Source organism: Aphelocoma coerulescens, chromosome 4, assembly GCF_041296385.1.
Source record: "Aphelocoma coerulescens isolate FSJ_1873_10779 chromosome 4, UR_Acoe_1.0, whole genome shotgun sequence".
Lineage (NCBI taxonomy): Eukaryota > Metazoa > Chordata > Aves > Passeriformes > Corvidae > Aphelocoma > Aphelocoma coerulescens.
Genome location: NC_091017.1, coordinates 70439457 through 70570704, shown reverse-complemented (window position 1 = coordinate 70570704; position 131248 = coordinate 70439457). Strand labels below are relative to the sequence as shown.

The window sequence follows — 131248 nt, the reverse complement described above, 5'->3', positions numbered from 1 at the left end:
CTTGACCTTGGGAAGAAGTCCTTCACAGTGAGGTTGGGCATTGGAATGGGTTCCCCCAGGAGATGGTGGAGTTACTATCCCTGCAGGAGTTTAAGAAAAGACTGGATGTGGCACTAACTGGCATGGTCTAGTTGATGATATGGTATTAGGTCATAGGTTGGACTCAATGATCTCAAAGTTCTTTTCCAACCTAGTTAATTCCATGATTCTGTGATTTTCGTTCCTCTTTTTTTATTAAGTTCCTCCTAAAAAATGAAAGGGAAAAAAGTTCCCATTAAGGCCAGCTCTTTTGCAGACTCAGCCTCAGAGAATGGTTATGGTGGGAAGGGAGCACTGGAGGCCTGCTCACTACCCCCTAAGGCAAACTGCTCCGGCAGATGTACTGTGAGCATGGGTTTGCCCAGGAGACGGGGGAGTGTCCCAAAAACTGGCAAAGGTTTCCCAGGAGAGGCCTAGCTGTGCTGGCAGCCTGGACAGAGAGGTGGCAGAAGAGGCAGCCAGTGACCTTGCTCAGCACATCTCCTGCCCCAGCGGCTCCCATGGACACCTGTTGGAGAATGGATTTATTGGGATCAATAAAGGAGCTGTGCAAGCTATTAAGCTGAAGGATTTTTGGGCCTGAGTGCGTGAGACACTTTCTGTATTAAGTCTCTGTGAAAAGCAAAACAGTTCCAGCCTGAGAAATTTCAGGGAGTAACGTACTTGCAGGTGTGATATCTAGGAGTATAAGGGAGGCAAGGACAAGATTCCTTTGAACATAACAAGATTGTGGAAGACTGCCAATGTAGCCTGATTGTGTGGAAATAGAAGAATATCCTGATAAGTAAGCCCCTTAGAAGCTAACAAGCTGGTGTACTATTTAAGTGCCTCGAGACTGCTAATAAATCGGAGTTTAGTTTTCAACCATATTGGCTGCTGTCTGTTCTTCTCCCCCCGCCGGGGATCCGAGCTCCCCGTACCGCCGCGGCTTCCGACCTCTGGCATCTTACATCTGGCGCCCGAACTCGGACACCGAACACCGAACACGGCACACCGAACTCGGAACACCGAACTTCGCGGAGTACGGGACTTTGGACTGGGACTGGTATTTTATTCCCGTTGCCCTGGCGGGAGCCTAATGCGGTGCCGGGGCAGCGCCGGCGGGTGTGGAGGGTCGGCCGACCTCTAGCCTGGGCCACCTTAACATCGGTGGTTCGCCGCTTGGCTGCTAAAGGCTTGCCTGGACGCTGCAGTACCCTGATACTTGGGGCGCGCGGAGGCGCGGGTGGTATCAGAGTAGTCCGCGGGTTTCTCGGTTTTTAGTTCGCGGTTTGCGGTTCGCGGTTTGTCCGCGGTTTTGTTTTCCGCGCTGAGGCGCGGGTTCGCGCTGATCGCGGGTACGGTCCGCGCTGGACGCGGGTTCGCGGGTTATCCGCGGGTAATAGTTTCGCGCAGAGACGCGGGGTTTTCGCTTTGGATGCGGGTTGTGTTGTCGCGCTAAGTCGCGGGTTTGTGGACGCGGTCATGGAAACTCAGGCAGCCTTTAACGTGTTTTTACGCTTTTTAGAAAAGCAGGGAATTAAGAATATAAACCTTAATAAGGAATTGGTGCAATTAGTGGAGTTTGGAATGGCAAGAGGGTATTTTAGGGAACCGGGATCGCTGTTCCAGGAGCAGCAGTGGAAGGAGTATGGTGATTGCTTGTGGTTTTTGGTTATTGACGATAACAAGGAAGCCAGGAAGTTAATGAAGCCGTGGAGAGCGGTCCTTACTTGTCTGACACAACATCGGGTTGAGCAACAGGTAGCGGCAGTTGCTACGGCTCAATTAGGCGGCAGTGATCCCCCGCCTGGTGTAATGACGCTCGAGAGCGATTATGTTCCTACGCCGCCGGTGGGGTGCTCCGTGCCTGTGAAACCCCCTACAGATCTGACATCGGGTGCCGTACCTACCGCACCTCCTGCACCTCCGGTGCAAACGCAGGCTGAGCTATCGACAACCGGCGATAAACAGTTAAGCCCGGAGGTCAGTAGATGTCACCCACAGCCTGCTGAAGCTAATGATCGCGGTGCTTGTAACACCCCTGCGTTAGCGTGTACTCGGGTTGATTGGAAAAAGATCATAGAAACGGCCCTTGAAAATGGAGACTATCGTATCCCCGAAGCGATTGGGGATGTGGCTGCTTTTCCAGTAATGTACCAAGCAGCTGGGGGTAATGTAGTAGGGGAATACAGTCCGGTTAATTGGAAGCTGCTAACTCAGCTGCGGGGCACAGTTAATGAGTCCGGCCTGCATAGTGAGCCTGCCAAACAGATGCTGAATTATGTGTGGGGTTGTGGCATTCTTTGCCCGGAGGATATTAAAACTATAGTGAGAATGATTATGACCCCTTCGCAGGTTATGCTGTGGCAGGCGCACTGGCAACGCCTTTGTGATACCTCTGCTAACACCCACCGTGATGCTCAGGACCCTTTACATGGGGTTACGGTAGAACAGCTTATGGGCATTGGGCAGTTTGCCAGGGTGGAAATGCAGGTGCAGGTGGGACCTGAAAAACTATTGGAGGCTATGAGACTTGCCCGGCAGGCAATGTCTTTTGTAAAAACAGCACCCCTCCAACCTTCCTATCTGTCGATTAAACAGGGCAGGGATGAATCCTTTTCCAGCTTTGTTGATAGGGTCACTAATGCCATACACAATTCGGATGTACAGGAATTTATGAAGGGACCATTGCTGAGGCAGTGTGTTATGGAGAATTGCAATTCGTACACCCGATCCATCCTAGTTACCCTGCCTGCTGATGCACCGGTAGAGCTGATGTTAGATAGGATGAGCCGTGTGCCAGTGGGGCCACAGGCAATGTTAGTGGAAGCTGTTAAGGCAGTAGGGAAAGATCTCCTGCAAGCTCACACGCAAGCCTTTGCAGCTCTAGCCCCCCTGAAAGGAGCAGAAGCACCGAGAGATGGGTGCTATGTTATCTCTAACGAAGTTAAGTGCTACCGATGTGGCCGGAGAGGGCACGTAAAACGCCAGTGTCGTGCCCAGCGACTATGGTGCCGTGTCTGCAGCCTCAACACTCACTCCACAGAAGCCTGCCCGAAGAAGTCGGGAAACGGGAGATCGAGCGCGAAGGGTCGCGGCGTGCGGACACCAACAGCGGCCCCTGCAGTAGCGATGCCAGTCTCCACAGCTCCCTGCAACCTGCCGACTGCCTTCGGCCAGCAACCCGAGGAAGCCTCGGCCTGGACCTGGCAACAGCAGTAGATGTGACCTTAATCGACGGCCGGCCCCAGAGAATTCCGACTGGGATTAAAGGACCTCTGGTTATTAATGGACAGTGTTATGGAGCTTTGCTGTTAGGTCGCTCTTCTAGTAGCCTGAGAGGACTTTTTGTATTGCCCGGCCTAATTGATAAAGACTATGAAGGGGAAATTTGCATCATGGCTCAAACTCATTTTCCACCTGTGCACATCCCAGCACATACCAAGATCGCTCAGTTAATCCCTCTGCCTCACCTGGCTGCAGATATAGCCGAGGGAACGCCGGAGCGTGGTACCGGAAACTTCGGTTCAACGGGGAGCCTCGCTCTTCTCACTCTCCCACTAGCTCAGAGACCGGTTGCTACCGTGGTGTTCACTCGTGATGGTGATTCTATCACGCTATCTGCACTATTGGACTCTGGTGCTGACCTAACAATTGTGGCCAACTCGTCCTGGCCTCCGCATTGGCCCCTTCAACAAGCTATAGGGGGGGTCGCAGGTGTCGGAGGCACTGCTTCGGTACAGCGCAGCCGGGAGCGACTTCAAGTCATACTAGATGGACACACTGCATCTGTTATTGTTACAGTAATGCCTCTGCCCGAGAAGGTCAATGCTTTAATAGGGAGAGACGTGCTTGACCAGCTGGGATTTGTGCTGACTACTGAGAGGCCTTTTCAGTAGCGGCCGCTGCACTGACTTTCCCGATAGCCTTGCACTGGATTACAAATGCTTCCGTGTGGATCGAGCAGTGGCCGCTCAAAGAGGAAAGTCTGAAGCAAGCTCATGCACTAGTACAGGAACAGTTGAGTCAGGGACATTTGCGACCGTCCACGAGTCCGTGGAATACACCCATTTTTGTGGTCATGAAAAAATCTGGGAAGTATCGGCTGTTGCATGACTTGCGTGCTATTAATGCTCAGATGCAAGCTATGGGGGCCCTGCAGCCTGGCCTTCCCAATCCTGCAGTTGTGCCTGAGAATTGGCATTTGTTAATAGTGGACTTAAAGGACTGTTTCTTTACCATCCCATTGCATCCCGATGACATGCATCGTTTTGCTTTTACTCTCCCTGCAATAAACAGAGAGGGACCTGCTTCTCGCTATGAATGGACAGTACTTCCACAGGGGATGAAAAACAGTCCCACCTTGTGCCAGATGTATGTTGATGCCGCATTGAAGCCGGTTCGAGAGCAATGGCCAAAGGCCATCATTTATCACTATATGGACGATATACTGATCGCTCAACTAGACCCTATTACCCCCCAACAGGAGCTCATGCTCACCCGACAGCTGAACCGGTATGGCCTGACCGTTGCGCCCGAAAAGGTTCAGCGTACACCTGTTTGGAAATATCTGGGGTGGAGTATTACTGAGTCACAAATCAAGCCACAGAAGGTGACAATTCAAACTAATCTCACAACTTTGAAAGATGCACAAAAACTTTTGGGTGACCTGCAGTGGCTTAGACCTGTTGTCGGCATCAGTAACGAGGATCTGGAGGTGCTGCGGCCCCTCCTAAAAAGGACTGATCCTTCCCTGCCTGTTCAGCCCACACCAGAACAGGTAGAGACTATTCAGCGTATTAGTACTGTTATTGCAGACAGGGCAGTTGATCGCATGGATGCTGATATTCCAGTCGATTTCACCGTCCTCCATGGAGAGACACAACTTATTGGTGCACTGACTCAGTGCAAAAACAAACAAGGGGAGCAGATTAAAGTCTTGGAATGGATGTTTACCAGCTTACAGCCTAAAACAACATTGCAACAGAAAATTGATAATGTGGCAGAATTAATACAGAAAGGCCGCATCCGTATAATACAAGTCACTGGGCAAGAGCCAGGAACGATCTACTTGCCAATGAAAAGAGCTGAGCTCGAGTGGTATCTACTGAACTCTCAAACTTTGCAGATTAGCCTGCTAAGCGATGCCCAGCAGATTGAAGTACAATCTCTCAAGGCTCCGATACTGAAATGGATGACACAGCATACATGGATTCAGATTCCCAAAAGGAGCAAGCTTCCGCTGCAGGAAGCAGTAACTGTGTTCACTGATGCTGGAAAGAAGTCCCGGCGAGCAGCTGCGACGTGGCAGGTTCAAGGACAATGGTGTCATCAGATACTAGAGGCTGAACCTGGGGACTCCTTGCAGACCCTTGAATTAGCTGCAGTGGTCTGGGCTTTTAAACGATGGTTGTCTGTTAAGCTTAATGTGGTGACGGACTCGCTGTATGTTGCTGGCATTGTGGAACGGATAGACGATGCTAGGATCAAAGACATAAACAACAAGCGTCTGTTTGAACTATTGCGCCAGCTTCATTCAGCTATTGGGCAGAGATCTTGTGCCTATGCTGTAATACATGTCAGGAGTCATCTGTGGACAGAGGGCCTGGGCAAAGGAAATGCCTATGCAGATCAGCTAGTTTCTGTAACAGTGCCATTAAGTGAATTTGCAAAAGCACGGGAAGCCCATAGCACATTCCACCAGAATGCCAGAGGCCTTCACAGACAATTTGACATTACCATGGAAGAAGCTAAAGGAATAGTGCGGGCATGTCCTACATGCAGCCATCATGGCCCGGGTCTCGGTATTGGGGTCAACCCCCGGGGTTTGGGCCCAAATGAACTGTGGCAAATGGATGTGACCCATGTTCCTGAGTTTGGCAGACTGAAATATGTGCATGTCACTATAGACACTTGCAGCAAGTTCATATGGGCATCAGCACAGACAGGTGAAAAAGCCCTTCACGTGATACGACATCTGACCAGCTGTTTTGCTGTGATGGGGGTGCCGGAACAGATCAAGACAGACAACGGTCCTGCCTACGTTAGCGAGCGGCTTCGAAAGTTTTGCCAGCAGTGGAGTGTGCGACATGTCACTGGAATCCCTCATTTACCTACAGGACAAGCTATTGTGGAGCGTGCTAATCAGACTCTAAAGTTATATTTAGCCAAGTTCAGAGACATTTCAGATGTGCAGGAAAAATTAGCAAAAGCATTGTATGTGTTGAATTATTTGTGCTTGTTTGGGGATAATGATGCCGCACCTGCCTATCTCCACAGTGGTATTGTGGAAACAAAAAGGAAAGTAATCAGGCCTTTTTATGTGATGTATAGGCATCCAGCTACAGGGATTTGGCAGGGGCCCGCTGAGGTTCGATATTCGGGCAAGGGGTACATGTGTGTGCTTACCCCAGCAGGACCTCTGTGGGTGCCCAGCCGCTGGACTCGTGCTACGGCAGAGCCTGCAGTGAACAGAGCCAACCCGGGATCCAGAGCTGCATCCACCTAAGGAGGACAGCCTGAAAGGGCCTTTGTAAGGGTTTTTACCCTATGTCAAGGCCTGCCCCAACTATGGCTCAGTGGTCCGTAAAGGCCAAGTTCAGATACCCTGTAATTGTTGCCATAAGTTAGCTTGGGTTTAACACCAACTCAGCGGTGAAGTAAAAAGTTGTTTCTTTTTGAATAATCTCGAAATAAGAGTAGTTCTGATTTCTGTTTATTTCTGTTAAGGTCAAATTCTTTTAAGTTTAATTTCTGTCAAGCTTGAGTTCTGCAGAATTTAAGTGATAAAGTTAAGTTATATAATGTTAAGGTAGTGTTAAGGTTAATTCATGTTAAGTTTAAGTGTTGTTAAGTTTAAGCAAAGTTAAGTTCAAGTAAAGTTAATGTTAAGTTCTGCTAAGTTAAGTTGTGTAGAGTGTAAGTAATATTAGAGCTAAGTTAATATAACCTTGCAAATGCTTAATAAGTTAAGTATGTATTATTAATGTTAGTCGTGTAGTAATATCAAGTTAAGTAACCTTTAATTTGCTGCTACTAGCCCACAGCCACGGCTGTGAAAGGCTTAAAAACTTATGCTGCTAAATTCTTCCTAACTACCTTTTCCCATTCCACTAATAGATAAGTAAGTTACATCAATTAACTATATGATTATAGAAAAAGACGGTCTCAACTTAGAGGGATAGTTAAAGTTGTTAAGTTTAAAATTATAACTAGTTTTATTTGTATAGTATTTGATTACTGTAGAACTGGCAGTATATTCACCTTGCCTCCTGATACTTGCAATAGACAATATATGAAGTCTACATTTGTGATCCCTCCAGCTTTGCTTGCACAAAAGAAAACGGGGAATTTGTTGGAGAATGGATTTATTGGGATCAATAAAGGAGCTGTGCAAGCTATTAAGCTGAAGGATTTTTGGGCCTGAGTGCGTGAGACACTTTCTGTATTAAGTCTCTGTGAAAAGCAAAACAGTTCCAGCCTGAGAAATTTCAGGGAGTAACGTACTTGCAGGTGTGATATCTAGGAGTATAAGGGAGGCAAGGACAAGATTCCTTTGAACATAACAAGATTGTGGAAGACTGCCAATGTAGCCTGATTGTGTAGAAATAGAAGAATATCCTGATAAGTAAGCCCCTTAGAAGCTAACAAGCTGGTGTACTATTTAAGTGCCTCGAGACTGCTAATAAATCGGAGTTTAGTTTTCAACCATATTGGCTGCTGTCTGTTCTTCTCCCCCCGCCGGGGATCCGAGCTCCCCGTACCGCCGCGGCTTCCGACCTCTGGCATCTTACAGACACCCTTTGAGTCCTTTGTGATGTGGGGCCTCCCTGTGCCCAGAGGCCGTTCAGACACGGCGGGGCCCCGCCCTGAGCAGGAGGGTGTAAAAGAGCGCAGAGCCCTGGGGAGCGCTCTCCCAGGTGAGCGCCTCTCTCGGGAGGCAGTATCTCGCTGGAGTACCTCCGTGTCACAGGAAGTCCGAGATGGCTACAGACAAGAAGAACACCAGCAGCCAGCCCAGCCAGAGGCCGCTGAGATGGCAGAAGAGGCAGAAGGTAAAGGATGGGGTAACACAGAGCAGTCTTGGGGCCGGGGCCGGGCTTGCCGTCGCGGTGGGAGCTGCTGTGCCATGGCAGCCATTTCCATCCCACGCGGCCGCCACCTCGTCATCCTTCTTCTCCATGCAGGTGTGTGACTGGGAGTCACGGGCAGCACCGCAAGAAAATGAGCGCCGTGACTGTTCTGCTGCCTTTGGCGAGCAGGCGGCAGCAGCGGGGGCAGAGAGCTGGGCAGAGAGCGGGGCAGAGAGCGGGGCAGAGAGCTGGGCAGAGAGCGGGGCAGAGAGCGGGGCAGAGAGCGGGGCAGGGAGCTGGGCAGGGAGCGGGGCAGAGAGCTGGGCAGGGAGCGGGGCAGAGAGCGGGGCAGAGAGCTGGGCAGGGAGCGGGGCAGAGAGCTGGGCAGAGCGCGGGGCAGAGAGCTGGGCAGAGAGCGGGGCAGAGAGCGGGGCAGGGAGCGGGGCAGGGAGCGGGGCAGGGAGCGGGGCAGAGAGCGGGGCAGGGAGCGGGGCAGAGAGCGGGGCAGAGAGCGGGGCAGGGAGCGGGGTAGAGAGCGGGGTAGAGCGCGGGGCAGAGAGCGGGGCAGGGAGCGGGGCAGAGAGCGGGGCAGGGAGCGGGGCAGAGAGCGGGGCAGGGAGCTGGGCAGGGAGCGGGGCAGAGAGCGGGGCAGGGAGCGGGGCAGGGAGCGGGGCAGGGAGCGGGGCAGAGAGCGGGGCAGGGAGCGGGGCAGAGAGCGGGGCAGAGAGCGGGGCAGGGAGCGGGGCAGGGAGCGGGGCAGGGAGCGGGGCAGGGAGCGGGGCAGAGAGCTGGGCAGGGAGCGGGGCAGAGAGCGGGGCAGGGAGCAGGGCAGGGAGCTGGGCAGGGAGCGGGGCAGGGAGCTGGGCAGAGAGCGGGGCAGGGAGCAGGGCAGGGAGCGGGGCAGGAAGCGGGGCAGCGGCCCCGCACAGCGCCAGAGGCCGCGGCCCGGCCCCGCTGCGCTCGCTGCGGCGCAGTGCACCTGCCGCCCTGAGCAGCGCTGCAGCTGGGATCCCAGCCGGGGACACCGCGGCACCCCGCTCAAGGCAAGGACACGGTGATGGCAGCAACAGCCCCCACAGCAGGGGCAGAGAGCTGGGCAGCTGCCCCACACAGCCCCTGCTGCCCTCCCGACCCCTTCCCCAGCCAGCTGAAAGCTGTCAGTGGGCAGGGATCAGGGATAGCAGTGGGGACGATCCTGCCACTACCAGGGACCGAGGAGAGGGCCTGATCCATGGATGAGGATCTCTGGGACATCTCCAGCCTCCAAGAGCTGTCACAAGAGGAAGAAAATACAGACGAACCACCATCCCACGGGGAAGACAGCTGTCATGGGAGAACTGGGAAGGCAGCAGCGTCCGCACCAGCTGCTTGTATGCGGCGGTCTTGCTGCACCCCCATACTGGTTGCCCGGAGGGGCCCAGCATTCTTGGCAGCGTGGGCAGAGAGATGGCAGGAGAGGCTGCCAGTGACCTGCCCAGCACATCTCCTGCCCAGCGGGTCCCACGGGCACCCCGCCAGCAGCTGCTGCCCTGGCTGGAGCTGCTGAGGAAGGGGAGCACCATGTGCCTCCCACAGCCAAGGCACAACAGGCAGCCAGGACAGCAGCTTCTCCTGCCTTCAGCAAGCAGGTGAATGCAGCAGAGAGCCAGGCAGCTTCCCTGCACAGCCTCAGCTGCTCCCCCAGCCCCCCTCCAAGGCAGCTGGAAGCTCTCAGTGGCCAGGGGGCAGGGGCCACAGTGGGAGCAGTCCTGCCAGCATCAGGGAATGAGGAGGGGGCCTTCTGAAAGCTGGATGAAGACAGCCAAGTCTACAGACCCAAAGAGGAGCACAAGGGACACCAAAGATACCGTACTAAAAAGAAGCCCCCCAGGCTCCCCACACACCAGGCATGGGAAGAGTTCTGGAAGATTGAGTCGTGCACAGCCACAGGCCACAGCCCAGCTGAACCCAGCAGAACCCATTACAACAGGCCAAAGGCCCCAGCCATGCACCTGTCACAGCACCGGGACCCTCCCAGGCCCTTGTCAAGGCCTGTGGAAGATCTTGGGCAGTGGGCAGGGGCAGCAGTGAGGGATGTCCTGGCAGAACTGTGGAGCAAGGAAGGGAGCTGGTGCGACAGTCTGTGTGACACGTCCAGCCTCGACAGGGTCCTGACACCACCACAGGTCAAGGAAGGCCCCTGGTCCAAGGATCACCAAAATGTGAGCAGTGGGGAAGAGAGCATCTCAGCATCCTCTTCTTATGACCTGAACCCTCTTCACTCTTATGATGGCACAGGACAACTGCTAGCACTTTCTTCCCAAGTGGAAGAAAACACAGACCAATCACTGTCCCATGGGGAAGACAGCAAGGACACAGAATCGTCACAGGAGGACTGGAACACCGGCGCTATCCACACTATCTGGGTCAAGCCCTTCTTCCCGTCAGTCATGCTGGACCTCTGGTCACTGCTGGCAGAAGAGGCAGATGCTGATCTGCCCAGCACATCTCCTGCCCTGGTAGGTCCCAAGGCCACCCCACCAGCAGCTGCTGCCCTGGACAGAGCTCCTGAGGAGAAGGAAGAGGACCTTGTGCCTCCCATTGCCAAGGCACAAGAGAAGGCAGAGACAGCAGCTTCTGCTACCTTTGGTGTGCAGGTGGCAGCAGCAGGGCCAGAGAGCCGGGCAGCTGCCCCACACAGCCCCTGCTGCCCCCTGCTACCCCTTGCCCAGCCACCTGGAAGCTCACAGTGAGCAGTGGGCAGAGGCAGAAGTAGGATGGGGTCCTGCTTTTGTTTGGTGCACCCCACTAAGTGAGGAGGGGTCCTGCTCCCAGGAACTCAGGTCAGTCTGCAGCATGGCAGTGCTGTCCACAGAGTGGGCAGAAATCTTGCCCACTGCAGGACACTGAAGCTGCAGCGCTGACAAAGACGGTGCCTCAGTGTCCCTCCCATACGAGTCACAGGCAGAGAGCTGGGACTCTGGAGCGTGCACACCTACAGACGATGGTCTGGATCGGCTGGTGGCAGCCAGATGTGTCCCTACCACATGAAGCCACTGCTCTTTCACAGGGGTACAGGCATGGAGTCAGAGGCAGGAAGTCTACCAAATGGAAGGTGCAGGGAGGGATTGCAGGGAAATGCGGGCTGACATGGAGGACACTTGGTGGGAGCAAGACTTGCTGGAGTGGGACAGGTGGTCATTTGAGCGCCTGCGAGGCAAGCGCTCGGCTATAGCTGTCCCCATGCAGCGGCCTTCCCCCTCCAGGAGGGTGCTCAGGGCACTGCGCAGGGCATTTGGGAGACAAAAACCCTCCCTCCACTGTTCTAGTTGTAGGAGCCTTCCCACCATGTCTCTGTGACACCCACAGAGGAATGTGCACGTTTGTACTTCCTCTTGTTTGCTCCCCATGCCACATGTGTTTGTGTAGAGTCATCTGAGGCAGGCCCTGGAGAAAGTGGATGCCTTGGCTGCAGTACCTGGAATGCCTTTGCATTATTGCAGGCATCCATTACAGGTGTTGGCATCCGACTGGCAGCCTTGGGGTGGTGTTGGACACTGAAATACTATAGTTTATGACTTAAACATTTTTGTGCAGGACCTTGTGCCTGTTATAGCAAAACTGTATTACAAAAGCTGCAGAGAAAACCACCACACCCTCGATGGGACCCTGGCTGAGCCCCTACACTGCTCACTGATGAAGACAAAATAAAGTAACAACTCAGGGCTGGGGAAAAAGGATCCATTCACAGAGCACAAGCCTAACACCTTCAGAGTGGAGACCACAGCCCCAGGGCTATCAGCTGCTAGGCTCACACAGACCCTCGCACCAAAGGGTGGAGGGAGAGGGGCTTTGGGTGTGTGTTGGAAAAGCCTCTGGTCAGAGGTGCAGTGACTGCCCATCCTCCACTGTGCAGAGGAGCCCAAGCTGCAGGGGCCCTTCACCCCAGGGAAAAAGCTTATCCACAGCAGAGGGGGGTTCCATGGCCCATCAAAGGGCCCCCCCAAAGGGGTCCCCAGACCCTGCACCAGAGCAATGCAGCATGGTGCAACAGATCCATAGTATTGCAAGGGACGTCAAACCGGCCCCCTGCAAGGGAGGCACCTGGGCGTTCCCACCTGGCCCAAACTTATATTAATCCACTGGATTCTGTACTCTTTGATGTGGCAGTGGGGGACCCTCACCACCAGAAGACCAGATGGAGAGGAGCAACAAGATGTCATTGGAAGCCTCAGAAGGGTGATGTGTTTCTACCTAACCCCCGTCACTCTCTCCCTGTCCCCCCACCCCCCCCACACACACTTCTTTCTCTATTTCTTTCTTTCTTTTATCTTTCTTTCTCTTTGCCTCTTGTACTATTAACTAAAATATATCAATTTTTTGGCACCAACATATAACCTTGTTTGGTTTTAATCACGTTTTTTGGGCATATTTTGAACCTTCAAAGTTCTTTCTGTTTTATACACAGAGACTTGATTTTCTTTGCTATTCTGGATTTAAACCAGGTCATAACAGATGGATAGGATTTCCCCAACAAATCTAGTTTAAAGCCCCCTTCAGCAGTCTGGCAAGTCCCCAACCAAAGACTCTGTTTCCCGTCTTGTTCACATGGACCCTGATCACATGGATCAGTAAACCAGGCCTGGCAAAGCAAGACCCACAGTCTGAGAAACTGAAAGCCTTAGTATGGCATTGATAACTTCAGCAGTGAGCTGGATGAGGTGATTGAGAGCACCCTCAGACATTTTGCAGACAACACCAAGTTGGATGGGAGTGTCATTCTGCTGGAGGGCTCATTACTGAGATTTTATTGTACCTGCTGCCTCAAGAATTTGAGGCATAAAAACGGGAGAATTAGTGGAGGAGTTGTGTAGGGAAATTCTGAAGGTAAAACTAGGGGTAGATGTTAGTAGTCCTCTTTGCTTGAATTTAAGATAAAGACCATCTCAAGCTTTCTACTCCTGTTTGATTAATAAATTACCAAGTGAGGTTTAGTATGGGTGATGACATAAGAAAGTCAAGTGTTTAAGGTAGAGAGTTTTGTAGGTTTAAACTAGAAAAGGTCTTGGCTTATCCCTCTTAGTTGCTTTTCTAATATTTTGTTCTTTTTACTCTTTATATTGTATACATATGGAGTAGCTGCCTTTCCAAATGCTGATGAGCAATTTGCTGTTTCATTATACTTTTGTTTGTATCCTAAAATAAGCTTATTACTTTTTTGCTCTCTTTTGTACTATGTTTGCCTTATTAGAGTACATTCTGTAATAATGGGTCTTTTTTTACAAGTCAGGATTAAAGTGACAACCTCCATCATCCAATAAAATAACCTGCTGTTCAAAAGCTGTCAGGTGTTTTAAACAGAGGGCTGTGTGGACAGGAAGGCTGTTGTTACGGGGGAGTCCTTGCTGCTTCAGTTAAGTCCTTGATATGCTTCTGCTGGAATATTGGATCCATCAGATCTGCTCTCTGATTTGCAGTCAAATTTGGCACTTTGGTTGGATGAACCATGCAGCAATTGAAAAAGGCTATTCTCACTTGGGTTTGATTCTGCATCAGATTTTTGGAAAGCAGAAGGGGTAAATATGAAACATGAGCCAGATAGAGGACCAGGTCCGGGGCAGACCAGCCCTGTCTAGGGCTGTCTAGACATGGCCCAGTGGCTGGGCTGAACATGTAATCTGGGCAGTGTTTGCAGTGCTGCAGTGTCTGAAGTGAAGGCTGAGATTGGGAGGATGGTCCTGGGGGCTGGAGTGGAGACCACGGCTATGGAGTGGGGACCAGTGCAGGAACATCATGAGCTAGAAATTGGAACTACAAAGGAAAGGGTACAGATGTGTTTGCAGCTGATTTGTGTGTGAGCAGACAGTTGGCAAAGGGAATTGCCAAGGGCAATTGTTGGTGTATGGCAGGTGAAACAGATTAGCAGGGCCATAGCTGCATTCTGGTTGCAGAGCTCAGACCTCAGTTTGCCTGGATTAGGATGGTGACACAGGTCTGGGGCAATGCTGACAGGTGACATGATGCCATCTAAAAAGTTTTTGTTAACTGTAGAGACGTGTCCTTGCATTGTGTCTGATCTACACTTGGTGGCAGCGAATGCTAATTTCATATGTTCTGTATCTATTGCATATGTTCTGTAAAAATCTATTTTATTCTCTTGGTCAAGAGTATGCAGTTGAGCCCTTGGGCTTGTGAGGATGGTTTAACCTCCAAATATTTTAGGTCTTTTCTATGTCCATGTAGCCTGATGATGTAAAACGCAGCTTGGTTGTTTGTGTTTCATCTAAAGACCAAATTCATTCTGGTTTCTACAGTTGACTTAGGGTCTGTGAACAGTGAGATGCGTTAGAGCTGCTTCATATTCTTTCTGAAATCCTAAGTCCTCCTACAATTTCTCTTTGAGGGTGCTGAAAAGGTAAAAGGAACAGCAGTATCTGGTCTGGGGCTTTACAGAGGAGAGGATTGCCATCTCTGTCAAGGAGGGTTGTTGGTGCTGTGTCCAAATGCAGTCCAAGAGTCTGACATGTCCCTTCAGAGAGGAGTCCCACCCATGTCAGTGGTGCACGATGAATGCAGAGGTGATGTGATATATCCTGGTTTTGTTAGTAATGAGATGGAAGTCTCAAAGACCATTTAAAAAATATTTTGAATAGTTGCCACATCTTTCATTCAGTAAAGCTCTTGATTACACCAGCAATGTAAACCTGAAGGTCTTACTCCCCCCAGTAACTCTGCTACCCACAGATTGTAGATTCAGACTTTGTGTATTTTTGTTTTCCATCGTAGATGTTACCTTAAGGTTTTGGATAAGCAGTTAAAAGCAGATACATTAGGAATGAAAATGGGAATGGAGAACTGCTTATTTCTAATCCTGTTTCCTCTCATATTTCATGAAGAAGATATTAGCATTAAAAGTTGTACACAGAAAAATAACAGGTTATGATATTGATTTAATACAGAGGTTGCAGAGGTCAAGGGATTAATGGTCTTAGAGCTGTGCCTATATGAGCACTTGCAGATGCCCATTTTAAACACATTCTAGTTCATGTGGGAACTTTTTTCAGAAGGAATACACCAAATATATTCATACTGAGTGAGAGATTTTCCTTGCTTCTTGGGGAAGGAGAAGCGCTTCTGCTTTCTGTAGTAGTAGTTTATCTCACATGGTGCCTTATGGCTCTGTGGGATGGGATAGATAGAGCAGCATTATTTTTTGGTGTAAAATTCTGTGTAGCTCTTTTTGCACATCTTGATTTGCAGCATCATCACAAGTGGGCATTTCATAATTAGAGTGATTAAAAGCACACATATTGCAGTGGAAGAGAGCATGAAAATTAATCCTTAAAACTCTGCTGCAAGGAGGTGGTGTGTTGTGGCTTCTTTCCTTTGCCATAAATTCCTCCATAAATCTCATTTCAAGCCTTGCTCAGTAGAGAAAGGGTATGAAACTGTGGCTATCTCCGTGACCAGTGTTACATCACCATTTCCCCCAATCATTTATTAGTTGCCACAAAGATTGAACTAATTCAGAAATCAAAATTTTAGACGTGTATCGTACATACATTTGTGCCTTCCTTCTTGCTGGAGTGCAAATGAATTTTAAAAATAGCCTGGGGTGAAGGTTTAAGTTTTTCGTTTTACAAGGCTCTTTAAAAGCTTCTTTTCTAACCTGCCAAATTATAGGATGGCTATAATTTGTTTTAGTCTTTCAGCATTTAAGAAAACGTCTGCTGCATATTGAAGCATTAACACCCCTTAGCTGAGCAAATGGAGCGCAGGGCTGCAGGAGCAGCCAGGACTCCGCTGGGAAGGGAGCTGTCTGCCCAACTCGAGGCCTCATGAATTGCAAAGAGCTAATTAGAAGAAATGCTCACAAAAGACTGATTTTCTGACACTTCTGCCTAAAAAATATTTGAAGTGCTTTGGGCATTCTGAGGGTTCTCTGTCTGTAGAGACAGTTTATTAGATTTACCATCAGTGTTCTTTTTATTTTTGCCTTCTCCCACCTCTCATATCTGAAGGCAGAGAACATTGCATGGAACAAAGTGCTGCTCAGCCACTGTCACCAGCACTCAGAAAGAAAGGGGACTTCGAGATCTAGGTGCTTTGACACTAAAATCAATTTTTATTATTAATTTTATTTGATCAGCAAAAATCAGCCAGTTCCATAAACTTCTACAGGCCATCTGCAGGAGCTGCAAATTGTCCCCCAAAGTTGTTTTCGGAGGGGAGTAAATAGGAGCAATTCAAGTGGTACTAGAGGCTGGCAATTTAATTAATGCCACCAGCTTCCCAGTCATGAAGTCAGGCAGAGCCTTCATTTTGGAGCCTCCTTCCCTGAGAAAGCAGGGCTGTTGTTTGCCATGTGTTCAGGGATGCCAAGGGAAAAGGCTGACACCCAGTTTGCTGTATCTGCTGTGAACCTACCACTCCTGGCAGCAATGGGGTTTCACAGAGCCAGAGCATGGCAGTACCTATTCATCTGAAGAGATGAATGAAATAATTGTGTCATGTGCACAGCAGCTCCTTAGAAATGCAAGGGAAGTAGAGAGGGTTTGCTATTAAAGAAATTGAAAGGAAAGCTGTGTATACTTTTGTTATGCCTCAACATTGCTACCTAGGTATTTTGTAGGATTTTATCGGTTTTAGTATTGTTTTGTATCTGTTAGGATGCCTAGAAAAAGCTTTTTTGACATTATTTTGAAAACAAATGTTTATGTATTTATCTATCCTACACACTGATTTTACAGCTGAACTTGCAATACTTGAATATTCTGGACAAGAGTGAGACTATCAACTCTAACCTCCTCAGTCATCTCCCTGAGCTTCCACATCTGAATTTGCAAATATCTACAGGCCTGCGCCCTTAATATCTGAGACATCCCTTGGGTAAGGTGTTGTGTTTATAGGCTGGGAAATACCTTGTGGTCCTGGGCTTGTGCCCTGCATCCCCCTTTCCATTCCGCAGTGATGCGCAGTCAGAGCCATGGTAAGCCAGACCAGGACACAAGGCAGTTCACTAGGACAGAAAACTCTGTGTGTCTGATTTAGGTTAGGTCCAACACATAGGAAGAGTTTGGGGCTGTTGCTAGGACATGCCTGCTGTTTGACAGCACAGCTTTGGCTAGTTCCTGGACAGGCAGGAGCTCACCTCCCCAAACTGAGTTATGTTGCTCCTACCTCGTGCTGCAGCCAAGAGGCCCTGGGAGAGACCATCCAGCACTGACAAGCCTGGAGTGACCTGCGAAGCTGCCCCCTGCTGCCAGATTTCTTCAGGAAAAGGGTTTTGTACCAGGTAGGAGCATGTGGGAAACATCCTCTTGGATGCACTGACCTCAAAGACAGGAGGAAGTGACAGTGCAAGGGAGACTTGGGGTTAGGCCAATCCTTTGTGCAGGGGTTTGTGCCATGTCTTCGTGATTTCTGGTTATGGGATTAATCAAAACATACAAATAGGATAAAACCAAGGTGAGGAAACACAATGTTGGCTGGTACTGCACCATCTTGGTCTGGGCACACACCATGACAGGGGTCTGGAATAAGTGTTTCTAGCCAAAGTCCAAAGCACATGTGCATGTAGGCCACCATTAGCTTTATTCTTCTTATGCTGCAGTGCCAGCTTGGAAGGAACCCTGATCCAACCATTCTTAGCAAAAGCATGGTCTAGAGAAGATGGCCTAGCACCCAGTGCAGCTGAATCTTAAAAATGTCCAATACTGGCGAGTCCTGCAACTCCCTGGGGAGTTTATCCCAATGACTGACTGTTCTCTCTGTGAAAAATTTTCTTCTTTTGTCCAATCTCACTGGGAGGAACTTGTACCTCTTACCTCTCCTCTTTTCCTGTGATTCTTTGTAAAAAGGGAGTCTCCACCTTCTTTGTAGCCATCCTTTAAATACTGAGACATGGCAACAAAGTCTCTCCCCTAAGCCTTCTTTTCCCAAGGCCGTACAAACCCAGTTCTCCCAGCCTTTTCTGTTATGGCTGGCTTCCCAATCCTCTAGTCACCTTTCTGACCCTTCTCTGGACCCTCTCCAGCCTGTCCACATCTTTGTTGCATAGTGGGGACCAAAACAGAACATTGTATTCCAGGTGTGGCCTGACAAGTGGGATAATGACATCTTTATCCCTGCTGGTGATGCCCTTGTTGATGCAACCCAGAATGTTGTTGGCTTTCTTTTTGTATTGTGTTGAAATATTGTTGGAACACTGAGTTGCAGATTTTGTTCATTAAACAACAGTAATGAAAATGATTAAAAATGAATGTCTTTCTAACTAGTCTATTTGTGCTTTATGCTTTCAGCAATTTGAAGAAATTAGTGGTGAATAGCAAATTTTGTCAGTGCTGTGAATAATTATACCTGCAATTATTAAGCACTTGTTATTAAACTTGATGAGGAAGCTGGCAGTTACTGTTTAAACTGCATACTGTTAATATTAAGGAAGCCAAGAAAAAAACAATGGAGATGATTAGGGATCTTGGTGGGACATATTGAAGAAATCTGACTTTTATTCAGCCTAACAAGGGAACTGTTAGAGAGGATTTAACACAACTATTTAGTATATTGAAATTTACTGCAGCAACAGGCCCAGTAAGAGGGCAGCAATTATTCAAGGTTAATGGCAAACACTAAAATGTGTAGTTGTGGTTCTTCCCTTCAGCACTAAGGAGTGAGCCAGGCATGTCACCAATATCTTACCTTAGGTTTTACACGTGAGACAAGAGAAGAAACCTCTGACCAACACACAGGTGGATGGATGAATAGAGAAAGGATAAAACTCACAGAAGGGCAGTTTGAATTTAGCAACAGAGTCTGCTGGGACCCTGTCAGGAGCTTCCCAGCTCTTGGAAGTATCTGATGCCGGAAAGGGAGAAGTGCTGTAGTGAAGGAGCAAAAAGTAAGCAATGTTTCTCCATTGCTTCTTTGAAGATTGAGGTTTGAAAGTTAAAGCTTTGAACGGCTTCATTTTAGAAAATGAAGCATGCTATGTGAAGGCCATTAAAAGGCCTTGTAGTTGATAGTTCAGGCAAACAAGCAATGAACTCTTCAATACATCAGGTGAACTTAGCTCTGACACCAACGAGCAGTCAATGAACTCTGAGGGAGCAAAGAAGTTCTCCACTGACATTCTGTTGCTATGAGGGAGACGGGAGGTTGCCACTCTCAAAGCCCTCCATAAGCAAGTGCCCAACCTGCTACAGGGGCTACTGCAAAACGTACAAAGTGTCCGAGTCTTTTCTGTCTGTGCTGCTCATACCAGGCTGCCGTGCCCCACCCTGCTGGTCTGGCTGCCTGGGATCACACCCGACACAGATCTCCCCCATCGCGCTCTGTGACCTGGTGCTGCACTCACAGTGGTGGTAACCCCTTTCCTGTGCTTCTTGTAATTACCCTTGGCATTTCCCCACCTTACCATTTTTTCTCTTTCCTTCCTCTTTTATGAAAAAACAAAGTTGACTTTTCACTTAGAATACCAACATTTAACCTTGTTTGTGTTTTAATCTTGCTTTTGGGTATGTTTAGAACCTGATTCCTTTCTGCAACTGTGGATCAAGGCAAAACTCACATCTCCTCATCTTAAGCAGATTTGAACAAGTGCAAGCCCTGAAGGGACATTCAGGGTTGGCAGCCTCATGGCATAATGGTGGTCACTCCACTCTTAATTCTGCCCCTCTTAGTTGGAAACCCTGCTCACCAAAGAGGAAAAGAACTTCCTGCTTCTTGTTGAAGAAAAAATTGTAACAAAATTTCTGTGGAAAGTAAATAAAGCCCCTCTCAGAGTTTTCTGGGCAGGCTAGAAATTAAGAATGACACAAAATCATCAGAAAACAGAAAATATTTTTCTTCAAGAAAGAAGCATTTTCTTGAAAAACACTTGTACTTATGATTGCGAGCATAAATCAGTGTAGGACACTGATACACAACATGCAGCTCTTGCTGACTTCCCCACACTAAAGTACATGGGGCTTTGTGAGCTCCTGTGCTAAGAGAGGAATCCCTCCCTTCCTAGCTCAAATTTGTTTCAATTCATGCTGATTTTAATTCATATTAATTTTGTTGGCATAGTAATTTCTCTGTCAAGCAGCTGAGCACCCTTCAAGGTGCTGACTGGTGAGAAGCAGTGTCTCCCACTGGGGCTGCTCCCTTGCCATGGTGTGCCGGCAGCTTGGCTACTCATGAGATAATTGTGACTTTGCCAGGTGCACTTCAGTGTGGACCAGTCCAGGAGCAAAGGCCAGACAAGCCATTTTTCTCTTTTTCTGGTTGGAGAAAGGACAAGGGTCTGCCAACAGCATAAAATATTGGCACTGCTTCTTGGAGAGGCAAAGACCAGACTCTATTCTGAACAGCAGACCACCTCAAAAGCTATTTTTTCCAGAAACCCTGACAACTGCTAGCACATTTGGTTGGTACAAGGCCAACTGGTGTTGTAAAAGGGTCAAAAGGGAGGAAGGTATTGATTTTCCTGACACAGAGGGTGGTCACTGGTGCTGTGGTGCATGCCACCACATCGGTCACCTGTGGGCCAGCGGGGCATTGAGGATCCCTGAATTATGAATTCGCATCATATTTTTTCCCTGGAGGAAAGGTGCCAGATGTGCTTAAACAATGATCATCTCTGTGTCTGTGAGGGTCTGTGAGGAAAAAGAAATTATGCCTCAGATTAGAGAGGTGAACAAAGTAAACAGTATTTTTCAAATGACCTCAGCTCCAGAGGAGAGATTAACAGGCAGATTGGGATGCCTCCATTACACAGATCTCCACCTAATGGTTCCAGCTAGACAGAAATATTTTTTTCTACTGCTGTAGAGCAGATGAAACTACTAGAGGAAAATAATGGATATTAACTTTCAAAAGCATGGTGATTTGGACTGAAATAAAATTCCTGTGGTTGACACTATGTGCTTGAGTTATAAGATCAAGTAGTGATTTACTTGCTACAAGGTAGCAAGTAGAAATTGCTACGGGGAGGTCTTTGAAGTGATGAATTGGGGTAAAGCATGCCATAATATATTTAGCAACTGATAATGCAAATTGCAGAAGAAGAGAAGAGGAGAGGAAAATAAATTAACTCTTTAAAATGTTGTTGAGTATTTATGGGGAGGTAATAGGTTTCATGTGAACCTGATCATTAATCCTGGGGTCCTGGAGAAATGCCAGTTCCAGTAATTGCATTTTGTCAGCCCAAGTCACGTCCACAGCAAGGTGCTGCTGGCTTGCACCTACTCCAAGCCCCTCCACCACACAGGGAAATAATTCCACCCCTCTTATGCCCTCCTCAGGGTTCCCAAGCCCCCTCTGAGGTTATCCCGATGTTTCAAGACCCTTGAAGATGAAGAGTAAAGTGTTTGTACTCTCACAGGAAATGTGTCAGTGTTTCTACCCCGGCTCCCTGCCAGCAGTGACAGTCTGCCCCTGTGCACAGCTGGAACCTGGTGATGGCCACAGAGGAGGCATCAGGTTCTTTCACTGGCCTGACTTGGGCAATCATGTGATAGGCTGAACAGCCCCAGTTCCAACAGTCGCTCCTTACAGGACTTGTGCTCCAGACTGTTCTCCAGCTTCCTTGCCCTTCTCTGGACACGCTTCAGCATCGCAGCGTCTTTCTCGTAGTGATGGGCCCAAAACTGAACACAGGATTTGAGGTCTCATGCTTCCCAGGGATACAGGTACACCCCACTCCTGAGTTGGCAGACAGGTGCCCAAGGGAGACTGGCAACAGCCCCCCAGGAAAAGGGCAGGGCATCATCTCATCCCCATAGCTGCTGCATGAGCACAGCCCACAGCATTATGTGATGTACCCCAAGCTGGAGACAGTGGCTACTTCCAGGCAAGGGACTGCAGCCCTTGCTTGCAGCAGCCTCTTTCCCTTCACCCTTGTCTGCCTTGTTGGACATTTTTGTGGGCCCTGAATGCACTTCAAAGGACTGTAAATCAGTAACAATGAGCACGTTGCAGAAGTTCAGTACGTCAGAGACAGGTTAAAAGACCATAACTTTCATGAGCAGACATAAGCGTTAAGAGAGATTTATTTTGAAACTGCTTTTGAGCTCTTTGGTGCTCCCTGTGCCAGTAAGAAGAAATGTCTAGTAAGTCTATAATCTGCCAGTGACTATATACACAAAATGTGCTGAACTGATGCTTGTATCCTAATTGAGATGCCTATTGTGCCCTCTGGATGTACCACGGTGCTGTCTGGAACTCAGCACAGTAAATAGATACACATATTCTTACACAGATAGAAAGCAGAACTGCTGTATGCCAAGGATTTGCACAGCATAGGTGTCAGTGTGCTTTTGATTTTCCATGTGGCTTTCATAATTTTCCATGTAAAATAAACTTTCACTATTTCCCTACCACACCCTAGCCCAATTCCTCTGGGTACAAAAAACAAATACATGACCTAATGCAGTGCTCTTCTGCTGATGTGGAGGCAGAGGATTTGCAGCATCCCATGCCCGTGCTCAGGCACCATTCCGCAGCTGCCAGCAGCTCTTGCATGGTTGCCATCCTGCTGTTGGGACAGCCAGGGTGGGGACAGCCCTGAGCTTGAGAGGGGCAGTCAAGCCCTGCCACACTGTCTCTGCTCTGTGCCAGGCTCAGCAGGCTAACAGAGTTAATCCTGAACTGCTAAATTGGCCCAGGGCTGTCTCTCTTGCAATACAGGTCATGCCCTGCATCTTGCCTACAAAGCAGAAGAGTACCCCTGGTCTTCTCTCTGCAAAGCAAATCCTGCTGTGGGAATGGTGGTGCTCCCATGGGATTGTGCCTGAGAAGGAGGGGAATAAACCACCCATCTCACACAGACACCAATATATTTGTAGTCTATCATATTTTAACATCCAAAGAAAGTGCTTCCGTGGTGGGTGATTTACTCATTCCTTTTGCTTCCTGAGCAACCACAGACACCAGTCCAGCCTCTACAGGTCTTCATTGCATCAGAGGCCATGGTTGAAAAGATTTCCAGCTCAGTGGGTGCTGGTTTGCATGACCATAACTGTATTACAGTCCTGGTGTGGACTGGAGGGAGGAGGGGAGATGATGAGGCTCTCTTCATCTCCATCCATCCTCATCTTCCCCAGTTTTCTGGACTTGGGGAGTTTCTTGGTGAGGCTGGGGCAGACCTTGCTTTGTTCCGACCACCAGCGCATTTCAATGTGCTGACAAGAGTGATTCAAGTGTCCATGATGTATTTACTGCTCACCATCTCCCTGCCTTCATTTTGTAGAATTACAAAATATGCTGAATTGTAAGGGACACACAAGGATCACCAAGTCCAACTCCTGGCCCTGCACAGGACAGCCCCAAGAATCACACCATGGGCCTGAGAACGTTACCCATGTTCCAGGCCCGGGACTGGCTTTATCAATTATACTTTAAAATGTCTGGCATTGATTTCTCAGTGGCAGACAGCAGCCTGGATGAGGTATTGGTCTGGCCTTGCTGGACATCAACAGTATCCTGCAAGAATAGACTATAATGTTTTGAAGAAATGCCCATTATATCCAAGTGTGTATGGTATATGCTTATGGTTTCCACATGGAGCTATTAGAAGGAAAACCAGAAAGAAAACAAGCATCTTCTGGAGTCACCTTTTTGTTTTCTTAGCACATGGACTGAAATGCATCTATTAAACTACTGCTTGCAAAACCACAGGGTATTGTGAAATTTTGAGCTGAAGGGGATCAGTAGAGTGACTCCAGGGAATGTAAATCAGGCTTAAAATAATGTAATTTTTGGATTGTGGCAAAACTCTGAGAAGAAATTCCAGAAAGCTATTTTAAAGTTTAGAAAGTGTTCCCCAAGATTTCAGGAGGTCCCAGAGGCTGTGAGGAATGAAGTGCTGCACCCACAGCCAAACCTCCCCCTAAACAGACCTCTGGAAGGAAGATAGACCTTTCGATTTATAAAGTCAGTCTTCCTCAGGCAACTCAAGACTTAATATTAGGCATAAACAACATTTGTAACCATTATCTTACAGGCCAAAGCTAAACCAGGATCAAATGATTGATTTTGTTGTTTACAACGTAGATACAATGTTCATTCCTAGGCGCAAGAACTTGAACTGCATTAGGAAACATTTACACATCTCATAAAATAAATGCCCTTCTTTTTCTTTTTTTTTTTCTTACCAGTCTTTAAAAATTGGTTACAAATAGATATCTACAAATAGATTTCTTTCTGTCTTTTTCCTACCTTCTTTCAAACAATGGCCCATCCAAAGGCATCTCTCAGCTACAGCTGCTGTTACCTGCAAGAGAATACATAACAGGCTTCACCTCCAGGCATCACCTTGGAAACGGCAGAGCGGCTTTGTGCAGTGTCCAGAGGAGAGTGGGATGCTTTGCAGAGAAATGAAAAAGGCATTGCCCTTCTCCAAAGAGCTCTCAATCTGTTGTTTATGGTAGGAACAGTACCCAGGTGGAGGCAGATTAACGTGGGCTGATGCTGGCAGTTGTCAGCCTTGACTCCACAGCCCTGGGCACGGTGGGGCAGCAGGGTCAGTACAGTTTGGTGCACACTCGTGGGACCCAGGCCTGGGACGCTCTTTCCAGGACTTGTGTTAATATCAGTGGTGGAGGTCTGGCGAGCACATCTCTCAATGTCTCTTTTGTTATCGCAAGGAGGAGTCTTTGCACTGCGTCAAAATGTTCTGCATTGTGGAGGGAGCCTCTGGCCACTGCAGCAACATTACTCTCATTACAAGGAGTTGCATCGTGCTAAAATAAATCACATCCTCCTCTGGCTGATGTCACTGTGGAAAGGAATGGCCTCACTGCCTGCAATTCTAAGGTTGTTCATAGACAAAATGCATGGTGTATTCATAAAAGACAAAGCAGAAAACCAATAGCATTCCATGTAGAAAGAAAATAGGTGAGTGACACAGACACAGAGCTGTAGAATTAAGTCAAGCTGTTGTTTCTGTCTTCTTTTAATCACATTTTATCCTAACAGCCCAGTATTGTCACACACCCTCACCCTGTGCACATGGAATAGCTCTGCTGGCTGCTACAGAGTCAGCTGCAAAGTCTCTTGTGGTGTTTGGCCATCCCAGAGATCCCTTCCAACACACTGCCATAAATAAAAGAAAGACCTGGGAAGAAAGGCCTGGGAAGGCACCTGTGGCATAGGTCAGCATTTGTCCCGCTGCAAACCAAGGGGATCCTGCTTCTATCTAATTACTACGTAATTTGGCAAGAGCTATCCTGTGCAAAAGCATGGAGTGCTGGGAGAGATGCCCTGTGCTGAGGGAGGGTTGCAGCCTGCAGTGACATGAAAGCTACATATGCTCCCGACTGCACTGTGTTTATCATGAACTGAGCTGCTTTTTGTAATATTTACACTGCAAAACACAGTATTGGGGATTCTGGTGAGACTGAAGCTGGAAAAAAGGCAGAAGGTCAGCAGAGAGTGTGTGACTGAGGGTCAGAACGAGTAAGCACTAATTGTCTTCAGCTTGTCAGCTACCTGTGATATTTGTACGCACCTTTATTTCTGGAGGTGATACAGGGATGCTGTAAGAATAATGATCTCTTCAGCTTGCAGGCAGAAGGATGCTTTTACTAAAGGTGAGACATACTGAAAACACTCCTGACACTGAAAAGACATTTACCTTCCTGCTTGGTCTTGATGAGACAGAGAAGTCACCTGGGTCAAAGGTGGAGAGGCTGGAGTGGAAATCAAGCTTTTCCCTGCTGACTGCCTTTACTGTCCTCCTTGGGAGCTCACATCATGCAGCCTTCAATGCTCAGCACTGCCAGCTGCCCAAAGAGAGAGGCAATGCCTCCTGGTGCCAGTGGCCACACAAAACCCAATGCACAATTTTTAAGCATGGATGGAGGCAAACAGGATTCAGGACTCTGGGCACAATTTTGTGGTGATGAAACCAGGGGAATCTGCCACCAGCTGATTTACCAGGGCTGTGTGTGTGTGGGTGGTCCCTCTGGATCTCTATCAGCCTCCAAGGAAAGATGTGGCCATGCAGAGCAATGTGGCAGCCAGGTGGGATGGCTACAGACCATGAAGCAGACAGGTTCATTCACAACCTTAACTCTTGAAGGCTGCCTCGGGCTGAGAAAATCAAATGATCCACAGAGAGTGAAGAAAATGACAAAAACACAAACATCTGTCTTTGGTACTGGTTGAGAGTCTGGGAAAAGAAGCTCACCTGCATCTCAAGATGATGAAGGCACCAACAGGGCCTCAGGCTTTGGGAAGTGATTGCCTGTCACAGCAGGAATGAAGTGAAAACCATTAATTAGCTTTGTAATTGGGGAAAACAGAACTCTATTCTATGAACAAGGAGGAAACAACCTTTTTATTTACAAATGTTTCGCTTTTTCAGCTGAAGGCCTAAGCTTGAAGACATGTGCAGTCATGCAAAGCCTCCCCAGTGCTGTGGCAAAGCCAGGACTTCCTTCCCTTACAGTGATCATAACTGGGGGGGAAGAAGAAAATGGGTGCTTAGAATTGCCTGGACTTGCTGAGGAAGAGCAGGAGGTTACAGTAATTGGTATGCATCCTAAGCATTAATTTTTAAGAACATAGTTGGGTTTTTTTCAAGAAAGAGGTTTCATCCTTTGTGCAGTGGGAACATGGATGAGCTCACACGTCTTGCAGTGTGGTGTTTTCAGATTGCCACTACACTTAACTATAATGCACAGACCTGCAAAGGTGCTTTGCTCATGGGCTGATTTTGCACATGGGCCTGATACAGTGAAAGAAAGGGTGACTCAAAACCTCAATATTTTTCCTAGTCCTGTTTGCCTTTTGTTTTCTGTTTGAACTGCATTTTCTGTGCCATCTCTTCCTGGTTTCTGCTAGCACACCCTCACCCCTTCCCTTCTTGGCTGCTGAAGAAGCTTACCAGAGGCTTTTCAGGAGACCCTCACCACAGCTGAAGTCCCAGAAACATCTCCAAAAATCCACGTCTTCCTTTCTTGCCGCCAGTTACTACCTCTCTTCCTGTGACACTCATGGGACACTCACTTGCTCTCCCTGCCCATGTCCTAGCTGTTCTTGACTTGTAGCTCTGTGAGGTCAAGTTTCTTGGCCTTTTTTTGGGATATGTCTCCCACAGGTGCTGTGTTTCTTTCATTTATTCCTCACCACCTCCAAGCCCACTTTGCACTCCTGGCCCTGTGACAGCTGGGGACCCGGCAGCTGTTTGCTCCCACTGCTGCCAGGTAGAAACAGCATCTTTCCTTATTTCTTCTGACATGGGACAGCTTTGATCTCACCACTTTTTCCCTCTCCTTCTTCTCTCATATCTCTGATATTAGACAGAAAGCAAATCCACACCTGATTCACAACCAGCAGCTATTTGACACCACATCCTACACGTCACAGTGGGACTCTGCCCGAAGGGATGCCCTTCTCTTTTCTCTTCCACTTTCCCTCTTATTTCTGTTCTTGCCAATAATTACAGCTGGGGTTAGACAAAGTCTTCATTGCATCAGACCTCCAAGGATAACAGGAGGAAAACACTGTGAAAACTCACCCACGTTAACTAGGCCAAGCAGATGAGACTTCTTGCAGTTTAACAGTACCAGGAGAAGCATTTTCCAATTTTAGGCAGAGCTCAAAAATGGTCAGTGATTTGTTCTATGCCATTGTAATTTCACTGATTTTTTATATGATGTTACTGATGTGTTTTTTAAGAGAAAATGAGGGTTTAGTCCAACCATGGCAGATTTTTTTGTAGATCAATCTCCTTTATAGATCAGGGCATTGGGCAGAAAGGAAACTCCACCCAGACCCTGTACTTCCTAAACCAGAGCACGAGCAGCATCCATGGGTAACCTGGGTTTGATCGATGTCTAAAGGGTATCCTCAGTAGAAAGTCTCCTTCCAAGAAAGACATTTCTGGCAGCCCTTCCCCTACCAGCTTTCTAAGCTTTCAAGCTGCCAAAAATGAATTGCTCTCTTTGACAAAGCTTTAGAATTAATTCAGGCTGAATCTGCTGCCCCTTCTGGATTTGAGTTATTATCCATTATTTTAATCTACAATGCATTTGGCTACCACATACTCTTAAATAAAAAACATTTTTCCACTTTTTTTTTCTTTTGCACTTTGAAGTAAATATAACTGCTTGGAATGTAGAGAGGTAACCCTTCTTTGAGAAGTGCAGGATCTTCAAGTAAATCTTTAGCAGAGAGTATTTCTCACAGCAGCAAGTTATTTTACTGAAGCATATGATGTAGTGGTTTTATATATCATTTATTTGCAGTCATGTAATGAAAAATCTCTTCTTTGTTCAGTCTGTTTCCAATTTAGTTACCAAGAAATAAAAGAATTAGGAAAATACACCCATGTCTTATCTGGCACAACAGCAATGTCATATTTTTAATTTTGAATGAGATGACTAGAAGTGCTTCATTAGCCAAAGACAGGGAGCTGTTAGATGGCCTGTGGAAGCTGAAATGTGATAGAAATAGGTATAAATAAAGTTATCATAACCAAACCCAACTATAGCCTGTATCTCTTGACTTCAGTTGGCATGAATTATCTACAATAATGTAGACGTTTTAAAAGTGGGAAGAGAAAATTTATAATTTCTCAGTCAGCCTTGACTCAATTAGCCAGGATGGGAAGAATTTATGCTTGAAAAATGATTTCTGACTATTTAAAGTTGCAGGGCTTCTCATTGTTGTTCTAAATCATTTGGGCACCATCCTGGAGGGATTTGGAACAAATGGGAAGGGGACTTGTGCAGAAGAAGGAAGGAAAGGAAGGAAGGAAGGAAAGGAAGGAAAGGAAGGAAAGGAAGGAAAGGAAGGAAAGGAAGGAAAGGAAGGAAAGGAAGGAAGGAAGGAAAGGAAGGAAGGAAGGAAGGAAGGAAGGAAGGAAGGAAGGAAGGAAGGAAGGAAGGAAGGAAGGAAGGAAGGAAGGAAGGAAGGAAGGAAGGAAGGAAGGAAGGAAGGAAGGAAGGAAGGAAGGAAGGAAGGAAGGAAGGAAGGAAGGAAGGAAGGAAGGAAGGAAGGAAGGAAGGAAGGAAGGAAGGAAGGAAGGAAGGAAGGAAGGAAGGAAGCGAGCTGCTTTTGTGCCCCATCTGTGGTTACATGCTGTCTGTTGATGCTCACTGTAACTGGTAGAGCTGTGTGAGGTACAATGTTTGCAATGCCCAGTCTTTCCTTGTTTCACCCTTTTCACAAACAAATGGCACGTGGTTGATGGTATGATGCACTCTCTGAAAGTGGATGCTTTAAAGGTCCTGGTTTTTCTCTGAGATTAAAAATAATGGTATGCTTAAATATGTGTGCTGAATGTTCCTTTTTCTTTCATGTACAACTCAGTTCACATGCAATTTCTACTAGTTCAAAATAAACAAACAAATAAATAAATAGATAGATAAATAGATAGACTAGCAAAGGCCCTGAAACCCAGCAACTGTAGCCTTCTGCTAATGGTTTGTGCCCTGAAACAGTGCACATTAACAAGCCCATTTCTGCTGAAGCTTTTGATAGTGCACTTGACAACTCTGATACTGAAGTGGCACAGAAAATGCCTCTGCCAGCCTTGCTAATGCACAAACTGCTTCCTTGCACTTACACAAATGCCTCATGCAAGCACATACTGTGCAAACATGTCAGTGTTTATTAAAGCTGGGGCTGAGATGTGGAGCGGCCTCAGTCTCCTCTGATACCAAGGCAGATGATGTTCCACTCCCTGCAGGATCAGCTCTTAGCTGGTAAATAATGCTATATTCGCATTCTTCCTCAAGTAAATTCCCTTTCTCTAGCAATCTCACACTCTTGGAGTGATGCCAGCTTTATCTAAATGTGACTTGCCCTTTGGGGAGTTTCCTTGAATAATTTCTCTTGTAGGGATGAGAGAAGCTGAGAATTATGGCACCCTGTATTCATATAAATACCATGAAATGGTTGTTCACAGAGTACTGCTTATCAATCCAGAAAAAAGCCCCGGTGTGCAAATGATGTGAATTGGTTAGAATAACAGGTACCTCCTAATGGACCTGCAGCTGAAACCCAGATGTTTATACTTGCTGCTATGAGATTTCTGGTGCTCAGCATACTCTTTTTGGAATGCATCATTACATTAACTGTTCATTTTCTGAGGATTAAAAGACCAAGTTTGGACTTTAGGAGACAAGATGGAAATGATTCAACAATGCAGGGGCAAGCCCAGTCAGTTGCAATAATCTCATCAAGCAAACTAAATATTTAAGTTGAAGTACAGATGCTTATTGTGGTAAGGAATTTGATCTGGACTGGAATTTCACAGCTGGTTTAGGTATCTTTGATCTTGGACCAAAATGAGCCCTCAACACCCCATGCCTGGAAACATCTCCATGAGGCCACCTCTAAACCTCAGTCTTCATGGAAATATTCTGCTCTGTGAAGGGTGGAAATGAAGTTTCCCGTGGGGTTGGACTCTGCATCTTCACAGTCCTTCCCTACCCTTCCCAGCTCTCTCATTTCCTCTCTGCCTGGCCGGGCAAGAGGCAGCATCTTTTATGCTGTGCTGACATGGGCTGAATGGCCAGTGAGTTCTTGCCTCCCTGATAAGAGACTGGAAGTGTTTTTCCCTTTGTGGGACTACCCTGGGATGTGAAAGCTAGTATCTGCCTAAAACTCAGAGGATGGCATACCTGTGGGATCGCTGCCTCTGTCAAATGGGACTGAAAGTGACTGGTGGATTAAAAAAATTCTTAGTCAGGTCACTGAGACAAGGTGGTAGCATTGGTTTGGTCTCCTTTGCACACTGCAGCTATAAACAGCTTGTAGAAACTACTTTCACAGTTTATTTCTTTTTTAGTGGGGACAGAAATGGGGACGGCCACATTGCAGAAGACCTGGGGAAGAGAGGCAGAGGTCAAGAACAGGAAACACAGGATTATTGGCTTCATCTGAGTTCCTGCTACTCTGTTTGAGCACACCACCATAAAAACCAGTGCCATAATAAACAGTGCCACATGACCACATGTCCTCTGTTACTTGGTTTTTTTAAGGTTGGGACCAGACATCTTCTGGAAAACATTGTCATCCAGAAACTGACTAGGGGGCATCCCAATAATAAGTGAAATTTTAAGGATTGTGTTGAAGGTGGTCTGGTAAACTTCGTTTGCCTAGGCTTAAAAACTACACCTATGGTATCCTAAGGCTCAGTTCTCCACCTTATTGTGTCAGGATGGACAAAAGATGCTGACTGAGACTGCTGTTAATTCCCCAGCGTCTTGCTGGTGTGGAATTGTTCCTGTCTAGGACTTCCTCTCTCCTGACATCCAAGAAAGATGATGCAAGCCCATAAACCCCCTCACTGTTATTCTGGGTTCAACTACTTTACAAATGTCAATTAAAATTCATGAACTTGATTGTTCAGAGATGAGCAATGAGATGAAACAGGAAATTTTTATCCCTTTTCTCTGCTGGGTTTCTTAGACATAGGGTGGAAACCTGGGTAATCCATGAGCTCTGTTGAGCATCCTCATGTTGTGAAGAGATCTGCTACTAAAATGACAATTCAGTGATAGAGAAAAATAAATTATTGAAGAAACAGCTGACAGAAGAGCAATGGGATACTCTTTTTTCCCCCCATGATCATAAATTGTAAAGCCAAAGCAGAAAGATAAACAGTAAGAAAGATTCATAAGCTGCATTGTTCATTTTGATAATGTTAAAAAGCTCCAGATGAAAAGAGTGCAAAAGCAGAACATGTTTCTGTTGGTACAACTCACAAAGGAATTGGACATGTGCTTGTAGGTGCTAATGGCTGCCAGGAGGCAGGTTCTGATCTTTCAGCTGTCATATTCTGGATTAAAACTGATGGATAGATTTGGCATCTGTTAAAAGGTGAAATGAAAGGGTCAAAAGAGTCCCAAACCTTTTTATACAGCAGTAGCTGGAAACAGGAGGAACACTACTAGAGTAATTGGAACCTGACATCCAGAACCAACCAAAAATGGCTGCCAATGCTTAATTTTAAGGGTTAATGGCAATAACGATGGAAGGAAAAGGCAGGGAAATTGAACATCCCTGGTGATTGTGGCCTTCAGAGGGAGCAGAGAGCCTGGACTCCTGAAGGCAGGGAGCTGGCTGGGCAGGTAGGAAACTGTGGACAAGGAAACTGCTGCTGTATTTTCTTCCTGCGCAGGACTGTGGATAGAGAAGATCACACTATGGAAATCTCCTCTTCACTCCCCCAGCACACCATCAAAGCTCTGAATGTGTAGATTAACACCTATTCTGAAAGGTGGAAATTGGATTTTCTTCCAAAACACTAGCTGAGAGCCTAAACATAATTCCCTGTACACTTTATTTCAAGGGTTTGAAAGCATCTGAGGGCAGACTTTTCTGAGCTGCTCTGCTTCATTTTGAACTGCTGCTGGAATTGCTGGTGGGAGGGCATCCTCCAGCTGTGTGCCAGTAACCTGCAGACATAGCCTTTCCCTCATACAGGGATAACCTTGTGCTCTAGCTAGGAAAAACTGGAACCACTACAGTCTTACCTGCTGTTCTAGTAGTGATGTGCAAAATGTTTCTTTGTTTCACGAGGGCAACAAGTGGAGAGCAATGTTGATTTTTAATGCCGAAAAGGCACCATATTTCATTATTTAAAATGCCAGCTGGCAGGGAAGCAACATTGCATGATATAACCCATACTTCAGTGGCCAGAATTAGTAATTCTTTATAAAATGCAGGTTATGTCTGAAAAGACATTCTTCAGAATAGGCTGAAAGGGTCTACTCTAAATGGGGAAAAATTGAGAATCAAAGGAATGTTTGGAAAAGTTGCTGAATTAAGATCAGTTCAGTAAACATATACATTCTAGCATTCACATTGTGAGAAACCATCCTTCGTTCAGTTTTTTACTGTTATTTGGAAGGAAAAAATTATTTTCTTGCTTTTCTGCTTCTGCATTTATTGTTTGTAAGTTCAGCACAACACAAGAGTCTTTCAGTACAGGCACTGTGAACAAGAAGCCAGGAATCACACATCTTCCCAGCTACAGCAAGCACCAAGTCAAGGTTTCTCTGAGATACTGTTCTCATGGTGGATGCCCTGGAGTAAGTCTGACTTTCTGCATGACTTCTATGCTTATGGCTTTAAAAACCACAGAGTTTAAGGACCAGTGAAGGTTGTCGAGGAAAAACCCCAAGAACCATGAAAACAAAGGGGTCATAAAGTCCCTGAAGTTTTATTATCCAACATGTGAGATTCCTTTTATTTTGCTCTAAACCTCCTCGGCATTAGACAAAATCTTCTCAGCTGAGGCATCTGGCTATGAAACAAATTCCAGAGGAGATTAGGTGAAACTAACTTTGGGCATCTATAGGAAAACCTGCAGTCTTTTGCTTTACAGAAAGCCTTGCTAGAAGAACGATGCTGCTTTTATTATTCTTCAGTTTAGTCCCACCAAGCAACCAGAAACTCAACCAAAGCCAAAAAATCAAAGCCAAAACCTCACCCTGAGAACATTTACTTTGTTTGAAAAGGAGGGAGTGCCTAGACTACATGAAGGCCGTCCAGGAACTTGCTGTCAATATCTATCATACGTGGAAGGAGCTCAGATACTCTGGAATTGGGTGTGAGAACTCGAGGTAAGGTGATTAAAAGGCAGACAGTATACATATATGCTGTGATGCTGCACACTTATGTGTGAATACATCCTTCCCTATACCTACTCACCTGCATGTTCACTCTCCTGTAGAGGAAAATGAACTTCTATTAAAATGGCAGCTTTTTGGACAGCAAAGACAAATTAGTGCTAGTTGCTGAAATTGTCCAGACTGGACCCAGTTCACAGAGAAGTCTACTGTCTCTCAGGGGCTTGGGCAAGGGACGTTACTGGAAAATTCACCAGCCTAATAAGGCTCTCTGATTACTATCTGCTACTGATTGTTCAAGCTGGCAGCAATGAAATGACAAAGAGAAGTCTGAAGGCAATCAAAAGAGACTTCAGGGCCCTGGGACAACTGGTAGAAGGATCAGGAGCACAGGTACTGATTTCCTTGATCCTTCTGGTTATACGGAATAATACTGATAGGAACAGGCATATCCATCAATGTGTGGCTCCAGGGTTGGTGGAATTGGAAAAATTTGGGTTTGTTGACCATGAGATGATCTACTCAACACCTGGTCTAGTGATCCCTGATGTGATGTGCCTGTCTCAGAAGGGGAAAAGAGTTGTAGCACAGAAGCTAGTGGGGTTCCTTGACAGAGCTTCACACTAGCTTGGAAGGGAGAAAGGGATAAAATCAGGTTCACCAGTGACCATGGGCCAAAAACTTGAGGAAATGAGCATTAATGGGATCGCTCAATCCCTTAATCTGCTTTACAAGGTATTGGCTACAGTGTACCACACCTGAAATGTTTCTACAGTAATGCACACAGGCATAAGGAACAAACCCAAGGGGCTTGAAGCTTTGGACCAGTACCAGAGATTTGACATCATTGGCATAAATAAAACCTGGTGTGATGAGTTCTGTGACTGGAGTGACCTTTTGGATACCTATAGGCTCTTCAGGAGGGATAGGCAGAAGAAGCAGAGGGGTGGCACTGTATGGAATAGAAGGGTTAGAATGTGTGGAGCTCACAGCTGGCAATGGCACAGTTGAGAGCCTCTAGATTAGAATCAAGTGGCAAACAAATAATGTGGATGTCATCATGGGAGTTGGCTGTAGCCAGGATGATGATGCCGACAAATCAGTCTTTGAGGAACTAAGGGACACCTCCAAGTCAACTGACCTTGTCCTTACTGGGGACTTCAGCTTGCCAGAAATGAACTGGAAGCATCACACAGCTGTTAACAACTCAGGCCAGAAGATTCCTCAAAACTTGGACGTGCTTTAAACTCTTCGTGGTGCTGCCTTGTGTGCGAGTTGCTCCTTTGAGTTCAGTCTATTACCAATGTCATCAAGTAGCACCTGCAAAACTGGGAACTAAATTCATAATTAAGAGCCCCTTGAAACTAAAGAAACCATACATTTTAACCTCCCTAGCACAGAGACTATTATTTCAGGAACATTAATGATTAACAGGTCTCTTAATTTTTACTTGAGGTTATAACAGCAGTTCAGTGTATAGACTCCTTACATCATTCTACGTGCAACAGGAGACCAGTACAAATATTCCAGTGAGATGGTAAAACCATATTGAGTTTTTCCAGCCACCTTGACATCCTGAAGGCAGAACTCAAAGGTAACTGTGACCTGCACAGCTCTCTATTCAGCTTTTTATTGACATAACGGCTCACAAGGGAAAATTACAATGCTGCTGAAACTGGGCTGGTTCAAAGGAAGAGCATGGGAAAGCCCTGCAGAGAGCTGCACTGTTTATGAAGTGGGTTTTTATATGTGAAAAATTTTTATATGTGAAAAATTTTCAGAGTAGAAATAATTTTTTCCCCAAAAGGATTTTGAAATGTCATGCCATGCTTTAGGTAAATTAGTTTGTTCAAATGACTGAGTTTATTTTCTTAGGGATGGGGTGGAATGTTATAAGTAATTTAATTCAAGTAAGGACAAGAAATGTAGTTGTAGGTCTTCACATCAGTCAAATTAATTTCCTCTGCCTTTTGTTCCGGTTCATACAAACATTCAAATCCACCATCAAAGTAGCAAGTTCATTTCTAAAACAACCTACTGGCTCAGCAGCTAATTGTAAGTTAAAAACAAGGTGTGGTAGCTAAGTTCAGTGCAAAACCATAAGAGTACTTCATTTCCCTGAGTATTTACCTGCAGGTTTTAAAAAAGACCCTGGCCTGCACAGTTTATAAAAACTTAGTGTCCTGCACTGCTAATTTTCTTTCATATTGAAAGCTGATTAAAAAAAAATCATCAGGATGTCCCTTATTTTCTGAAGGGTAAGAGGAAAACATTTGTTTCTACAATAAGACTGTAGAATTAAATACTGTGTTGTCAGGCTAAGTAGCATTACTTTAGCTCCTGTATGGTTGAGTGATTTTACTATAATAGTTTCTCATAATAATGCTTTTTATCTGTAATACATAGGGGATAGAGAGACTGACAGAGCTGTAATCTTTCTTTCAGAAGCATGGTGTTAAATGAACAGGGTTCAAGTGAAAATATAATTCGGAAAGGAAGATAAAGACAGCCCTATATAAGACTGTGTCACCATTTCAAGTGAAAGATGTTAGCTCTGAAAATAATGCCATATATTACAAAGATAAGTCAACTTCAAATTTGTACTCCAAGGTCTGGAATTTATTTGTTCGTGGCAAAAGGCTGTGTACAGTTATGTGTACACAGCTACTTTTGCCACTGCTATTTGCTGTTTATGCAGTGCTGTGTGTACTGAGCACTGAATGCATTTATGAAGACCAGGGCCCTGCCCCAAAAAACCCTTTCCATTTACTAGACCACGGAACGAACAAACGTGTTCTCCTGGTTTCACAGCTGTCTGCATGTACAAGCAAAGCTCCTCTATGTGTACTGAGGCAAACTAAGCCTGGAACAGCTTCAGCATGGATGGTAGCTTCTCCTGGCACTGCCAACCATCCATCAGGACACGCTAAAATTAGTGCCTTCTTCCATTGCTCTCCCAAAACTCCTGAGGCTGTCTTTCCTGTGACCTTTTAAGTGAGTATGGTCATTGGTGAATGAAAGGCAAATATGGCAGCGCTCCTGAACTGTCCTCTGACCCACCATCACAACCATGCAATGCCTGCACAATTTTAATGCTGCAAAAGAGATTTTAGACTGCCCTAAGCAATCACCAGGTATCTCACACCTATGATTTTGCCTCACACCTCCCAGAGTTAAAGCATTTCATTGCATCCAGAGAAGGGCAATGGAGCTGGGGAAGAAGGGTCTGGAGCACAAGTCTGATGAGGAGCAGCTGAGGGAACTGAGGGTGTTCAGCCTGGAGAAAAGGAGGCTCAGGGGTGACCTTATTGATCTCTACAACTACGGGGAAGGAAGTTGTAGCCAGGTGGTGGTTGGCCTCTTCTCTCAGGAGAATGACAGGACAAGAGGACACAGCCTTAAGATGTGCCAGATGAGGTTTAGGTTGGACATTAGGAGGAATTTCTTCACAGAAAGGGTGATTAGACATTGGAATGAGCTGCCCAGGGAGGTCATGGAGTCACTGCCCCTGGAGGTGTTTAAAGAAAGACTGGACGTGACACTCAGTGCCACGGTCTAATTGACATGGTAGTGTTTGGTCATAGGTTGGACTCAATTGCAGAGGTCTTTTCTAACCTAATGGATTCCATGATCCTGTGAAGTTATCACCAGTTTTAATGTACCCACATCTATGATTTTTGCATCACTCCACCCAGTCACATCAAAGCACAGAGCTACAGCATTTCACCTTTCCTGGGCCTGCATGTGACTGTGCACTGTGAGGAACAACACGGAATCATGGAATCTTTCAGGTTGTTAAAGACCTCTGAGACCACTGAGTCCAACCATTAACCCAGCACTGCCAAGCCCATCACTAGATCATGTGGCAAGCTACTAAACCATCACGAAGCATCACATCTACACATTTCTTGAACACTTCCAGGGATGGTGACTCAAGCAGTAGCTTCAGGGCACTTCAGGGCACAGAAGTGCCCTCAGCCCCAATGTGCGTGATGTAACCTCTATTTTCAGCCTGCTCTGCATGGGATTTGGGGACGGTGGTGCCTTTGTGGTTCTCAGGGATGGTTGCATAGAGACAGGATGACAAAGCAGCCCTACACTCAAGGGCTGTGTTATGTCGGAGCGGCGGGCAGGTTGCGGCCCCTGACGCGAGGCTTTGCCTAAACCATCCCCTCATGCCTCATCCCCGAGCACTGCGGCCCCTTTAAGGCGTCACGTGGCTCTTGGGCGGCGCTGTAGTCCCTTGACCGGGGTGGCAACGCTGGCCGGCATGGCTAACGGCAGCGCGGGGGACTACAGCTCCCAGCAGCCACCACGAGGACGGATGAGCTCACCCGCCGCGCCCAGGCGGGCGTCGCGATGCACGCTGGGAATTGTAGTCCGACCTCGGGACCGGTGATGGGTTATGGCGAGGCGTGGAACTACGCCTCCCAGCGTGCCGCGCGCGGCGGGTTCCCGTCAGCGCCGAGGGGGAGCCCCCCGACGTAAAGGGGGATCACTTTCCCCTTGTGTCCGCCATATTGGACGGTAACTCTGCCCAGCGGCGCCGGGGCCGAGCGAGTCCCCGCGGCCGTGACAGCCCCGCTCCGCCCGTGCCGCCCGGGGAGCCCCGGCCCCGCCCGGCCCCGCCCGGCCTCGCCACCCCCGGGCGCTCGGCGCGACTCCGCGCCCCTTCCCCCCACCTCCTCCTCCTCCCCGGCGCTCCCTCCTCCCGTGCCCGGGTGTCAGCACCATGAGTCCGGCCGACGCCAAGCGCGGAGCGAAGCGCCGGAAGAACAAGCGGGGCGGCGGCCTCGGCAGTACCAGTGGGCCGGGACCCAGCGGCGGCACCGGCGGGCTGGGCAAGGCCGGGGGTGCGGTGGGAGCGGCCCCCGCCCCGCCGGGTGCGGTGGGCGCCCTGCTGTCAGCGCCGGGCGGCGGCAGCGGAGCCCCGGGCGGCGCCGGGGCCGCGGCGGGACACGGCGAGGTGAGCGGGGCCGGGGCGGGCGCGGTGACATCGCACACCCGCGCTGGCAGCCGGGGGGCTGCGCCGCGCCATCCCCCCGTGCCTCCGGCCCGCTCGGGCTCCGGCGGGGGTCGCGGGGCTGGGCCGTGGGGCGGCGGGGAGGGGGCGGCGGGGCTCGGCAGCGGCCTCGGCTCCCCACCCTTTGTGGGGGAAGGGCCGCGCCGGCTGCGCGGGGCCGTGTCGTCCTGGGGTTTGTCCTGAAATCGGCTCCAGGGTCCCCATCCCCGGGGTCTCACCTTAATGGAGGAGCTGTAAGAAATAGGCGGGCAGGCCTTGAGAAAGCAAAAATACACCTGTATATATATATATATTTTTTTTTTTTTTTTCTCACCATTCAGCCCTTTTTGCGGTAGTCAACTTCGTTATTAAGCATAGGAGGTTCATTGTAGCCTGGTCTGTGGTTGGCACTCTGGTGCCTCGGAATAATTCAGATGTTACATTATTTCATATTATGGTGAAATTTATTGGGAGCAGATTGTATAGTTTAATTGATTTTTTTTTTTTTTCCCCAAGAAAAATACTCAAGGATTAAGCCCTTCAAAAGGTATCGTATTGGTTCAAGTAGCAAAAGAGCAAATAAGTTCATGTTCCTTTCTCTCATAAAGGTTATCTCAAGTTTTTTGTCATCAACACAGAGCTTGTGTTCAGGTATCATATTTACAGCAGCATTTCCTGCTGACAGCATCTTCAGGCCTCCATGAGCATGTCATACCACCTGCTCCGTTTCCTCTTGCTCTCATAAACTTGTTGAGCATGTGAAGGGGAAATTAAAGAATTGGTTTTTGTGATGTAGTGTGTCTGAAATACCATGATATACAAATGGGTTTATTTTGTTCTCCATGTAGTTTTGTGCCCATCTATTTTGCTGGGTCAACAGTCTGGTGGTTTAGGTTGACTTTTTCCCCCCCACACCTTTAACACTTGGGTTCATACTCTTTCATACTTGGCTACCCAAATTCCAAGGTACTTTAGATTAACTATAGCTGTATGTCTGTCCTAATCTGATACTTACTTTGGGCATAATTTCCTTTTGGGACAGTAGCTTTTATGTGACTTAAATATCCAGAAGAATGATGCACATAATGGCAAAGAAGTGTGCAAGTTTTTATTTACAACTTTGCAAGTCATCACTCAACACTGTTCTAACTAAACCTCTAGCGAGAAGATGCATCTTGTTTTGTTTTACATCTTAGATCACAAGCTTTTACAGGCACAGGTTCCTAGGTATTGTTAAACATCATGCCAAGGGAAATAAAGCCAGCAGTGAAGTGATGCTCAAAATGGGACATTGATGTGGTTCCGCTACCCCATATATTTTGATGTTTGTATCTTGTCATTATGTGTAGTCTAGAACTTTGGTTCTCATCAGACTGTATGGGATCTTTCTGAAATTTATCTTAAAAGCCAAAATCACTGCTAATCTACCTACTTCATGTTTCTTGTTTCTTTCAGACTACGTAGTTCCTAATAAAATTTCTTAGTCTCTCTGAAAGTACTCATGTCTTGAAAATTAAATACAGTGTTTCAGCACTAAATTTTTGGGAGAATACATCTGTCTATTACACTTGCTTACATGTTATTCATACTTTTGTAAGTGTACACAACATGTGACTTAATGCATTTGTAACTTTGTCTTAATTGATCTTTTTTTGCCTCTACTCTTAGATGTGTATGCAATTTGTCAAATTTCACTTTGTAGTGTGGTACAAGTGGTTCTGAAGACTGATGGGCAAGTGGGGAGTTAAGTCAGTTAAACAGATCAGGTAGATCAGATAAGGTAAGCCTACAGCAGAGACCTTGATCAATCAAACAGTAAGCATATTGGAATACGGTTTTGAAGGATAGGTAAATCCCTGTGCTCAGTTTTTTGAAAGGTAAATGCTTATACCCCATAATACTCCTTAAAAGTTGGTGTTGCTTCCTCCATAGTGGTTTCAGTGACCTCTTTCTTGACACTGTCAATAGCTTTCCAATGGTTGTGACATGAAAATTGCCATTACATAAAAGTTCAGTGATAATTTTGTTGCAAAGGTGAAATCTTAAAGCATCATTGCATGACTCTTGCTGTTGTGAAAATACAATCACCTTAATGGCATGTAAAAATTTGATAGTTAAGGGTAGATGGTCAAAACAAGACTTGGTTTTTTAAGTGAAAGACTAGCAGATGTTTTTTCTGGATGAAGTTGAGAAAGAAAGCTGTATTTTACGTGGCAGATCACTTCTAAATTAGGTGCAGTGTTTGTTTTGGCTGGATGGAGAGTAAGCAACACACTAATAGCTGTAAAGTAGTAACCAGACTTGCTTTGCTTTCATCTTACCCAGAATATTGTGAAGTTCCCTTTGGTGCATAAGAGAAGTCATCAGCCAATTCTCTGCTGAACAAACTTAAATGTTTAATCTTTGAAAATATGTAAAATATAATCATGAGCTCCCCTTGAATTGAGTGTTTGCTACACAGCATAGTGTGTTCTACTGTTCGCATGCTCTCGTTGCTGTCATGTAGTTTTCAGCTTTTGTCACTTACCTGGTTTTAGGGCAGCCATTCTGGATGGGGTGGGCACATCCTTGTGCTAGTGTTCTGTTAGGTGTTTCTTCCAAAACTTGTCTGAAAGACAGAATGAAACAGGATGTTAAAGGAATGGTCCTATCTTGTGTGTCAGTAATTATTCAGAATAATGTATACTTTGAACCTGCTTTATAAAACAGATCAAATATAGTTTAAAAATGAATGTGTTTATGGTTCAAACTAAAAGCTCATGTGCCAGTATTGAAATTCTAGCTAACCCTGTTAAAGCTAACAAATATATTTGAATTGAGGTTTTCATTCATCTTATCTGGAGGTTTTTAAGACTGTAGGCTAAATTCTGCCTTAGAGTACAGGCTAAGTCTTGTTCTGGGATGCAAGTGGGCAACTTCTAATGGAATCTTCCTGGAAGGTATGTTATTCCATGCACATGCTTTGTAGCATCTGAGTTCGTCCTCTGAAGCACTGTCAGATGTTTTGGAGTGATAGTGAAATTAAGGGTGCTTTGGCAGTCTATCACTGCAAGGGAGTCTCAGTTTGGAAACCTGTAACTGTGTCAACTTTAACTGGAACTGGAAACCAAGTCACTTAGCTGTCCAGTACTGCTGCAGGACTCCTAGCATTTTTTCTTCTAATATGCGTATTTATAGAAATAGATCTTGCTTTCTGTTATGTTTGGTTTTGGTTTAATTCAGTAATGCATTGCATCAGGCTTTCTTAATTTGATCCTATAAATTTTTGATTGACAGTTGGATTATTGATGTTGTGAGAGGCATTTGATTATCTTTAGCAACCACTGCATAATTCATACATATGCTATAGTGAAATAGGTCATTCTTTGCTATGTTCAGGTATTTTGGGGTGAAGAGTGGTGTGTCAGTAGCTGATCAGCTGCAGAAGTACTTTTTGTTACAGGCCTTACAAATTTTGTGTTATTAAAGGGAGTCATTTAGTAGCCATTTTACAATTCTCTCACGTGCATTTTTCGAAGTATTGTATGTCAAGTGTAGTAATGTATTAAATCTTCTTACATTTGAGAGCTGTTTTAGAATTTTATAGAATACTTCAGTGGATTATTTCTTTATTATGGGGTACTGTTTTTTAAATAGAGTCTGTACATAGATTATCCATTGCCAGTTTCTTCAGCAGCTTTGTAGCTTGTTGCATTTTACTGATATCTGTGTTTGATTTGTGATTGGAGATTTTCCCTGTTCTCTCTTCTCCTTCCATGATTCTAACATTCAAAAGGAAGGAAACATTCAAAAAAGGAGCTTTGTCAGGAGCTCAGAAGTTCAGCAAATAACTAGCTTTTGTGCTTTTGGAGGGCCTCCTCTCCAAAAGCAAACTTATTTTGGCCAATTTTTGTCAAGGCTCAGGTAAACTAGATAAATGCCAACTAATAAAACAGTATTATAACCTCTGTTCCTCAGGCTGAGGAAGCAGGTTCTTACAAACACTCTTAACACTGACTTGAAGAAAAGTAAGCCTTTTTGACAGTCAGGTAGTAAATTTGTTCCTCTGACTAAAGGTAGTTCACTCATTTTTAATTTTTTTTTTTTTAATAGACATGCAGTGCCTGCCCTGAAGAGCTTATGCTCTGCTTTTTTAAATAAAAGGAGATGAAACAGAATGGGATAAAACTATTAGGATTTGCTTTAGATGGTATGGTTAACTTGCTAATTTAGAAGGAGAATCTAAACAGAACATTTCAAACTTTAAAAGCAAGCTTAGTGGTTGCATAACATTCACATGATTAGTTCTTTCATAGCTTCTTCCCATGCTCAGTTAAGGCATTTTTCAGCTAATAGACCTGAGACCACAGGCACACGTACCAGTGATTGGGTCAGATCTCGTAATGCTGCTCCTGGGAAGTGTGTGCCTGTGTGCAGTCATGACCTTGATGTATATCCAGTCCCTGAGCACTCCGTTTCTCTCCACCTCCTGCACCTGCAAAATCATCGTCAACTGATAATGAGAATAATTGGTTGTGGATTGTTAAATGAAACATACCAAAAGTGTGTCTGAAAAAATGGCATCTGGTTCAGTGGTGTCTTAATCCATATGAGGTAAGGATCCTCCTTTGGCTTTATTAGGAGACATTAGATTCTGGGTGTGAAGGCAGAGGATTTTTTTTCCCTTGCTGTATTGGCTGCAAAATGTTTGTGAAAGACTGAGAGAGAGAAATTTTTTTACTCTAAAATACATAGTGACTCCCTTCCCCTCCTCCCTTTTGTTTCCTGACTGTGAAAGCAAAACTTTGTTGATTTAATTTGGAGCTAGATTAGTTTGAAAAGTTGGTTCTGAAATAGGTGTATATTGATGAGAATATTCAGGGTTCTTGTCCAGTTCTTCTCCTGCAAGCTTTATTTAGGTATTTCATATTACATTATTTTCTCGGTTACGGCATTTATCCTCTTATTATGTTGTAGTGGTATCCCATCTTGAGGGGGAGTCTTGGATCCTTTCTCCTTTACAGTGAGAGGTCCAATCAGCCTCTCTTCAGGCCTGGCAAGTAGAGCTGAGTGGATGTGGAAATTCATTTGGGTGTGCTTGGTGCCTATGAGACTAATGTTTAGACCGTGATATGTGTGTGTAGCAAGGCTGGTCCTGAACAAATACAGGTCTGCTGAAGACCTGTGGTGGAGAAGTGATTGGGAGAAATAACTGGGAAATAAACTTGCTTTGCTTAGGATGTACAGGACTTCATGAATGGGCAGTGCTGGGCAGTGTTCCGGGTTTATATGGATATGAGTAATCAAAGAAGATTTAATATTTATTGGGGCTCCTTCACTGGTGGGAGGGGAGGTCATACATCCCCTTTTATTAAGGTAATGAAAAACAGTCCCTACATTATACTTTCTTCTGATATATTTTTTTTAAATTTTAATGGTGACCAAGGTGCCTTTGGACTACTCTGTTCTGAGAAAGAATATTCCATATGTGGAATTTTCTTAGGATAATTAAACATAATGAAAATTTTGAGTGAAATGTCTAGAAGAATACTGCAGTTCGGTTCCTTCTTTGCTGCAAATGAAGAGTTCAACAGGGAAATGACATTTCTGATGTCACTCTTAATGGTATTATGGGAACTGCCCAACTTGAGGCTTATCTAAAAATGCAGTTGAATAAATATGCCTCTTTTTTTTTTTTTTGACACAACAATTACTTAATTTTGTGTTGTAAAAATTCAAGGCAGCCTATGACATTACTGACCTTCACCTCCTCGCCTGTGAGAAAACACACCAGAAATACTATTAAAGATAGGTCTGAGCAACATAGCATTTACCTGAGGTAAATATTTTTTCCTAAATATTTTCTTGATATTCACTTTTTTTAATAGTGAATGTACAGCTGCTTTAGTGATGCAGAAGTTAGTCCAGGCACTGTTTTGCAAAGTGGATTTTACGGGGAAAATTAATGGGGCCGCCTATGAACTTGTTCCAGGCTGTTGAACTGAAGTTGTTCATGTTGGACTGGTGATAGTGCTGGTGAAAAAATTCCTTGGGGGGGGTACTTTAACCATGTTCTTAAATAATCAGCCTTCTTGTGCAAAAGCCACAAAGAAAGTTCTCTCCATCTCAAAATTCCTAGTGATGATAGAACCCACTCAGGCATCTGAGAGGAAGGCCTTCCTGTTCTGCATCACTCTGTAGAGTAGCCATCTCTCTCCACTCTTTATGAAGGGAAGCCTGGAAGATTTTGGTACAAGCTGAGTGCCTGAAGTTGCATAATGTGATGAAAAATCTATGTAGGAGGCCATGCTTAGCCTCTACCTGCTTACTCAGTTATGGTTTTTTCCTCTTTAAAAACAAAAAAAGTTTGAGCTCAAAAAGGTTACGATAAGTTGCCCCTCAGGTCATATCCTGAAACTTAAGGAGTAACTTTGTTCTTTTATAAGGAGGAAACAAAAGATTTACTCCACTGTACGTTTTTCAGAAGAAAAGCTTTGGGTACTTCCATGAAATATTCCTATGCACAGAGCCTCCTCAGGCCTAGAGGAATAAAACACAATAGGTTGTAGTTCTGTGTCGTTACTTGTGGTGGAACGTCACAACGTTAAGTCCTCATGCACGGTAGATCTTTACAATAGTCCTCCTTTCACGCACTGATCTGTTGGAGTGGTCTTGTGGTAGCTTTGTCAGGTGGTTACTTGTGAAGGATGTTCAAAAACATGAGACCACAATCATCCAGGTAAATAATTTTTACAAGGTCACAGAAGTAATTATTTTGAAGTCCCAATCTGTGGACTGCCTGGATCTTGAGCAGACTTACCAGTTACAGCATCCGGACTTCAGGGCTCTCTTATGGACTCATCTCCTACTCCTCTTAGAACGTGGCTGGGGTCTTGTGGTCCAGGAGGGGCCACAACAGGCAGTGAGGACTAATTTCTGGGAGGGTGCATGGGTGGCAGTTGCTCTTAGGAAAAAGCTGCTGGTTTGGTTTTTTTTTTCTTTAACTGCTTTGGCAGCAGTTCAGTGCTCTGTGTTGAGCTGCAGACAGATGGAAGATGTGATCAGCTGTTGGGGCAGTGTTTGCTGCTCCAAATAGCTATTTCTTGTCTTCTCCAGGGAAAAGTAGCAGGCTGGATAGAAGTGTCTGGCTGGCAGCACAGGGGACTTCAGTGTTCTAGATGTAAATTTTCAGATGCCCGTCTTTATCCTTTTAGATATTAATTATGCCTACAATATCAAAAGTGATTGTTTAGTCATGGCTTGCATTGCAATGTCAGCTTTGCTCACTTTGATTCTTAAGTCAGTTGTTGCTCTTTTTGGAAGTAGTAGCTTCTCTACTTAAAGCAAGACCAAACTGTGTAGAGAACTGGGTAGTGGTTGGTTTATGTCACAAACCTGTACATGTGCTGTAGACATGAGCTTTTAAAAGATGGGGTATTAACGCATGCATCACTGGCATATACAACTCTAGTGATTGATATCTATTAAATAATATATGGTTGATAAATTATCTGTAGTAATTAAATCCATCAATTGCCATTTAAAAATGTAAGGGCTCCATGAACCCATAACTATTTGTAGTTTTCTGAATTAGGAATAGAAACACTGGCAACTGAAGTCTGCACTAAGGATTTTACTACTTAGACTTCTGTGGACAACAGGGAATTAATTGTGAGATATGTTTTTGTGTAGTTATCTTTTCCCTTCCCCTTTAAGGTTTCACCTCCTTTAGGAAATCTGCAGGCATAGCAGAAGTAGCCTCTGAAATTGGAGAGTAAAGAGTATCGTAGTAGGCATGTTTCTCTACAGCATCAGAAGCTGAAGGAAGTTTTACAGTACTGGGAATCTCGTTTAGTTGTAACACTCATAAAGCTATTGAGAAGGTGGGAAATGTGTATCCGTGTTGTGTTATGACCATCTATCTCCTGAGCCAGCTGTTATCAAAAATTGGTCATCTAAGCTAATACATGATCTGGATTTACGGTAGTAATTTGCCTCAGGTGGGCTCAGCACAGCTGTGGGCTGGTGGGCTCAGCACAGCTGTGGGCTGGCAGAGCTGGCTGCTGCCAGAGCTAGTGCAGGATAACTCAGTGTTAGTGTTGAGCTCTACCCATTGAATGTTCTTTCTTTACCACCAACAATCATTTAGGAGCTATAAACATGGATATTTGCCAGCTAGACTGACACCTGAACCAGGCCCTGAAGCAGCATCTTTTTATGTACTTCGTATGTAGAAAAACCACTGCTTTCTTGGGGACTGGTCTTTTTTGGTCTGCTTTTATTCTCGTATGTCAGAAGAAACAGGTGGCAGTTACAGGCCTGGTAAGTTAACAGAAGTCTGTGGGTAGTGAATGAGGGTGGGGTCTTTTAAAGGATAGAATAAAACTAAAATGGGTCTTTTTTTTCCTTTTGGATGAAGGAGATGAGTTAATGTGAATGAGGGGAGAAAGCAGTAAAAGAGCAAGCGTTATTGATGTTACATGAGCTACGCTTGGCCTTTTGAAATGGGCAAGCAAGTTCAAGAAAAAAAGAGACTCTTGAACGTGCTAGCTTAGCACAGCATGATGTAGACTTGTTTTTTGAATTTGTCTGAGAAGTTCTGGTCATGTCCCTCAGGTTTTGAGTGTCTGTCATGATACCAGCATTGTAAAGTGAGGTAAGGAAAAGAAGGCTGTCAGTTGAATCCTTTTTCTGAAAGTCTGTTAATTAATGCAAGCCATGACTCTAAAGTCTGTGTATTAGGGCATATCTCATTATGTATGTAGTGTTGAAATATGTTGGAAACCGTATTAAACGTAATGTACACGCAGTGTTCTAAAGTGTGGTAAGACACTACCTTGACTTCTGGTCAGCTTTCAGCTTTGTGCTGTCAAACTGCATCAGTGATGGCTCCTTACAAGCAAAAGATGTGGCTTTAGGCAGGGGTGCCAGACTTGAATACACTCTGCCACCCACTTCTCTCTTTGAGGCTCTTTTCAAAGTGAGAGAACTAGTACAAACAGCTGTTTGTTGATGTGGTTGAAGTCAGTACAGTAACTATGGGCACTGCAAATTTGTGATTTCTTCTGTGTTTTGGGGCTAAAATAATTATGGTTTTAAACTAAGATTTTTTTTTTCTAATACCAAAGCTTGTTTTCTGGTTTTTGGTGGTGGGGTGTTTTTGGGTTTGTTTGTTTCTTTCTTTCCCTGTGTGCAGAAATAGAAACTTTAGCTGTCAGAGCAGAAGTCTTCCTAAGATGGGAATGTGATGATACCATTGAATTGTACACAGAATTGCTGAAGTTGGGTGAGACCACTGGTGGGGTCATCTGGTCCAACCTGCCTGCTCGAGTAGGGTCTTCCTAGAGCACATTGCACCAGATTGTTTCCAGACAGTTCTTGAATATCTCCAGTGAGGGAGACTCCACAGCCTCTCTGGGAAGCCTGTTCCAGGGCTCAGTAACCTGCACAGTGAAGAAGTTCTTTCTCTTGTTCAGGTGGAACTTCCTGTGCATCAGTTTCCACCTCTTGCCTCTCTTGCCTCTTGTCCTATTGCCTGGCACCACTGAGTAGAACCTGGCTCCATCTGCTTGACACCCTCCTTTCTGATGCTTATAGACACTGATAAGATGTACCCTCTCAGTCTTCTCTTCTTCTCAAGGCTGAATGGTAGTTCAGATATTTCTAATATTAGGTGTTTTTATCCACTGAGATTGGTAGTTTAATTTAAGAATGCCTTGAGCATGTTGTCATACGCAGACTTTTGTTAGTTAACAGCAAGTTAAGGAACCTCTTTCAAATTCTATAACCATATTAAACCCAACAGTTGACTGTTTCAAACATGTTGTAGGGAATATTTCACAGAGATAGAGATGAGGTTCTGAATTTGGATAACACTAATGGTGATGCAAGCCCAGAGACGCTTATATGGACAGATGCAGTGAGTGAGAATGTGTGTGTGCATGAACTGAGGCTTTTTGAAACATGGTATTTTTGAATGTGGGTTGAAGAGGTTGCCATGTAAGTGTAGGAATGAAGTAAATACTTTGTATGTGTGCATGGAAATTATTTTTGAGTAGGAGAACACGCACATATGTGGGCTACCAGTGGACAAAGAAGTATCTGAGTAAATGTTTAAAGGTTCTTTGCCACACTGTGTCTCATCATGAAACCAGTCATTGGGAACAGAAGAGTTTGCCTTAAAATGCAGTTCTGAGCCACAGAATGGTTCTGCCAGCCTTTAGTGTTTAATTGGTGTGGAGTTAATGACCAAAAGATTTCTTAATTGCCATAATGCTTTCAGGCTGCTTATCTTCAATAAGCTACTGCTCCAACAGATGGCAAGCTAGTGTTTTAGCTGAGGTTCACTAGAAGTTTTTCACAATTTTTTTAATGGCCTTATCTATGTGGCTGTAGCTAAAGTGTAGTTGAAACCCAAACCTTCATTGGAATAAGCTTCAGATGAATTAAGGTTTTACTTTATCACCCAACAAGAGATAGAACTCTCCTTTACTGTCAAAGAAACTTCTCAGTTTTATCTGTGTGATCATCTTTGTTTTATCTTCACTTTTTTTACTGGCTACTCCCAAGATTTGTCTCCACTATACTGTCATTCTCCACTTCTTTTGAAGGAGTCTGCAGGGAATTGTACTGGTGTCTGCTGTGATTTGAGACAGCATGCAGCAATGGCCTGAAGCTGACTGAACCACAAGAATAATTAAAATTAAAGTTCCATCATTTTTAATATAGAGAAGCTTTCAAAAAAGATTCTTATGCTTTCAAAGGAAAAAAATTAGTTACTTCTTTTCTGTGTTGGAAAACAGGCTGCCATACTTATACAGTATCCACTAGTTACAGGTTTGAAACCTTATGTAGGAGGATATGGAACTTTGTACTGAGAAACATTGCATAGGAACTAAGTTAAATATTAATTATTTAATGTATTTGGAAGTACTGTCATTGGTGACCTAACTTACTGCTTTTCAGAATTATGTGGAAATTATGACAGTCACATATTGAATATTATTTTGACTGCTTGTTGTAGGTTTGATGGCTTGTTGTAGGTTTGAAACTTGATGGCTATATCTTAAAAAATGAAGAGGAACATTCTTCTGTCAACATTTAAAGTCATTCTGAGCCTATGTTTTCATTTTTAATCAGGTGAAAAGTCTAGTGATTGTATAAGGTTTAGGGGATTGTTCTGATCCCTAGAAATTTGTTAAGACATTGGTAGTAATGGCCTGTGGTAATTTATTCTTTAAATAGAATGTTCAGACAAGTCTGAATGTGCACTTGTCTTTGTGGCTTTGGACTAAGGTCACAGAAATGAGCATTTGTCTAAAGGTGAAGCCAGTTTTGAAACAAACTGAAGTCAGCAGGTTGCACCTGATGGTGTTACCTGTTGGTGAGATTGGCTCATCCTCTCAGTCAGTAAGGTGTTACTGATGATTTGATAACTAAGCTGCAAAAGGCCACGGTAGTGTAGTGTGTCTCCTCTGCTAAAGACGAGAGGATCCTAACGGGTGTTAGAGCTCCATTGCACTGAAAACAGTAAAAAAAAAAAATCAAAGATAGTTACTCCCAACCCTGTTTATATTTGTGATAATCCTGAGAAAGTCAACATCCTTATCATTAGCTTTTTACATGGAGTCTTCACTTGGTGAAACAGCTTATAAATAGTGTGCAATGTTACAAAAAGGACGGTACAGAATGACACAGTCAATTAGGTTGGAAAAGACCTCTGAGATCATGGAGTCCAGCCTTTGACTGATCACCACCATGTCAGCTAAACCATAGCACTAAGTGCCATATCCAGTCATTTCTTGAACGCCCTCAGGGATGGTGACTCTACCACTTCCATGGCCAGTCCATTCCAATGCTTAACAACCATTTTCATGAAGAAGTTCCTCCTACTGTCCAACCTAAACCTCCCCTGGCACAGCTTGAGGCTTTTTCCTCTTGTCCTGTTGCTGGTTGCCTGGAAGAGACTGACCCCCCCACCTGGCTACAGCCTCCTTTCAGGTAGTTGTAGAAAGCAGTAAGGTCATCCCTGAGCCTCCTCCAGGCTAAACACCCCCATCACCCTCAGCCACTCTTCATGGGACTTGTCTTCTAGACCCATCACCAGCTCCATGTCCCTTCTCTGGACCTCAATGACTTTCTTGTAGTGAGCAGCTGAGAACTGAACCCCAGGACTCAAGGTGAGGCCTTCTCACCAGCGCTGAGTACAGGGTGATGGTCACTGCCCTGGTCCTGCTGGACACACTATTGCTGGTCCAGGTCAGGTGCCTTTGGCCTTCTTGGCTACCTGGGCACACCTGGTTCATGTTCAGCCACTCTCAACCAGCACTCCCAGGTCCTTTTCCACCGTGCCCTTTCCAGCCACTCTGCCCCAGCCTGTAGCACTGCAGGGGTTGTGACCCAGGGGCAGGACCTGGCACTTGGCCTTGTTGAATCTCAGACCATTAGGCCCACTGATCCAGCTGTCCAGATTCCTCTGCAGAGTCTTCCTACCTTCCAGCAGATCAACACTCCCACTCCAACCCTCAGTATATGAAGAATTGCTTTAATAGTAAAAAATAATTCCCAAATAATTGTGGTTTTATATTTTAATTGTTTTCCCAAGTTAGGGATGAATTCTTCTGATGGAAACAAATTTTTCTATGGTTTCTTTGTTACTCATGTATTTCCTTCTTTTTTATAACAGGAAGTTAGTCTTCACTGTTTTATTTTACTTGCATTGTCCTGTCTCTGACACTTCTGCCACAAATATATTCTTTGTATAGTGTGCTTGAGTAATGTAACTTTTTGAAGTTATATGCAAAGTTTTTTTAGTGTTGGTATTAACTCATGATCAGCAAAAATTAGCTAATGCAGTGGACTGCCTTTACTGGTGCTTTTTAGACTTTTTGTTTATGACTAGTAAATTTTTAGTGTCCTTGTCTTAATCTTTTTCACCAAAATGGATCTTGTGTAGGGGGATATTTGTGGCATGAGAGAGTTTGCATAACTATAGCAGTAATCTATTAATGAGTGTTATTGCATGGTCAGGAAGGTGTTGGGTCTGATGATTATTTCTTTTATAGGTGTCTCTGCTTAGTGGGATTTAGTGGAGCATGAATCCCTGTTGTTAAAGCATGAGAGGATCACTGGAAGATGATGTCTTTCTGACACCTGTTGTGTCTGATCTTCCAATACGCTGTTGGGATTCTTTTCCTCTTAAGCAAAATTTGACTGACACTGTTGAACAGGGAGGATGTCAGTAGCTCCTCTTCGTGGAAAACCAGTCCTTGCTGTAGATGGCCTGAGCTAGTTGGCCCATGTGGAAGAAAATTATACTGGAGAGGCTTACAACTCCACTATATTGCCATAAATAGGGGTGAGAGAGGCAGAAAGGATGTGTGTCGAACTGCTACTGTGTGGATTTATCCTCCTAATTAGGCTGTCTTTTTTTTTCCATTTTCTTAATCACACTTGTGCATCTGTGAGAGAGGAGCGCATGTATGGGTAACTGGTGAGCAGGCATTGAGTAGGGAGGAAGTCTGACCACCATGGTGTATCAGGAGCTGGGTAGATTCCAGGGAAGTTGAGCTTTTTGGGCCTGTTTTTTCCCGTTTGTGAATCATCTCAGGTGGACTCCACTAATACTAGAGCTTTTAATCTTCTTTTAAAATGTTAAAGCACGTTAGTATTTGTAATTATATATCTTGATACATATTAAAAGATGGATGATTTGTCTGAAAAATACAATTGATCTTCTTTAAGATCGTTTTGTTGTGTTTTTTTGTTGAGTTGTTGTTGTTGTTTTGGGGTTTTTTAATTGCAGTCTAGGAAGTAGACATAAATCCAAGCAACTATCTTTAAACCAGCTCCTTAAAACTGACACTGAAGTTGAATATAATATTCCAGAATATCTTATCAGTGCTATAAAGTCTTAACTTCAAGATTTTTTTCCATCCTTATTTTTATCTCATTCATCTCTGTCTTCTGGCCAATGGAGACAGTACTGATTCTACTTTTGTTACTTGTTTGTTTAACCTGCTCTTAAAATTTGATGGAGACTCCACAACCTCATGAAGCAGCCTATTTTCACTCTTAACTACTTTGCTGTTAATTTTCTATTGCATAGAAATCTCCCTTGCTGCAAGTCAAACATTTTATTGCTTATTCTGTTTGCTGTGGATAGAGAGATCTGACTCTTCCTCTCTCCCCTCAGTATTTTGGTCTGTAAGGTTGGTGTCCCCAGTTCTCTCAGCCTTTCAGGTGATATTGTCTGTGTCTGGTGGTAATTCTGTTGTGGCATTTCTCTAGCTGTCCCTGTCTGGCATGAAGACCTGTGTTCAGAATGAGTTGCAGTTGTCCCTCTGACACTTACTGGAGCAGTATTAGGTGAAAGGATTATGTCCTGTGTCACATAAGCTATGCATCCCAAGGTAGCATTAACTTTTTCCAACAGTCTGACCTTGTTGTCTGCTCTTTTGCATACAGTCACTTAGGTCTATTTGGAAATTAATGGTAATTGTCAAGATCTTACTATTTAGTTTGGTCATGAGAAAGTTTCAGTACTTAAGGCTGTCAAAAACATTAATCAAGTAAATAATGACATTTATTCTTCCTCCCCTGTGTAACGCTTTCACTGAAGAAAATTTTACTGGTTTGACCAGAAGCAAGGTGGCTGTTCCTCCTCTCCATATCATCTAAGTGCTTAAAAATTTTGTTTGGATATATTTAACTTTCCTGGGAGGTGAAGATAAACCATTCCTCAGGTGTTTCTATCTTCACTATCCTTTTTTTTCCTCTGTCAATTTTTGGGTGTTTTTAAAATATTTTTTGGATGGAGGGTTGGGTTTTCTTTGAGGGGTGAGGTTGTTTGTTTTAAAGAAAGGGTTTAAATAGTTCACCTTTTTCTAAGCTTCTGATTATCTAAGTCATCCTCCCTAAGTTTTCAAAGATAGGATTATTGATTCTGAGGTGGCTCAAAGGATTTCCTGAGGAAGTTTCTTGAACGTTATCAGATCTAGCCTACTTGGAAAAAAATATAAGTATTTCCAAAAATATAAGTGTTTCCAATAGTCAGCTGATTCTGGGTGGATATTTTTACTCATTTACTTGTGCTAATTGTGCTGGTCACCTGCTTGTAGTTGATCTCTTTGGTGAGGACTTTTTCTTCATCAATCTGTTTTCTCTCTTCATTCAGTAATGGAGAAATTCTAGTAGTAGTAGTAGTAGCATAGTGATAGAATGATTTCTTAGTAGCCTCAAGCTGTTTTGTAAGAATTACTTCATTTTATGCCTTTAGCCTTTTATGCTTGTCCCTCTTATTCTCTTGCCATTGTTAAGCTTGTTACTCCCTTTATGTTTCCTTTTTCTGAGTCATTATTCTCTTGCTGTGTTTTCTGTTCTCTTGCTGTGCTTGGTTTTCTTGAATTTGTTTATTTCTATTGTGTCATTTGAGAATTAGCTCTTCCTTGCTGTAGACTTGTCTTGTGTGAGCTCTTATTTGGTGATGTGAAATCTGTCTCTTGCTGTTCTTCCTTCCTTTCCCTCTTTAGCAGCCATTGAATTGATGGTTCACTTCCAGTGAAACTCTTATTGTTTACTGTCAATTTTTTTTTTTTTTTGCAGCTACAGCTAAAGGAAGTGTCTCCAGTTGCTTTCTGTGTTTTAAAAATTAAATTCCTTGAATCATTCTCAGTAGGTGCCTAGGTTCTTGTTATCTCCTTGTAACAAGAAGTGTTATGTTATTTTTCCCCTTTCAGAAAGAGTATCATCTGTCTGTTGGCCTTTTTTGATGGTCTCTAGTAAGCTTGCAGCTTGATAGCACTTGTGCTTGCCTCCTTTTATTATTTGCAGAGTTTCAGGATACCTCTTTCTGCATTTGTTATGCTTATATCCTTTGGCTATAGGGCATAACACTCCTCGGCACTTGGATTTGTTTGGTTTGGGTTTTTGTTTGTGTGTTTAGGTTTTTGTTGTGGTTTTTTTTCTGTGAACTGTCTGGATCCTCTTTCTGTTAATATTCCAGTGGGAAAGGGACTCTTATGGAGTAGATCATAGTCTTAATCTCATTCACAGAATTCTAGCTCCTTTTCTTACGCTTTATACCTTAGTATGCATTTGTCTAAGACTGATGGATTGGTTACTTGGATTTTATGAACTTTTGTGAATAATTACTTGTCCTTGCTTCTAGGCTCTTGCCCTGGTATGTCATCTTTGGACTCCTGATGTTTTGCTCATGATTCTAGTGAAAAATAGTCTTCCCTCAAGTTAACAACCAGGAAAGGCTTTTTTTGTATGTTAGTTCCTTGTAGTCTTCTGCATTGTCATCTACCAGAACATGGAACCTCATCACATGGTCAGAGGGGCCAAAGCTGTCCTTTGATAGCATTTTCAAACTCATAGGGTCATCTGCAAGGAGAGTTTGTTCCTGATAGTGTTAAGGTGTGGAGAGCTGATTGTGAGCATCTTATTTGTTCTCAGTTGTTGTTAGTAGTATCCATAAAGAGCAATTGGTGTGATGAATGAACATTGAACAGCTTTTATTTTCTTGGGTCTGAGAGAGGCAAAGAACATATGGAGCAGTATGCACCCAAGTAGGGCCAGTATACAGCTTGTTCTCTATGGTGTTTTTTCTGATACAGCTGTTCACTTGGCTTTGTCTTTTGCACTCTCCTCTTGAATTGCCTTAAAGACTTTGCAGTCACAGATGTCTCAGCTCAGCTGCCTTCTGCTTCTCCTTAATGCCTCACCCCCAAAAACAAACCACGCAGTCCAAATCTCAAAACCACTTTCTAAGAATCTGTAATGTAGAACTTAGTGCACTGTCTGTTTTCCTTGTAATCTTCCTTGATGTAGGAAATATAGGCAAGTGTTCCTAGATATAAATTTGTCTCTGTCTCATGACAACCTTTTCATTCTTGGGTCAGGGAACATTTCAGATGAAAATTTTGGAGATGCCACTTTCATATTTTGTTCCTTATATGTGCGTTGGGATAATGATTGTCTTCCTGCCATTTACACCCCTGCATTTTGGTGAGGGGTAGCTGAATCAACTCCTGGACTCTGATCTCTGCTTCTTAAGTTGCAGCAGTAAATTTGGGTCAAAGGACTTCAAGCTTTATACATTTCCTCATTTGATTCAGTAAATGTCTGGTCCCTCCCATGGTGGTACTTGAAGCAAAACATGTGTTTCAGTAGTGTATTTCACATGTCCATAAGAAACTAATACATGATGTGATGTATGTGTGTATGGTGAGCATTGAGAGCTCGGCAGTTTGAGGATAAGGAAGTGCAAGGACTGAGGTAATCTTTTGTGGATGTTAGCTTAACTTGGGGTTTTATTAACTTTGTAGTGATTTGTTAGAAACACAACCTTTGAGTGCAGTTCTGATGTTAAAGCTTACTTGCTGCATCTTCTCCCATAATTTTGCTGATTGCCCTTAACTATTAAACTAGGATTCTGCTTCTTACTGATGCTGATTTCTGCAGAATTGAAATGGCTTAGAAATAGAGAATTATTTCTCTGGCTTGTACTCTCTGTCATATCCTAGTACAGCATATGCAATTTGCCTGACATTTCTTTTTCTCTGTTGTGGGAAAAACATGGCTAGTTTTAGAAATTGAATTTGGTGGATCATTCTGAAAATGGCCTCTCCCATGTCCAGAATGTGGCTTTCCTCAGTGCTTTATGAGATTTTGCTGTCAGGAGGGTGTATGTTTAACCCTTTAAGAGTTAACAGGTGGGGTCATTTTCTTGTAACATAATTCCTGGAATAGGGCATCTACAGTTTTTGCATTGAAGTTACATATACATAGTCAGGTAGTTAATTCCTAAATGTTGTCTTACACATCTTAAGCTTGCCTTTGGATGAGTGCTTTCTACTGTTCATAAAGAAACTGCTAGCACATCTTGGGGTTGGGTTGATTGTGTGTAATCCTATTAATTTTACATATTTATGTTCAGTATTGAAGTTGAAACAACAGATTGAAGCTCTAACAACTCTGACTAGGAAAAAAATTTTATATGCATGGTTGTTACCTGTCAGGGCTACTTGAGAGAATTTTGGAGTGTTTTAACTACCTGCTCAGAACACTTTGCTCATTGTACTTGGGAAAATGAATGCTTGAATTGTGTTCATTATTAGCTTTTGATATCTTTTTTTAGCACATGCGGCTGCAAAATCACTGGGAAAATGTTGAACATATTCCTAGAACAGAAAAGGCAGAATCCTGGTAGGAGGTGGATTGGCTGTGTTCTGCTGTGTCATATTTAGCTACAAAGAAGGGAAGTATTGCATGTGGGAAGGGATATGTGCTTCTAAAGAATTTGTAATGTGTGTAATTAAAACAAAATTTCCTTCCCTCTCTTTTTCCACTGGAAAGCCTGGGTTCGTGGTAGCTGCACATGCGAGTATTACAGATACAAGTATGTTTTCACTCAAGTCTAAGCTTGTCTGCACTTAAATTAGTTCTATTATTTTGTGTACTTGCTGCCATTTCACTTGTCAGCTAGGGGATGGCATTTAATGCTGCGCTGAAAACTCATTAAATACAGTTAATTCCTGCACATCCACCAGTAAAAGACCTGATTTCCTCCCCCTATGATTTTAATTTGGTTTCAGGTTTTCAAGTTTGCTTTACCTTGTAAATTATCCATACCTTTACACAAAATACTAATTTGTTTTTGCTTTTTATTTTAAATGCAGTGTTAAAAGGTATGCAAGAGCTTTGTAAAAACTCTGGTAGACAAATTTCCCTTCCTCTCCCCTGTTGCTGAAAAAACCACCCAGAAGACAAAGGTAGCTCTTATGTTACAGTTGAGTTGCAGATGTATTTGGGTGGCTGCAAAGCTTTTTCATGTGAATGGTGACAAAAATGTGAAGGGATCTGGGCAGCTGTTTTGATTCTGCCTATCTGTAGAAATATGTAAAATGCCTTTCACTAACTGATTCAACTTCATTTGAAATAGATCTTCACTGTCTGTATCTTCAGTTCTGCTTCATATCCTTCATGCTGTGACTGATAGTCTTGTCCTTCAGTTTGAGTGTATTCCAGGACACTTGACTCTGCTTCCCTGTGCTCAGTTTAATTGTTGTTTTCTACCCATCTCCAGTACCCTCACAGAGAACAGCATTGCTTTGCTAAGCTAAACGAGCCAGGTCTCTTGCTGACGACCCAGTTTGGCTGTCACCATGTCTGTTCCAGTTAGGCATTTCTTGAAGGTGGTTGATCAAATGAGGTCTCCTCCAGAGAGCTGTGAAGCAGCACTAATCCTTCCTTCCCAGTGTCTCTTGAAAACAGTGTGATGCATCTTGGAATCATGTTTCCTTTTCACAATTGTAGTGATGAGCATCAGCCACTGGTATAACAAAATCCCCGTTCACTTCCAGTCTTGATAGAGGATTAATCTGAGAAAGGCTCTTTGGTTGCAAATACAGCATGAGACGCTTTTCAGTGTCAATGCACCTTTACAATGTGCAGTTTTTTGATTTGGAGATGGGAATTGAAAAATTCTGACAGTTGGAAATGTAAACTATGAATAATGAGTTGAATATAATGAAAGAGAAGAAATTATGGAATCATCAGTACAAATAATTAAATATGCATGTGCACGACTATACTTCTTAAAAAATAACCAATTTCTAGTAATGTATTCTTAATTTACATGCAGTACCTCAAATCAATGCAATGCAAAATACAAAGGAGATAAGGATATTAATTCTGCTGTCTTTAATCTGAATAAATGGTCTTATTTAGCCAAGTAATTGGTTGCACAAGTATAGGCATGCTGTATTGTCATAGTTTCCCACAGTTTAAGAGCTGATAGCCTCCTGCATATTGTAGTTGGTTGAGTTTTGTTCTGTTGAAAAACATTTTTCTTTGAGAAAAATGAAGACATAATTATAAAGATGATGAACACAAGCTTATGTTACGGTTTGCAGCTTTCTGACTGGTATTTAAATTTTCCTTCAAAATGTAGGGCTTTGATTCTTACTATTTTCACCATTTCTTTGCTGAAGTGTCATTATTTGTTATCCTAAGTAGGCTGTAATATTTCTATGCTAAGTGCTGTTTTAACTTACTCAAGCTTAAATGTAGATTTTTAAAAATTAGTTTTAATGACCAAAATAATTTTATTTTACTGTGGAAGTGAATTTTTCCTCTACTTATGATGCTGTGAGGAAATGGATCATCAGCTGCAGCTGCCATTTGTACAAATAGTGGTGCTGCAGTTTGCAAAGTAAAGCTTGACAGTTGGACAAAAGTGTAAGTTTAGGTTTCTCTTCCCCCTCCTGCCCCTCCAAGGGTAAAATCTTTCATTTCTTGCAATACAATATGTATTTCTGCATGGTAGATGTTATATATTTTTCTAGTATATGTTTATAAATGTAAGCATGGTAGAAATTGAGATTCTGTTACTTCTCAGTTTTTGTGAGGTAAGACAGATAGTTTTAGGTTCAAAGGAAGATAAAGTAACAAGTTGGGATTTGCAAGCATAGACACTTTTCATGGCATCAGGGATCTGTTGCTTTCTTCTGTAGTGATCCTTCTCTGCTGGAGGGCAATTAACCATTAACCACCAGAGACTGCAGTCAGATCTGCTATGGCATTATTAACCCTTGCTTGGACATGTTCATCTTCCTTAAGAAGGAACATGGGCAGGGCCACGGAGACAGCTGGGCAGTTTTATCTTCAGGGTGGGGCAGCACTGCACCTACTGTTCACTGCTTTTGAAAAAGTATGGGGGACTTCAGCTTGTTAGGTTCAAATGTAATAGGAGTATTTTTGTTCCCAGATGACATGGATCTTCCAGCATTTGTCATGGAAAACCTTCAGTAATGGGTTTGCTAGTAGGCTATAGGAAATTGTGGTAATTAATGCTGTTTTTCTTTTTGCGTTATGTTGGAAAAAAACATAAAATTATATTGATAAAACTTGTAGGGGATATAGCAATTTGGAAAGGGACAATCAGAACTCTGACTGATTGACAAAACCCAGTACTTGTTCGTATGCTGCAAACAGCATTGATGGAAGCGTTGCCAAATTTCATGTGACTTAGTTAGAGTGACCTTTAGGATGACTGTGCTGATGGCCTCTGTCTGGCTGCACAGTATTCTGTGAATTAAAAAGAAAAAGACAATCCTGGTCCTTTAATCTCTTCACAGTGGTGTCAGATGGGAGATTATCAGGTATCCAGCAGGGATTTCTTCCAGAATTACCAGTTCTTGTGAGTATTTAGTAGGAGGGATGATGTAATTGTCTGTGTCCCTGACTTCCAAAGGCCTGTTGTCTAACCCTTTCCACTTTATTGGAATGTAAGGAGAAAATGGCTCATCAGATAAAAGCATCTGAATATGTAACAGAAGAAAAGTAATGATGAAGAGCACTATTTATGTTTGAATCTGAGCCTAGATGAACTCTCTTAGAGATTATTTGCTACTTGCAGTTTTTATATAGGGGTTATCCCAGATCATTGCTTATGGAAAAAGCACCCAACAGTAATTAGTTCAGGAAGGTCTTTGGCCTTTGTCAAGACAAATTTCATGAGATCATGTGCCAGGCAGTGCCTAGATATGTTTCTTAATTACAGCTTATGTAGGTTTCGTTTTAATGGTGGAATTTAATTCAGAGTATCTACGGAGCACAGAAGGGACTTCTGGTGGGGTCTGTACACTCCATTCTACAAAGCAGCTGTTTATTTCTTAATTATTTTTTTCTTAGAGTATTATTTGATAGTGATCAGTTGTCACATGAGACTGTTTAAAATAAAAGAACAGGGGAGGTGAATTCTGTGGCAGTTGTTGAGGTAGGGCTGAATATACCCATCTGTAAATTTCATGGAATAAATAGTTAAAGTTGGCATCATTCAAATTAACGGCCAAGGAAGTCATTTGACTTTGTTCAACGAAGTGAAATAGATTAAAAAAACGTTATTTGAGTACAACTTTGCTTTAACTTCCATTTAAAAAGTTACATGATTGTAGATTCTGTCTTATAACAGGATACAGATCGGGGTTTCATCTTTTTAATTTTGGATTATAAATTCTTCCCAGTTCCTGTAAAGATCATAGCTTTTTGTGTGTGCTGACATTTTCATATTGTGGCGCTATAACCTGTGAACTCCTTATTTCCTAACAGGTGCTCATTTCCTGAATTTAGATTGATTCATCTAAAAGAAAACAGAGTGTGCTATTGAAGAATGCGTGGGAGGAATGGCACAGAATATAGATGTTGCCTCCTTATTACAGAGTAACAGTATCTGTGTTCTTTTCAAAGTACTACTTCAAAGTTGTCTTTTTGAGGTACTACTGAGAAAAAACTTGCCCTGGGGAGTTTCATGAGCTGTTCTTTGCAGTGTAGATCGTGTCATTTAAGATGGCTCTGTTTCTCAGTATAGATTTTTGTCAGTCCAGGTTTGATGGGCTTGTGAATTTTAAATAGCTGTTTAGACTTCAGTTTGTTCTGATTACTGTGCTACAATAGAATTGTTTTATTTTGGCACTGAGAATCCAAAGGAGAAATAAATGTAGCAGGTAAATAATCAGTTCTGTGTAAATCCACCAGAAGTGGTGATTTTACTTAATTTTCAGAGGTCTTGAGTCTTACAGAACTAGAAGTAGAAAGAAAACTGATTTTCTTTTTCTTCTCCATTGTCCAGTGCTGTCTGATTTCCTTCCTCCCTGCTCTGTTTTTAAAGGTTTTGTGTATGTCTGGGCAAACAAAAACAAAACAAAAACTTAATTATGTATACTTTTTTGTGCAGACTTTTAAAAGTTATCCATGTATTTGATCCGCCAGAAGCTGACACTGCATTATGAGCACTTCTGCAAAATGTGGAGGAAAAGATGCCTTTAACTTTCTCAGACTACTAAAATTATGCCTCATTTTGAAAAACAGCTCTGTGTACAGGTGATTTATTCTCCTTCCTCCTCCATCCCTGTGATTAGCTATAAATATTTGCTTCTTACAAAAATTCTTTGGGAAAAAGTCTTGTTGGCCAAGTATCTTAGACATGAGTTTTAGCAGGAAGTAGTAGGCACTTGTCATCTTGGTTCTGTTATGGGGTATCTCCCCAAATCGGTGAAATGGGGACAGCCTCCCCACCCACCTTGATCTCACTCTTCACACAAAACTGTTGCTAAACCAGAAAGCACTGGTCTTTTTGAAAAAGTCCTGTATATGCCTGCTACTTATAATTTTATAATTCCTCTCCTTAGATTGAACTTCTGTAAAAACAAAGACCTCAGCTGGAAAACGTATAATCTGAAATAATTTCAGTTTCTGCTGAAAACTCCATTGACATTTTGACTTAGTATCAAAGGTCTTAAAGGATTTCACTGTTAGAAAAGAAGCAATTCAGATTTGAGATCTTGTGGGTGTGGGGAGAGGAATAATTTTGGGGGGATTTTAGCCATTTATAGTACACTTACTTTGTTACCTACATGCAAGGTAGATGGAGCTTTCTAGATTAAACCTCCCCACCCTCAGCTTGTTGGCTTGCTTGACATCAGCAATTTACTTTAGGACTAGCTTTTACTAAACTATGAAAATAGTGTTATGTTTACTTAAAGCGAAGTGATAAGTTTTAATGATATGACTTGTTGAAGAAGGGAAGCCTTCAGAGAACCTGTCTTGCAGGTTAGTCAGATTCTATAATAAAGAATCTGACTTAATAAAGAAAACACTGTAGCTCAATGTTATTACATAAAAAAGATGACCATTGCAATAGAAGTGTCACTAAAATTACTGAAGTCTCATAATGTTGGTTTTATTTGTATTTTCCTCATTATTCATATAAGAATGTTTGTTATATTGGCTAAAGAGGATTTAACCTGGAATCTTACGAAGTTTGTTTTGACAGTAGCACATTTCAACAGAGAGAGAGAAACAGTTTTCATAAGCATTTTCTGAGAAGATGCTTGGATAGGGAGTACCTAATTTTGGTTTAATATGTTAGCTGTCTATTGCCAAGTACATCTTTATCTCAATATATTGTCCCTAATATGAAGTAATATCATACTTCACCTGTTGGAGGGCTAAATTGAGTGGCCTCAACAATAGCCTTGTTAGCTCCTTGCAATTATTTGGATTTGCAGTTGAGTATAATGCTTGCTCTCTGCTCTGCATATTTCTGCTTCTTGGTTGTCTTTACAAACAAAGTAAGTGTGAATTCTCAAGTTAGATGAACAATCTTTTCTTAGAGCCAGCACTGTCTCTCTTCCTCCTTCCATCTTCATAGGTCATTTCCTGTGTTTAGCCCTTGACTGTGTAATTCCCTCTGGCGAAGCATGATGGACGGAGCATGGTCCAATTGGCTGGAGTGCTCTACAGTCACAGGATTTCCACCCTGCCCCATCCGAATACATATACACAAGATGGTACATGAATCTGTGATGTGTTGGTTTTCAGAGCTAGTTGATGTATCTCACGTGGTATTCTGCAGCAAATCTCTTCTTAATGATTTCTGTTAAGTACTAAAGCTATTGAACATAGATGTGCTCTGCACTAGGTGCCAATATAAGGGCTGAGTCAACATGTTGGCTGTATTCATGTGCAGAGCTTTTGCCCTCTGGAGCCTCTGACAGGCTTGTCATGAACGCTTTACTCTTGACTGTTGTTCAGCTTCTGACAACTTCTGTTTCTCCTGCTTCTGAATTATTTAATATTTAAAAAGTAGTTTATTTATATTTGAAAATAGTATCAAAATTAAAAAAAAAAATCTATATATCAAGAGAGTCACAAAAGCCTTTTAACACTCCTTGGAATGCCTGTTCTTTCTCAGCTTTCACTTTTTTTTTATGTCCCTGATAATTGACAGAAAGATTTAAAAGTTGTTGGAAATTATGTGTAGTCCAGTAGCTTTTCAAAGGAGTACCAGGTGACTGACTCATGGTATCACTGACTTGTTTATGTGTATTTTTTTCTTCACTGACATGTTTTCAATCTCAAGAGTATGGACTACCCTAGAATAATGCAGGCTAGGCTGGGAAAGGATAATTGAGGTGTTTGTGAATATTAATACCAAGGACAGAACACTTGGTAAAATTAATTGATAGTCTGCAGAGTTACTCATTTGGCCAGATCAGGTGTTGGCTGCCTTAATATGGATATTTGAACTTCAATTATTATCACCTTGTCTTTGCTTGCGCTGATTTTTATTCGGTACTTTGGCACCCTTAGTAAAATCAAGGATCTTTTTTGCATAGGAAACCTTCACAACTTTCCCTGTTGGTGATGGTTGCAGATAATTAATAACCTCTTTATCTCTTCTATAATCCTGAGACTCCCTGGCAAGGAAGTCTACGTTAGGATGTACAACTACATTCTGTTCAGTGTCACTAGAGATGTGTGTGATTATGGCATGAAAAATTTAGATATTTGTCAGTTTCTTAATCAAAATACTCCTAGATCAAGGAGGGATACTATGGTAGTTTGTTCATCTTTTATTGTTATAGTTAATAAAACTAATTGGTGGTCTATACATTCCTCCCCTGCCAAGACACGTTTCACTACTGCCTCATGCTAAACCATAGCTACGTTTGGAGTAGGAACTTCCAAGCTTTTCCCTTTTGCCCATCAAATATTTACCTATTTTAAAGCTACTGTTTCAAAACTCTTAGAAATTAAATTTTGTATAACTGATGGCAAAAGACTTTTTCCCTCCCCTCCAAATGAATAATAATAGACTCTAAAAGCTGCTTGAATGTTGCTGTGCTAATGAACCTGTAAATGTGTTGCACAGTACTGATTATTTTCCTGCCTGCTGTTGGGTATGCTAATTTTGCATTCTTCTTACTCCAGTGGAGTTTTCTAGGAAGAAAACTTTTACCTCTAATCTTTTTAAAAATATCATTTTATTATTCTTTTCTTAGAGATCATGCTCTTCTACTACAAAAGCTCTTGTATTTTGGGGGGTTATTTAAAAATGAAAAAGAAGAACTCCTCAGACTTCTATCTTCCCTTCTATTAGAAAAGTTTCCTGTTTACCTCCACTTGGGTGTCAGACTTCCATGACTGTGGACAGGGACCATCTGTGACCTTGGGCCAGCCCAGCTGGAGTGCAGCAGGCCCAGGCATGCTGTGATAGAGGGCACTTCTGCATTTCTTGGCCATGTTGTTATTGACCATAAGTATTTGGATGTGGTCATCCTCTCCAAGAGGATTCCTGAGTGTAGTTCTGGGTAATCATTATCTGATTCCAAGACCTCCCTGGACTGTTTCTTTCAGTGTTAGACCACCCTTAACAACAAGTACTTTGATGAAAAAATGACAGAAGACACTACTTTTTTGTAGAGTATGTTCTGCTTTATTGGGCATATGCTTTGGTTTGCTTCAGCTTCGCAGTACTTGATATCCTGCAGGGGCTTATGGCATTTTGGTGGAGGAGTTTGTTCTTGCTTTCAAGTGGGTGGGTGCATGGCACTGGCCTGTCCAGAGTATGGCCAAGACAACCTTTTCTGTGAGAAACCAGGCAGTACTTTGCTTAGTCTCTTGGTAATGTACTTCCAATGCCTTTAAAAATGCTCATGGGTTTCTTAAAGCAGATGAAAAATAATCAGTATATTAAAATAAATGAAATTTCGTAGGCAAGAGTGATGACACTGCCAAGTAGAACTGTTTCAGTTTGCTCTTCCTCTGAAAAACTGGGTTGTACCAGATGTTAACTGGGTATAATGTGGAGTTAAAAAAGGATTAAGGAAGGGATAAGTGTTGATAGTTTACTGCTGTGTTTTACATCATAATATCTCTATGGTGCTGTAATATGTTTTGCACAGGCTACTGTCATTGCAGAGACTGTGGTCACTCCTGCCTGTGTTCAGGAGCAGTGCTTTTTAAAGCAAACCCCAAAACCCCAAAGCTCTAGCCATGCTAGAAGTCTGGCCAGCATGTTGTCCTGTCTGACAGTACTTGCTGCTACAGAATGGAGATACCTGCCTGCATGTGTAGAATAATCCTCCTGCTGTGTGCTTTCACAGGTCTTACCACTCTAGGGATCTCCTGCATCAGATTCTGTTTGTTAACTACGTTGAATGTCTCTTTGATCCATTTATTATCATTCTTTCCCCTCATGCACCAGGCATTTGACTTTTACAATGGCTTATCATTAAATCAGTTTGAGTTAGGGAGGAAGGATCCTAAATTTTCACTTACTGAAATCAGATTGTTTGCTATCTGTTGAACTAAAGGCATAAAGAAATCATTCCTCATATCTGCAAGTCACTTAGGATTTTGTAAGCATCACTCATCTGCCAGCAGCAGTTCTGTCACCAATTTAGCTGTGTCTGGGAGAAGAGAGGAACAGTTCAGGCTGCGACTGGAGTGTGCCCAAGTCAGAGCTTTACTGGGGCTGCAGGGAGGGAGATCTTGAGCAGAGAGTGGGACTTGAGAGAGCTGCTGCCATAGGGTGATGGGTGACAGCAGTGGGAGGTGAGGCAGAGCTGCTCCAAGCAGTGTTGGGGTGGGCTTGCTGCTGGTGGTGCCTGAGAGAAGGCTGAGCACAGGACAGGCATGGCAAATGGGTTTTGGCTTTAAAATGCAGGCAGTAGAACAAGTGGCATGGACAAGACATCTGGATGGGTTTTGGGAAAGGTAGCTGGCCGAAGTTTTAGTGTTACTCAGATACTTACAGATGTTTCAACAAACTTAATTTTTCAACTCCATATATAAAAATAAAGTAATTGATTCTAGTGGTATGGAATACAGTTATTATATTAGGACCTTGTAGAATTAAGTGTGGCCATAATTGTCTCTTGGTAACATTGGTTTTTTTCTGGTCTTTCTTAATGCACCTGAGAAAATCAGTGCAATTTATCCTTGCTGTTTTTCTCTGGGAGAAATTTGATTCAATCTTGGTTTGGTTTTTTTTTGTTTTGTCTTTTTTTGCTTTTTCTTTTTTTTTATTTTTTTGAGCATCACATTTCTTTTGAATCGTTTAAGGTTCAGTGACGGTGAATTGAGTCTAAATTTCCTTCCTGTGCTTTTCTGTTCGTGGGCTCTCCTGAGATCTTGCATCACTCTCACTTTCATGATGTTTGTGTGGCATCACAAGGCTTCAGTTGAAAGAGAGATGGGGGTGTGTTGTCTAGTAATGTGTCAGCCTCCTGAAGGTCTAATAGTGACAGGCTATTAGAGCAAATTGTGGTAGTCTCTGAGTGCTTATTTTCTGATTGCTCAACTGGTTCTTCAAGGTCATTCTGGTGTAATCAGGCAGTATTGTTTGAACTGTGATTCCCTCTTTCTTCATGCTTTCTGGTATGAATTATGCTGTGCCAAAATGTTGCATGCCTTATTCTCCAGAAAAATCAATGTTTTGGAGAAGGTAGGTTAGTGTGACAGTAACTTCCAAGGAACACAAGATATATTTCTCTATATATTTTCTATTGTAAATAACATTTATAGTAAGAACAGAAATACCTCACGCACACACACACACACACACTTTTCATTATGGTGAAAAGTGCTTGTGGAGATTCAGATGTTCCTGATGATCCATGTCAGCCTTCCTTATGGCATTTACCTTCATAAAATAGCTTTTTAAAACACAAAACTTTAAAATCATTAAAAAGGATACTAAGGAATGAAAAAATAAGGCTTTTAAAAATTAAATTAAAAAAGTTAGGGTTATCCAGAAGTGACAGCTGTCTAGCTTGTCACTTCCACTTGAATTCTCTGCACACAGAATTGTATCTGTCAACATATGGCACAGTAACTAGATCTTGGAAGGTCCTTCTGCCATTCTTCAGTCTCTTTAGTTACATGAAGAATTTAGTGCTATTAGCTAACTTTGTCATCTAAGGCACTTTCTTGTTGCAGACTTTGGCTAACTGCAGTTTCTCTTTTGAAAGATTAATAAATAAATAATAAAAAAAATATACTCCTCTAGTACTAGTGAAGTACAAAGCAAGCATTAACATACTGAAATTATTAGTGCAACTCTGAAGTCCTTGAGCTTCTTTAGGACTCTTGGCTGAATGTCATCCACTCTTGGTGGTTTGCTAATTTTTCTCGTGTCCATTTTCTCTGTACTGGGTTTTTTTTTTTTTTCTAGCAGTGCTTTGCTTTGAAACAGATCCTCTAATGCATCTTCTGTAAAGAAGCCTTTTACTGGGAAAATAAGTTCCTCCATAATGAACATGAACATGCAAAAAATAATTCTGGTCATTTTGCCCTGACCTTAGCTTATATAAGCTTTTTTTTAATGCTTCTGTTAGTTTACTTACTTTAGCCTTACCGATCCTGACAGGCTCCTTGCTTCTCATGTGCTTCAAGAAAGGATTTAGTTGTAGTTTTTATACTTTTTTTTTTTTTCTTCCCTAAATTACTTGCGAGACTGTCTCATTGTATTTTTTTTTCTCTGTTTTTAACTTGCTATTGTTTGAGCCTCATTTGGACAACTTTTACAAAATTCTTCTAATATTTTCTCTAAAATGTTATTTAGCCATCTCCTTCCTTGCCTGTCATGTCATTATTCATCCCCACTTAAGTCCTTCTTTTTTTGTGAATTTTTATATTTCCTCTAGGCCTCACATATGTCTTATATCTCACTGCCTACAGACACTTAGTTTTTGATGATTCTCTTTGTTTCCTCCTATTTGTCTTAATCCTGTTCATTAAATTCCTTGGTGTTTGTTCCTCCTGCAGATATTGAGTTCACTGTTAAATTCTGGGGGAGGGTTACTCTAATATTTTTAAGCAAATTCTGCACAGTGCTTAGGATCAAGAGACGGCTTTTCTGACAACTCGTTCCATGAAGGAGTCTTTCCTGGTGTTCAGTATTTTGTCTTGGCTTCATGTGTCATTTAGTGGATAAGAAAAATCTCCTATTGTTTTTGTCTTTGCTTTTGTAACATTTCTGAGTACCTTTAGCTTGGTCACTCAATGCCTGCATGTTTCAATGTGATGGCTCATGTATTTCTCATTATCACTGTCCTGAATGCAAAGAAGGTAAATGTACTCTCTTAATGAATAAGTAATGTCTTCAGATAAACTTCTCTTTTTATTAATTTTCTCCAAAAAAAGTTTTTAGCTGCAGATAACTATTTCATTCTAAACTTTCATACTGGTTTCTTTGTTTTTTAATGTATATTCATGCCAATAACCAGTGGACCTCCAGACTGGAGGATAACTTTTCTTGATGAAGTAGACTTCTTCTAAGCAAAAAACCCTTATTTTTTCCACTTTTTAGAAAAAGTCTGAGTAAAAATAGGGAACACAGCAAGCATTTTTGTTCCTATAATTTTAGACCTGAGATGCTTGCCTTGCGTATGAGGGGTTTTTTTGTAAATATCTACTCTGGAAAGATAGCATAGGGTATGGAAGTGAAGCTGTGTGAGTTCTTATTTGTATTTTCTCTAGCAGTGATTTGACAATCCACCTCTTTGCCTTTGGAAAAATTCAGCTGAAGCTGTGACTTTGCAATAATCTCCCTGTCTCTAAACCGAGCAGTTGGTAATGCTGTGGATGTGTAAAACTGAAGGATGCTCCTTTGCACTGAGGATTACTCCAGTTAGAGTATGGTTTGGGGACAGGGAAGAAATGTTTTCTGAATTCTGTCGATACAACACACAAGATGTGGGGGTTCTTGAGTCAAACAGACTGGTTTTGTTGTGCTCTTTACAGCAGTCTTAGAACGTTAATATGCAACAGCAATAGGTGGGAAACTGGAGGGCAAAAAGAGTGTAGCAAAAACGTGTGAAAGGTGGAACAGAGGCATGAGGTAATTGATACCTGAAATTCAAATGATCAACCAGTGCTCAAGGAGAGAGAGACTAAAATAATTGACTGACTTTATTTCTCCTTTCTCATTATTCAAAAATGAAATGCCTTTTCTTCAACTTGGTGTGATCTAGAGCTCTTCATTGTCACTGGCTTGAATTCATACATTGTCTTGACTTTACTCTTGATTTAGTGTCCTCAAATAATGCTGTGTGAGAACACTTGGGGCTTGTAAAAGGCACTTCATTGCTATCTGGTGTAGTCTCTGTAGCACTTGTGTAGATGAGATCTTGGAGGTTTCTGTATGAGTTATAACCTGGGGCAGGAGGAAAGCTGCTGCAGTGGAATAGCTGAATGCCATTGGGAGGCTTGGTGTGGAATACTCTTCTGGTTAACACTGCCTATTTTTCTAAGCAGTATGGTATTCAACTTTCAAAATGCAAGAATCTTTGTTAATTGTTCTGCTTTACAATACAAATATAAAAGCTAAATGCAAACAATCAAATACTGAAGGAAAAATGTAATTTTTCTTATGACTCTTCTCTATTCCTGTATCAGTTATTTCAGCTTGGAGTTACTACTGAAATAGCTTTAGTGCAAAAGTTTAAAATCCAGACTTTTGCATCTGTAGAATGTTTTTACAGAAGAAAAGGAGATTTCCATCTCTGCAGTAGATCAATGATTCAAATTGCAAAAGCTGTTGTATCAGTCTTAAGATACTGAGGAAGATTTTGTTTAATTTTCATAAAGCTCTTTTAACAATAAACTCAACTATTGTCACCAATCTGTTGTTACTTTTTCCCAGGTTTCGCTAAATGGTACACAGTTTACAGACAGTTCTGTTGGATCAGAATTCACAGGTGTTTCTCAGGTATGTGCAGTCAAATTTTGTGGGTGTATATAAAAGCAGAATTATTTACTAATGGGAGACGATATTAAGATTTATTAAAGGTACTAAAGCAGACTCTTCAAAAAGAATGCTGTGTGAGATTGGGACTTTGCTAATTGAAGTCAGTTTCTGATGATTCCCTATTCAAGCTTTAAAAAGCAGTGGAAGCTTTTTTTTTTAAAAGTAAAATTTTATTGTTATAGTATGCTTGAAATTGGACGTGGATGTTAAAAAAACCTATGCTGTTTTATGGTAATAAAGTTATTCTTGGAAATAAATCTAAATACATAGCAGAGATGCAGTTACTTCTATTCCAACTTGTCCTACTTCCAGCTTTCATTTATGAATGCTATATCTGAACATGTTTCAGAGTGCGAGTGAGACTGGGTGTTTTCTTGTAGAGATGCATCCCGCATTTTTTGAAGCTTGACTAGTGGAAAAATATCTTGCTTTTCCCAAAATTTGCACTTTGCTCTGATGACGCTGAAGAGACATACAAATGTGACCTAATTGCAAGCTCTCCTAATCCAGCAAGAGTTTACTGCTCCTGTTGAAATGATCACATGAACAGTCACTGCATTCATCACGTTTTAAATAAATAAATAAGAAACTGCAATTTATAGCTTCATTTTAGTAGGACAGAATCATAACAGGTATCAGAGATGCTTATGGTCTAGATTTTGTCAAAGTTCCAATTTTCATTCTTAATTTGCAGTGTGCTCTAGGAACCAAAGGCTTTGATTTGAGCCTCAAATTTGTTATAAATATGGGCCCAGTGGGGAGATTGTTAGGGTTTCACTGAGTCTGGCCAGAACGAAGATTATTGTTCCTCCTGTGTTTGCCATGGCTTTTTAATGATTGTGGTGCAGCTTTAACCAAGTTACACAAACACAGCTTCTAGAAGTCCCTGCAGAGTGGCTGGGGTGTGTTTGCCATGACCTTTACCTTTGCAAAAAGTGTCAGGTTGTCTTAACTTCTGAACTTTTACATTTTTGTCCTCTTCTTTTCCTACTTGTTGGAAGATGTCCTGCAAATGGTGTTCATAAGGATTTGCCTGCAAAATAGCTATGAAGATGTCATCATTCTTACAGGGACTTAATCTGGCTTTTTAAAAAAATTGGTTTAAGAAGGAAACTTTCAGGGCTTAGGCATGAGCTGCCATGGCCTCCTGCATGCAGGGGTTTTAGGCATGAATGAGATCTTCAGTTGAGTGCAGGTCAACCAAAAGGAATGTCTAACTTGAGAAATCTGTTGGTGCTTGTAGAGCCAATAAATGAGTTGGTCAGTCCCAGCCTTTCAGGTGGCAGAGGGAGTCTTCCTGCTTGAGAAGGTTTCCTGAAAATCTGCAGCAGACTCCTGGAGAAATTGCGTTCTTTTTCCTGCCTTAGTGCTTAGGTGCAAATTCTAGAAGTGGCAACAGTCAGAAAAGGTTAGCTGTTCTTACTAAATCTGTTAAATTTCTCATGAACTTCTGAAAGATAGGAAGATACTTGTGGAGATGAATTCAGTGTGTCTTTTGGGTTTTTATGTCTAGAATTCTTAGTTTGTCTTTCCATATTGCTGAGTCTGTCAGTTTTCCAAATGTGAAGAGCACAAAAATCACAGTTTGTAATGCTCTGCTGTTTTTCTTTAGATGGCAGCAATAGAGAATTGATTTGTTGTTGTGAAGACAAGAAGAGTGAATTATGGTTTAGCTTTAACTGGTCCTTTGCCCTAAAGAAGTGTTCACCTGTGCTTGTGCAGTTCAGCCTTACAAGATCATTAAAGCTGTATTTTTGTTAGTATTGAGATTGGAGCAGCATCGAGAGCAATGCTTGAATTACTTAAAGTTTACTTTTTCTTTGAGAAAGAATTTAGCTGTTTTGATGCACATAGAATATGTTGCTAACTGAGGCAGAGTTAGTAGCTCTAATATAATTGGGCAACTCTGTGATTCTACTATTACATGATATTTTGTTCCAGTTGCCTTCTCTTATGTCTGATAAAGTTGGGTTCTCTCTGCCTTGTGCTGTCTGACTTGTTTTTGACTATCAGTCTTGGTGAAGAATCAGCATTTCATGGCTGAGCCATAGTTTCATGCACTGTAGCATCTTGGGAAAGAATTTAGATTTTGAACTACCTCTGTCCTATGTTGCCAAGTCTACTTTGTTCAATAGCTGGTAGCGGATTTTAGGACCCCACTGATTTGTTTTGTTGAAACTGATTTAAACTTTTATTTTGTAATAAGCTTAGCTGAAAGTTACTTTGTTTCAGGTATTATTCATTCATATTTCAGTATTATAAAAGGAAGTGTCACAGAGCTTCAAAAATGAGTTATTTTTCTTTTTTGTCTGTAAAGGATGACAGTAAAAGGAATTTGTACTATCCCTTTTTATTTTTACTTACTAGATTATTACATCTAGGCTGAAATATTTTAGAGGGAAAGACTGTAGGCCATGCTCCCTGAAAACATTTCTTTCTAAGTGGGAGTGTATTAATAGTCAGAATTGTTTGCCCCATGGATATTGAGACTGCTGTGTTTGGTTTTGGGACACTCCAAATATTCACCGTTTTATAACGACTAGTAAAATACATGTGTTGTTTTTTGGGGGTTTTGTTGTTTGTTTCAAATGTCAGAATAAGTTTTTCTGGTATGTATTCTGTGCATAACCAGTTACCTATCAAAACACTTGTTTGCAGACACCATTTACCTTTGGCTTGGGCCAAAGGGCACCATATACAACTGGCGAGCATTGTCTTCTTTGTAGAAGTGAACGAAAAGATACTTCGCTTCCAGAGAGCGGAATAAAAAATTCTAGCAAAACAGCACTTTCCACATCTCCAAAAGCAAACAATATGCTGCATCTTCCACTGTGGGTGTGTCCAGACTGTCGAAGAACAGTCGAAAAGGAGGAGAGGCACGCAACAATAGAGCAATCTCTCGTGGTAAGTTCTTCAGTAGACTGAGAAGATGCTTACTTATGGGCTACATGTCACTTTGTGCCTTGGAGCCACTGGAACTGTAAATGCTTAAAAAGCATTTTAGGAGATTTTGAGTTGGTTTTCTTATGAGATAAACTGAACAGGCAAGTTGTTCCAAAAGTGAGGAGTTCTGGTTCTAAGTTGTGGAGTTTTAAGTAGAGCAAGGTTTGGATCCATTTTTTACTGAGGTTTTTGCTTTTAATTCATTGGATCTCAAGCTTTGTCCTTATCCACTTTACTTAAATTCAGTTTGTTCTGCTCTTTCCAACATGACCTTACTCATTACACATTTTTCTATTCTGTCTTCTCATGTTGTCTTTTCCTCTCTTTGTGATAGGTAAACTACCTGAATCTTCCTTGTTCTTTCAGTAGATTTCTTGAGTCACTGCACTTGCACTGACACCTCCCTGCAGATTTCTGAGCGTCATTGTCATTTCTTTCCTGTATTTTTTAATAAATAAGCACAACTTTGCATAGCATGAATGTAACAGTTTCCTAGTCTTCGTAGCACTGCAAGCAACAATTTAATACGTGGTACTAATATTTCAAGTCATGAATTCAGCCCCGTGTAAGAGCTGTGCTTAGTGTTGCAGGAAGATACTAAAAGTTCATTGACAGGTCCAGCAAAACCTCATTGGAAGTAAACTATATTATACTGCAGAACCAAGTCTTCAGGATTGACCTGGGAAGTCACACACTTGGGATAATTGGAAGTACTGAAGATTGCAGCTGACATCTCCTTGCAGAGAGCTAATAGGCTGTGCACATACAGATTTTTATTTCAGTAAATCACTGTGAAGAAGGATTGTATAGAGGGTGTCATTAAGCTCATGTTAAAAGCATAGTTAACAACGTTTTTGTGAGGAAAATTTAAGAGTGTATCACTTGTATACAACTTGTGTTTACAGATAATGTTGCTATTAACAAGGGTAGTAAAACTAATCAAAAGACGTTACATCTAAGGGATTTACAGTGGTGGTGTGGTAGTAAACACATCCTAGAGAGTTGAAAGCACAGAAAGACTGAGGCACACTATTGTTCAGTTGAGTCAAAATTTTTGACACATTTAAGTTCTGTTTAAGAAACTAGTAAAAAAAAAATAAGTGTCCTAGATGTGCAAGGAAGCAGGATTTGCTTTCTAAGTATTTTGTTAAGTTATAGATACTCCAGGTGTAAATAAAAATTGGCTTTTTTTTTAATTTGGCAACTGTTTTCTTTTTTAAAGAGGAATTTTTAAAAGTAGACAACAAATGGATTTTCCACATTGGAAGCTTGACATAAAAAGATCACTATATGAATTAGGTGGCTAGTCAAATTAGAGAAGCCAGTTGGGAAAAAAAGCCAAAATTAGCTAAAAAAAACAAACCAACAAAAATTGTTACCAGTATCTGCAAGTCAGAGTACAGGTGGTTTGCTGTAGATGTTCCTGTGCTCAGGTTGCTCTTGCTCTCATTAGCTTCCTTGGTAGCAACTGCATGCAGGTTTGTTCTTACCTATGTCTGCATCCTGATCCAGGATTTGGGGCACAAAAAGAAGCATCTTCAGTCATACTACTGATGTGGGAGAGGTCTCTGCCTGGTGCCAGGGAAATCTGGTGGCAGACTTGGGAGGGTGCAGGAGAGAAGCATGGCATGTGCCTGGGTCTGGAGCACAGAGAAAGGAGAGAAACTGGAGACAAAAATAGCAGCTGTCTTGGGCAAGTGGTCTGTGTCATCTGCTAGATTTGAACAGCACTGTGCACAGGAGATGGCATCCATTTCCAATGGCAGCAGCTTTCTAACATCCATTGCTATGAAATACTGTGTCTGGCTGTACAAACAAGGAGATTTTATGATTTTTGCTAGAATGGATTGTTACACTCTGGAAGCCAAACATACTGTTACCTGAAGACTGAAGAGATAGTGCTGGTTTATGATTAAGTGTGGATGATGCAAGCCTTCCTTTAGCTTAGTTTATTATTTATGTTTATCACATAAAGGTGATAATTATAGCCAACATACTTTGGTCATTAGAAACAAAGCTCTGTTTGTGTTGTTGGTCATCTCAGTCCATCTCTTGCATTTATTAGGCTTTTGGAAGACTAATTCTTTGTGCCTGATTCAGTGTCCTCCCAAAATATGTGCAGCATTAAGAATTGCCACTTCAATATTTGCCTACCTAATAACGTTTCAGACCTTACAAACTGAAGGCTACCTGCTTGGTTTTGGTTTTTTTTCAGAGCCAAGATTTCCTTTTGCACATGCCTCTTGGAAACAGTGGATCACAGCAGGAATCTGTAGGAGGAGGAAGAATAACTGTTGGTGCACAGACGGTGCCTGCTGCAGATCTTAGCAATTCCTCTCCTTCAGACATAGCATGCAACTGTGAGGCCTGTAATGAACGCAGGTAAGAACTGAACTCAACCTCAGCAGCATTGTCATTGTAGTCAGACTTTGGCAGTATTGTAGCTTGTTTGTACATGTCTGCTTAAACTCTTGAAACCAGTTGTCTGACAGTAACAGTAATTTCTGGATGGCAGTATTTACCCAGCTTATTCTAGACATTTTCAGATGTACTTTCTTTTTTCTGAAATAGTAGGAATCAATACACCTATGTGATGTATACAAATAGAGAGTAATTATTTTTGTCTTCACATGCAGAGAAAACTCAGCAGAGCCTGAACGTGAACCTCAGCAGCTTCAGAATTACTGGTCCGAAGTCAGATACATGGTTCGGTGTATTTATCGCCAAGCTGGGACCCCTTTGGCAGATGACCAAGACCAGTCACTGGTACCAGATAAAGAAGGAATGAAGGAGCTGGTGGATAGGTATATCACTCCAAAGAATATTAATGTATTTTGTTCAGGATTTTTCAATACTAGTTTGGATGCATGGGAAGCTATTAAATTCCTATGCTGTTTGCAATAGGAATATAAATGTATAATTATGAAAGGGTCCCAGAATCTTATTCTTCAGAAGACCTTATTCATAAGACAGTGTTAAGTTTGAATTGCCCCACGTGAAAATCTTACCTTGTGGAATTAGCCTGAATTAGTAGTAGTAGTTAGTGCTTGCACCTTACTGTGATTGTATCACCTGGAAGAAATTTCATAAAAAAAAAAAAAAGTTATATTGGACATTGATCACTAGATGAGGTGGAGTCCAAGAATTTCCTTCTCATTTTAGAAGTCTCAATTGTAACTTTTCTAGGTATTGAAGTGAATTTGAAGATGAGCTTAATGAGATCCTCAGTGGTGGGTTTTTTGCTTTTAAGAGTAGTGTGGCAAACCTTAAAGGGCTCCAGTAGGATCATCTCAGTTTCTGTCTAACTCAATGTGTGATCAAGGAGTTCTTGTTCTCCGTGGTTTCACATGTTATTAATATACTGAGATCTGACCAGTCTAACCAGCTGTAGTTCTCATGTGTGCAATTTCTAGTTGAACCCAAATTCTGGTGAGGTAAAGATGCGTTTGAAAGAGAAATTAATCTAGCACTGCTCTTAATGACTGTACACCTGAACTGGCTTTAATAGATAATTAAATAAGCATATTGCACATTGCTTATATAAAAACTGGTTTTGAACATGAGTTGTGTACAAGCAGAGTAATATAGTGTCTCTCCCTATTAGTCACACTTCTAAGTGATCAAAACATAAAATATAGGCTTGGAAATCAAAGATGTTCAAATGTTGCATAGTGTGTTGGTAATTAAAACAGAATCACAGCTAAAATGGTTGTTGATGTTATGCATTTTCTCCTTAATGGAAAAACTTTGGAAATCAAAACATACACTGTGTAGCTTTCTTATGTACTCAGGAGCTTTGATTACTCAGAACTGTTTTTCACTTTTGAGAGAGATTATTAAAATACAAAGACAGAAACAGGATCTCAAAGAAGGAAACCTTAAATGTCAGTTGGATTATTTTTCACTTGAGTTCCTTATGGTCTCTAAAGTGTAAAATAAAAAAGGATACAGTTTGGGCAGGCACCAGTGCGTCCAGTCTAGGGTGCTAATGTCATGCAGAATTTTTTCACAAAGGTAGCCAATGTAGGTATTGAATGCATAAAAAAACCCCAGAAAAATCCTCCATTTAGGTAGCATGCAGAAGACCATGTTGTGGCTTAGTAACTGTGTTTAAAAGGCAGAAGTTCCCAGTTCCATGCTTGGCTCTTGTTAGACACTGCTGGCAAGGATGGAGTGTCTGGTCATCTTTGTTGGAATAAGTAGTGGTGCCAAGTAATGTCCCTATTGCATGTTGGAATACTTGATGGCAATATAATAGAACTGGTTTTGAGTGATGAGGGAAAAGCATGGATTAGATAGCTGCAGACTTCTATTCACCTAACTCTTAAGTACTTACCCCATTCATTTTTTCTTCCCCACCTCCCTGTACTGTAAAAAAACCAAAGCATTCTGTGCATGCTTAAACTCCATGCACAGAAATTTAGAATGAAATTGAATTATTTAAAGTGGTTCAAAGCAGCCATCGTGTTCAGTTTTTTTCTGTAGACACAAATTTGTCCCATGTTAAGAAGAACATGGAGCAGTTGTGAAGAACCTTATCTGAAGAGTCTGGGTGCCTGTAGGGTTGGATGCAAATGAAGTTGAGATTTTGAGCTCACAAGTTGAAATGAAATTATAAAGTCCTAAATCAGTTTGCTCCTCAGGTGTGCAAGCATCCTAATCCTAAAGGAGCTCAGTTCTGTAGTTTTGAAGGAGGGGACTGGACTTGTTCTCTGAGGTTTAAAGTAGTTCCCTAAACCTGAGCCACTGAGATTATTTTTGATGATGATAATGGTAACTGGTAAATACTTCTAGGAAAATGAAAACTATTGATTACATGCTCTCTTTTTTTTTTTCTTTTTTGTCACAAATATTCTAAAAAAAAGGCTTTGTGAAAGAGATCCATATCAGCTTTATCAACGGTTGGAACAGCAGGCTAGGGAATATGTGCTTGAAATGAAGGTTCGTCTGCTCAGACACTTGTCCCTGGGATCTAAGGTTGCATCAACGTTAGCGACAGAAGGGCCACCCCAGGCACAGCAGTTCATCTCACTCCTACTTGAAGAATACAGTGCACTCTGTCAGGCAGCGTGTACAATCAGCGCCTTCCTAGTCACTCTGGTAAGACTGAAAAACAGCCTGTGTGCTCCTGCTTGCCAGGGCTAATGCTGACAGAGTTGTTTCTGGGCTATTTCACGTGTCTTCTGTAGTTGTAAATTGTAAGGTTCATTTTTCATCCTTAGAGACAGGGAGATTCTGAAAATGCAGATTAAATATTCAGAAGTGTGGAGTAGGCATTTCTTAGAGTGGCTTGATGAAATTATCTTGTTCGCAGAGAAAAAGCTGGGATATTGTTTGTGGCACTTACTCTGAAACAAATCTTCAAGCAGATTTACAAATACTAGATATTCTAATGTGGAACACACTTCTCTGTTAATCTTCAACGGTTTCTTGACAGCCATGATTAGGTCACACCAACTTCTGTGTGTAGTGCTAACTTAAATTGTTCAACTTTTCACAGTCTAGGATGGCTACTTGAAAAGATTGTGTTGCCTCAGACGTAAACTGCTATGTAATTTATTATCTCTAAAGTTCATCCATAAATGTTTTTTTTTGTCAACTGATTGTGATGTTAGACTTGGGATTACATTTTTGGGTATAAAAGAGGCAGTAGCCTTAAAAATTTCTTCCTGAGTAACTGTCCATTGAGTCAGTAATACAGTAAACAAGTTCTGTAATTTAAGGTCTTAGAGGGTTATTAATCCTATTTTGTTATTAATCCTTTCTTGTGCATCCTTTGTTAATGTCCTTATCCTGTCCAACCCTTTTCTTGTGTAAACTTTCTGCAAGTAGAAAAAAAAAGGTGGATAAAATGGGAAATTTGGATTTTATTGCCAGTTAGGTGAAAGTGACTGTCTAAATGGGTAAAGAGAGGAAAAAATAGATACTACATAGATTATGATGGCTGCAGGTGAGGATATAAAGTGGAGAGGAAGCAGAGTTTCATTACTGAGGTAGTTCATAAAATTAAACTTGCAAAACAGGAAGATGTTTCTATTAAGAAGCTTGAGCATATCTACTGCTTTTTTTCTGTTGTCAGTGCTCTGTATTTGCTGTTGTCTGTATTATCTTCCCCAGCTTTATCACTTAGCAGTGACCTCACCTCTGTATCTATCTCCTGTTTATTGGCTGCTTTTAACAGTCATTAAGTTTCTAATAAGGTGCTTGAGAGAGGATTGCTCTTCAGGTTGATTTGAGTTGCAGCATGTTCAGCTGTAAAGCAAATGGTTTGCAGTACCTCTTAGCTTTCTCAAGGTGGATCTGCCAATAATGAACCCATTAGTGCCAAAATTACACAGCTGATCGGAAAATAACCATTTTATACCTTTTACCTGGCAATTTCTGTGAGCTAGTAATTGTGAAAACTTGGTAGGTATGGGAGATTGAAATAATAGCCATGAGAAAACAGAAGATGCTTGAACTTGCTAGTCAACCCCTTTTGTGACAAAACTAAAAGTAAAATAAAATTCCTCTTCTCTTTTAAAAAACTACGTATAAGAAAACACAAAATACGCCAGATTTTTCTTGTCTTTTTCCTTCTGCAACCCTGCAAGTAAGTACTGAAAACGTCTTTCTACTAAGCTGTGACATTGAGAAACTGAAATGTGAGAATGTAGGATACTGTCTCTTGTCATACATTTCTTCGATTTATTAAATAACCTTTTTATTAAATGGAGTGGTATGTCACAGCTTTCAGTACAGGTGGTAGGGTCACTAGCTTTTTCAGTGTGCATGGATGTTTCCTCTCAAGATACCAGTGCACTGTGGAAGAAGGAATCTTCTCAGCTGAAAACATAAAAGGCAGCCAAGATCTCTAAACTTAGTGCTGCCTTCGTTTTAAAGATAAAAGCTTTGCACATAGTGTACTGTATAAAGGCATATAATCCCTTGAACCTCCACCTGTGAGAAACTGATTTCTCAATGAAATGATGAACAGTTGTCCTTCCTTTCAGAGGACTTCAAGAGCAGGAACTAGAGCCATGTGCCCTACCAATGTAGGGAATGACAGATTTTACTGACAGCAATTTGGAAAGATTGTGGTCAGTACAGAAGGGCCCTCAAGTCCACAGCATAGCAGACTAGAGAGGAAAACTTGCCTGGTATTTCTTCGTGAGAAACACCATAATCTGTGCAAACATACACAAGATTTTGTAGCTAAGTGTTGAGGGTTTTGTTCACAGCATAATATGGAAATTCCTTAAGAAATCGAAATGCCTCAGTGACCCTTGAGAAATTATTAGCATTTTATAGAAATATAAAATATTTTGAAGCTATAATACTCAAAATGAAAAAGTACACGTCTTGTGCCACAAAAAACCCCACTGCCCACCCTTCTTAATAATAATGCTTCAAACTTAATTGTTTTTTTAAATTCTGGTAGTCTTGTCTTCAGGTGTGATATAAATATGTTTGATTGGTTTATTTTTTAACCTACTATGATTAAAGAAACTATAAAATTCCAAAGTATAATGGTGTTTCTGGGTGCTAGGGGTTATAGTGCTTAAGATCTACTTGCTGATCTGAGAGCCAGAATGCTTGCATTTAATTCTGCTGTGTGGGGAGTCCTGATATAGAAAACCTCCATACTGCTGGCTATATGTGGGAAAAATTGCTGCCTTGAAAAATATATTATAAGTGTTTTGAATTCTTATGTTTTAATTATAGTAGTTTTAAGGTTTAGCTCTTGAAATTACATCCAATTATGTGTTAAATAACCTCAAATACAAAAATGTTCTGCTTACTAGAGAAGTAAGTTGTTGGTCTTGTCTGTTTAGAGAACTTCATTTTTTAGGCTGTAATTGAGAAGAACTGTTTATTTGATTTTATGTCAGTTTTGAATAAAGATTATAGGTGACATTGCATATGTGTCTTACAAGATAAATTCGAAAAACTGAAATATAATCAGAAATGACAATTGCTTGACAAGAAAACGTGAAAATTACAGGTCCAGATCATAAAATACGTCTTTTGGTGCAGAAATGAATGGGAACTTTGAATAGTGTAGACTGTTTTTTTTAAATTCATGACAATTTAGAAGGAATGATGCTATGGTTATTTAAGTCATTAAAATTGCTTAAATTCTGAGGTTTTGAGTATTAAAACTGCATAAGATCTGAGCTGGTTCATCCAGCCTTTAGGTTGGAAAAATTAGACTTTTAAAAAAATCTTGCCTTAGACAAAATTTATTTTTTTCTCTAACCCTGGCTTATTTCTGGTTGTTTTATCATTACAGGAAAATGAACATTTGAAGAAATTTCAGGTGACATGGGAATTGCACAACAAGCATCTGTTTGAAAATCTGGTATTTTCTGAGCCACTCTTGCAGAATAGCTTGCCAACGTTGGTGTCACAGCTAAGGTAGAGTTTAACTTTTGTTTTGTGGTTTCAAGAAGAAATGAAAACCCATGTTTGCAAACACAGGGGAAAGAAATATCTGCTGCTACAATTGAATTGGTAAAAATCTTTGTGGATCTCTCTTGAAAAGAGTGGTGTTGATTGAGCAGGCTGCTGTCATAACTTGCTTGTCAGATGATTACAACTCTCATTTGCTTAGTTGTAGGTTACCCAGTAAAATGACAGCATCCTATGTAAATACTGATAGTATGACTGAATTGTACTGTTTTCAATTATCAGGCATTGCTGCTGTTTTTACAGCTCTACAGGTAAATTAAAGCCTCACTGTCTTCTACTTCCCATAGTGCACAGAACTGAATTTGGAGTTTTAAACCTTTTTTCATTGGAGAGAGCAAAAGATACACTCCCCCCTTGCTGTATGCTTGTAGTCTCATGGCTTTAAAGCTCCTGAGGCATTAAGTTGCATATTTTCTTAGTAGGGTTGCTCTGCTTGTAATTTGTGTACTGCCAAAGTGTTTGGTTTTTCTAGGGAAGGGGTGTTAATAGAAATTTTCTTTACCCTAAATCTGAACATTTTTAACATACAGTCATGGGTGGTTCATGGTGAACTCTCAGTCTTCTTTGTGATGAAGACGCATTTATGATCTGTGTACATGTGTTTTAAAGGTATTGTCTTGGATAATTTTCCACGGTACAAGAGCACTTCAACTAATTCTGTCACAAGAGATGTTGCTCACAGTGAATAAAGAAATTTCTTTTGAGTCCTCCTTTTTCTAGTAGATACTAGAAAGGAAAATAAAAAAAGACAAAAAACTTTAATTGTTGCCAGACTCAGCAAGAAGTCTAAGGTCTCTTGTAAGTTACCCAATTCATGTAGATGAAACTGGGTTGATACTGAAAACCTTTCTTACCCTCCCCGACAGCTAATTTTGTTGCTATGTTCAACAACATGTTGTTTAATTGTGTATTTTTCCAGTGCTCTGTGGCTTCTTTTTCTGTCACTATTCTCCATCACGTCCATGCTTTTTGACAAGGCCTCTCTTCGTCTCCTGACTATATAAAAATGTTCATATTGCCTTCATCTGCAGAGCTAAGAATGGTCTAAGTGAACTTCATGATCGTTTCTTAACAAAAACATTTTTCATTTCATTTGCCTGTTCTTCTCAACTGCTACTGCAATTAAAGTTGGAGCAACACAAGTTGTTTTTCTGCTGTCACTGTGGTGACAGCCACCCTCAAATCTTAAAATATGATGAAATCAGAATCTCTTCCTGCAGGAGTTTCTTTTCCAGTGCATTTGTATTTGCTAGGTAGTTTATGTGAAACACCCTTAAACTTACTGTTTTACGTAGTTTGATTCACATGAATCATTTTTAGATAGGAAAGGTTCAGCACAACCCATTTCTAGGTTATATAGTGTATGTCTTGTTTTTCTTTGATAAACATACTCTGTTTGTATTCATGGACTCTCAGGATTTTACTGTTGAGTTCTCTGTGTCTTGAAGTGACAGAATTAGATTTCTCTTGGAAGGATACATTTCTGCCTTCCATTGGAAATTGGTGGAGAAATCTTCTATCACAGAAGCCTCACATAGAAAAGCAGGGATCAGCCTAGACCTCTAGACATTTGGTCAACAGAATCACTTATGTGCAGGAGAGAAAGTATTGCCAGAGTTTCTTTACAAAAGAGCATTGGCCTCATTATTTTCTCTTCCTGAGGAGAAATGTGAAATGGCATTTTGACATCTCAGCTTTACTTAGATTTTGGGTTTTCATCCTTTCTTTCATCCTTTGCTTAAATCACAAAATTTTTTTGTTCACCTCTGGCTTTTTCAGCACATGTAGTTGGTTTTCTGTGGTTAGTTCCAAGGGTGCTTATCAGATGTCTGACTAGAAAAGGTGTTTGCATAGGGAGGTTTAAACAGCAGCTTTTTGGGGATGGATACTGCTTAACTGATACAACATCAGCTGTGTCAGTATTCCACAGTTGATAGGGGACATCTGCTGGGGTAAACTACCAGGATCTTAATGTGTTGTATCTTGTTTGGCTACACAGTCAGCAGCTGTGGCTTGTTTAGGAGGCAGCTCAGCTGCACAATCTGCAGACCAGCTGTAAGGGCTTAGCAAGAGTTAATTGGTCATCAGGGCTTCTAGGTCAGACACAGCATTTCATAAGGATGTATTTTCATAATGAGTATTTAAGGAAATCCGGTCCTTTCAAATGTGAGTGGGCAGTACTTCCTGATGAAGGTGTCAATATGAAGAGTTTCTTAGAGGTTAAATAATATTGATTGGATTAAGATGCTTCTGATTATATGCAGCCTCTGACATGCCTCCTGCATTCACCACATTGCTTTATTGGGGTGTGGTAATGGAGTGACTGATACCTGGGGCTTCTCTGCCCCCTTGCTTTCCCAGCATGGGATGGGACAGTGGTGAGGATATTAGTAGAGCTGTGGTTAAATGCTGTTGTCCAAAAAAATTGTGCTCCTGATCAAAATACGTAGGCATACAGTTTGTCAGCAGGTATGGCTTGGAAGTCTTGGTTACTTCAAAGTGAGAAATTCTTGTTAATTTTTATGTATGTGTTATTCTTTTTATTACCTTTTTTTTACTGCTGTCCTGGAATATATTGTGCCTCTGTCTAGAGGACTGAAATGTTACCTAGATTGTTACTTTATACTTGCCTTGGGGGGTGAAAGTGTATTTACTAGTATCACCTTAGCTTTACTCAGAGTCACAATAAAAAATTAAAGTGTAAATGCTGTTGTATTGCTAATACAAAATTTTTTTAATTGACTTCTTTTGTTTGTAACTTTAGAGCATATTTTAAAAAAGATTCTGTGTGCAACTACTGCTTGAAAGACTAGTACTACTCAGGAGCAGATATGAGAACAAATTACTGATTTCTGTACAGTAGGGATCTGATTTTCACATAATTACATAATATCAGAAACAGGTTCCAAAAAAATTAGTAAGCTGTGGTCTAGTAACAGGAGTTGACAGTGTTTGCAGTATAGTAAGGAAGTGTTGTATCCTGAAGCCACTGTATCCCTTGAAACTTTTTGTACTCTTCAAACCGTGGACATCCCAAGTTTTAATACACAGAGTTGCTTGTACACCCTTCTTAAGTGATTGTGTTGCAGGTTCTGGGCAAAAACAACAAAACAAATTTGGATTTATTGGCAAAGTCACACTATCAGCAGTAACTTGGTGCTTACTGAGTTGTCTGTTTGCTTACCTCTTCATTATGGTTAATTGCCAAGTTAAAATTAAGGGCTTCGTTCTTTGCTAGGTGACAGGCAGGACTATGTGGTTCTGAGGTTGGGTTGGCATCCTGTTGCAATGAAAGTCTATATGTAACAAACCTCCCTGAAATGCTGGAACTGGGCTTAAGTATCCCATTTTGAGATGCTTCAATTTTGGTTTATTTTGGTACTGGCTTTGATTTGCTACCCAACCTCTGTGACTAATTAATTATCACACAGTTTCTCCTTAATTACTGAGTAGAAAAATATTGTAAAGCTTCAGTTTATTTGTGTCAATTGACAGGTCATTACAGTTCAGCGTGGTTTAAATACGTGTTACTGAGTAGAATTGTCTTTTATTATTTCTAAAGTCAGTGTACTGGAAGTTGACATACTTAGGAAGCATTATGCTGTGCAAAGATGCAGGAGTAGGAAAGGAGGTAAGTCTGTCTCCTGTTTGTGGGGCTCCTCGCAGAGACAGTCATCAGTGACTGGCATACCCATGTTTTGAATTCCTTGCTGCTCAAGTGATAGTAGACAGCTGCTAGTATCTCATTTGCCTCATTCTACAGCACGTTTCCCACCTGGAACTCCAACTCATCCAGTAATCTTTTTAGCACTGGTCATGAGAGTTCTGCTTAACAAGCTTCTGGCTTTATTTTTATTATGTAGCTCTGCAGTGGTTTGTCAACGTGTATATTTAGCCCATAGAATTTGGAAGGATAAATATATCGAGCAACAAAATCTGAACAAATAGGTTTCTCATCTTGTTGCTCATGGGAAAGAGGCTCTAGAAATGTGGCACTTCCCACGTTCTTGCTATTGTTGGTTACAGAAGATTGGAATAAGCTGGGTTTGGATAATTTTTGAAAAACTACTAAAAATACTCAATATTTGGGATACAAGCAGCTACGTGGGCCTAGGTGTGTCAATAATCACATTTTCACAACATTCTTTTCGGCTGGCAGAACTTAAAAGTGTGATTCTTCCGTGAAATGTCTCTTCCATAACAAGTGCTATTTGAACTTTTAGGCTTGGGACAACCCACGATTCCTGTAGTGAAGATATGTATAGTACCTTGCTACAAAGGTATCATCAGCTGGAACAGGAAATGGGCCAAGTTGCTGAAGCATGGCTTGAATGCCAGAAAAGAATAGATGATTATGTTGATGAACAGGTAAGAGTCACGCAAACAGTCTCAAGACTGATTATGTAGGGAGCAGCCCATGCAGGACTGTGCCTTCAGTGAAGAATAATTTCTTGGGTATTTTTATCCAGGGCTTTGAAGCAACAAAATGTAACTTTTTTCATTCATGTTTGTCATTCACAGTAGAGAAGCACTAATTTACCAATACTTAGTGATGATTGTACAATGACATATTCAAATTGTTAAAGCAGATTGGTGTGTTGTTGTTTAGAGATGGTCTTTCAACATTTTTTAATTACATTAGCCAATAAATGAGCCATAGGAAAGAAAAAAAACCCCTTCCACAAAACTCCCTAATCTTTCAAAATAGTAAGTGAACAAAATGAAATCCAGAGGAAGAGGTAGCTTTTAAAAATTATGGCGTGTTTCGTAGTGTGTTGATGATCATTGTACAGTAGTCAAAACGGGAGCTGCAGTTTGTCTCAATGCATAAATATGAGACCTCTGAAGTAGTCTTTTAATCAAGCATATGATCTGATAGCTTATTCTTCTGAATTTGTGCTACATTTCAGAAAATAATCATGCTATTGTGCTGACTCCAACATTGTTGAGAGCTTAATTTTCAGGAAAATAGCTGTTTATTTTGCAAGAGGTTGTTTATACTCTTCAAAATTTCTCCTGTGGCTTTTGTCTCACACTCGAAAAACTTAATTTTTTTAAAGCACCTCAGGATAAGAACTAAAGTTTGCTTAGCTCAATTATAAGTGTACTGGAAGAAAAAATGTCTTGGAAATAACCAAAGATAGAGAATTTTATAGAACTTTCCTTCTGTTTTGAAGTTTTATGAGCAGTAGGAATATGGAGAACTAATTTGAGATTCAGTAATGCTATGTTGCTTCTAGAGATGACAAGCATACTTTAGTCTTACAGTACACTGTAAATGTCCTTCAGAAGTGGTTCCTTGCATTGAAGATTTAAGTGAACTTTTACCATTAATTCCAGTGCCTTCAAGATGGAGACAAGATATAACTAGTTTTATTTTTAGCAATTGCTCTATATTTGGGGTCTGCATCTGTGGGCTATGAGTTACTAAGTTTTATCTTGGTCTGGCTGCTTTTGTGCACCTAAATATTTGATTGCAGCTCAGTAAAATGTCATGATCTCACATTCTATGCTGCTAGAAGTCATCTTTCCCATGGTGTCAGGGTGTCATGGCTGTCTGATATTGCCTCTCTAGTAAGAAAGGAAGCACACTTCACTTCATCATTCAGCTATTTTTTTTTTTTAAATGGCATTTCAGTAGAGTCACGTTCATATTTGGCTTCTGACTGGTTGTTCTGCACCACTTGATAAACAGCTCTTAACTGAGTTTTCTGTATTGTTTCTTTTAATCAAGTGACCATGCAGCTGCCATAAGTCCCATCTTGTAGCATTTTTTTAATTTGCTCAGTGAAACCTGTATCCTGATGCAAACAGGCACCTTTCTCCCAGTTGGGGGAATTTAATGTGATAACTTATTTCCGAATGACCAAAAATACCTGCAAGGGGGTGTGTGGAGGGGAAACAATTCTAAAACTTAAACCATCAAATTTTAAAGAAGATACTGATATTTATATTGGTGTTTATATGTAGGAAAAAGCATTTTCACAATCATGCCTTAAACCCCCCATTGGTGATAACCTCTGGTTATACTCTCTTGTTTAAAAATACATCATTCAGTATGACCATCATACCTGAATTTGCAGTGATATTTTTGTCAACAAGGTAGGAATCAGAAAGCCCCACTGCTATAGAAACTGTGGCTCTTGACTAGTGAATCCATGGTCATTAGTTGCTTGCCTCTTGGCTTAACAAAGTTATGAGGTTTTGTTGGTAGTGTTTGAAAGGTTAAAAAGAAAAGGAGATGTAAGAATGGTGGTTATCATTTATCTGTTGTGGAACTATACCCAAAACAGGGCATTAGCAGAGATAATTAATGGACCCTCCACTACTGTGTGTTATGTTACTTGTTGGTAAAAAAAGTGAATAGCTCTTGCAAGCAATACAAATATTAATTGTTTAAGACTGTGTAAGATAGGTGTGTCATGTACAGACATATAACTTAATGCACTGGTAGGGCATGTGTTTATGTCATGATAAAGTTTAGAATAAGGAATCGTCTGTATCAGTGCCTGTATTAATCATATGTTAAATCCGAGGAAGATCTTTGGAGTATCTGGAGCACAGGAGAGTTTTAAGTGTATGCATCCTGTACCTCCAGATCCTAGTTTCCTTACCAAACTTACACTACATTTACCTGAGGAGGTCCTGGGTTATTTCAACAAGTTAATGACTAGATAGTCATATATACTTTGTGTAAAAGTGTTTCCTTTATCGTTTGTTGTTTTATTTTTTTAACTGAAATGTTTTTGCCCAGGGAGAACTTCTTGCTTGTCTCTCCATATTAGTGTGTGATTTTTATTTTTTTTACAGTCCTGGTCAATTCAATAGGCAAAATAGTATGGGTATAATTGGCTTTTGTCTTTATGGTGGCTGTGTAGATAATTGAAGCAGTCAGTATTTTTGTGTGCTAAGAGTTTGTAATAGGAGGAATTATTTTTATTATTTCTAGTGAAATAGTCTAAGAAAATATATTCATACATGGAAATTGGTAGCTCAGATTTGCGATTCACATTTGGTGCAGGCTTTAAAATTTGGAAGGAACAAGCATCCTGTGATATATGTATGGACATCAGAGTTTTCACAGATGACTTAATGTTATGTTTCTGTTCTGACCAGACTGCTGGCTTTGTTTCATTAGTAAATCCATTTCAGAATGGAAAAATACTTGTTCACCTGTCTGTCTCGCTTGTCTGATGGAGCTCAAATACTTTTTAGCCTCAAATAAATAGGGAGGAAGGAAGAGGGTGGTAGTGGCCCTCTCTTCTCCATTGGGCAGTGGTAGTAGCTTATTCAGTCCAGATGTGCAAGACTGAAGTGTAAATTTTTTTTTTTTTTCTGATGGCATTTGAGTTTATCTCCCGCTCCCTAGCAGAGTTCTTGGGCATGATTCATGTGGTTTGTATTGCAGCTGCTTTGCTCTGGTGAAATAAACATTTGCTGGGGAGAAGAAATAAGGGAGAGAAGTGGGTTTCTATTATTTATGGAATCCATAACTTAAGACACTTATAGACATGGAGTATTGGAAAGGCTGCAAAGGTGGAAGCAGGAAAACTTGAGTGTCAGCTCCTGTTCCTGTTAATGCATGGGTACCAAGATTTATCCCATGCTGTTTGCTGTGATAGTTTCTTGGCAGGCTTGAGCAGACAGCTCCCAGTTAATGCACTGGCTGTTTTAAATGTTGTTCTCTGGCATTAAAAGTCTTCTCTTACAAAGCATAGTGAATGGGGGTGGCTGACTTTGATGGTGAGGGTTCAGGTGTCAGGGCACCTAAACCAGTGAGTATTGCTGACTTTAAATATAGCTCAGGGGTTCTCAGGAGCTGATAGTGCACCCAGGATGAAATTTCTGATGTTGCTTGCCACAGGCTCTGCAGTACTTTTTAGTGTGTCTAAGAAATGGTATGAGTGATTTAAGACTATTTTGTGGGTGCCTTTTGTTTTGTTTTTTTTTAACATGCATGGACATGGTAAACTCCTTTTTGGTGTTAGCATAATCTCACTGGAGCAAAGGAAATCCAAATCCACAGTAGTAATTAAAGTATGATGCTGATAGTTTTAGAAATTAGTTAGGCAAAATTTTACCACTTAATACTGCTTCAGATCCCCAGCTTAAAATTTCCATCTTCCCAAGTTAAATAATGATAATAGCAGTAATATACTTAGCTTAATAGTAGGACTTTAAACTTTTGATCAAGTATGAATTTCTGGAGGCATGCTTTTGAAGATAAAAAGAATGTTGCTAATGGTGTAACCTACTGGTCTTTGGCTCACTAACCTGTTTTTATGAAGCAATTTCTTATATTCTATAAGGTGATAGATGATGATGATGATTATTTAGGTAAATGAAAAAAAGGACTGTAAAAGATAACCCAGGTAGATGTTTTTTGTCATTGATGAAGTAATGCTGCTAAAATGTAAGGTACAACAGGAGGAGCTTTGTTCTTGCATTTTGTTGTGTTAAAGTTCATAAAAGCTTTTGTGTTCTGTCAGTCAATTTATTTACTAAATCAGAAAAATATCATTTGTTTACAAAAAATTAGTGACTTTATGTGCACTTATGGCAATATGATTCATGAGACAAGTAATTATAAAGTGTTTTTCCAGCCTGAGAAAAACCAAGGGGCATGAAAAACTTTGAGGAATAAATGTGCTAAATAGTGTTAGTCTAGGTCACTACTTCTGATTCTTTTGACTCTTTGGCTGATCAGTTCCACATGTGGGACTTTAGGGTTTACACTTGAGCCTGCATTAAGGCCTTGCCATAAGTCTAATATCTCTAGATTGTAATGGATTTTAGTGAATCTGAGATATTGAGTATTTAATACCAATCACATTTTATTAAAGATGTTACAAAACTATTTAATGCAAAGAAGTATTAACATAAGGAGAAACAGTGGAAAAATCAGAGTGAAAAATCATGTCAATGAATATCAAATCTTTTAAGTGACTGAAACTATTAGCAAATAAAATGCATTTCATATTGACTGTGTAAGTACTTGCAGAATAGTATAGATAAGCTAGATTTAATGTAATTGATGGCCAATTGACAATAAAGTAGGTTTTTTATTGTTAAATCAATGAGTTTTCCTCAAATTCTGTTTTAGATGGCAATGAAAACAAAACAACGCATGCTAAAGGAAGACTGGGAATTTTTTAAACAGAGGCGTTTTATTGAAGAGCAGGTAGGATTTTTTTTTTTCATACCATTCTAAGTTATACTAATGCTACACATGTATTTGTAAGATGCAAACGTGAGTGTAGAATGTTGTACTAGTTCTGTGCAATCTAATTCTGCAACTATGCCAGGCATGAAATTTGACCAGCTAAAGTACAGAAAAGTGAAATCCAAGAAGAGCAGGTAGAAGTATGTAATCTCAGTTACTGCAAGGTAAAACATAAACACTGTAGTCTTAGGACTGAATGCCAGGTATTTAAAATCTTTGTACAAAAGAAAAAGGGGGATTTTTGTTCCCTTAGAGTGGGATCCAAAACAGCCAATACATTGAGTGTGGAGCTGTCTTGATGTACGTGGTAGGGAGTATTGTGCTCAAGATTTTAACAAATGCCTGTGTGTGTGCAGGAGTATGAGCCACAGTGTCAGGGCAGGTGATTCCACCTGTTGAGACTCTGGAGATAGCTCCTGCATCTGTTTTGTGGGGGAAAAGGCAGAGCAGAACTGTGTTCCTTTTTTCAAGCTGTAACCAGAGAGGGGCCAATAGAAGTTTCTACCTTATTATAAAACTGCTGTTTAAGACTCAGTACTCTCTTCTGCAGCCTAGAAGTGTTCAAGTGTGCATCATGCTTTCCAAAAGAGTACAGTGGGCTTCGGATAGAGTCAACTCTGGATGGAGAGCCTCTCCGTTCCTGTACCAGTATGCAGAAAGAAACGCTAGTCATGAGCCAGAGAGAGTATGATAGTACATTTTAATAAACTTAATCTTAAGCTAAAATTGGCAATGTCTCAAAGCAGTCATCAGTAAGTACTTTTTCCTATAAGGAACATAAGCCTGTGTTAACCATGTCTTCAGAACATCTGGTATACAGGTCTCCTCAGAGGACTTGAGGAAGAATCCTCTTTTTCCTTGATCCTAATTGGCCTTAAGTGAGCTGTAAGACCATGGCTGCTTAGGTAAGGATCAGGTCTGGGCATCCATAGAAGTAGAGCTTAGGCACATCCTTGTCTAACCTGAGGCTTGTAGGTATCTAATGAAATTAGGTGCTTTCAGGATTAGGCCTCTGCCAGGTGGAGATTATTTGGATTGTATTTTTTCACTAATGCAGTCAAGTCCTGTTTTGGGCAGCTACTCCTGACTCTATACCATTGTAGCTACCAAGTTAGTCCTAATTTTTTGTTTTGCAAGTTAAGGATCAGTTTGCTTTCTCCGTTTGTCAGCAGTGTCCTTTTGTGTATACCATGAACCAACACCAAAACTGCTCTAGTTCAGAATGCATCAGCAGATATACCATGCAAGATGTATGTACAAATGAGTCAAGGACATGGACTTGTCTACTTTCCTATTTTGTAGTAGAAACATACTTTATTTGAACAGTATTGATGCCAAATGTTTGTTGTTTGTAACTTTGAGCTTCCTTTTTTACTCGTGATCAAAATGCCACCTTCATGAAATTCTGAATTATTCTGCTTTTAAATTATTTTGTCCAAAGAACCCTTTTTGGTTGTGTAACTTGTCATTATGTGCCATTGAATTTTTAACGGGAAGACTTGCACTACTAAAACACTGCCTTTACCATTTACTGCAGCTTAATAACAAGAAAGCACTATCTGGGGAGAACAACTTCACAGACACAATGAGACACATGCTGTCATCACGTTTGAGTATGCCTGACTGTCCCAACTGTAATTATAGAAGAAGGTGAGCTGATGTTTTTAGTATGAAATCATAATAAATCATTACTTTCCTGTTCAAGGAAAAAAGAAATACATTAGTGGAACAAAGAGTGTGGTTACTTTAAATAAATGCTAGTTAAATAAGGTCATAAAAATCTGTAATTTAATTCTTGAACAGATGTACTTGTGATGACTGCAGTCTTTCACATATTTTAACGTGTGGCATCATGGATTCTCCCATAACGGATGATATCCACATTAACCAGTTACCACTACAAATTGATTCTGCTCCGGATTATTTATCTGAGATCCGCCCACCCAGTATGTCTTCAGCAAGTTCAGGATCGGGTTCCAGCTCACCTATCACAATTCAGCAACATCCCAGACTGATCCTCACAGATAATGGTTCTGCACCAACTTTGTAAGTTCTTTTTTCCATTTTAAAGTTTTTGTAGTGAATTGAACTTAAGCAGGCAAATGACGTTGGCAGGCTGTCATTATGTAATGCTAGTTTTGCCTCAGAAAATTATTTAATACTGGTGCTGTATTCAGCTGACCACAACTGCAGTGCTGTATGTTGTGCAAACATATGTAATAAAAAAAATCCTGCCAAATTTCTGAAGTTACTGTATTAATGGTATTGCCAGAAGTGTTTGTAGTGTGTACTTTCCTGCTTTGCAATTACAAGGACATCAGATACTGATCTACTTCGTGTTAAAACGTCAGATTTTCCTAAACTGAGCAAGGGAACTGGCGTTCTTTTCTCTGAGGTATCGTCATTTCATATGAATTGCTTTAGTTCCAAAAAGCCTTTATTGTATGGCTTTTAGGATTGTTGAACCTGTGTTAATATATGTCTTACATCAAAAATTACTGTCCCTATCAGAAGTATCTGCCACCCACTTTCTTACACTCCATTCACAGTCACCATCAGATTTGAGACATTAGTTTAATGGTGGACTTCCACCCCTTCATAATTCCAAAGGGTTAAAGCTTCTTGGTGGGCTGGCTTTTTACTCACTATGGGTACAGCTAACCAGCTCCCCTCTCATGTGACATTCTAAAGGAATCCTTAAAAACCCCAGCTTGGGTACTTGAGTGGTGGGAACACTGAAGTGATTAAATAACTGCTATAGGTACAGTCAAGGAAATTTGCCTTTAGTGTTCCATGTTAATATGATGTGATGAACAAGGAGAGTGCAGATGTGTGGGATGTGTCTGGTGACTGTCAGTCACTAAGTTCAATTTCCTCTAAACATTTATCTACTACCACCAATAGTAGTAGATAAATGTTTAATCTTTTATTACAGAGTTTTAGTTTCTGAACCCATTCGGGGAGCACTTGAAAACAGCTACATATTCTTAAGTGTGTGTTTTGCCATTTCTATAAACTCTTACTAGTGTTGGTACTGAAATGTCAAAAACTGTTCAATTTGTCTCTTCAGAAGCTAGTTCAGTTGAATCCAAGTATTATTTACTGTAGGAAGCCTATTTTTAGGGAAGTACCACTGCTCCTTGGGGAGGTGCCATTTTATGTCTCATACTATCTGCTGTGTTTTATTTCTTCATTGCACATTTGAAATATGCCTAATGGTGCCATCATGTAATTAAATTTTGGCTCAGTATTTTATGGAATGCAACAAGATAAAGTGCACAGTTTAAGAGCTCTGGATTATTGTAGCAACATAAACTAACCAATCTTTGCAACACTTCCCTGGAGTGAGTAATTAAATGTGCATGTTCTTTTAGTATCTATCTGTACAGCAAAAAATTCCATTAAGTATTTTAGTGCAGATTCTGAAAAGCAGGAAGATGTGGGATTGTCTACAGACTAATTGCTATTGAGAAATTTAAGAGGTACTGTGATGTGTTCAGTGTTCCCTTCTCACTCGTGTGACATTTGATGTATGGAAAAACTTGAATTCTATATTGTGTTTTTCTCCACTTTGCAATTTCTGTGAAGGAAGACATTGGCATAAGGCTTTTTTCATCAAATTAAAGGTCATCAATATCCTGGAATTATTAATTCCATAGATTCTTGGTCAGAAAACAGTGTTTGAAAAATCTTTTACCCAAAGCCAGGAGAGAATCTTACTTCCGATCAAGCCTATCATTCAGGCATGTGACTGCTACATTCAGTAGGATTATGTGGCAGGTTGCTTGATTTTACTTGCTTGAAAAAGTAAATTCAGTTGAACTTGGAAGACCATCCTTGACTCCTAATTGGAACATTTATACAAGGGATACTATCTCAGCTTTATTTCATCTTGGTATTCTAGCTGCTTTCACTATAACTGAGCACTGTGATTTATCTAAGCCTCTTTTCCCCTCAGTGGTAGTGATGATGATGATGTTGCACCATTATCAGCAAAATTTGCTGATATCTACCCACTGAATAATTACGATGATGCAGAGGTTGTAGCCAACATGAATGGAATCCACAGCGAGCTAAACGGCGGCGGTGAAAACATGGCATTGAAAGATGAGGTACAGCATTCACAGTGTCCTAGTTTTTTCTGGTATTTGGATATGCTCACTGCAGAAATGCTTGTCCTTGTTAATGTCCCCATGTTAATGAGTTAATCTTGTCCAGTCTCCTCAGGTGAGCAGTACTAGCAGCAGTTCCTCAGAAGCAGATGATGAAGAAGCAGATGGGGAGAGCAGTGGTGAGCCACCAGGGACTCAAAAGGAGGAAATGTCTCTAGGAAAAAGGGCATTAAGGAAAGATGACACAAAAATGGATAGTCCACCACCTTCTTACCCCACTCAGCAGGTACAGTCATCTAAAAGCATCTTGTAGTAGATTAGTTTCTGAAATCTGTCTGTTTGAATGAGAAGACATTTATGTCATCAATTAATTTTTTAACTTGAAATATTAAGTTGTCAGTAGGTAAGTATGATACCTAAAATAACTAATTGTTGCATTGTCATGTCAAATAATCGTCTAGTCAAAACCTGAAATATATTAGTTATATTGAAAGTGGCTTCAGGAAAAGGGGAAAAAGCTTATTCCTACCTGTGTCAATTAGAAACGTAAACTAACAAGCATGTCTGTTCGGAAGATCAGCCTGGACTTTGCTAAATATTAATGTTATGTTATTTGAAATAAATTAGGGTGGGGGGTGGATGTTACAAATACTTAGTTCGTGTATTTTTTTTTCATACTCTGTTTGAGGACTACCTTTCCCTGTGTATTTAAATCCATTGTGTGACTTATGTCATGGTTCTTGGGGTGTTTGATTTTTTGTTTGTTTTTAGTGGTTTAAGATTATGAAGCTCTTGACTGTAAGGTCATCAGACCACCTAGAGAACCATGCCTAGACGATCTGCTCAGCAAGTAGTGGTGTAGTGGTTTAGCAGCTGAGCACCAAAGCAAAGTATCTGATGGACTTGCCTTTGTAACCACATGGATTTCAATCTGAGCTACCCTGCAGCTACAACGCAGGCTCACTGCTTTGAGAGAGACTGTCACTTTTATGTCTTATTGCACAAGAGAATCCACACTGGTGCACCTCTGAGAGCTTAGACAGCAGTCATCTCCCAGTAGATGTTATCCTCTGATTGGGATATTTTAAGACCTTCCACTGGAAGTAATTTCTCATGTGTGAAGAGTATTAAACTAATTTTCTTTCAGCAAGTATGTTGAGGGTTTTTTCTGTGTATGGCTGACCAATGCCATAAAAGTTACATGGGGTGAGGCCTCTGTCAGACTAGTTTGAAACTGGTGAAGAGATCCAGTATTTGTTGTGGAAAATCAAATGAGATTATATAAGTCTACTTGCCTTAGGGAAGCAGACTAAAATGCAAGATAAGAAGACTGATTTAGCCTTTCTCTTTTTTTCTTTGAGGAATAAGAATTTTCTGAGAATGACTCTGAGGAACTCTTAATGACTTTCTTTTTTTAGTCTAATCCTCTAATCAGAGCTGCGTAGTGTAGTGTTGTATTTAAGTGATCTATTTCACTGGTACGTGTCATGTGATGCCAAAAAATCTCAAATTCACCTCTTGAGATTGCTAATTTACTCAGGATCTCTATTTCTCTTGGACTCCTTTTCAGTACCCAGTTTGTCAGAATTGGGTTTTGAGTCTCAACAGTTTGTTTGAAATCTTTTTTCTGTTTTCATTTGTTAGTTGATTAGTGTTGATTTCTGGATAGTACTAATTTTTTTGTTATAAAGGTGGGGGAGGGGTTGTTTTCTTTATACATGAAATTAATTCAGTCTTTGTATTTGATTTATGAAATCTCTGTTATTTATTAAAATATACCTCGTGTTAGAGGCTGTAATGCTTTTAAGTGAGAATGATGAGTTACTTGTTTCTGAGAGGAAGGCATATTTAAGAAGAGCATCACCTGTCAGTTCTTCTCTAGAAAGCTAATACTTAATGTTACACTTGTGGAAAAATGTGAACTATCACACTGGTGGGAAAAAGAGAAATTGGGAAGTGTTCTTGGTATTGCTTCTGGTAAAATTATCTACTACCAGTGAAATGTCAGGTGACAGTGGCAGGAAAAAGTAATGAGCTGAGAGGGAAATGGAGCTTCTCTTTCCCGGGCTGCTTTTCTTCTAAAGTCTTGAGTGCTTTTGAGGCAAGAGAGGCTGATTATGCCTTGAGATCAGTACAAGTTTCTAAAGTGTGGATTTTTCATGGTTGGTGCAATTATGAAATTTTTATGAGAAATGTCAGCCTCACATATTTATGGAGTAGTTGAGTTTGGAAGGGGCTTGTGCAGGTAATCTAGACCAGCTTTCCTGGTCAAAGCAAGGTCATCTAGAGAAGGTGGGTCAGCACAGTGTCCAGCTGAGGTTTGAATATTGCCATGGATGGACGCTCTAGAACTGCTGTGGGTGATGCGTTCCACTGTTCAGCCGCTCTCACAAATGAACGGTTTGAGTGGAATTTCCTGTATTTCAGTCTGTGCCCATTTCCTCTGATCCTTTCATGGGATACCACTGAGAGGAGCCTGGATCTGTCCTTTCTGTATTCCCCACCCAGGGAACACTCACTGATAAGATCCCACTGAGTCTTTTCTGTTGAGGCTGAACAGTCCTAGCGCTCTCATTCTCTCCTTGACAGATGCTCCCATCTTTGTGGTCCTTCACTGGACTGGCAGCAGTGCATCCATGTGCCTCATACTTGGTAGCCTAGAACTGAGCCTGGCACTGGTCTCACCAGTACTGAGCAGAGTGGAAAGATTGCCTCCCTTGACATGCTTGCTGTTTGTGCTCTGCCTAATGCAGCTGAGGACTGCTTCCAATTTTATCAGCTAATCAACTCTTACCACTACTTCCTACACGTATTTTTTTCCATGTGCTTGGAAAACTGTGGAAAATATTAGCCAGTTTGATTTTTTTCTTTTTATACTGGGGTAATTGTCTAGTAGTGATCAAATGCTGTCAAGGTTTGTGTCAGTATTTTGCTTGTTGTCACTGGTAGTGGACATTAAGTCTCTGTATGGTATGAAATGCTCTCAGGTTTTAGGGTATTCTTTTAAGTAAGAAAGATTCTTCACTAGTGCTTTTGCTTCACTATGAGGCTTTTTTATTGGTACTATAAAAAAATTCTGTGGATGCTCTGAAAATATTAATTGATGTATGCCAAATGAAATAATACTACTGATTACTAAGATTTTATGTCTGTTGAGTAGATTGAGTTTTTTAATGGGTTTTGTTGGGGTTTTTTACAGGCTGACCAAGGTCCAAATGCTTGTGAATGTCATGTTTGCAAACAAGAAGCCTCAGGACTAACAGCCTCTGCACTTGCAACTGGACGCCTGCCTGCTGGGCACCAGTTTATGAATCCTGAAAAACCTGCACATCCTGCACTTCATCTTTATCCTCACATCCATGGACATATACCATTGCATACGATTCCTCATCTGCCTCGTCCACTTATCCATCCCACCTTGTACACTGCTTCTCCCTTCACACACAATAAGGTAAGACTGACCAAGGAGATTGGATGCATCTTCATCCCAGAAAAAATTCTGTTGCTTTAAATTGTGGTTTGGTTATACTATTACTTTTGCAAGGAACGGTGAGGGGTAGGGAGTAAGACAGATTCAGAACTGCTGGAAGGTTCGTACAGAGTGACTGAGGGTATTTTTGTGTCAGGAAGACTGATAATGCCTTTATTGTGATTAGAAAGCATGTTGAGTGAAATGAGTCTTCAGTGGTAGAAGCAGTGATGGGACTTCAGTCAGTGTAAGAGGACTAATTAAATCATCATTTCTTATAAGAAAAATTTAGTATTCCATTTTGGCAATAATATTCTAAGATTTGTAGTTCAAAATTTTAGTGATTTATTCTCTCTTTTTGGTGGGGTTTGTTGGGGTTTTTTTGAGAAAACACATAGGAGTCTTCATAGTTGTAAGGGGTTTTTTGTCATTCAAGGGAACTTGAGCTTTTGCAGATTCTGCAAAATTCTTTTGACCTTAAACTTGTAAGTAATAAATGAGAAAAAGGTGTGGAACAAGAATTGGGACCAAGTGACAGCTTTTCCAAAATACGAGTCAAAACCAAGCATTCCTGCTAATGGGATGTTGTTTCACATACTGTTTAAAGTGGTTGAAGTGTGGGTGCTGCTGAGAGGGGCAAAGTCTTTGTCATTAGGTACATCTTTGTCAATCTCCTGGTCTGAGCCAGTGATCCTATGGTTGCAAGGAGAGTAGAATAGTTCACCAAGGTGACTGTTCCTTGCACTTTTTGTCCTTCTTAACATCCACTTTGTGTTTTCCTGCCTTGAGTGTCCCTTCCTTACCTCTGTTCCATAGCTGCAATGTACCAGCAACAACCCACTGCTGTCCTTTGGAAACCATGATAAGTATTTCTTTGCACCCATGTATATGAATTTTCTTTTAATGCAGGTTATTCCAGCCCCTTGCACATTCACCATTAGTCAGATAATGAAAATGCTTCTGTATAAAAAAGGGAGACTGGGTATGTAAGTTGTTTGGCCAGGAGTTTCATGTCTGAAATGTCACTGGACTTAACTGATATTTTTAATATCTATACATCTGCATAGCTTTTAATGTGCATCAAATCTACTGTAAAAAGCGAACAAACCTGCTTTGCCTTGGCCTTTTTAAAGGTGGCAGTAATTGAATATAATGTTTGTGTTGCATGAAGTCTCTGGGAGAAAGTTTATTTTAGAATGTGTGTAAACAATTTCAGCCAGAAGAAATGGGGTGAGCCAGAAAACTTGTTTCTATAAAACAAGAGAAAGTGTGTGCTTCCCTTTTTTTTTTTTTTCCCACCAGTTCATTCTTAAAAGGAAAGGGTGTATTCCTGGCCTGTTGCTTTTAAGTAAGGAACCACTTAATACTTGAAAATGAAAAAAACAGAAGAAAAACTTTTGGTTTATGTGTTTTATTTCTTTTTCTCTTGTCCTTATTTTCAATGATGAAGTGTCTGTAATCCCTTTTTTACAACTGTCTTCTGTGGAAATAATTGTCATGTCAGAGAAGATTAGTTTGTTTAGGCAGCTTGTGCTTTGAAAAGTAGTAATTCCTAACAAGTTCTAAATTCATACAAATACTCGTTTTAATTATATATTAACACAAATATTTTTTGAGATTTGGATATTTGTATTCATCATTTCGTTGATTCTAAAAGCAATGCTTTGTGAGTATAAAATATATACATGTACATGCAATCTACGTAATATATTATCTGCATTAATTATCAGCAAATCAGTCTTTTTATCATTCTGGGAAATACTCTCTATTATGCTTTTGATAATGCTTTTTGCAATTAAAACACTATGATTTGAATATTGCTGTTGGAGTGACTGTGTAAGCAAACAGAATATTAATGGAGAAAATACTCTGTTTTTGTAGGCATTACCACCAGCTCCAGTTCAGAATCATACAAACAAGCATCAAGTATTCAATGCATCTCTCCAAGATCATATTTATCCAAGCTGTTTTGGGAGCACTCCAGATTGGAATAGCTCTAAATTTATAAGTCTTTGGGGTTCAGAGGTGATGAATGACAAGAACTGGAATCCTGCTACATTTTTGCCTGACACAATTCCTGGTGAGGGTTTGTTACTACTTCACACTGACTAGTTAAAAGCCTTCTGGTTTATGCTTCTTTTTAGGAATGGTGGGTTTTATCACCATGGTTTTTAAAGATGGGATTCTGGCAGATTTGCTGCCACTTCTACTCCAGTGGGGCTGAAAATTGAAGAATAAATTCTTACATACTGGGGAGAAGATGCTAAAGGCAAACAAATAGCATGCTGCTTTTCACCTATGGTCATTGCAGAGTTATGTTTGTCTTCAGAAGTTTAGTATTGTAGAGAAATGGCAAGTAGAGGGAAACTTAAATAACTTCTAGACTTCTGCCACAAAAACTTCTACAGGGCAGTAAGAGCACTAGTGGTACTGTGTCCTACTTCTTAAAATGCACACAGATAACTGAATTGTCATTCAGGAAGACAGAGGCATAAGTCAAGAAAAAAATTAATTTAAGCCAGGAAGCATTTGGAAATCCTAATGGTTAAAGTGAAAGAGAATAAAAGGAAAATGAGAGAGAGATCTTTCCCTTCACATCCTAGCAAATACTAAAAAGCTTTTTTTGTTTTATTTGACTTGTATGAAAAAGGAGGCTTGGGGGTTTTGTGTGTTGGCTTTCTTTTTCAGACTCATCTGCTGCTAAGTTGTGTCAAGCTACTACAGTGATACTTAAAAAGAAAAGCATTAAAACCATCCAGAAAACTTCCCCAGTAGGACAGCTCATCCATTTACAAATGTAGTTATGGGTAGCTGTTCCAACAGATGGTTGGTGGCAGACTCATCTGGAAGGTTCTATCACAAAGGTCTTTCTGTTAACTGGAATTTCAAATAAATAAATAAATGGTTTATCATTTTGTATTGATAAAAGGATATGTTGTTCCATCTTATAATTGTTTTGTGGCCAGCCTGGATTTCAGATAGTGAAGATTATATACATAGCATGTAAAATGGTGTGCAATTTAAAATTTAATAATAAACGGATGAAGGTATCTGTAGCACATTTGCTACTTGTTAACATATTTAGTAACATCCTTAAATTTGTATCTTTAGGGTTTGTGATTCTGCTCTGAGACTTCCCAGCACATTTTGTTACAACTACATTATTTGGGAGGATGGAGGGGGAAAGGAGGATTCCCTTCACTAATCCTACTAAGCCAACATTAACAATATATCCTGTGTCTGCATCTGAATTATTGAATGTGTAATTCTAAATCCTATAAAGACACTTCAGTAATTGTGATTCTTAATTACTCTGTGTGTTTCAATTGAAGGGGGTGATATATTAGCACCAGCACTCTCAGAAATGAGACCCGAAGCACTTCCTACTACATCTAGCAATGAAACAACAGCAGTTACTGACAGCAAAGAGAAAAAAAATGCTGCAAAGAAGAAATGTCTGTATAATTTCCAGGATGCCTTTATGGAAGCTAATAAAGTTGTCATGGCAACTTCTTCTGCCACTTCTTCTGTCTCCTGCACAGCAACTACAGTGCAGTCAAGCAGCAACCAGTTTAAAGTATCATCCAAGCGACCTTCATCGATAGGTAAGGATTTGTAACTCACATACAGTGTCAGTAACTGGCTCAAGTACTTTTAGCTAACCATAAGGATTTATATGTGTTTAATTTAGTAATATTATGTATCTTGATGATTTTGGTTAATTGCTGCTGTTATTATTTCTGAGTTAGTCTCTGTACTCCTGAATTAAATAACTTTGTGAAAGATCTTGATGTTGGGGTTTGAAATTGGTAATAGAAATGTGTTGAAATACTGCTGATTTTTACAGAAACTGAGAATATACAGTACTTTGTATGATTTTATGGATAGTTTATGCAGACTTACTAATTATTTTTAATTGTAAGTGGTTTCTTTTTTCCCCCAATTTAGGTGAAGTGTTCCACAATATTAATAAAGAGGACCATAGACATTCTGCACCAGTTGCACCACGAAATAGTCCTACCAGTTTAGCATCCCTTCCTTCACTGTCTCCTGTTGCATTGTCTCCAGCCTCTACGCCACATCTTCCAAATCTTGCTGCTCCTTCTTTCCCCAAAACTGCTGCAACAGCCCCTGGATTTGTGGATCCTCATTCAGGTCTTTGTCCTACTACAGTTGCACCTCCTACTTCAACCACAGACAGCTCTGTAAGTGCCCCACCAAGTGTCTGCAGGTAAGTTTGTTGTTATTCTTTCCATTCTTTTTTACAATAGAAGGGAAATGAAAATATAGATACCTCATCTCCTTTGCCACTGGTTGTAGCGTGAAGGCTGTGTTTGTGTTCAGCAAATGAAACCAAATGCAGATACTTAGTATGTAACTTGGTGTGAGACTTCACAAACATGATTTCCATGGCGAAGTACAGTTACTGAATTTAGAGTCTTGAAAACAAACATTTGTTCACTTTTAGAAATTTTACCTGGGATATACAAGTCAAACTAGTCTTTCTTACTCTTGTTGCTGGTAATGATTGCTGCTGCTGAGACACAAATCTCTTGTATAACATACCTGTTTTCTGTCATTTTGGCATTACATGGCAAGCAGGAATGAAAAGCTGTGAAAACTTGGTCTGCAGTTTAGCTAAAACTATAGAGGTCATATGTGGTCTTGAAACCTGCCACATAGTGACACATTTTCCTGACTACACCTAAGACTTCTTGGATATCAGTCCTAACATTTATACAGTGGTTATAGTGTGGAAGGATGTTGTGATTTCTGAAGGTTTTCAAAGCTCTTGGAGGTAGGAAGGACTTTGCTGGAGCTGTCTTCTGGTAGTGTTATGTACTGTGGCAGGTTGACAATGGTGCCAGCTCTTTGATGTGTCTGAAGGGTGGAGGCATAATAGAAAAGCAGTTGAGTCATTGCTCTAAGCTCTCTGTGACCTGTAAGGCTGTGATCATGGATGCTGTGAATGTAGTCTTCTGGCTGCTGTAAGTTTTCAGAAGATGATGTGAGATTTAGGTAGAGTTTGGTAAATACATTTAAAAATGCCCTTATTTATGTTATCAACTGGTTTTATGGATGGTATCTTGAGATAAGTAAGTGTTCTTTCATACTTGAGAAATTATTGCAATTTTGTGAAGAAATTTTCTTACCTAGTGCAGGGAAATAATTGAATATAGACTATTGGACACAGTAGAAATCCAACTTTTTCTCATCCTTTCCAGGTTCTAACATTATATTTTTGTTTAAAAAAAATAAAAAACTGGGAGAGACCCAGAAGTAGTGATTGCATTCTGGGGAGGGGAAGTGAGGTTAGAGAGAAGATTTATACATATTTGGTAGATAAGACACTATGGCCTGTTTTCACCTTTCTAGCATGAGAACAAAGAAATACTAATGATAGATGAGAGGGTTTTTTAAAAATACTTTATTTTGAAGCAAAATCACATGAGTTTTAGAAGACCTGGGCAGTGGAAATGTTGTGTGCACAGTTACACAGAGTTCAGGGGGAATCAAGTGCCATGTACCTTCTTATTGAAGAGATGTGCTAGTGGTTCCCCTTCAAAATCAAGTTGCAGACAGGATAATGGGGACTTTTTAGTTTTAGCTGACCTTGGATTTTTTATTTAAGTCAAGAGGTTGAAAATCTATCTAAAACCCGGGAATTGCAACTGCATTTGAAACTCACCACAAATGGTGAGATGGGCAGCAGTTTCAAAACTATTCCATTTTAAAAAGCTAGAGTCACTACTTCTAAAATAGTTTGCCTGTTTAAAGCCAGGAAAAACAGTTTCAAAACTCACTCTCGAGGCTTCTTTTTCAGGGAGTCACTAAACTGGTTTTTTATAAAGCACTTTCCTGTGTATCATTTTATCCTACTGCTTGGTTTTGAATGTCTCCATTTGCAAGCTAGTGGATGAAGGGTTTAGGATTTGATACATCACTGGTGGCTGATATCACCACCAGTGAGAACCATTGTTCCGGGTAGATGCAGATATAACTGTATATGTTTTTTTAAAAAAAAGTTATTATTGGGTTTTTTACATATATATATATATATATATAAATATAAAATTATAACATTATATATTTTATTTATTACCATTAGAGTTTTATAAGCATTTTTTTTTAATTTGACATAGTGATCCTGATTGTGAGGGCCATCGCTGTGAGAACAGTAACACGTATGATCATCAGCAGTATGATGGAGAGGAGAGCCAGGATGAAGATAGCTGTTCAGAGCATAGCTCCAGTACCTCAACTTCTACAAATCAGAAGGAAGGGAAATACTGTGACTGCTGTTACTGTGAGTTCTTCGGCCATGGAGGAGTAAGTTTTTGTATTTTAAATTGCTTTTGTTTGCTTTTTTGTCACTTACTTGTCATCAGTTGCATGTGATTTATCAGACTGCATCTAAGGGAATGGCATTGGAACTCACTCAAGAAGTTGTAAAAGGAGTTAAAAAGTAATTTCCTTCTTTGAAATGAAGGATTGAAATAAACCTTTCCAGTTCAAAGCATTTATGAGCAATAAAAATGACTAAAAGATTTAGGAAGCAACTGACTTGAATAATAGGTACCATGTTTGACTGAAACTGCAGACAGGGTCATTGAGCCATTTAAGTAACTTCACAAAATTCATTTGCTCCTCTGTAGTACTGTAGTTACAATTAATGTGATGAGGTTGGGTAAAGAGTACACTTTATATAGGGTATTAGTTTAAATCTTTATGGCAATTTATGAGCTAGTCTGCCATCTGTAAAAATAGCAATCCTCAAAGTATTCACTTTAATATGATTTTTAAAAAGGAGAAGAAACTCTAGATTCTTAGCTAAAATGTAACACATTAATTTTTTTCTTAACTTGTAAATCTATGTATGACCAGTTTTAATAATCAGTTTACTGGTACAATTTGAGTCACTGGCATTTTTCCTATTTGAAGTAAAAGCTCAGTTTTTTTGCCGTGTATTTGATCAAGTGTAGTTTCATCTTAATGCTTCAAGTGAATTAAAAGCCCCTGCCCTGTGGCTTAAAGTGGCCAGGAGGGGATCCCATTTCTCCTTGCATGTTCCCACTATGTCCATGCTTGATCTGTTTGATAGTTATCTGGCTGCACAGTAAGTTATTCATTTTGCTGAAGTGGCAGAACATGACAGGATTTTTAAGTTAATAGGCTTTCTTTTGCTGGTTTAGTGAGTTGAACTGGTGTAGCTGCGAACAGATGGGCACCAGATCTGGTACAGGAGCAGAGGGGGTAAGGCATCAGGAGGGGAGAAGCAATGAGGAGTTGAGAGGCAGGAGCAGCGGCTGGGAATACAGATATAAAACATGATGCAAGGATTCCTCTTGCAGCAGTGTTAAGTTATTGATGGGACTCTGCTGGAGAGTGTGCTGGCAGGCTTCAGTGCAGGATAATCAGCCCTTCTCAGGTACAGCCCAGAGGCCTGTGTAGCCCAACCTCTGAAACAGATTTCATAGGAAATAAAAACAGAGCAAATGTGTGCTCCTTTGAAATTTTCAAATATGGCATACCAATCACAAGAGAATATGGAAATATAAGTCACAGTATTTTTTTCTTGCTTTTAGAGGTTATTTCTTTGTCTTCTCACTCATGCCATCCTCCTCAAGATCAGCTATTCTTTCAGTTGGAAAGTGTAGTTCAGAAACCATCACCAAGTCTGGCAGGTCTGTTGCCTGTTAAATATACTTTAGGTTCACATACAAACAATGAGTTTGGCAGTCAGGTTTGGACCTCCCATGTTATTTGAAGGTCTCTGAAATTTCAAAATCTCAAAAGCATTAAGTCAGTGAAATTTTTCCATTTAGTCACTAAATTTTTGTCTTGTGTCCTTCAGCCTCCAGCTGCACCAACCAGTAGAAATTACGCAGAGATGCGAGAAAAGCTTCGTTTACGTTTAACAAAAAGGAAGGAGGAACAGCCGAAGAAACCAGATCAGATCTCTGAAAGGGAAAGTGTTGTTGACCATCGAAAGGTGGAAGATTTGCTACAGTTTATAAACAGCTCTGAAACCAAACCAGTAAGCAGTTCTCGTGCAGCCAAGCGAGCCAGGCATAAGCAAAGAAAGGTAAGACATAAAAATGTATTTATTCTAGACATCACATTTTTAAATCTGTGCACTCTCCTTAAGTATGCCACTGTATACTGATTTATCCTAATGCTGTAATTGTTTTCTGTGTAGTTTGTGATACACTGCCAGTTTGTTTTTACACAGCTGACTTACCTGTTCTGGTGCTACCTGAGGAGTTACGTACCAGACTGGGAGGATTCCTCACAATGCCATTGTCTTGTGTTTTGGTGCAAGTCAGCTTTATACTGGAATTTTCCACACTTCAGAAGGTTATTTCTGAGTATCAGAAATGTAACAAATTTTACAGTTTTGTAGCATTGCCTTGTAAAAGTGGGCAAAGTTAGGAAGTCAGTATCAATGTATTGGGATATAGGTTTTGATAAAGTATCTCTGTAGGAAGCCAGAAAACATAGGTCAGTGCTTTTATGAGAGGAAGAGTTGTGATTTGGTATTTTTGGAATAATTGCACTGAGCACCTTGCTGTCCTGATTGACAGAGGTTAAGTGCTGTGCCATGTGATGATGCAAAGGGTTATCCCAAGCTGGAGTGGCAAGCTTCAGGGAGGGGGTAGGGAAGAAAAAATTACAGGTTGCTTTCAAATAAAAATTGGCAAAAAAAGTTTCTAAAAAGCTTCAGTGTCTAACAGTGAAATTATTTTTTGGAAATGGTATTTGCTGAAGATAAGATAGAGAAAATATGAAAGAGGAATAATAGAGGAAAGACCCTTTTTTTTGAGTTGGAACAAGCAGGAGACCTTTTCTTACAGCAGTTCAAGTGTCAGCCTTAAGTATAAAGTTCAAGGCACGGTGAGATTGGTTGCTGAATGTTTTTAGTTTCTGGTAAGCGTGTTATGTGATCTCACTATAAATATTTTCTTGTTTGTGGATTTTTGTCTGGCACTACTTTTGTATTCTTAAAATGCTTCCATGGGTTTGGAAGACCTAATGTTCACAAGTTAAATTCTTTATGTTCATGTTGTAGCACTATTCAGCATCTTGAGGGTTTAGTGGATTATTTATAAATAAAATTAACTTTGTAAAATTTGCAATGCACAATTCACTTTACTCTTACAGTGCAGTTTGAGCATAAGACATGGAAAATTCTCACAGGGTTTTTTGAATGACTTCTGTAACTGTGAAAAAGTAATGCCATACAGGCACCTCTAAATGTGCAAGAAAATAAATGGTCGTGATTGTTCTCGTTGTATGACTTTGTTTCCTTTTGCTAACGATGCTTGCAAGATCAATGCTGCACAGCAAAGTTTTAGGCATTGGCAGCAATGGCTGGCAAAAATCCCTTGTGACTTTGTTTTGGTTAATGAACTAATGGCTGACAGTAGAAAACTGCCATCCTTAGAATTTTTGACATTTTCTGATGTAATTATTAATTGCTTAGTATTTTGGTGCAGAATGTTTTTAATGATTGTTCTTCCTAACATTCCTGAACTCTGAAACAGAGCAACTCTGCTACCAAAGCAAGAGAACAGGTAAATGATACAACCCTGAGTTACCTTAGTAATACACACAGTCTTTGAGAAAGAAACTGAGTGTTTTGTGCAAATAGAAAACTTTGACAGTGTTAGGCTTAGCAGTAGTGAAGAAAAGATCAACAGCTGGTATTAACAACAGTCAAATGAGTTACAGAAACACAGAAAATGTGAAAAAGGATTGTAATGTATTTAAAAGGGCAGCCTTTGTATACTCATTTGCTTGCTCTGCAGACTTACAGATTAAGTATGTTCATATGTTCACATCCTAGGATTCACAACGTTCATAAAGAAAAGTAGTAATAATCCCTAAGACTCTTAAATTTCCAAGATATTTGTCACTTTCAATAAACCTATTACTACTTTGCAGCTTGAGGAAAAAGCTCGACTTGAAGCTGAAGCCAGGGAGAGGGAGCATCACCAGTTGCTTGAGGAGCAGAGGCGGCGTGAGGAAGAGGAAGAAGAGAGACTGAAACAGGAATTACAACGACTCCAAGAGCTTCAGCAGTTGAGGGCTGTAAAGAAAAAGAAGAAAGAGCGAACAAGTAAGGACTGTCCGAAGGTGGACCTGCTCACTAGGAACTGCCAGGCAGTGAAGGAACCTATCCCAAACGCACCTGAAGACATTCAGAATGGTACCCTTGAGCAATCAGAAAAGATGGAAACCTCAGCTGGTTCACTGTCAAGACATGTGAATCACACAGAACAGAGGCCAGTTCTAGAGACGGGCTGTGAACTGTCCAGTGCTGTAAACACTAGAGACTCAAAGCTGCTTTATCAGAAAGAGGGCAGTGTAAAGCAGCATGAGCCCCTCTCTTTTCTGCTTGATATTATGCATCAACATAAAGAAGGAAACAGCAAACAGAAGCTAAAACAGATGAACAAACAGTGTGTTGAACAAGTGAAAAAGCCTGCTGAATCCCCCAAAGCAGCTGAGATTCAGACTAAAACCAGAAACCAAATAGAATCCAAAGCAAAAGCAGCAGAGCTCCCAACACTTGCAGAACCTAAAAAAGATGAGAAGAAATTAAACAATAACAACAAAAAACAGTTGAACCATGTAAAGGAAGAGAAAGCACCTGTAACAAGTGAATCCCCATCACCAAGTGAACAGCAGCAAAATAATAAGCTAATACTTGCAGATTCTCCTCAACCAAAAGGCAAGAACAAGAAAAACAAGAAGAAAAAAGGGGACAAAGTCAACAGTTCCATTGGTAAGTGTGTAAAAAAGTTGAAGAACTTGGGTTATTTTCTGTTGCTACCATTTAATTCCAGAAGTCTGACATCTTTATCTTTAGGCATTCCTGCCAGTGTAAATTAGAGAAACTGAAAAACTGGTGCCAGGAAAACTCAAGTCATCAGAATTACAACAATTAAGAGATGGATAGTGTTCTAGTAAAGAGGTGTAGGATGCTTTCAAAAATAAACGAACAAGCATGTGCTGTAGGTTTTGTAGGGGGTTTTGTCAGTTAGACTTTCCAGGAGCTGGCTTTTTTTTTTCCTTGCTTAAAATAAATACATCATTTAATTCAATAGTATGCTGAAATCCATTTTGAATTTCTTTAAAAGCAAGATTGTTTCTTATACAGCATTAAGAGTATAGTATGAAGTTGGTGTTTAGGCAAGGGAAGTAAGAGGATTCTGCAGTCAAAGAATGGTCATTCATGCATAAATACGCATTTTTTTGAGTGGAAATAATTCCTTTCTTATATTAATTACATTAACAGCTAAGTAAATGAATACAAAAAAATAATTTACTATTTTTTGTTTGCCGGAGTGAAAAGTTGCAGTGGGATGTTAATTAGTTGATCAAGTTGAGTGTGTTCTCCATACTAGCTCGTTCTAGTAAACAGCGTTTTTTTATTTCTCAGATAGAAATAATAAAACCATAGAAGATTGACTTAAATAAGTTGCACTTGAATAAAATTATTTCCAACTTACTTTTTGTTTGCCTGAACATATCCAACAATTAATACCAGGGCTGAAAAGTGTGTGCAGTTCTGGCCCCTTGGCTTTGTCAGCACAACAGTCAAACTGCTGTTCTCCGGCACCTCTTTATTCCTGCACATCCTTGATCCCTACTGGGACTACCAGTTGGGATGGCAGTTTTTTAATGGACACTTGTCTGCTCAGAGCACCTGGTCATTCCCCTGGGATTACCTGGTAGCTGAGTGGTAATGTTGCATAAATTCAATGTACGCCAAATCACGCTGCTGTTCTGACTGGTAAGCACAAGATAGACCTTCATGCCTTGGCAGTCTCTGCCAGTGTTTCAAAATACTTAGATTTGTTAAGCTTTGTTACAAAAATGTAAACCTAATTCCTGGTTGCTGGAAGTGCTAAGGGGTTTTTTTTAGTGATTTCATTGTTGGGTTGGGTGAGCCCACTATCTTTGTTCTTAAATCTGATGCCTGATGTTTCCATTCTACATCAGTCGAGCAGCAATACAGTAGGGAACCATTTTCTCTGATATCTTAGCTTTTGTGCATACTCTGTTGTGGTGTTCGGGCTTTGGCTCTTTTAATTTATCATGAAGAACGTACTCCAGTGATTGAAGCAAGACAGAACTCTAGAACTGGGAGCAGAAAAAGAAGACTGGAGACATTTGAAAGAGAAAATATGGAAAAGGGAGCTGGTGAGGGGTGTTTACTGTAGGAGAATGCAGGTACCTTCCTGCATCTTGTCCTCTTCCCTGCCTCCACCATTTTTTTTCTCCTGCTTTAGTCAGGTATACTTACAATTTCCAAAAGTTAATGTTCAAGTGTGAAAAAATACAGGGACGTGTTTCTAAATTTATCAAGAAAAAGTTGTGCTGTTCTCTGTAGAGTTGGGACTGGATTTTTACTTTAAGTAATTCTGACTTGAGAGCTACAAGAAAGATACTGTAATACATGATTTTTCATGTAGTTGTAATTTTTTTAAGATATAGGGTTGATGTAAAAAATTAGCAAAGACACAGAAGTTGAACTAAGAAAAAAACAAGTAGAACTAGGGTAATTGAGAGAACATGAAAAGAGGGAAACAAAGCTAGGGGGTTTTAGCTAAGTTTTAAAATGAAGTGTTAAAGCAGTGAATATTACTGCTTTTGGTGAAATCTCTGTTTCTTAAAGAAATTTCTTCTGGCAGAGTATTTTAACTTGTTATAAAGAGGCTGAAGAACTCTAGGAGTGTTTGTAGGGCTTTCTGCTTCTTCAGAAGTAAGTTGAATGGCAAATATATGCAACTTTTAAACTACCTTAAGTGTCTTTACCATGAGTTGTCTGTTCTCCTAATCTCAAGGATTCTGGAGTCCAGGTGTGTATTTGTTGGTTTTGGTTACTTTCTTTGTCTCACCCATTTTTTGGAATGTATTGTAGAGCTGCTTCAGGAATGAGATTGCAGTGTATATGTAGTGAGAGGGGAAACTTCAAGAGGAATACGTTCAAATTTGTTTCTACAAAAACGTGTGCTTTCTGATGCGTTTCTTTTTAAAGTACCAAAGAGAACCATATGCTGAGATACGTGCTGGTTTGGACAAATTTGGAGGAAAATATCCTCTGATAGAAGGCAGGTTACAACCACCCCTCCCCCACCAGGTTTGGGAAAAAATAAATTTCCCTCGAAGGAAAGTGAAAGAGATAAAACTATTTATTTAACAAACACATGGGAAGAGGATAATAATGCTAAATAATAAAACCCTCTCACTGTGGAGAGAAAACTTGGGAAAATTTCAGAGTCCTTCTGTAGGTAGCCTTTCTCCCCTGCCTTGGAGCGGGGTTGTGACGGACCCACCTCCAGGGCCTCCACTTCGGTGGAAAAACTCCCGATGTGTTCTGATGTTGAAAACAGTCCAGCAGAGAAAAAGGGAAAAAATCAAAGTCCCAGGAAAACAAAAGTTCAACTCTGTCTCTCTCCGGAGAAAAAGTGGCCGAAAGCTGGCTGGAAAGCAAGCAGTACTTCCTGCCGCTCCTCTCTCTCGCTGCAGCAGAACGCAGAGAGGAGTCTGTATCTCTGCGTGTCCTTGAAACATGAAAACAAACTGCAAACTGCTTTGAAGAGTTTGCTCAGTTTTTTTTCTCTCTCCCCTCTCAGGCTCAGTTTAAAGGTATAGAAAGGCACAAAATTAATTTCTGGGCATAGAACAGCGATATGGGATACAACATCATGAAGTCACCCCAAGGCAGTACAATATACCAACAGGCTCTATGGTGACTTCTTTGTGGTAGCTGAGGCCGTGCAATTCAAGTCATATGTTAATGTGCTAATATTTGGGTTGGGATTTTTTAAGCAAGTCTAGTGGTTACTATCATGACAAACTTCTGCAGACACAGCCTGATCATCATGTCTCAGAGGGCGTACAGCAGCTCTACAACCCAGAAGTTTAAAAGTATTTTTCTTTATAAATACTGTTTTAAAAATATTTCTAGAACTACCTTTTTAGTAGTAAGACCAAAAAATTTCAGGCATTCAACAGCTATCTGATTCATCAAGCCCTCTGTATATTGGCTACTCTTATGTGTATTTCAGGTTTATGGTATCTTTTGCTGCCCATGCAATCAGGAAGTTTACTGTTGATTCATCTCTTCCTTTTTACCAGTGTAACTCCTTCAAGTCTGGGCAGAGATACTAGTATAGGGTTTTTAAGAAATGCCTTTTTAATTATAAGTGTATATTAATTCAGTGTAAATATGAATAATGAATAGTCTACACGGTTCAGTCAGTTCTCCAAAGACATCTTTAATGCAGCTTCTTCCTCTCTCCTTCCCCCTTCCCCTTGGAATCTAACACAATGTCATCATTTTTCCTTTGTAGATGATGTGTTTCTACCCAAAGACATTGATCTAGACAGCGTGGAAATGGATGAAACAGAACGAGAAGTGGAGTATTTTAAAAGGTAAAGTGCTGTAATCCCTGTACATAAAGCTGTTGTTGCTTCTTTCCATATGTCATGGTTGTAAAACAAGGAAAAACAACACCAACCCACAATTTAATAACTAACTCCTGGCAGAAAAGCCTGTGTTGTAACAAAGCAAATCCTGTTACAGCTGACATTCTGAACACTGTAACAATCACCAGAGCTGTGATCTGTGGGCACAGCTCATAGCTGAATAGCACATATTCAGAAGTGAGCACCAGAATTATCTGTGTGTCCCCCAGGTTCTCATCAAGGCCTTCAGAATATTCTCAATTACCATTATTTATAAGCAAAGTTGTTGTGAATATTTCTTCTATTATCCACACAGGCCAAATACTGATTAGTGTTTAAAAAAAAAAGCTATTAGGTATAAGTTTGCAGACAGATACTTCAGAAAGGTCTGTTTATTTTGTTTTCTTCCTTGTTTACAGAAACTGTTAGTTGGGAATTTTATATTGCACATGAAGTAGAGGTGTATAACTGTGGGATAGTAGCTTATGCCAGTCTTTAAGAGGAGATTCTTATCCTACAATCATAGAATGGTTTGGATTGGAAGGAACGTTAAAAGACCATCTTGTCCTAACCCCCCCTTGGTTAGGGACACCCTCTACTAGAACAAGTTGCTCAAAGCCCCATTCAACCTGACCTACTACAGCGACAATAAAAGAATAATACAGACTTGTGCTTGTGAAAGGTTTTTCTTCTGTGCTTTTTGGTTGATTTTAGGATTTGTGCATCATATTGAGAGTTGGACTCGATGATCCTTATGGGTCCCTTCCAACTCAGAATATTCTGTGATATTAGTTACCTCTGTATTCCTCAAATATGAGCTTGTGTTTAAATAGCGTAGCACATGTTCTTCCACAGTACAGAAATCTGTTCAAATTTGTTCTTCAGTGGTGTCTGGTTGTGCTAGTGCCCCATGAATACATGTAGTGAGCCTTTCATTATGTTAGCCAAATCTGAAATATTACAAGTAACTCAGTTTCCAGCAATTACATAACTTAGGACTCAGCAGTAGTATGTCACAAAGCAACACAAGCCATTTGTTTCAAGAAAGGGCTTTCAGTATGTATTTCTTTTCTAAATTTATATAGTTTTCACAGGGATGTAATGTGTGTGTGGGTCTTGCCAAGAACTGAGTACACCTGCTGCTTATTATTGCTACAAAATGCATATATCTGATTATTTATGGAGTTACAATGTGCAAGACAATGAAATTGTCACAGGTACACGGTCTCTAGTCTCAAAAATTATTTTTTGAGTGGTGCCAATTAAAGGATTTTTTTTTAATCAAAATGTAGGTTTTACAGGTGAAATGTGGCATGTGTTAGATACTGCTAGTGTTGCTATAGCATAAGCCTTTGTTATGGAATATTCTTAGCTTCCTTCAAGTTTGCAGTATCTGCAGTAAATAGAAAAGTTACGTTCATCAGTTATTTACTCTCAATGGGATGAATGAAACAGTGTCTTATATTTGTAGAGGTGCAGTTGAATTCTGGAGATGAACTTGACAAATGTGATTCCAAATGAAGAGTTAGCACTTTAAAGCATGCAGTTTAGTAATCCATTCAGTAATTGGCAGAATGTACTCCTTTGCTGTCATCTGTTAGGAAGAGTGTGCAACTGTCTCTTTTTTTATATATATGCCTGTTTAGAAAAGGTGTCTGAAAAGCCCTGATAGGTGCTGTTTTAGAGGAGGAAAAACAGCTACTTAATGCCATTAAGGCACCTTTAATGCCTAGGTTCTCTACCATTTGATAATTCCCAGCATAATACTTGGAAGGCTAGTAGCTTGGCTTGTTTTAGTAACCCTCCATGGCAGTGAACTGCACAGGCCTACTGAATTCATATTTTTTACTCATAGTTCATTCATCATCTTTTCTTCCTGCTTTGTAGTGGTGTAATAGATGGGTACTTTAATTACACCCTGACATCATGATTAATATTGCATGCTGCTTCTAACTTTAGCACCGAAAGAACAAAATAAGTCTGATTGTAACCTTCCACTGTACCTGTTTTATTGTGCTCCTTCTGTCTGTCGCCCTTTTTTCGCTTTCAGTTGTTACAGAAGCATTGTAACCTTCCAGAGAGAGGTTTGCACTGCTGTGATGCAGTCATGCAGCCTTTAGCCTAAACAAGCTACACCTTGCCTTGATAAAGTTCTTCAGCACAGATTAACAGTCCCTGAAAAGCCTGCATGTGGCAGCCTTTTCCACAGTTATTGCATAAACTGTGGTCAGTGAAAGCAAATAAGAGGGTTTTTGTTCTAGAGGTGTTTCTTCCAGGCATGTGGGCTACTTATCTGCTGTACTATAAAGAGACCTTATTTTCCTAGGTCTTTGTCTCCAATGCAACTTTGCTGTATTAAGAAGAGAAGCAGCAGTGTCCCATGCCATTACTGATGTTGCTTTGCACACCATCTACCACTCATTCTTACCCTTTCAGAACTTTTGGTGAATACAGCAATGCCATTTCTGTTCCTAGTTAACATTCAACATTCTGTGCTGCTGAATGTGCAGCATTCTTTGCTGCCTCCTTCACTTAGTCGTGATAATGCAGTGTTAAAAGTAATGGACAAGTGATTTTTTTTTTTAATGTATGGTTTTGTTAAGAGGTTTTATCTTTCTGAATGAGAGCTACTCTCCAATAGAGGGATAACACCCGTGGTTTTATTTTAAGTATATTGGTTTCACTTTATTGCTTTTTTTCTTTTCAGATTCTGCTTGGATTCTGCCAGACAGACAAGGCAGAGACTTTCCATCAACTGGTCCAATTTTAGCTTAAAAAAAACCACCTTTGCTGCACATTGAAATGACACAATATGGGGAGGGAACCCTGCAGGAATCAATGAATGACAACTCCACTTACCTGTCCTGCTGTGCTGAGAGCTTATCTGGTCTTGAGCCAGTGCTGCCTTGCCTTGTCCCCAGTGCTGTGTGGATCTGCACTGAACCCTTTGGCCTGATAATTCTTGCGGACTGAAAAATTGCCACTTTCTACCTGAATTTGTTAGCTTGTGTGCTTGTAGTCTGTGAGTGAGACTTACTTGATTGTAGCTGTATGCCGTTGGAGTTGGAACAATAGCTCTTTTCCATCTCCTTCTGAATGCCTTGGCCTCAGAGACTTTAAATTGCTTAGGCTTGGGTGGAGGCCAAAATACTAGGTTGCATCATCTGCAGTGGCTCCTGTCACTTCTGCATCTAGCTATGTTTTGTCATTCTGACTCCTGACAAAGGAATGGACCTAGTCAGTTGTGCTTTCATCTGCTCCAGAATTCTCCTGACAGGACTTCATGAAAAAGAGGCTCTTATGGGACAAGTATTCCCTCAGTTCTTTCACAATCTACTGTTTAAGAGTGTACAAGTTACGCTATTTGTGTTTTGATTTTTTTCTTCCTGACTTGTAGCCAGCTTGTGTAAGAATACTTGCAGAATGAGAAAATTTAAAAAAGAACAGTACTCACACTATCAAATCTGTTATAGAGTGTATAATTGTATTAACACTGAAGCCTAACTGGCTACTTTTTTAACATATTGTTAAGTGATATTAAAATCATGTCTTTCTTTTTGAAAGATGGAATACATTAGTATGGCAGATGACTTGTGTCTTGCTTTTTTCTGCTTGGGTGGGGAAAGGGAAGAACGAAATATACAAAAAAATTTTGTAAACTGAATTTCAGCTTGTGTCAAAATTGGTCAGTGAAGCCTTATCAACTTTAATATATTCTCTATTTGCCAGCTCACATGGTAGGAAAAACTATCTGCTAGAGCAAGAAAGACTCCTTCTCAATGCTGGAACTAAGTTTCTGTGAATTACTGTAATGTTTCTATTTCAGTGGATAATTGTGAGAAACAAGGTAATACAAAAATTTCCATTTTAATGTCAGTGTAGAAGTGAAGTATATAGGTTCAATGCTGCTCTCAGGTAAATGGTTAACAATATAGTAATGGTTTACAGTTCCATAACAGTTCCAGAGTATGCCTAGTGAGAGAAAATATGGGTGATTTAGGAGTTTGAGCTGTGTAAAGGTAGCACACTTGTAGAAGTTTTCTGATACTCTCTTCAGAACAGAGACAGCAGAAGCTTTTTTACTTCTAGATGATCAGATGATCATACCCAAATTGTAAGACAGTCTTCCTTTTTTTTTTTTTTTTTTAGGAAAACTGATCTTCCACTCAGCACATATTTAAAAGTACAATACAGCTTCAAAGCCCATTAATGTCCTTTCCCAGAACTGTTCCACAGTTTTCTTTCTTCTACTTGTTAGCACATATTTTTCTATGAACCACCCCCTGGGCTTGGGACTGAATTGGAAGACACAGTGTAATTACACTCAGCTTTGGACTTGGGAGGGTTTAACAAATGATTGCTTTCATGTCCCCTGTGAGGCACGGATGTAGCAGGATTGGGTTGGCCGCAGACCACTGAAATACCTACAACTTCACATCCTTCTTTCTTGTTCTGGAGCTCCTATCCCAGTGTGTGCTCCTGGTACAGAATATAGTTGCTCACCTAATACCCAGACATTGCAGGTAAATGAGCCCTTAGTCTCCTCTTGCAGGGGAGATTTTGAGAACAATACCTGTTTCCAAAATATAGTTCAGGGACATAAAAGGGACATCTGTTATTCTTGTTCAGATTAAAGTTGAGGAAGGAATTAATAGCTTAGACTCACTTTTTTTGTCGGTGTAGTGTTTGTCAATGGATTTGTTTGCTTGTGCTAGAAGAATAGCAGCTCAAACCTAAAAGGTAATATCCATGCCACTCAGCACCAGCTGTCCCAGCAAAACTACAAAACTATGTGCTCTTGAAACATAGTGGAAAGGAATGAACTTTGTTCCTTGGAATCATGGAGGCTCGCATATGTTGCAGCCTGAGTTAGATCTGAGTTATATATGTATAGCATTACTGGAGAGACTCCTCATGTGGAACAGTGGCTGGGGAAAAAATTCCTGGTAAAACGGCGGAAGCTGGATGCATGTGTGAAACCCAGCTTCTCAGACTTCTTCAGTTCTAAACCATAACACAGAATGGCAGTGCATGTCATCAAGGATCTCAAGAAATTGAGACCTGGGTTGGGAAATCTTTTTGATGTCACATGGGTAAATATTGGTGCAGATCACACCTTCTCTAGAGTTGGAATGCTTTGAAGGTACTGAGACTTCTAATGGTGCTAGAAAACTCATAGCATTTGTTTTCACTAGGAATTGGGTAAGAAGGTTGGCTTTATTCTCTACTAACAAAGCAGTTTAAAGAGTGATACATGAATATGACTGCTTTTTATTTTGAAATCCTGGCTTCAGACAACAGAAGTAGTACTTTTTGTGTTTGAGGAATGTATGTATGTATGTATTTGTAATATCATTCAAAGCTATGTGCCATGTGCTCCATTGTGGTATATTTGTACAAGTAATGTGCTCCCACTCTCTAAACAGAAAGCGCCAAGAATGAGTCTCCATGGATCTGCTGTTGTGTACCTCGACAAGAAGTTAAAGGGAAATCATACTTTTTTATGATAATTTCATAATTAAGTGAAGATAAACGTGGTTTAGTCTGGGAGATTTGAAGGGGGGTTGTAGTCAGGTGGGGCTTGGTCTCTTCTCCCAGGTAACCAGTGGCATGATAAGAGGTAATAGCCTCAAGTTGCACCAGGGGAGGTTTAGGTTCAATGCTAGGAAAAATTTATTCACTGAAAGGGTGGTCAGGCATTGAAACAGGCTATGAAGGAGATGGTGGAATTACCATCCCTGGAAGTATTAAAAAAATGCGTGCGTGTGGCACTTGGGAACATGGTTTAGTGGTAATATGACAGTGATTGGATCAAGGTTGGACTTGATGATCTCTGAGGTCTTTTCCAACCTAAATGATTCCATGAGTCTATGAAAAGTACTGGCTTCAATTCTAGCACTTTGTGGCCTTGGGCAAATTAGTTAGCTACTGTTACTCCATTCATTAAGTGGTTTTATTAAGGATTTGCTGAATTATGAGCTTGTTTCTTAATGCCTAAATTAAGTAAGTAGCTATGTGAAGTCTGTTGAGGTACAACTTATTGGAAGCATAAATGTTCCTTATTGGTATTTGTGTAGTTCAGATAAAATACATTTCAAGCTAACTTTGAGTAGAGGTGACCTCTGTAAATAATATATTATGACTGAGTAAGTTAAGAGTTCTCATGAGACTTGGAAGGGGAAATAATTCCAACTTTGATAGCTGTAGTGTAGTTTATGCCCCTATTCTTTACTCATGTTAAACTGTATGAAAGATGGGTATCTTAAGTTCTGGAGGTGGCTGGTGGCATATCTATTTTATGCCTTTCTGCTGATACCAGTGCTGCTGCTGGATCTGAGGGTGTGGTACTGCCATGCATTTACTTGACAGAAGAGGGCATAACTGCACAAAATGTGTGTATCTTGAACAGTGTTGATTTTGGATGCTCTAAGACAACTCTTAAACAGGGATGTCTTATTTCTGATTGGCATTCACTGCTGCTGCTTCCTGAGGTAATGTAGCTGAGAGTTCAGAAATCTTCAGGATGTCTTTTTGGTGTGGCATCATTGGTGCCTAAAACTGTGTAGCTGAGGTTCAGCATGCTGGCAACACAGATCTTACCAGAGGCTAAAAAGAAGATTTCATGTGTTAAAAATGAATTCATATAGTGACTGTTAAGTGTGTAGGTGTTTATTGTGCTCACTGCTGTTCAAAAAGGCTTTGCAAGTTGCCTTCTGTTCCAGAGAAAGATTAGTTTTCCTTCACTTTAGTATGGATTCTGTTGTATTATAATGGAGAAATTTAATGGTTACTGGAGTATATGTTTACACTAATACTCACAATTTCACACATCTCCCAGTACAAATGAAGGTGTGCCACTTGCAATTGCAGAAGCAAAAAAAAAAAAAACCAAAACACTGAAACAAAACCCCTACTTGCTCTGTTGTAACATCTGAGCAAGATTAGGAGTGTAGTATCTTTGTTGTCTTTGGCTCTTTCTATTTAAACCTCCAGGAAATCTGAAGACACAAACCTTTGACAGGGGAGTTCTCTGAAGTGAAGTCACAGAAGTGTTGATTTGAGATGTCTCCTTTCTTCTTCCTGCCCACCAGAAAAGACTTCTAAGAAGAATTCCAGTTTTCCAGATTTTAAGTGCCTTCCTACTGGCCAACAACTTATTTGTCAGTTGTTACCCTGTTTGTCATTTACTGAAAATGTTAAGCATAAAAATATTGTGGTTTTTACTGCTGCTACAAGCACCTGATGTAAGTGAACATCACTTGAAAGGGAGATATTTTTCTCTTCTGTTTTCCCCACTGAACAAAGAAGTAGCAATGCCAGCCCTTTTTTTTTGGGGGGGGGGGGGGAGGTGGGCCTCATTTCTGTTCTTCACAGGTCTGTATTTGGTTTCAGCTTTGCTGCTGCTTTTAGGAGAGTTGGGCCTCTCCTAGCTCAGTGCTTAGAGATGTGAAAGAAACTTACTGATGCACTCTGGATCTACATATACTGTTGAAAAACATGCCAGGTAAACCTACGTTTTCCTGTAACTACTTCTGAGTTTTTTACTGGTTTGCTTATAGAGATAAGTATAAATGAGATTTTAAAACAGATGGTGTCCAGTTTCTATCTCTGTGAAAACCCAAAGGAGTTGTATTGATTGTGTCTTCTCTGATAGGTTCTTCTAAAATATTGTTATTAAACCTACTAGTTTGAATGTCTCATTTTAGAGTGGCTTGAAGCGGGATCTCACCTGAATCACAGGTCCATAGCCTTTAACCTTGCTCTTTCACAAGAAATAAGCAGTCTTTTTTTGTGTTGTTAATGGCTCCTTGGACAGAGTTGCCAGGAGAGGAGAGGATGTTTCTTTAACCTAATTTTTCCTTCCAGTTTGTCTGTATCGCAGAAGTACAGCAGTCCACAGATCTGCATAGATGCAGTGTGTCAAGAGGGATCTACTGGACACTTGTTTTCTAGAAATTGCCCGAAGTCAAACTCTCTGACAGCGAGGAGCGTTCAGGAATCTCATATCAACTCTTAACCTCCCTTACTTTTACCATTTTATTCTGGAAGCTGAACAGAAAAGTAAAACGAAGATCTCGGACAGTGCTGTAATACCCATAAGCTGAAAATTTCATATTCATTGACTGGTGAGGAACACATGACAAGGTAATGTTTTTGCTGTAAATAGTACTTACATCCAGCTTGCTATCAATGAAGAGATGAGGCAGTGGGCAGGTGCAATATATGTGAAGAAAGAGACACATAGTATTAAATGGAAGAATAAATAAAAATCTATACTGATATACTCACAAATGATTGTCACTGATACTGCATAAACTAGCATGCCTTCTACACCAAGGATGTCACTCAACCAGCTTACACAAGTTTGATTTTTCCAAAGGAAAGATGTCTGGACTTGTCCCATTCTGGTTTCCCTTAAACAACCTGTTCACTCAAATCAAGTTGCTACAATGGCTTGTGCTGGTTTTGGGGGAGCGAGGGAGTTGCATGCAAGCAACATAATGATATACAAGGTTGTTTTGCTTGTGACTGAAATACAAGATTTGAATCCAGGGGTTTAGAGTAGTAAAGCTGTAATGCCAAACTCATCAGACCAGATGAGTGTATTGCTGCCTGCTGTTGCTTCAACAGACTTCATGCTTCAATCCACTCATCTGTGTCAGCTCATGGGAGAGTGGTTCAGCTGGAAATGTATAAACAGCAAAGCCCTCTTTTACCAAGAGGGAAAAAACACAGGAATCAAGTCACTTGAAGTCAGATATTTGACCATACATACTTGTCTTATACAGTCTGTCTTCAAGACCTGGTACCGGTTTTTGTCCAACTATTGCTTGACCACTAAATAAATTCCACAGTATTGCTAAAGGCAGTTAAATTGAGGTTTTCATGGTTTTTTGGATGGTTTGTTTTGTATTAAGTTGAGGGCAAATTAGATATAACTGGCTTGCAAGAGAGGCCCTCTTGGGGCACTCTTAACAGTAACAGGGAAAGCCAAGTTCTAAGCCTCTTCACTTATATATGTTATTTGTATCAGGCTATGAGCTCTTTGCTGTTGGGAGTGAAATTTCAAGGCTGGAAGCAGAGCCACAGTTGTGTAGTCTGGCTGACTGAAAGATGTGATGGCTAGAAGTATTTGAAAGTGAGAGGGGAAGAGTGCCCTGATACCCTAGTACCTAACATGGCAACATGTCGCCTTTATCCTTTAATGGAAGGTCACCTCTGAGATTTCTTAATTGGGTATACTCTTACTTTCTGTAACAGTCTGCAGATAAAGTCTTTGTCTTCTAGTTAGCAAGTAAAAAAACTTTTCCATTTGAAGAGCGAAATGAGAATGCAGTTTGCTGGCATTTATCATATATGGGCCTTCTACCTTTTCCTTTTTCTGCCATCAATCTATCTTAAAAGCTTTTAAAGGTGATGTCTCATTCCTTCTTAGACTCTGAGTTCATGTTTGAAAAGTCCATTTGAAGAATTAATGAACCTTTTCAGTAATGTAATTGTGGTGCATGTCACTTGCCCAAGCCATTTTGTGGTCTAAAGTGAAATTCTTTCTTTTATTCATTCTCCCCAGCTGCCTTGTGAGCCTTTTTGTCATTGACATTGGTCATACTTGCATATTTCCCCAGGTGGGGAAGCTTTCTGAAGGCAGTCTTGCAGAAAATCCTATCCTTTCTGTATCGTGAGTTACGCTCCTTGAGTCAAAAGGCATGAAATTGTGTATTGACTGGGGGGGTGGAGTATTAAAATAATAATAGTAATAAAAAATTCTGAGACTGCCTGCAGTATTCAAGTGTAATTGTGGGAGGAGCTGGCTTAATAAACTGTACAGGTAAGAATAGAATTATGAGGTAAAAGGCTTAAGTCTGTTATGTGATGCTCCTTATTCTTACTTAGAGCTTTTGTTTGACATGAAGCAAAATAATTCATTGAACAGCCTGCCAGAGAAGGTTTTAAGTACATCACTCAGCTTTTCCATACTGTCTTTTGCTGTTTTTTTAAGTGGTAAAGAAGCATAACAGATAGTGAAAGAGTTATGTAAATACATGCATAAAGTTGTAAGATGTTTCAGATGTTTATTAAATTTGCTGCAGGGCTGCAGCTGGGGTTGTAATGCTAGATAGGGAGGTAAGTGGAAATGCAGGAGTTAAGCAGGTCAGTCATCTTGCCACATCAGGACTGTTAATCTCTTCCAAGATATTTCTTAATTTCAGTTCACTCCGAGACCACCAATTGTGAGCATTACTGTAACTGCTCTTCTGAAATCCATTTTTAGCCCATCTTAACAATTGGTCAATCCAGACTGGTCAGAGTTGAGTTGCTGGAGAGAGTTGGCTTGTTCTCATGTGGTCTGAACTTTGTGTCTTGTTTTTGTCACAGTTAACCAGTAGAGCCTGATTTATTTTTTTTTTCTCTTTCCTCATGCAGATGCCTTTTTGGACACTAATCTACACTTGTGCAACAGGAGTGTCATCACTACGTGCCTTGGAACATCTTAGGCGTAGGAGTCAGGGACTTGAAAGGATTAGGCCCTGGCAGTAGACTTAGGCAGTGCCTTGGACTAGGACATGCTAATCTGTATGATGCATGCAAATGGAATAAACATGGAAGAGAAGTCCTAAAATATTGAAGTCATTTCCATACAAAGGTATGTTTGTCTTTGCGTTGGAATCCTTTAAATGATGTGGTGTAGGGAGAGAGAAGGTCTGGCATGACCTGCTGCCAGTTCCCTTTTCTCATACCAGCAATGTATCAGCATGACTTGATCTGATGATGTGGGTGAAGCATTTATTAAAACCAGTTGGATCCCAAATACAGTTGCAGATCACAGTCTCCAGGCTGGCTGGCTGACCTTGTTTATTGCACAGTGTCTTTTAAAAGAGTGAACCTAGCACCTCTTACGTATTTAGACTGGGAGATTATCATCTCTACTTTGGATTTGGTTTTGATGTCAATTGACACTTCATAATGTTTAGCTGTTGGCAACTTAAGCAAGCTTGAATGTTGCTGTAATACAGAATCACCCAAACAAAAATCGCCCAATAAGGAAACAGTGCAGCTGGTTGAGAAATTGTGGAAGTGATAGTGTTTTGAAATGACTGTGAGGAAAAAAAAACCATCACCACAAAACCTAATTCTTTTGGGTATAGCCTGGAATGCATTTTGTGTATTGGATTGCAGGAGAATAATGCAGCATAAGTATGAAAAACAAGCATGTTACTTCAGTTACGTGTGTAAATATTGATACCCTGTTTTAATGTGTAATGATCTAAAACAGTTTTGGTCTTAAAGGTAACATTGTTTTAACTGCATAAGGCTTAAACATTGCATAGAGATGACTTACTTCCTCTTTAATTTTTTTTTGTGTGTGTTGTAGTGTTTCATAGGCCTAAACTTAAAAAGATGTGCCATTTCATGTATTGTGCTCTGCACAGCTTCAGGTGTTGTATGAAAACTGAAATTAGGTAGCTGAGGGTAAATGAAGAAGGAAAAAAATAGCTACTTCAAAGTAGCTTAAAAAAAAAAAGATTTTGTTTTCTTCATCATAAGGTTTTTTGCAATTCCTTTTTGCATTTTAACTTGTTTTGTAAAGCATGTAGAAAAGATTGATGTAAATTTTTATACAAGGTTTTGTGTCTTTGACTCTTTGGAAATGTGTTACTTACTTTTGGGGAAGAACTCTAATTTAACTACTTTCTTAAATGGTTTTTGCCCTAACCAGCTGACAGTATTTCTGGTTTACTGTGGTCCTTGCAATCCAATAACTCATCACTGCACTGAGAATTGGTCTTCCCTAGGAGGATTATTGATGAGGATCTGAACTGTGGTAAAGATGTCTTCAGGCTGGCATTGGTGTCCCACATTGATGTATAACAGGAATAGGTGAGGCAGGAAAGACATAGTGCAAACACAGATTGACTCCATTTTACAGAAGAAGCGTCAGCACAGAGCTGAAACAGCTTTGCCTCAGAGCTACCCCAGCTCAGTGCACCTTTGAAACAGAGCTGGAAACTGAACACTGACATTCAGAGACTTAAGTCTATGGCTGAATTACAAGCCTGTCTTATGTCATGAGGATTTAGAAAAGAACTGTCGCTGGATAAAAGAGAGGAGGAGCACTGTGAAGCATTATCCTCTTGCTTTGTGGTGATTTTTGCACTGCATGTTCTCTTCCTCGTCCATTTACTCTCACCACCTCCCAGATCATCACATCAATCTTCTTGCTCCTACAGACCTTGTGGCTGAGGTTGCCTGGAAATACCTGAGGAGTGATTGGGTTGTGTAAGCAGTAATGTTCTCCTCAGGCTTTTTAACAGCAGAACTTCAGAGTTAAAACTATGGGGCTTCATTTGTTCAGTTAAAGTGTTACTTGATGCATGCTTGAAGTGCCAGCATAGTGCTGTAGCGTTTCTTCCCATGTGTGAACAGTGGCATCATTGAAAAGTGACAGACTACCCTGTGCTGTAGTCAGACATGTTGTGAGTAACCTCCATGGGGTCAGAGCAAAGTAAAACTCCTCATTGTTCTCTAAACAGCATTGGATGAGAGAAAGAGAAGGGGTCTGGTGTTTCTGTCTTACCTCATTCATTCCTGTCACAATAACAGCATGTCCTCTGCTGGAGGAGGCAGTCACTGGGATGGATAGGAGCTGTGGATTTCCTGGTCTGTAGTAGTCTCTTTTGGTAAATTCTCATAAATCAAGAAGCATGTACCTCACGTGCTGTGGCCAGATTGCAGTCCAAACCCTTAGTAGTCAGTTTTCTATGGATTGATCTCGCCTCTTGCTCCAGGCTTAAGTAAAGCAGTCTTGTTTTACCATATCAGATTAATGTGGTTGCTGTTTTCCATCCTACATGACCACATTTCTTGGTGGGAGTAAGAACTGTGGAGTGACCCTAAAACTGGGTATCACTTTTGTACTTCTAAAATACGGCAGTTGTTGCTAAATACTTTTTATACCCCTGAAGGGTGTTTGGTCTTTAGATCATGGAACAGGCTGATGGAGGGAATTTTCATCTGAAAGGTGCTGTATAGAAGTTTAGCAGAAACATTTAATAAGTGAGGTGATGGAAACATTAAATGCTAATTAATGGTGTAGGTTGCATTTTGAGGTCAGTATTGCATGGACTGGCTACCTGGTGCAGTATCACCGTCCAAGGTATGAGGAAGTTAATTATCTGGCTTACACGTTGAATGCTTAAGAACTCTAAATATGAAAGACCTCAAGTAGTTCAGCTATGGTATAAATGTGATCTGCAGCAGTGATTGTGGACTGTGTAGAATTGCAATGGTTTCTACCCACTAGAAATTAATTTCCAGGAAAGCACATGACTTACTTGGTTCACTTTACTTTTGCTGACAGAAAGAAACTGAGAGCTTTCATCAGCAACAGCAAGTTTTGCATTGAGTGAGGATCCTTGTCTCATAGCAGATGTACTTATTTGCATGGGAGTGAGCTAATTTCCAATGATCAGCTCAGAATGGGTTCAGCTAATTGAGGTACTACATGCCATTTCCTGCTGAGAAGTGTAGAGGGAGCTGAAATTATCTGCTGTGCAAATACAGAGGAAGGACAACAGGTATATGTGGAGAGCTTGGCCGAGTATGTTCAAGCATCTTGGTCTGGTGGGATAACTTCTGATAGAATGAAAAGTTGCCTCTTAAAGCTGTTTAATGAGAATTCACTATGAAATTTGACATTGTCTGGAAAAAAAAATAACCAGCTTTCCCATGTCTTGGTCTTCAGGTGAGAAAATAATCTTCCTTATAACCTACAAGACAGGATATCGGATGCTAGATTTTTGTAAGGAGTGTGTGGTACTTTTGTATCACTTAAGAGTTGCCATTATCTATGCAGATCATCAGTCATATCAGTTGCTGTGTTTCAGCTAAAGTGGACTTTGCCAGGATTGTAAAAGGGGTAACTATTTTTAGTGGTGATGAGACCCAAAGTTTAACCTGAAAGATTAAAGTGCCTTTTCAGGGTAATGTTCACCTAGGTGCAATTTGGTTGCCTTTTTCTGTGTAACCAAGGCAGAAGCTTGGTTACTTTGAAAGCCCAGCTTTCAAAACATGCTACATCCAAATTTCACTGGTTGGAAACACAAATAATTTGTGTGGTTCTTGTTCTTTTGGAGTGTGGAAGTTATGGCCTGCTTTTCCTCTAGGATGAGTCACTAAAACACTCCTGCTCACTTTTATGGTGGCATTCTGGCAGTCCCTTGTTGGAGAAGCCACCCAGGAAAGGAAATGCTCTGCCTATAAGTGAGAGTGGTGTGGCCAGTACAGAAATTTGTGCTTTGTGGCCAAAAAACTTCCTGTTTTTTGTTCACTGTAATCCTCCACTGCTGTTTTCCATTGCCAATACTAGATGTTTAGGGATCAGCATCAGGAATATCTTAAACATTATCCAAATTTTAAGTAATTTCCAGTTCTTTGTCCCTGGTATGCCATGTGTGGTGTTTCAGTGGACATACCGCAAAGGACAGAGGAGGTTTTTGAGCAGAATTTAGCTGCACTCTCCAGAAAAAAAGAAAAAAGGTGGTGAACTTTCATGTAACAATAAAGGTGCAGATGTAGTTTAATATTATTCTTGTCAAAAGAAATGTGACAACCAATGGGTCCTCAAAGAGAGTTCCAACTCATTACGGCAGTTAGCCTGGGGTGCTGCTAAACAGGAACTGATAGAAAAAAACAGGTATCAGAGATTCGTTTTACAAGTTTGGCTTAAATTTTAATTGCACTGCTTCCTGTGGTGGTTAATCAGAGTAAAGACTGATAGCTCTAGAGAAAAAGTCCTAGTGCAACATCCTGCTCCCACTGGCAGTGCTTTCAGAAGACACGAGGTGGCAGTCAGGGAAGGTCTGCACCCAGTGGAGGGCTAGCCACCATTAATCAGAAAACTGGCATTTTGCAGAGGTTTTTGGCTTTTCTTTCAAATTTTGATTCTGTCTGACTCAGTCTAGTTTGACACTTCAAGGAGATGGGCTGAGGCCACACCAGTTGCAAGATGCCACCTGCTGCTGCCCTGCTTGCTGTGCTGGTACATCAGCCCAACAACAGACATGAAGTGTGGGCTGCAAACTTCACGGGGATTGTGGTTTCTAGTGAGCCCTGAAATCTGGCAGGGTAGTGAAGTCTAGCACACATGTGTTACAGCCTGGCCCTCCTTCTCGATACTCTCTAGCACCTCTCTGTGTTGTTTCAAGGGCTGTTGCCCAGCTTGCTGTTGTGCTCTCAAAGCTGCTGCACCACCTGGCAATAGGTGATCGTAGAACTGATGGTTTGATTTTACTGGGCTGGAGGGTTAATAACTTTCTCACTTGAATACTTTAAGGCTGGGAAGCCTGCAAGGGGAGTTTTAGTTCTGAAGGCTGTATGTGAACATGTCTGTGTCGCCAGGCTTGAAGAAATTGTCTCTTTAGTCAGAGGCTAAACCCAGAAAGGAAAGGCTGTGTAGCAGGAATACAAAACAATAATTCAGGGCAAAAGGAACTTGGGAAATTCTCCAGTCCAACCTCCTGCTCTAAGCAGGATCAGCTTTGAGATGGCATCAGGTTACTCCAGTCTTTATCTGGTTTGGCCTTGAAAACCTTTTAGGACAGAGAGTGGAGCATGTCTGGGCAATCTGTTAATTGATTTATCGGTTGTAATAAATTTGCCTTCTATTTGTTATTATTGTTAATTTACTTTCTAGCCTTTAGACTCATCTTTCATGTCTCTGTTTTTCCCGATAGAGACAGAAAGCTTATTTATGACTTCTAAGGAAGTTCTGGGGAAGGAGTGGGGATTAACCCATGCATTTCAAGAGTTTCAAAGTGAAAAGAAACAGCATTGCCATTGTGAAGCACCTGCCTTACATCAGCCTAGAGATCATGTTCTTGTGGCAGATTTTTCCACTATGTGACAATAGCGGTGTAGGCATTACAGCAGTAGTGATTGTTTGTGGTGGAATATTGTATTAACCTGGCATGTGATGTGATTCGTTTGTTAATACTGTCTCAGGCTGGCTTGTTGATGGGGAGCCTTGTTTCATTTTGGCTGCATCATAGCTGTGGCACGCCTTTCCCTTTATAACCTACTCACTCTGTGTAAGTTGTATTAAGGAAATAATAAATAAATGGCAATGGGCTTTCCCTAACTGAAGTTAGCTGTTGACCTTAGAGTACCATAAACTACATCTGCAAAAAGCCCCTGCTCGTTTTCCAGGTGGGCTTGAGGAAGCCTCTGAGTGGCTTTTTGTGAGTTAACATCCGGAGGAGGAGTGGTGGAGATGGTGTGAATGTTATGTATTTTGCTACAGGAGCTGGTGATTGCTTGAATGAATGGACTTCCTGATTCAGAGGTAAAGAATGAATGGTCTCTCCTCCTAGTTTCAAATTTATTATAAAAGGTACTTTAGCAGCTCGGTGGTGTCTGCAGCCCCACGCAAGTCCTGCCTAGACAATTGTTTCCACTGCTTGAGAAAAAGTCCATCTGACGCACCAATGGGAAGTTGACACTTTCAGTTCGTTAAAGCAAACATCTATGAGTGCATGTGCTCAGCTGAGAATGTTTCAGCTTCTAAGAAGGGTCTGAAAAAGACTTGAACTTCAAAAGCTTTATTGTCCAGAGGCACAGACTGTTACTGCTCAGCTCCCTCCTGCTGTAGCTCTGGGAATAAGTGTGTAGTTGGTGTTTGATTGTTGCAGCAGTCTTGCCATAGTGCTTGACCTTGCTTTATTTAAAAATCATAATTAAAACAGTGGCTTTCTGTGTTTGCAAGGTAACCATGAATTTGAAACATGTAAAAGAACTTGCCTGGCTGATAGTTCAGTGAAGGGATCTTTACAGAGACCTGATAATATACTGACGTTTTACTTATTTTCATAATATTTGTCTGGTTTGTTGTCTTCACACAGCTAATATACCTGTCTGTACTTTTTCTTCTAATTGGCTGTTACTATGCTCCACTGGAAGGTGCCCCTGTAGGGGCTTTTCCCCCTCTATTTTGCTCTAATGGCTGCTTTGACATGCTCTAAGTGCTTGGGGACTTTATTAGAGTATTATAGGATTACATTTCAGCCATCAAATCTCTGATGTCAACTCCTTGGTAATGGGGGAAGCAATGATGCTATCAGCTTTTCTGATCCGATTTAGAGGGCAGCACTATGTTTGGCCCCATCTTGTTCTCACCCAAGATACTGGTGTCTGAAAACATAACTCTAGAGATGTCAGCATCTGACAGAGTAGTGTATATGGATAAGAACTGTTAGTGAAATTAAAATCACCATTTTGGGTATGCACTGTTATGTCTTCTGTCTTGAAATATAGCAGCTTTTTGGCTTTGGCATAGTTGTGGTTAAGATGATAGACTGAGATGACGCTTCTACCTTGTTTTTTCTTTGGATAGCCAAAGAGTTAATGGTGATCCCTCGGAATTTTAATCATGACTAATTCAGGTTAGAAGGGACCTCTGCAGGCCATCTAGTCCAGCCTCTTGCTACCTTTTGTGATGCTTCCTTGGCTGAAGTGGCCCCTAATCCAGTTTTTCTCTACTTCAGGTCATGCTGCACTTGCATAGACTCTGCCCCTACCCTCAGGGAGATCTGAGAGCACTTTCCCAGCCAGGTAGATGTTTTATACCTTGGTGGGGTTATTTGTGTTCTTTGCCCATGGATCAGTGTTTTCCTTGCTACTGAAATACTTTTTGTTGCATTCTGCACAGCTTCCATGTTTCACTCCAGAGAAGCTTTTATTTTCCTGCCTTCCTACGTGCTCAGGCATTGTGTCCATACTCCTAAGTAGCCTGTCCCCACTTCCACCTCCTGTACACTTCCTATTAGTGTTTGAGCTCAGTCAGGAATTCCCCCTTGGGCGGAGCTGGCCCTCTGCCACGTTTGCTTGACTTCCTGCACGTCCTGACGGTCTGTTCTGCTTTACGTGGCTGTTCTTGGAGATCAGCTGGCCTCCTAGGTCCCTTTGCCTTAGCTCCAGTGGGATCCTGCCTGCCAGTTCCCTGCACAAGTGTAGATCTACTGTTCTGAAGTGCAAGATCTCTATTCTGCTACCCACCTACCTCGCTTCTTTCAGGATCTTTAAATGACCCTCAGGATTGCTGTGGCCAAGGCTGTGATCAACTTCCACAGCTTCAACGAGTTCATCTTCATTAATGAGTAGCAGATTGAGCAGGGAGTGTCTCTACTAATCGACTTGTCTATAACTTTTGTGAAAAAAGGTGCCTTTCAGGATAGCTCTCTGGGATTGCTTGCACCCTTCATTGTTGCCCTCCCAGGCAGATACTGGCATGGTGAAACCCCTTAGAGAGAATCATTAAGGTTGGAAAAGACCTCCAGGTTCATGGAGTTC

General features: G+C 41.0%; 1 protein-coding gene across 4 annotated transcripts; it reads left to right on the top strand.

The window, feature by feature from the left end:
• Positions 1–38139: 38139 nt before the first annotated feature.
• On the top strand, positions 38140–116505 carry FAM193A (family with sequence similarity 193 member A). Of its 4 annotated transcripts, none has more exons than XM_069014589.1 (23): positions 38140–38606; positions 70120–70185; positions 72883–73128; positions 75383–75549; positions 75804–75971; positions 78033–78267; positions 81440–81564; positions 85842–85986; positions 90722–90799; positions 91392–91526; positions 92379–92491; positions 92645–92887; positions 94800–94953; positions 95060–95239; positions 98153–98404; positions 100304–100502; positions 101755–102027; positions 102371–102653; positions 104566–104752; positions 106278–106508; positions 108368–109211; positions 112789–112870; positions 115611–116505. In XM_069014589.1, the coding sequence occupies exons 1-23, from the start codon at positions 38373–38375 to the stop codon at positions 115702–115704; spliced, it is 4734 nt and encodes a 1577-aa protein (XP_068870690.1). In that variant the 5' UTR covers positions 38140–38372; the 3' UTR covers positions 115705–116505. The 4 variants fall into 4 exon arrangements, with proteins under 4 accessions (XP_068870690.1, XP_068870691.1, XP_068870692.1 ...); XM_069014592.1 differs by lacking the exon at positions 38140–38606 and adding an exon at positions 46866–46943; XM_069014590.1 differs by lacking the exon at positions 91392–91526.
• The last annotated feature ends 14743 nt before the right edge of the window (positions 116506–131248 follow it).

Excerpts from the sequence above, each read along its gene's own strand:
- FAM193A (XM_069014589.1), top strand. The coding sequence starts at position 38,373 with ATGAGTCCGGCCGACGCCAAGCGCGGAGCGAAGCGCCGGAAGAACAAG. Across the intron at positions 75,550-75,803 it reads GAGGCCTGTAATGAACGCAG|AGAAAACTCAGCAGAGCCTG; the intron begins GTAAGAACTGAA and ends CTTCACATGCAG. Across the intron at positions 98,405-100,303 it reads CTCCCTTCACACACAATAAG|GCATTACCACCAGCTCCAGT; the intron begins GTAAGACTGACC and ends CTGTTTTTGTAG.